This window comes from Myiozetetes cayanensis, unplaced genomic scaffold (assembly GCF_022539395.1).
Source record: "Myiozetetes cayanensis isolate MyiCay16 unplaced genomic scaffold, myiCay2020 scf2-11, whole genome shotgun sequence".
Classification (NCBI taxonomy): Eukaryota; Metazoa; Chordata; class Aves; order Passeriformes; family Tyrannidae; genus Myiozetetes; species Myiozetetes cayanensis.
Genome location: NW_026087411.1, coordinates 98,533,316 through 98,677,494, shown reverse-complemented (window position 1 = coordinate 98,677,494; position 144,179 = coordinate 98,533,316). Strand labels below are relative to the sequence as shown.

General features: G+C 39.8%; 3 protein-coding genes across 6 annotated transcripts; 1 reads left to right on the top strand and 2 right to left on the bottom strand.

Moving 5' to 3' along the window:
- Positions 1-31,883: 31,883 nt before the first annotated feature.
- RNF144A (ring finger protein 144A) lies at positions 31,884-96,352 on the bottom strand. 4 transcript variants are annotated; one of them, XM_050314485.1, is made up of 11 exons: positions 96,196-96,333; positions 79,949-80,038; positions 62,609-62,720; positions 61,618-61,764; positions 60,271-60,416; positions 44,492-44,596; positions 44,224-44,284; positions 42,928-43,135; positions 40,988-41,135; positions 39,772-39,861; positions 31,884-36,901 (listed from the first exon to the last, which is right to left on the bottom strand). In XM_050314485.1, the coding sequence occupies exons 5-11, from the start codon at positions 60,403-60,405 to the stop codon at positions 36,770-36,772; spliced, it is 879 nt and encodes a 292-aa protein (XP_050170442.1). In that variant the 5' UTR covers positions 60,406-60,416; positions 61,618-61,764; positions 62,609-62,720; positions 79,949-80,038; positions 96,196-96,333; the 3' UTR covers positions 31,884-36,769. The 4 variants fall into 4 exon arrangements, with proteins under 4 accessions (XP_050170442.1, XP_050170440.1, XP_050170443.1 ...); XM_050314483.1 differs by lacking the exons at positions 61,618-61,764; positions 62,609-62,720; XM_050314486.1 differs by lacking the exons at positions 62,609-62,720; positions 79,949-80,038 and having other exon boundaries at positions 96,196-96,326.
- Positions 96,353-97,685: 1,333 nt separating this feature from the next.
- On the bottom strand, positions 97,686-104,871 carry RSAD2 (radical S-adenosyl methionine domain containing 2). The gene is made up of 6 exons (XM_050314482.1): positions 104,346-104,871; positions 103,993-104,154; positions 103,319-103,548; positions 102,287-102,436; positions 101,521-101,553; positions 97,686-100,969 (listed from the first exon to the last, which is right to left on the bottom strand). The coding sequence occupies exons 1-6, from the start codon at positions 104,677-104,679 to the stop codon at positions 100,805-100,807; spliced, it is 1,074 nt and encodes a 357-aa protein (XP_050170439.1). The 5' UTR covers positions 104,680-104,871; the 3' UTR covers positions 97,686-100,804.
- A 6,227-nt stretch (positions 104,872-111,098) lies between these two features.
- Positions 111,099-118,811, top strand: CMPK2 (cytidine/uridine monophosphate kinase 2). Its single transcript, XM_050315726.1, has 5 exons — positions 111,099-111,389; positions 111,690-111,804; positions 112,619-112,820; positions 114,339-114,572; positions 117,537-118,811. Exons 1-5 carry the CDS (start codon positions 111,099-111,101, stop codon positions 117,670-117,672), a joined length of 978 nt encoding a protein of 325 aa, XP_050171683.1. The 3' UTR covers positions 117,673-118,811.
- Positions 118,812-144,179: the final 25,368 nt, after the last annotated feature.

Sequence of the window (144,179 nt, the reverse complement as noted above, 5' to 3'; positions counted from 1 at the left end):
GCAGAAGCGAGGTGGAGGAAAGTTCTGGCCCAAGTCTTTTCTCTGCCTTTTGGAGAGATCTTGCATTATTTTATTTGTCTGTAACTCTAGTGTTTATCTCTGAAATGGAACGGCCCTTCCTTTCAACAAAGTTTGGAAGAGATTTATGGTGGTGATCAGCTGTGCCCTATAAACTCCTTACAGAAATAACTGCATACAGGCACTTACATGCACACACACAGCTTTTTCATTGACATTTTACAGCTTCTACAAACACTCCAGAAAGCATGAGAGCACTAGGCCATTTTTTTTCTCAGGCTACATGTTTTTCTGTGAGTATTTGTAAGGTCAATTGACATATGTAATTAGGTACTGATAAGTCTCTGATAAAGGTGGTCTCTAGAAAAAGAAACATGACTGGTAGAACATTTCTTCCTATTCTGCAGAAAACACTCTGATGCCTCCTGACTGCACATGCTACCAACTACTGCCTTAGCAAAAGAAAGTAAAATAGGAAATTCAAGGCACTTCTGCATTTGAAGAGACACAAAAGAAGCAGACGGAATAAATGTTGCAAATGTAGCTGTAGGGAATAAAGCCCTCCTCTTTCCACTAAACATGTCTGCAGAAGAACACTTGAGATAAGCTTCATTATCTTTCTATAGACACTTTGCTAACACAGGTGGGAGTCACTTAGGTAACTAGCAGATGAAGGGCTTGCTCAAGGTTAAGTAGTCTGTCAAATTCATTGTTAAACCTAGTGAAAAAATTACATTGAAAGCATCCCCCCCAAACAAACACACAAACAAACAACAAAAATAAAATCAAGCTCTTTTTTATTTTTCAAAATGCAAATTTTCTCAGGGAACAGTTTATTCTTTTTTTCCATACAAAATGTGAACAAATTCTTGATTTTTAATTGTGATTTTTTTAAGGCCCTGCATTTTTCATGTCTTTCCAGTGTTTTGTGTGGACAATACTGCATCCCTCTTAGCTGTAGTCAGTGCCAGTTGTGGAATCTGGAAGTACTGATTTCCAGACCCTTGCACTTAAGTATTTCATTTTATGTTAGGTAAAAAAAAAAAAAAAAGGAAAAGGAAAGAAAAGAAAGAAAACTCCCAAAACACAGCCCCAAATGATCTACATAAAGCAAACAGAAATGTAGGTACTGGATTGTGTCCAGGACTCCTGATTTCCTGAGATGCTTACAAGACAAAAGTTAGGACAGTATGCTGTAAAAAGATACCAAGCTTTTCCAACGCTGATAGACTTTCCACGTCTGCAATGCCACAGCTATAGAATTAGTTGTTGGACCCAAATTATCTCTCCTGCAGGCAGTACTGCCTGGGTTTGCAGAGCCATAAATCAAGGCTATAGTCTGACAATGAGGGGGGGAAAGAGCTTTTAAAAAGTTGGGTTTTTTAAAGATATATTGCTTTTTTAAGAAGTAATTTCAATCAACTTTTTAATATTTCTGATGTTTTGTTTGGTTGTTTGGGGGCTTTTCTTCCCCTCCTCATTACTTTTTGTGGTAGGCAGTGGGTTCACTCTGTAGGAGCTGCTGAAACAGAGACTGTTAGGAGAAGATGAGTGTGCCTTCAGAGATGACATTGTTAATTAACAGCTGAGGATACTCTAGTAGTAAAAATAGGCTAGAATAAAAATCTGGATTTAGATAACACTGAACTGGGACTAGGTTATGCAAAAACTTCAGGTAGAGACCGGTACTTTAAGAAGCAGGTCAACCAAAACAGTAGAACTGGTTTGAGCCAAGTGTGAAATAAGCAGCTTGATCTAACACCTCATTACTCAATACTCATCTTTGTTGGTCCCCACATTAATGACCAGAAAGCATTTGTGCTCTCTTTTGATTTCAAATTTTTCTGCCTTCAGAAAAATTAAGGGGTTTCTTGGGAGGAGAGAAGAATATGAGTATGTCAGGGAAGGGAAGGGGGCTTCTGCTTTTTTGAGGAATCACAGTGAAAAAGAAAATTTTCAACAGAGTTGGAAACCAGAACATAAATCCTTGTAGGAAGGCAGCTGAAGTGCCACAGCACCATCTCCTGGAAGTCGGACATTTCTGAATTTCTAAACCCAAATTAATAGTCACATAGAGAAATTAAATTTAAGAGGCAAAACTTGTAGGGAATTTAATATGTTTTTCTTCACAAAAATGCTTTAATAAAATATTGAGCTAATAAAAATTATTTCCATGACTTATAATATTTGCAGACAAATTTTTCTGTATGGAAGTTTATTGTCATCAGGCAGTACTTATTTCTTAAATTCAAGAATTTGGTATTAAATTCTGAGAAAAGGGAGTCATAAAGTTTGACAGTAAATTTGGTTAGAAATTGTCCTTCAACAAAAAAGAATTAGGTTAGTTTTAATCATCTATTTTGAGATGAATAATAATGAAAATATCTAACTAACTAATTCTGGGAAAAAAAAAAAAAAAGCATTACAAGTAGTCTGAGATTTTGAGAGTTTTTAAATTATCAAGTTCTGCTGTCCTACAATCAGTTTTATAAACCAAGCATAAATTAGCCTTCAAAAAAAGTGGTAGTAAACATGTAAATATATTTTAAAAACAAAATACAAATGTCATAATATCTTTTTGCTGTGAGGGTTCCTAATGATTTTCTCCCAAATACCTACTGAATTTTAGTTTACCATAGTATGTCCATGCAAGTTTTTTCCTGAAATCAAAGGGTTTACTTAAGAGACCAGTTTTCCATTCCTGTTGACAACATGACTCCTGACTAAACATGCTTATCTCCTATTCTGGCTTGGAACTTGTTCCCAATGGACAGTAGCTTCTCCCAGCTACTGATGCAAACTCTACCTGAAATCATGTTGACTCTCAGGAGCAGAAGCTGTAGTCCAGAGTCCTGACTAAGGCAATTCAGAAACAAGGTTTGGCAGTTCAGGTCTGTTTTCCAGTTCAGGTGTTTTGTGTTGGGACAAAATCTTCTCTTACTCTTTTTTTATTCCATATGCATTTTATCTGCAAAGGGGTGGACCCTGCATTTTAAAAAGAGTGGAAAATACTGAATTTAAAAAGTAGAATTTAGGTGATGTCCAGAATACAATAATACTTCAGAGCCCTGGAAAGTGGTTTCCTTTGTTACAACTTGGTTCAGCAACACTGATGAGCATAACAGGCGCTCAACACAGCCCAACAGGCTTTATGACAACGTGCCCTCATGTATCACTACTGAGGCATATTTTGGCTTTTTTTATACTGAATTCTTCCCTCTTTTCCACCTGCTTTCTGCAAGAAGCCATGTCTTGTTGAGACACATCCAGAAACAGCTTATGTTTTTGCCGTATTCACATTTCTGTTTTAAATTTACAGTGTGAAAAGTCTCAGCCAAGTTTGGCAGTTTCGGGCAGCTCACTCCATCCCGTGGCAGCTCTGCTCCTTGCAGCAGCACTTCCAGGCTCCCCTCGGGCGGGCTCCAGCCCCCTGTGCCTGGCCATCACACATGGCAGCACAGTGCTGTGAAAATCCACACCGTCTGCCAAATCTGGGAGCAATGCCGCCTGTTCTTTAATTCCATTGGCACCTCGTCTGTATTGCCACACGTTCCCTCTGCAGAAGGAAGGAATGCTGCATGTTCCTTCTTGTAGTGCTTCCTTGCTCTTATGGCTCACTTCATGTACAAAATTGCAATATAGTCTGGATGCATCAGCTTAGGACCAGAATCTCCTGAACGACAATAGCGAGACAACTCAGAGCATCTCAGGAGACACAGGTTTCAAATTTTACTCTGAGCATTGCTGATCCCATCTAGTTCAACCAAGACAAGAACTCAAACTAGGCATTCAGAGGATTAATACAACAGTGCTTTCCACATGGAAAGTAAACTCCTATGTAGACAAATCATGAAAAAAATCATATTTAAAGATAGCATTTAGCATAGGTCTTTTCCAAAATTATTCCAGTAGTGAGTGAAACATGGCTAAACACTCTACTGTTTCATATTAAAAAAATAGAACCATAGAAAAATAGGATTAGAAGGAACTTCAGAAACTGAATGCTGTATGATGAGATCAGTTATACTTTCTAATTATACCCTAACTATGCCTTGCAAGTATAGATATATGTTATACCTACACCTCCTAATCACCAAACTCTTCCACTGGTTCAGTAACTTTTACCTTTTTTTAAAATTAAATTTCAGTAAGCTTTCTCAGTGTCTGACACGAATGCCACCTGTATTTCTTCAATTACCTTGTTTTTCAGTATACCACTACTGGATGTGAAAAACAGATCATCCTTTTCCTCTCTGCACGAGTTCTTTACATACTTGATGTTTATTGCTTTGTCTTCCTTCAGGTTTCTCTTTAGGTTGCCCTCCCCTCTCCTTTCACCATTTGTGTCAATATTCCCTCCTTCCACAGTTTTCTTAAACCTCTAATTCAGCTTCCAAACTCTCCAGAAGGTCCACATTGCAGTATGGTACTCAGAGGTATGGTACTCAAGAATAGCTGTAGTGGTCCAGCTAAGCCCTCAGCAGTAAACAGAAAACTTTTGTTACCAATTCTTATGTCTTGCCTTTTGTCAGGTTTTTTTTTGTTTTTGTTCTATTACATATATAGATGTTTCCTTTCTTATATGCCCTTATGGTGTTCTGTCATCAAATGTACAGTGTATGCATCAGCTTGAAATCCAGCGTCTCTTTTGCGCACGAGCTCTTCAAAGTCAAAGTACTCTCATCCCTGAAACACAGACTTGAGTTATGTCAAATATATTCAGCACTGACTTTGTGATGAATGTTACAGTCCAACATGAAGACAGAAACCAAACGGGCTGAGAATTTGGTTCCATTTAGAACAATGGCAACATACATTTGCCCTGAGGTTCTGTCCATCGTACCTGGCTCAAAGGACTTCTAAGGTAAAGAGTCATGCCAGCATCAGCTGTAGATTACAAATCTTTGTATGATTTCTGTGAAATTCCAGGAGAAAGAATGTTGAAACATTTTACCTATCAAAACCACCTGGACAGATAGATGTTGCTTCAGCTATTGACATTACGTCATGACAACTGAAATAACATTGCATAAATCTCTCTAATACCCTTCATGAAGGTCATCACTGATTTTTAAGTGTTTATAACACTGAAGTGTAAGATAGAGGAGTTCACTGCACTTAACCAGAGCATTTTTAATAAACTCTTGATAATGATAAAGTATATATGGATATGATGATGGTCTTATTTACACCTCAGTTACATCTGACAATTTTAATATTTTACCTTTAAACAATTTTACTTGTACTGTTTCTCATTCTTCACTTTCTCACAGTTGTAAAATGGACTTACTTGAAGATGCAGTTTGAAATTCTTTCCTGATCAGTAATATATGAGAGACCTGGAAACATATAGCTCTTATTTTCACATCTATATAATCAAGACAGAACTAAGTGAAAATTAAAGTCTTCCCTTGAATAAATAGTTTTATGAACTTTACATCCAACTGTTTGCCTGGTTTAGGAATAGCAGAAGAGGTATTGCACTGTAAATGTTATAAAGATCTTTCAATCTAAAACAGGCTGGTAAAGGGCTTTGGACAATCTAATAAAAGGTACTACAATCAGATGGACATGTAGTGAGAGCCAATATTAGAATAAAAGTTACATGTCATTACATTTACAACTCACTTCCCCTTTCTTCTTTGCCTTGAAATTTAGTCCATGAGTTTCCTCCCACACTAGAGAGCCTTGCTGGCCAAGGACAGACCTAACAGTAATGACAGCCCCAAACCTCCAGGTGCCACATGCAGATCACCACAGCACGATCTGAGCCACGTGGGGAGAGATTGGCCCTGGTTTACTTCTGTGGGCTGCTGAGGATCACTGTGCCAAGAAGCAGAGACAGGTACTCCTTCTCAACAGGGCAGTTGGTCTTATGGAGCTAAGGGATCAGGAGATGGAAGGAAAGGATAAAGAATGTTGAGGAAGGAGCACTGCAGCTCATGAAAGGAAAGGTGATGAAAGTAATTGTTGTGAGAACTGAAAAGAAACATTATAAAGGATGAAGTGCTGGAGTTCGGAAAGAGCCGAAGCATCTCACGCTCCACTAGGCTCTAAAGAGAGATGTTGGACAACCTTGAAAAACACACCCCCTAGGAGCAAGTGTCTGTGCTGGCTTTGTCTTGCTCCCCTTGCTCTACCTTGCTCCCCTCTTAGCCAGGTAACCCACACCTCCACACCCCTCTGTTAGTGGGAAGTGTATGAGATCTGTCCCTAGAGAAATGAAGTAGCAGATTTGATTGAGGAGGATGAGGACAAAGAGCCTGCTGGTCACCTTGTGCTGAAATTGATGGTAAGGAAGAGGAATTTCTATTTATATATGCACTTAATCCAGGTTGAACGCATGGGAAAGTCAGCTTTGAGTTACTGACCCTGCAGATGTGGGGAACAGACTTGACCACTTAGAGAGAAAGTAAAACAAGGAAAGGCAGAGATGAAAACTACATATAACCAGATGACAGGAAAAGTGGGGGAAAAAAGGACTTGCTAAAGGAAATTAGAAATTAAAGGTCAAAATAAATGAAGGGAAACCAGGAGAGCATAAAATTGTAAAATTCAAAAAAAGGACAGTGCACTCCTAGTAAAAACAGAATTTCATTAGTACTGGTGAGAGTTTCAGGGAGCCTGAAGAATGTCAATGATGCAAAGATGGCACATTATAATATATTAAGGACATTAAAAATTTGAAATAAGCATAGGAGAAAAACAGCAATTTGAAAAAAATATGGTCTCTGAAACAAGACAGAGAGCAGGTACAGGAGTAGTTGCTTTTAAAAGCTGAAATAATGCTGCCCTCTTACCAGATTCAGAGAAATCTGGGGAAACTCCTATTCCCTTTCTCCTCGTGATTGGAAAACTAGAAATCTGATAGGATAGATACAAGAACAGTGAGGTTGTATCAGAAATTATATTTAGAGTACAAACATATATGAAAGAGGAGGAATTAGACTGAGGATGTGGTAACACTCTAAAGTTGTTAAAAATAAACCAAAACAAAACAGCAACCATTTTCCTGGAGTTAAAATACCTTTTTTGTTTGTTTTGTTTGTTTGTTTTTTTCCCCTGCCTGCTGCCTATGAATAACATTTAGCAACAGCTATTCTGGTCCTTTTCCCAAATGTATTCTGAGACCACTTACAGCTCTGTGTTAATCAATGCATTTAAAACTTAACCAGACTTAAACAGAGGAAAATATACTAATGCTCATCAAGAAGGAAAACATGACAGCAGGAAAAAGCAGAAGAGCGTGTACTACATCTTGGTTTGGAAAATCTATCATACCATGGACATAACTCTGCTTTGACATAGAAAAATAGTCACACAGAAACCAGAAAAATAAGCTTTGTAAGTTTCCTACTTTTGCAATCTCTCCACGTCTTTCTCTGTCATCACATCTTCAGTATTTAGATGACAGATGAAAGATCTAGGAGGATTTTTTAGAAATTGAGATTTTAAAAACCTCTCGAAGTACTTTGCTGAGGTTTCTGACTGAAATAATAATAGTCCTAATCTTATGTCACATTGTTTAGCAGTAGTTCTCAGAAGATTTTCTTGAATATGTCTGTTTAATTTTTTTTCTATCAACAAATAAATAATACCTGGCTTACAGGTGGCTCTTCTTGGAAAGGGCTTTTCTTCTAAAATACTATATATTGACATAATATGAAAAAGTAATAGCAGTTGACTAACACTCACTTTGTTCTGAAGATAACTGAAATTAGTATAAAAAATCCCAATACCATTAACCCCAATGACTCAACTGCAGCATTCCTTTAGATTCCTCTTCATGTCCCTTGCCAAAAACTATTGACCTTGTGTGGTTTCATTTGTGTCATAAAAGGTGCCAACATAGGAGCTGCAAAAGAACATGCAGGGAGTTTAGATGCAGTCCTGGAAATACCAGGGTTGGGGTGGGGGTGGAGGTGAGGGGCTGATGCTGAGCTTAGTGGAGAAGTCAGTCCCAGAAATCAGTGGACAACTCACTGTGCTTAAGCACAGAGGTTTACTCCAGACTGTTTATCTGGTCTTAACTTGTGGTGGCTCAGAGACAGCAACTGTGAGGATTAGCTACCACTGGAGAAATGCTGATTAGTAAAATGTGACTAAAAACCTTTTCAGATCATCAGCTGACAGGATATCATATTTTGATTCGAAGTTCAGTTTCAGCTTTGAAGGATTTACTTAGACTTAGGACTTAAATCAAGGACTTAGAAGCCCCCTTTCCCATAGAAAGATACAGATCACTTAACCAGCAACAGATGGCAATAAGAGAGAACTTTTTAAGGAGATTGGAAGAAACCAGGATTCAGAGAGTTTACAGAGCTATGGAAAAGAAGGTAATAGGGCATATAATTTCTCCCTGTTAGAGCTGACTCAGCAGCCAGCTCTTCCTCCACCTGCCCTCAGGGGAGCTATGTCCAGACTCAGATCTGATCCCAACCATAGATGTTTTTATCTGGGTCAGAGTCTGGATTTTCAGAGAATGTGGTTTATAGCATAATCCAGAGATCCAGGAAGTGTAATTTCCTAGAAATCAAATGGAAGAATTACAGGAAGAGAGGGTGGGCTGAGAAGTATGAGGGAACACAAAAACTTCATAGATGTACTAGATGTGGACACTCCAAGAACAAAGAAGCTGAGGTCTGCAGAAGCCCCAGCAAAAGAACAGGAACACATTTCTCCACAGGGAGAAAGTTGGCTGTGACCTACTATTGCTGGCAGATGGAGCTTCAGCATCAGCTGGCAATCTATCAGGTTTTAAAAAAAATAGTAAACTGTCTTGGCAATGAGTGGAAAACCAAGTGCATTGCTGAAGGAAGAGAAACCACATGCTCTGACAGCTAAGTGGTTCATGACCCCTGCTCACAAAAGAAAATGAAAGGTGGCAGTGGTTGGTGATTCACTTCTCTGGGTAACAGAAACATCCATTTGTTGGTATGACCTAATGCTTATGGAGAGGTTCTGCCCAAACCAGAGCTATTGCAAAAGTCTGCCAAGGCTCATTCAGCCCTCCTCCATGAGGCTTATTTACTTAAGAGCTCATGCTGCTGCTTTAGGAACAAGTGAGAGAAAACCACAAGAAAGAGCAAGACTCCTGAAGTGAAGATGAGAGAATTGGAGCCTCAGCTGGTATTCTTATCAATCCCATTGGAGAGGGTAAAAGCACAAGCAAGGACAGACACATCCTGGAGATAAATATATGGCTGTACAGATGGTGAGGCTTAGAGGACTTGAGTTTCCTGAAGGGGGAGGAGGTATTCATAATAGGGTCATAAGAGGATGAAAAGGAAATGACTGAATCAGTAGTAGAAATGTGTAAAGTATTTTGCCTTATATGATGCAGGATGCACATGTTCACTCTGAGATCTGGAATCTGGTGGAGACAGACCTGTTGAAATTCTCTATGGTAATAACAGAAGGAGGAAAGGACATCTTTAGGAAAAAAAACACAACAGGACACAGAAAATGCAAAGCTGGGTGTGTTTAAATTTATTTTAGCCTTTTCATAGATACCTAATTTAAACTAGTCATGTAGGTTCATATTGCAATCAGATCCTTCCACCTGTCCTAGATTGCTTTTTCAGGATGGGAAGAATTGCCTCTGAATGAGTCTGTCTCTACATAGAATATGAAGGAAATCTAGGTAACAAAGTGTCTTGATAACTAGAAATCAGAATAAATTATTATCATTCATAGTTCTGCATGGAAATCAAACCCCTTCTCAACTTGATTCTGATCAAAAAGGACAACATGACTGAATATGAGGATGGGCAGGTAAACTCAAGGAGAATGAGAAGTGGTAGAATTGATACTTCTTGGAAATGAGGAAGAGAACAGTGAAAAAACAGGACAGTGGGCTTCAAGAAAGGAGGTTTTCAGAACTCAATGAACTGATCAGTAAGACCCATTCAGAAACACAACTATAGGAAAGACAGTCCAAGGGAGTTGGCAGCTGGCAGTTTCTTAAATAAAGGCAAAAGAAAGATGCATAGTAAGCTAAGTAAGTATAAGAGTGGACACCTCAAGGACTGATTTAACTTTCTAGTTTAGGGGACTCAGTAATGTATTCCACAGCATTCCAAATCAAAACAGAAGCAACATCTTTCACTCCCTCACAAGTTTCTTTCTCACCTCTCTCTTTAAATTCCCTTTAGCTGTAAGGAAAAACAATCTTATTTATATAAGTACCACCTCAGTTTCTCCTTGAAAACAAATACCTGAACTCAATAGCTATATGCTTCAGCTAGCTCTTCAGTATTTCACTCTCAAGAAAGAAAGGAATGTAAAATATAAACTGGTCAAATTGTTAACGACAAGCACAATGAATAACATAAATATGAGGAGCCAATGCCAGAAAGACCAAAACACAACTTAATTTCAATACAGTTGTTACAAAAGAAGAAAAAGAACAACACTAAAGCTTTCCTCAATTTTTAAAGTAGTACAATGTAGTTTTTTGCTTAATGGATAGGGAAGGCTAATGACAGATGTTGCCAGTGGATCTGAAGAGTTCCATGGGTTTTTGGCTTTAGTCTTCACCAACTGAGAATAGATAGCTAACACAATTAGCATCAATGTCAAAGGAGTATCAAGTCATCTGGCATAGAAAAAGAGCATCTTGGAGTCTATCAAAATAAGTTAAATGCTTTCAAGTAATTTGACACCCTCTTTAAATTCTCCTCAGAGAAATTAGGACACTGACTAGGGCAATGCCAGATAATCTAGTCATTATGGAAGATAGCTGGGCTCCAGAAGACAGAAGAGATAAAATGCTGTAACATGTATAAAAAGAAGAAAAGAAGTCCTCAGTCATTTATAGACCAGCAGAGCTTTAACTTCAGCTGTACAATGACACTGGAATAAATAAAATTTTTAAAAAGCCGTAAGCATTTGACACATAGATTAGTAAAAAAAGGAACACTGTCAAGTCCATTGAAAGAACTTTGATGATAGAATAAAGAGGCATGTGGATAGGAAAGAAGAAATAAGTATGACATAATTATGTACGTTTTTTAAGCTTTTGACTCTGTCTTCAATCCCAATTCTATAAACACTTTAGGAATATATGGTTAAAAAAATAAATGTGCAGAATTTGATAAGAAATTAAGTGTTCAGCAACATCAAGATGGGAAGATGCATAAAGATGGGATCTACAGGGTCCTATGTTTGGTTTGGTAGTGTCCACTATCTGCATTAAATAATTTGGACAGAAGAACAGAAATAAGTTTTTGAAGTCTGAGGTTGTACCAGTCTGGAATTGCAAATATAGTAGATGGCAGAACTAGAATGCAAAATTGCTTTGATAAATTGAATATATTCTTGATATCAAGAATGACATTGAGAAATTGAATAAATGGCACGCAATAAATGGGTCACAATTCAACAAAGTTGTTGCAAACATGGCACTGTAAGATATAAACAAAGGTGAAGTACAAATACATCAGTAAATCTATTGGTTATAGGTGAAGCTCTTGACCCTATGGTGAATGACACGGTATATAAGTTTATTGTGGCATACATTACAAAAGGGCTGACTGGTAATAATAAGCAGGTGTTCTGTATGGAAGACATGCCATGGAATCCCTTCAATTCAAATAAAGTGTGACTTCAGCCAGAGATCCATTCTATATAAAATTCTGAAAAATAGGGCACTTCTGGAGAAGGTGCAGAGATCAGTGACAAGTCTGATCAGAAATTTAAAGATAAAGACTTAGAAGACCTAGCAAGAAGACTTCAGGATTTTTTGCTGGATTTTTTTAAAGTGCAAATAGAAGAGAGGGAGACCCTTAAAAGCTGTTTTCAACTATATAAAAGTTTACTAAAAAGGAGAAAGAAATTTTTGGCACTATTTGTTTTGCATTTTCTTTTCTTTTCTTTTTTTTTTTTTTTTTAAGCACACAGGAGACAGAACAAGTACTAGGGGCTTAGACTGCAGCAGCAGAAAATTTCACAAAGTTTTCTCACTGCAAAGAGAGGGAAACTTCAGCTTGGTTTGCAGAAGATGATTACAGAATCCTCAAAGTTTGTTGACCAGGTTAGGCCAACAGATATTTATTACACACTGTAATGAGGGAGGGAGGGATTTTGCCTTAGATTTAGGCAGTTTGGGTTACTTATTTTAGACTATTTTCTACATAATTCTTTGAACCCATAATCTTTATTGGATCCTATTCTTCCCTTCTTTGAGAACAAAAATGATGCAGAGCAATACTAACCTCTTTTTGTTGCTTCAATCCTGTTGTCAGTTGCTGAAAATGGTATCCATTTTGAGAAAGATAAATGCGGAGAAGAGAATGTAATAGTCATGACACTGGGAACAAAAGCTGCTCTGGAGGGCTGCAAGATCTGTGATGGACATCACTAGTACTCCTTTGAGGAACCTCATCTCACTTGCAGATGAGACTCACTGTAAAGGATACAGCCATTCCAAAGGAACTGAGTTATCCATGAGCCTAGATTTAGAAATTTATTTTTAGATATCCTTGGTTTAAACTACAGAGTATCTCATAGCTTGGGAGACAAGTTGTGTTACTGCCAGATTCATATTCTGGAGTATGGTATGAAATTAGCCCATTTAAGGAGTGAAAAAGACATAAACAACTCATCCTTTTCCTTATCTCTCTGAGATAAGGAAGAACATTCTTTCATCAGTAGGATATGCTTGAAAGTTTTACCCACAGGCACTTCTGCTTGAAATCTTTGACATAAGTCATAAACCCTTTTTATCTGAGGGACTAAAAGTAGAGGGCTATACTACATTTTAAATATATGTAAAATAAAAAATAAAATTAAAAAGAAAAGGAAAACCAGACACAAAAGGAAACCCAGAAATCTTCATTTAGTGATTCTTTAATCATAAACTCTAATGAAAAACATATATGACAAGCTCCCAAAAATATTTACCCTCAGGTTGTGTACTAAAGACAAAAAGAAATTTTGCTGTTTTCTTGATTTAATAAAGGCTGATATCTTGTTCCCTGTGAAAAACAAACAAACACAGGGAGTCTCCTTTATGATAAAAAAATTAATAAGAATTAAATTTCCATCCCAATTATTGTGGAACTTTCTTATATCTCTCTCATTTTTAATGCATATCTTAATCCTACAATTTCATCCTTACTAAGGCAAATTTTAATTTTTCTCATGTGTGTATGGGAAGAATTAGTATTTCATGGATGACTATTGATTTTGCTTCTGTAATCCAAGAAAATGATATTTAAAAAAAAAAAAAAAGAGAGAGAGAAACACCAAGGAGAAATTTTATATTTCTAGAGAATCTATCATTATATAAAATTCTTTCTGACACCTAACTGACCTGGTCCATTTACATTTATTTACTAACTGAGGAGGGAAAAGCTCAAATAGAAATAAGCCTTCAGCAATCCCATTAGGTAATGGATTTTTTTACATGGGCATTGTAGGCCTTACAGGCTACTTCGATGAACACTTATTATCAATTCCATCCAATGCATAATTAACATTCAGGAATTAATAAAAAAGAAAATTTGATCAATTAAAGTCAGGTGATTTCTTTAATATATATATTTCATTATATATAAACACTGGAAGTTTAAAGAAAATGATTTTAGAAAACTTTTCAGGGGGCAAAGATTCTCATATATCTGTCCTATGAAAATACACTAGATGAACGCTGTAGCTTCCGTCCAACTGAAGTATTCCATTATTCTATTATATACATATATATACATACAAATGTTTACAAATGTTGGTAGGTAAGGATGAATATATATATATGTGTACACACACTGATATCCACACAGGTATAAGTCAGGTGTAGTAGACAAGTTCATGAGGTGTGAATAGCTCATTTTAAGCACACTTTGGAAAGTGTCAGTCCCATTTGTATTCCACAGGCAAAGCAGTAGAATGATTAGAGAGAAGCATGATTATGGACAGTGAGCCACCCCAAATCTGATCACCAGAATGTGCCAGCACAGCACAGGCATGGCACACATCAACATTCTTCTAGTCCTGTCAGTTCTTCAGAAAGTATGGAGATTGTTGCACCCAGATAGTATGAAGGTTCAATGAAGCAAACACATACTGTCTGTCATCCAGCTGAACCAAATGTACCTACCTTGGCAGCAAACCATGGAGAAGATGGCATTAAAGTGCCTCTGTGCAACGTGAAGACAAAACTTCTTTCAAGAACTCTCTGTGCTGCAAGAATTGTGCAGGCTGGTAAGGCCAGGTATTCAAAATTCAGAATTTGATGCTTTGATGAGTATTTAAATTAATTTAATTAAAGGGTGCCTAAAGGAGAGCTGGCATTCTTGAATGTCCCTTAATAGGACATTCCAGCCAATGCTAAATCTAGAAAATAAGCTGTGTTTAACATCCTTAGCAAAAAGCTTTGGATGTCATAGGCACAGCAGGAAGTAAAACCTGGGTTTATAGAGAAGCAAGTTGATGATTAGATTGAAATAGATTTAGAGATGAGATTTAGGCAGGCTGGACAGAAAAGATGTAGATGGGAAGACACAGTGCAGAGATGGAGAGATGAAGAGACAGATACAGCAGATAGATTCTCATGAAATAGTCCTTCCGTGTTTGGTGTGCAGCTGCATAGCACCTGCCTGACATTTACAGCAGATAGCTTTTATTCATTTCATGGGATATTCATCAAAATGTGGTTGAGAGATGGAGAAAATTCCAAGTATGTGTCATCACTTTACTGGTTTGTGCAGCTGTTTCCTAAAGCACACAATGATGTTGTGTTGTTAAGGAAATACACTGTCACCCTGCTGAACAAATAAAGCATTTAGTTTTATTGAGTAACATTACAATAATGGTGGGAAATAATAGACTAAAAATACTGTTTATTCAGTAAGAATGGACAAAAACTTTACTGTCCATGAAAGAATCACTTCATGTACAGAAAATAAAAATTGTTTTATTTATTTAAGCTACCTTTTTGATAGTACTGGTGCAAAATATTTCCTGACATAAGCTTTGATCTAAGATAAGAACCAGCAAGCATCCTTAGCATCAGAACTCATCAGTCTAGAGCTCAGATTACTGGAACCTGACAGAGGACTGTATCTATTGAGTCTAACAAATAGCAATTATGCTGGGAAATGCATAAACCTAAGATAAATGGGGGGTGGGGGCGTGGGGTGGGTGTTGCAGTGTTATTGTTGGGATATTAAATTCATACACTTCTGATCATAGCAAAGACTCATTACCCTATGGTGGGAATAAACCTGTCTTGATTTTACATCTTTTTTAAATTATGCTAAATATTTCTCAAAAATGGATGCTTTCAGAAGCACTTATTTAAGATATTTCTGATAAGGATGGTATTTTGGGCAAATTGTCTGAGCCACAGCTCCACAGGACTAGGCTGTTAATTGTACGAGACTTGTTTACAAAGGCACATTTAGCCCAAAGTCGTAACATTTTCTTACATACTGTTTTCTTTTTTTAGGTTTTGTGACTGTTGCAGAAGAAAAATAAGAAAAAGAAAAAAAAAGGAAAAAAAAAGGGAAAAAGAAACAAGAAAAAGAAAAGGGAAAAAGAAAAAATAAAAAGGAAAAAAAGAAGTAAAATATCTGTCATAGTATTTTTTCAGAGGGGTAACTGGGACTAACTTTCTGCTCACAGTTCCATTTGAAATAGATTTCTGATGTTTCTTATATTTAAACCTATGTTTTGGGGATTTTTCTTTATTTAAGCAAACTTTCACATGAAAGTTCAGGGAAAAGATAGATGTGATTTGTATTCAAGACTGTTGGTACAGACTGGGTCAAAAGACTTAATTGCAAGCAAGGCCCCCTTCACTTGTCTCATCTCAAGTGCTTCACTTGTCTCATCCCAAACCTGTCACAAACCTCCCATACATCTGACCTGTCCCTCTAGGATAGTCCCCAGGGAGTGCTTTGCCCCTCACACTGCCCCGTGCTGGCTCAGTGGCCTCACCGCACAGCACAGTGACAAACCCCATCCTTGGGCTCAGAAAAACACTCCCTTGAGAGCAATCTTGGAGTATGCACAACCCACAACATGGCAGTGGGACAAGGAGCAAGAGCAACACCTTACCAGCCCAGGATTACTCAGCAAACTAACATGAGCTCCCCTCGCATGGCTGAAGGCCATGTGCAAAAACAGGACACCAGCGCTGTGTGCTGAGCTATAACTGCCTGGCTGGAGCAAAGGACTGCAATACAAATGGGGTGCGGGGGGATGGGGGGGGAATAGTGTTCCATAGATTTATGTTTTTTACTTATTTCTTGGAAATCTAAAAAAACCCCAACAAACTCTTCTGTGAAGAAGTTGCTGCGAAGGGCTGAATGCTGAACTGCTGATGTAAGCCCTTAGGACAATCCCTGCAATCACAGTTACGGTGACATGCAGTTACTGAACCCATCCAGGCCATCTGTGGTGGCAGCTGAAGAAGGGAGTAGAGATGCACTGTTGTAATTTATGGACAAAGCTTCAGAGCTCCCTGAGAGCCCTCCCTGTTCTAGAGGCAACCCTAACCACTAACCACTGCAACCACAAGTTTTCTCACTTGAGCACTCGGTAGCATCCTCTCAACTAAAAGGAAAGTAGATTCAATTCATAATGCAAACTGTCCACTGAAGCCTCCTGGAGCTAAGTAAGGAATTCACAAGTGTTGGAACATTTTACACTTTGTCCTTTAGAACAAAGTTGTTAAACTATGACCTCATGGTGCCTCTATCCTGGCCTAGATCCAAAGGCAATTGAAGTCAACTCCTATTGACTTCAGTGGGCTTTGGAACAAGCCCTCTTCCACTTCAGCACAAGGCTATTTTTAATGACTCAGGACAGCCTCATTGGAATCCATTTTGGCCTTTAAAAATGGAGTGTACTGTTGCCCTGGCACTGAAAGTCTCATCATGATGCTTGGCTATGATATCAGGATGGAAGGAGAGATAAAAGCCCTTTTCTTGCATCAAGCTGCTCCTGCTGGAGCTGCCTTTTCCTTGTTTCTTTTTGCTAAAATAGCAGTGCAGTTGTTTGCTTTTATTGGTTTCATCTTCTGGGATTTGGAAATTGCTTCTAAGGCAGACAAACTTGCATGCACACACAGGTACCCCACACACCCCTACCCACACAGACACACCAATGTGTCCTCATTGCTGCACACATTTCTGCAGAGGTATTTTAGCTTCATTGCCTACAATTCACTGATTGTCTATGCAAAATAATTTTTTTCGTTATAATCCAGGACAGATTTCCCAGAAGAATCTGCTATCATATTGCTATGCACAAGCACTTTTTCCATTTCTTAAACATGTAGTAGAACAACTTTCATATTTTTTGTGCTCAAGGGATTTTTACTTTATTGCCTTTAGTTTTCACAGTGTGTTGTCCTGTCTTAAAAAAATCAAACAATTTCAGTGTAACATTAAAAGGAAATACTGATTGAAAAAACAGGGGAAAAAAGATTTCATTTGTTGCTATGTTACTAGAGAGTACCTCTCCCCACAATCTAAAAAAGAAAACCAAATCAAACTGAGTTTTTAACCATATTTCTATCACATTATGATTTGTTAGAAGCAGGGATAATTTGTATTTCAGACAGTAATTAATAATAGATGATGGTAATTATGTATAAAAGAAGAAAATCCCATTTCATAAGTAAAATATAAAACTGAAGGATTATCCCTGCCTTGATATTTCAAAATCTGAATAACTTCTTAGGTTATTATGTTCTATAATATTTGTGTCATAAGAAATCATAGAATCATAGAATCATATAATATGCAGAGTTGGAAGGGACCTGTCAGTATCACTTAGTCCAACTCTTGGCCCTGCGCAGGGCACCCCAAGAGTCACACCACGTGCCTGAGAATATTGTCCAAAAGCTTCTTGAACTCTGTCAGGCTTGGTGCTGTGACCACTTCCCTGGGGAGCCTGTTCCAGTGCCCAACCACCTTCTGGGTAAAGAATCTTTTCCTGATATCCAACCTAAACCTCTCCTGACTCAGCTTCATGGCATTGTATTTTTCTAAATCAGAATGAGAATAATCTCAAACATGTTAACAATTTCTTATTCAAAATTAATTATAATTTTCAGCTGGTTCTGAACTGTGAGAGGAATAGAAGGTCAGAAGACTTTTGTTTCAAGCCAGAAGGCCTTTATCTTGCTGGATATTAATAGAACTCATACAAGGAAATATAATGAGCTTTCACTGAGCTCTGAGGACCTAAGTTACCACAGAAATGAAAAGTGCTGTTATTAAAAAGAAAAACAGTGATTACAGGTCCTGAGCCAAAATGAGCCAGGATATGGAAAGAGTCTGATCCAAAGCCCTCTGGAGTCAATCACAGTCTTTCCGTTGCTTACTGTGGAACTTTATTCAAATTGCAAATTTCTCATGGTGACATCTGTGCGTCCTTCATTGATGGATGTGGTGAAACAGTGCTGGAGACGATCACAGATAGATGCCATTGCTGCAAAATGACAATTTCCTGGCTTTGTGTAGCATTTCTTCAGTTTTGTCATGCCATTCTTTCGATGTCATTATTCATCTGTTTCCCATGGCTCTTTTCTGTTTCCTACTTTGATTTAATTCTCTCACTTTTTTTTTTTTTCTTTCACAAGATATAGTAATAACATATACAATCAGATGTAAAAAATTATTTTGGAATATGACCAGTCAGACAATATATTTTCTGTTTTACTCTATAGCATTTGTTTCTTTGCAAGTATTGAGATCGCTTTTTTCCTTCCATACAATACAATATGACACAATACAGGTAAGAAGGGTGGAAATGAAGTCCAGTATTACATTTGTGACAACGTGAGGAATAACACCATCACTCCTTTCCCACGTGAGATGAAATTACAACTCCCATGTTTTCATGTCACTTTTCCATATGTAATTTCTGATGTTATCTTACATTAGAAATATGCGGGGAAAATAAAAGTGCAGTTGTTTCCTTGCTTTTCACCTCATAGAAAAATATATTAATATGATTTCATTCCGTTGCTTTGGGAGCAGAGGAGAGTTTAGGGCCAGCTGGGGTCTACCAAACCTGGGCAATGTTGTTTGAGTTCAACCTTTGTAAGGCTTGCATGAGCACTACTGAGCCACACCACTGGTCCTCAGTCCATGTATTGTTCTTCAGTATAATTGTCCATCTCATAGCTAGCCCAAAGGGACTAAGGAAGTGCATAAATACACACCTGGAAAACAGTAAGTTGCCAATATGTAGGGGTGTTATCTCCATTTTGATCTACACAAAATGGGAGAAAGAACAACTTGTTTTCATGCAATGAGGATGTATAGGTTTAGAAGAGATCTTAGATTCCAGAAACACCATGTTATGGCAGATTTTTAAAGGTGATTTCACTCCACTAAAACAATAAGACAAAGAGAGTAGAGATTTAGTATATTGTCTTCCCAAGTAAGTGACTTGGTAAACATCACTGCCTGCTATTTCTTTCCCTTCATAGAAAGATTTCTTTACGTGCTGCAGCTGATATCTGCAAAGACAGCAAGTCCTGTCTCCAATCAGAGACGTATTTCATTCTATTTTAAATCTAGTCAACCTGGCAGAGCTGGTATGCCAAACTGTTCCATTGTTTGGTTACCAAAAAGAGAATAAGATGATTGAATGTGTCTGCATCAGATCTTACTTTCCGGACAAGCAAACTTTTCTTCCACTGCAGGTTTGACATGGGCATTTGAAACAAGGCTTTCCCTTACCAAGGTTTTTTCCTAAATACCCTTTTCTCTCTGTCCTTTTGTTTCTTGAGCTCTCTTCACTCCCAAGCTTATGTTGAAACTATTTCAAAACCAGATATTTTGCCATCTTACTGACTTTTCTCAAAGCCTCTGTAAAACTGAACTTATTGCACAGGGTGGTCTCTCCCTTCATTTTCACTGCCTTTATTGTAGGCTGTTGGAAGGGCAAGGAAAAGTTTCTTCCATTTGTTAAGGAAGACTCCACCTCTTTCATTCACAAATGACCACTAAATAGTGATATGGATACCTACATCCTGTTAATCATGTGAAGCGGTAGCTGGGACAAACTCAGACTGCTTCCTCCACATGCTCTCTTGAGTATTTGTGGCCAGGGAGAGAGATTTTAGTAGCTTTCCTATGTTATAAAATACAGCAGCGGCCATAATAACTTGCCCAAATGTCTGAACACCAGTCTGAACTTTCCTGAAGGTTTGGAGTAGGTTCTACTTGAATTGTTATTGATAACACAAGGTCTCATCATGGATTTAAATTCATTGGATAGCAGAGTTCAGAGGTGTTTCAGGAGGTCCCAATTCATCACTAGAACAACCTTCCTATGAAATGTTTGTCCAATCTGTTATTAAAACCTCTAACATGGAGAAACCTCAAAATCATTAGCCTGTTCTGGGGCTTTACTGACTTAGCCATTAGTAAGTAAACCTTTGTTTCATTTCATCATCCTTTTTTTGCAGGCTAAAGCCACTGTTTACCTATCCACTATGGACAGAATTATTAACCAAATAATACTGTTGGTCATGGCCTTCGGATTTAGGAGATTATGCTTTCAAACAAGAGCAAATCTAAAATGTAAAAGTGTGAGGCCTGAATTCAGCCAAAATACAGTGGAAAGGTAAGACTTGGCAAATATATGATAACGGCAACAGTAGAAGAATTTAGTGAACTTCACTTTCATTATAAAATATCATTTTGGAATATCAAACTGCTCAAAAACACATAAACAATTGTGTTAAGTAAGTCTTAGAGAGTTACACTATATGAAGAATTATTATTTAGTACATTTTTGAATAAGGAAAGATCAAAGCAGGCATTCTTCATGGGGATTTTTGAATGTAACACACCCATCTATTTTTAAACTGATTAATTGCTCTAAAAACAAAGATCAGTCAGAAACAATAAAACAGAGGGGACTGTAGACTACATATAAATATTAAAGTGAAGACATATGGCTTCTGGCACCAGTGTTCTGCAGTTAAGCTGGAACAGTGAAGAGAATGGAAAGAAGGAATATTACCTAAAATTATGTTGATTTAAACTGTGAATGTCCTGATATGGACCTTTTTATATATGGGCTACATCTGGATATATGAAATTGTGAACTGTTAGATGGAAAAAGCACACCTGCATACCTGATGAGTATAAACAACTACAAACAGAAGAGTCACAAAGATGGCCCCATGTGTGCCAGGTGAGTTTAGGCAAGTTTGCTGCACAAAGAGCTCAGCTGACTGTTTCTAATCAGAGCTCAGAACAGAGGACACCAAACCTGGAGATAAGTCTAAATCTTGCATAACTTGTGAGATAAACCTCCTCCGGAGGTAACTTTCTTTCTGTTGAATGTAATGGGAGGCTTTGCTGTCTAATTTGTAGACATCCAGTTTGGTTGAGATGAAAAACCATGAGAATCAGTGTGAGAAACTCAGTTTTGGCCTCCTCAATTACAGCTCTGTGAAAGGAACTAATGAAAAATTTTGCAGAGCAATAGAAATTAGGCCCATCAAATGTAAATACTGGAAATCTGCATGTATGCATGTCAGAGGAAGATTTTGAAAAAATAAGGCTGCTTTGCAAATCTCTGTTTCTTTTAGGTACATTTTCGCCATTGCTATTTATATCCCAGTTCCCACACTGAAGTGGGATGGAAACTTGCTGTTTTACTGCAAGGTTTTGTTGCATGTTGTGTGACCACTACTAGAGCCATCACTGCTGTTTGATGAAGCTTCCTTTATTGTTTTTCAAAGTCAGGAGTTTCTCCAAGATATTTAAAGATTTGCTTGTTTGATAGAACAAAAGTAAGTGCAGGAGACAATGCTGAATAGTATAAAACAAGTGACTTCTGTGGTTGCTTTTTGGTTCATTTCTGGGCTGGCCTTAGCATATGCTTCTAACAATACAACAAAATGTTCTTAAAAACAAAAGATGGGAAAATCAGGGTCAGAAACTTTGCAAAGGTGGTATACAACCTTGTTTCTTTGGAAAGATACCAGGTTCTATGAGCAAGGTCAGCATAGACTGCCATCTAAAAGTCTAGTTGCCTACAAAGGCAGCAGTTCCCAGCCCTGTCTCCCAATGGGTTTGGATCTTTCATCAATGGCACATTGTCTGGCTGAGAATGGAGTCTCTGGCTCCCGTCAACTTTCTACCAGTATGCTTAACTCTAGCCTGGGCAGGGAAAATACTGACTGGAACAGCAACTTTGAAAGGGTGCCAGTCTATGATTTCAGCCTACCTTCTGCCAAGCTCAAAGTCTTCTCAATTTCCTCACTCCTTTCATTCAGTATTTTTCCTTGTGTTTGAGAAGAGTTTCCCATACACACCTTCGGAACTGCTTTATCATCCTTTGTACTGGTCTAACTCTTATTAAATGTTAACCTATGAGATGGTGAAATTACAGTATTACAAGGTTTTGTTCTTGAACATACCCTGTATGAAGATGCTAAGTGCCCCTCTTTGGTGACCCTGGCTGGAGTTCTGAATGAAGGCAAATCTATTTGTGCTCAATCAGGTGGCAGTGCTGCTGCCATGGAGGGAAGCGTCCTGCCAGCAGTCCTGGCTTAAGTAGATTTGCATAGCAGATGCAAAGTAACCCTGATATGCACTTTTTGACACAGACAGTTTATCAAATACAGTAGAATTAGTCTTTTACACAGGTATGCTATGAAATAAAGTATGTATGTTTTTTCACATGAACATTTTACACCTTGATTTGCATTTTGGTGGGTTTTCTCCTTTCACTTGTATTTGCATGGTGGGTTTTTGTGGTGGTTTGATTTGGTTTACTTTAGAATTACACTGCTCTGTGTTTCCATCTTTTTATTTAGTACAGTGTCCTCTTGTACTCTACTGGACAACTCTCCTCTAACTCTTTAGGTTTTGTCCCTGCCCCTACTATGAATCTGCCCATCCAGATTTTCAGTTGACATAACATTATTCATATCCAGGAAGTTACCGAGCTCCTGCTGCTTTCCGCTTCTGTTTAACTATGGATTAAACACACAGACTCTCTTCAGCTGCCTGCAAGGTCTCACCATTTTGCTAACTGGGAACACATTTTTCAGAAGTGACAAGTTGGGAGCAAGTTCCTGGGAGAAAAGGGTTACTGGTACACATCAATGCCCTCGACTGCTGCTTGCTTGCCAGTCTATATTGAGAAGACCTGTGTCTTCTATCTCCATGCATAAAAGAAATGGAGTAATTTAAAGTAATATAAAAAATAAATGGCAACAGCAATTTATGGAACTATCTAAAAACAAGCTAGAGCAATTCAGGTGATATAAATCCTCCAGTATAATCTGTGACTAACAACACTGCTGGCTGCAGGCAGTACAGATTCAAAACACTGAAAGAGAGCCACAATGAAAGCACTACTCCTCAGAGTAACTGCAGACTACTAAATCTGGTTGTTTTCTTGTCTCTTAGCCACTCTCCTTTAGCCTCACATGTTTTTTCAGAAAGCTGATGCTAAAGTGGTATCACATTCCAGAATATCTTCATCCTCCATGTTGGGGAAGTGTCTACAATCCCAGATATTTCTGTTGAACTGAGTAGCTTACTGTCTTCAAAAAATATGGCTAGTAGAATTCATGTCTTTGATACTCCATATGTGGAGACAAGAGGAATCAGGAAAGGTGCTTCTCTCATACATCTGTAAGTGGGTCAATACACCAACACTCTGCATGGAGGACTTATTAACATGCTGTTCGGTTGCTATTTTTCCACATTCTTCCTCAGTTGTTGCAATGAGTAGATGTTTTATTCTGACATAGAAATTAGTCACAATATTCAGAGGTTATTTGTGCAATACTGCTGATCGCTGATGCCAAAGTCTGGGAGGGCATTAGCTTCTGGAACTTCTGCTATCATCAGCATATATTGTGCAATAACTCCTAGAAATTGTGTTGAGACCACAGAGGTATTAAGTATGGAGAGACTTAGGGTCAAAATGCCCTCCAAGTCACTGCCTGTAAAGGCTTGGGCAACAATGATATTCACAAGCTTCAGGACTGCCTAGTGCCTGACTTCTGGGGGATTATCAGCTTAGTTAAAAATCTCCTTAATTTTTCACTTAGTCAAGAACTAAATGCACAGTAATATCTGAATAAAGGTTGTAGGCATTTGTTGGTTGTTTTTTTTTTCCAGGTGGTTATAGCTTTCCCTTCCAATAAAAACCAGCATTTCTCCTTCTATTTAAAAAAAGAAAGAGAATATCCTGTTTAGTCGATGACAGGCTGTTTGTGGCTACCTGATACCTGGAACATGCAATTCAGGGCTGACTTGGCATGAAGGAAATAAGATGTATGCAAGATATCTTGTTAAAAACAACCAATAAAATGCAACGTCCTGTTGTATTTATTACGTATTCAGAAATCTTATTCTTGGAGCTTGTGCTGTAGCTTGGTTTGGGCTTGTTTGTTTGGGGATTTTCATAATGAGTGAAAACTTGCAGGCATACATACTTATTGTTCAAAAGCCAATGGATGGACATAGGGAATCCAGAACTTCCTTTTCCTTTATGATGAATGCCTTTACACCTCTCATGATTTTCCAGAAGCTGCCTCATAAATGGGTCACTCACACATCACACAGGGAGTTATTTCTGTGTAACACAGAAGAGGCTGCAGGAATCTGCTGCAGGGCAATCTCAAGCCGCACTGTGGTCCCTTCCCAGGATGAAGAGTATGTCTCCAGGTGAAACTGCAAAATAGACTTGCTGGTATAGATCTGCAGAGCTGGTTTTCCAGGTATAAGGATGTCTATCTAATGGTTAAAAATTTGAATTTGGTCCTCTCTATATGAAAATACATACAATATATTACTCTTCAGCAATGCAGAGTAGAAGAGAAAAATTAAGAATTTGGGATTTTGTATTTGAACGAGCAACTGAAACATGTATTAGGCTGGAAAGCCTAATCGAATTTTCATTGAGTTTCCTTTGTGTAACATGAAGGTGTCTTTAAAATTAAGGCATCATCATATCGAGGTATGTACTACTGAACACTTCTCAGATGAAGCACATTCTCATATGTGATTACTTAGTCATAAATCAAATCTTTTTAGGCAACTTGTTAACAGCAATTTTCATTGGGCTGTTCCCACTAAAAGGAACATTTTTTACTTTGTTTTACTCACAGGGGGTTTACTCAAGTTTAACAAGATCTGTTCCTCTAAATCACTTACTACCCTTTTTTGCTTTTCCCTTTGAATCTTTTTTCATCTCATATCTTTGTATTAATTCAAAGTAATAATTTTCACTGGCAACTTGCTAAATGGTCAAATTAGTGACCAAAAGATTTCGTTACCAGGGAAAGAAAAATCCCTAGTAGCAAGGAGCACCTTTGATATTGCTTTGTCAAAAATAAAATCAGGAGGCCAGGCTAAACCCAACATAATACAAGTAGAGGCCATCTTGCCTGGATTATAATTAATTTTGAATTCCTCCTGTTGCCATGACACCATGTATGAAAAGAAATAAGCCAGGCATTGTGCAGCACTCAAGAGCTTGCTGGAATTTTGGGTTTTGATTCTTATGTTTAAAATAGCAAGAAAATTCCAATTCAGTGAAACAAAAGCCAGCACTAATACCACAGAGGTTTTCCTCTCTGTGGAGTGGAAGAGGGGTACATGCAAGATATCTTTTGAAATTTTGCTTGTTAAAGGAAATAATAATGAATTGGAGATGTTTCCTTAAAATGTCTGATTCCACTCCTGACAAATCAAGTGATTATCACCTTTTCTAATCTTTGTGGAATATCCTCATTTAATATTCCCCTGTGACCACCCCCTCCCAGCTGCTTCAGGGGCAGCAATTAGCCAGAGCACAGCACACAACCCCCACACCCATCACACAAACCTTATGTTGAGCCTTCAGTACCTCTTCAGAGAGCTAAGAGAGAACGAGTTCTTCAGGGTGGAAAAACCTATCTCACACAAAGGACATACAGGACACTCCAGAGAGGAAATAAAATTTTTCTGAACCTCATGTTCTGACTGTTTTTATGGCCTTTGAAGTGATTATAATACTTTTCTATAAACAGAAAATGTTTTCTTCTCATGCTGACACATTGAATGCTCCTTGTATCCAGGGGCTTTGCTTGTAGTGTTTCACACGTGGTTGTTGAATATTCAAACATAAAGGTCTATAAAATCCTTCCACTGGGGCATTCTTAGGTGTTTTATTGGCAAATCCCGCCCAACACAGACTTATGACTGAGATCAATAACTGTCAGTTGAAGAAACACTGCAGTCGTCTCTGTGGGGCTACTGTCCATGCCTGTTTGGAGAGGGTCATCTCTGAGCCCAGACAATCATGAGCACTGCTACTGAATGATCCACAGTGCTGTGAGCTGCAGGAAAAGAGTGGAAAGGCAGCTCTCAGCTGCTTTGCTCGCACTGGATAGCAGCTAGAGCTCCTCTACAAGCCCCATATTCTAACTGGAGTAAGGAAAGTCACAGTCCATCCAGCTGAGAGTGGTGTTATAACCCTACTGACCTGTGCTGACAGGCTGCACATTTGAGGTTGCCATCAAAAACTTGAAGATTTAAAGTACTGAGTGTCCTGAAGGGTCATTAAGGTATCCCGTGATTTAAAGCAGATGTTGCTGGAACCTCAGGCATTTCTCAGTTTCCTTTTCCTCACAGCCACAGCTTTTCCTCACAGCTTCTGGCCAGACTCTGTGGCTCAGAAGGCATTTTCTCAGGCTTAATATTAAAAGCTATCAAAGGGAGATGGTTGCACCCTCCCTACAGAAATCTTTAGGTTTCAGAGGAGCCCTGGGAAGTCTCTGGAAGGACAAAGGATGTTGCTTGCTGGTACTGTAGCTTATCACATTCAGTTTATTCCCACATGCAAACAGCAGAGAAAATATCTGGGCAATTTTTAGGGCAAGGAATAAGCTTCAGTTAGGGGGCCAGTTCTCACATAACGTACTCACATTTTAACTCAGTCACAACCCCCTCCGCCTTCCCTGAGTCTTAGTGGTAAGAAAATGCCAGTAATTGACTGCAGAACCTGCAATGCAGTACATCCTGAGATCACAAGTGAAAGAATAAAAATTGCTGGTAAGGATGATGGCATCGAGCACCAATGTACATTTTGGTCACAGCACAGGTAGAGGTGACAGAGAGAAAGATGTTCTTTCTCAGTGCCTGTGCTTTCTGCTGCTCTGGATCTCTATACTTGCTGCTTCAATTTGTAGGAAGCAGTGAGATGGCCCCTCTAGATTTCATCTTCCATGGGCCATTCTTCAACACACTGCAACTAGAAACATTACCCCGCTGCTGGGAAGCCAGGAGGAGCTGCATGGAACACTGAAAGGCTGGAGGCATCCTGAACTGTCAAGGTTCTCGGTCTGTAACTCCTGATCGATGTGAAGGTTGGAAAAATCTGCTTAACAAAATGCAGGGACATGGTGGGAGTAAAGTGTTAATGGTCTGGTAAGATACACTGTGCTACCCCAATCCTCTAATTGCACCATTTTTGTAAGAAAATTTCAGGGTTCTTAAAAGGAAAAATGGATCCAGCTCAAAAACATGCTCCAAACAGGCTGTAATTGTCATGAACTAAAAGTTTCCTGGGAGTCCCTGAAAGTTTTCACTTTGCTTTACTTGAGGGCTGGGCAGGGAAAGGAAGACACATTAACTTTGGAACATATATAAATAGAGTGAGGTAAAGGCAGAACCACTCACAGCAAACCCCCCATTGCAGCTTGTCTCCCCTGCCAAACATGTTGACTGCTGAATGGATGGTTAGTTATTGTTTGGACAGTTGCATTGTTTCTGCTGAACATCTGTATTAAGGAACACAGATACGACAGCAAGCATGGTTAGAAAAGGAGAAAAGAATAATTTGGCTCAGCTACAACATCCGTCAATTATAAAACAGAGAAGATGCAATGTTATTAGTCAATAGTTACTGTTTGTAACTGATATTTAGTGCTCCCCCTTCTCCCAGTGTGATTAGTCAGTGCTCTTTGAACGTGGCATTTTGAAAGAGACCTCTGGTATGCACCTCTCATTTACATTTGTAGACTGGAACATCAGCTTTTGAAAGTTCAAACACTTCAGCTTTTTCCTTTTCAGAAGAGGTTTATACACTCTTGGAGAACAGGAGCAATAACATATGTTAATATCAGAGACTAGAACAGCCCCAGCAGAGTGTGCAGGCCCACCATAACATTGTTATTTTTAGCCGTATCTTTACAATTAGCTCTGCGGAGGCTTTGAAATACAGACTTTACAAGCTCGAGGTGGAAATCTGGTTCACAGGGATTTCTCTGGGAAGCCTACCCGCGCTGAGCCGTGGCGATCGGCGGCTGCTCCCTGCTGGCTCGTGGTAGCACCGCTCGCATGGCTCTCTGAAACACCCTTCCAGGGGGCTTTGCTAACGCAGCGGGAAAAGTTTATCCCTATTCCAGCTCAGGAATTCCTCACTCCACCTGTACCCCTCGTTACATGAGACTTCAACAAATGAGTCTACTAATAATTAGTAAGGCATGAAAAAAAAGAAACACTGCACTCTGCTCATCTGCGGAGGCAGTTTTAAATGCAATTTTACACAAGCTCAAGCATTTCTCCCATGGCTAATCCCAAAAAAATGACAGTGGTGTTCTCAAAATACAGTAAGATCTCAGGATTTTGAGGCAGCCCGAGCATTTCTTCCACCTATCAAAACAGCACCTTGAGGGATCAGAGGGAAAATTGTAACTGTTTAAAGAATAGCACACAGCAGTGAGATCTCAGGAATGGCTGAGCCTGCATCCTTAATTTAGACTGGTACGAGCACGTCAGGCCTACAGAACCTTCTGAATTATTAATGACATATAACTTTTTTCTCCTACAGTCCACGTGAAATCAGTTTCATATTGTGTCACACAAAAAAGATCACGACAAATGAAGAAGCTCACTGGCAGAGAAAACCCTGTCAGAAAAACACAGTTCTGATGCAGGTGTCTCTTGCACAGCACGATGAGTTCTCTGCTCACCTAAAATGAAAATCCAAACTCACTACAAGACAATGGAAAGGCTAATTGTTTTAATGAGCTCTCAGCATCCAATTCACAGCAAAGATGAACGGAGTCTGCCTCACTCAAGCTTATAGGCAGTTGGCTTTACTCTTACAGCTACTTGGTGAAAAAAGGCAGTGTTTGGAAGAAAGAAGTGATTTAATTCTAATCATAATACACTTTCTTCCACGTAAGCTACAAAAAATATCACAGAACCTTTACCAGTCTATTTAATTTGGGCAATCTGCATTGCTCCAGGATCAGATTTCTTGCTCTGAAAAATTAAACAGAGAATTTCTTCTTCCTATAATCATATATATAATAAGTACACTGAATAGAAGCCACATTTGACATTTAAGGAGATGCTGCACATAAAGTACATATCAGCTAGACAGATACTATGGGGACTGAGTGAGGACACCTAGAATTTATTCCCAGGAGCTCTCTTCATTGGGATCGAGGTTCAAGTTTAGCATTTATATACTGATTATAGTGTTAATTTAATTTTTGGCTTTAAAAAACCAAAATAACTAGGAATACTGGAATAAATTCCCAGTTATCACATTTAACTTGGCAATGTTCTTTCCTGTCACCCACCACAAAAGAACCGTAATCTACAGTCTCTTAAGTGCACTTCCATTGCCTGCATGTCTGAGTTGGATTGCATGATATACAGCTTCTAAACCTTTTGTGTATGTGTCCCATGTGTTAAGTGATAGTCACCACACACATATTCTCATCTGGAAACACTGAATGGGAGCAGAGTAACCTGGTTCTAATTTGCACCACCAAGTGCTGCCCTGGTATCTGAAAGCAGTCCTTACCATAAGGCACTCTATGACTGTTTCCCTCAGTTTTAGCCATGTAAAAGTTATATGCCTGGACAAAGACAGTTGTCTAGACTTCCTCTGTCACAGTGCATGGGGAAAAACCCACACCTAAGACGCAGCTTGAGAGGCTAAAAAAAGAGGCTAAAGTTTGTTTATACAACTATTTTAGTAAGAAGTGTTAGGACATGATGCAAAATGTCCCAAAGACCTCAGGAGATGTGTCTTTGCATTAACTAAAGTTAAGCCAGACACATGAACGTCAAGACAAATCTCATACTTAAGTGGTGTCAGATACTAGGCTGAATGTTGGGCCCCAGAGTGCAGAATCTGGGTAGCAAAGGCTTCCTTGTATAAAATAGCCTTACCTATAATTATCAAAATCAACAAAAGTTTACATCAGTTTCACTATATCCTGCATAAAATAACTCTTGGTATAGATGCAGTCCTAATAGGCAAGTTAACACAAAATAGCACAAAAATCTCCCATCAGAAACTTCCTAGCTGATCTCCAATTAAAAAAAAAAAAAAAAAAAAAGGTGTTTTGTAGGTGTTTGTTTGCATCCATCTTTGTAGATGGATGCACTGTGCTTGTAGGTTAACAGTGTCAATTCCTAGCACTACCCCCATACATGTGTGTACACAATACCATTTCTACAGTCACATCTCCATTCGTACCACTATGACTAGCAGAATGCTAGAACTAACACAAAGTTTTTGTGCTGTGCAATTCTGCTGCCTCACTCTTTCAGATTTTACAGGACAGTTAATGCCATGATTTTGACCTGAACTCTCCCATCCAATGCCCAGGTACACTTCAGGAATTATTCAGGGCCTGGGGCCCCTCCTAGCAGAATTTATTACTACTGATGTGGGTCACATCCAGCAACTGAATGATTCTGGACACTATTTACTAGTACATATATGGGCTATAAAGTTTGCCATTTAAGAATTCAACTTAAATGTTCTAATTTTAGATAATCGACTGTTACTTGAGAGTCTTCTGCAGTGCTTGATTCTCTGATGACAGACAGTTGTGAAGAAACCCTATCACACAGTTGAAGGCATGGGTTAGAAAACCCTTCTACACCAAGGTAAGCTGAACCTGGCAGAGACTGAGGAAGTGCCCAGGAGCTAAATGTTACTAAACTACATGATTACTGCATGTGACTGCATAACATTTGTTACCAATACCTGCTCCTAGAATATATCAAAACCTCTTGTAGCTTTTATAGACTATTTTCTGCCCAATTAATTGACCAAAATATCTAAACTGATCTTATCCTTATGGAGAAAGATCATTACGCTCCATGAAAATACAATAAGGAATGACTGAGTAGCAGCTATTACGTGGCCCTGATTGCTCTAAAATTGTCAAGTATAAAGCATGTAGATGCATATTATTTATGCACGTCATTTTCTTGAAGAAATTTTGCTTGTTCTTTTTTCACGGGGAGAAACAAATTGTGAGAAAAACAAAGACAAAAAGTGAGAAAGAAACTATGGGGACTGAAGGTATGTCTGCATTCTCAACTGCAATTCAGGCAAAATGCAAAGTGCCTGTTGGTGGAGTCAAGAACACTGGAGCCCATCATCACTGTCAGAGTTAACTGTGCTCTGTTTGTTGTTCAGGAGATTGAGCTTTGCCTTTAATAGTTTCCCTTCTGCATGATCAAACTGAGAGAAATACAAACTGCTCACAGCCACCTCCACCAGATCTAAACCTGTGGTGTAAGAATATACACACCTCAGAGCGATCCTTGGGGCAGCGTGTTCACCTGGCTAGAGCATCCATCAGTGGACTGCAACAGGAGCTGGACCAAAGACCCAGTTGTGGGTCAAATTAGCTCTAGAGATACTCAGATTCCCTCTTTTAGCTAAACTGGGAGACAGTGAGTCAGAAACCACAATTATGTCCAGAAGGGCAGCAGGAGGTCTCCAGGCTGTGTTTGCTCTGAAAGACAGCGAGGCAGAGAAGCCCAGAGAGTCCCACAAAAGTACTTTTCTTTAGCAGATGTACAGAATTGAAAAGTCACTATGAAGAATCACAGGAGACACACTCATTTAAAATATCTATTGAAATTACAAATTAAACTCTTCGGTATGATTCAAAGTACAAAACACCACATTAAAAGGCATTCAACAGCTCTTTTATACATCACAGTGTTAGTGGCACAAAATGTACTTACATTTCAAATACATCAACAGAACTATTTTTACACTCATCAAATACATTATTTATACATGTGCATGACTCCTTCATGCTTATCCCTATACAAGTTTAAAATACACCATGATAAAATGATCAAGAAAGGTTCAGTCATGGACCACGTACCTGTACCTAATGTTCCTGAAATTCTTGTAAGAGATACACAAACCAAAGCAATAATGAAGACCACAGGGCTCTAAACACAAACAGCATGCCTTACTTAGTATAAGTGCATTAGCAATTAAGCGCTCATACAGGCTTTTTTTTATGTCCTTAATATCACTGTTATCAACAACCATACTCTACTTGTTTTTCTCAGGCTTTCAGATTACGTATGTGAAATGTACAAGCTTTGGTTTTTGAAAAAAGTAAACCTTCACAAAGCTTTATGCATGCTGCACCTCACTGGGATAACGGCCTGCATTAAACACATTTATTCCTATACAGTAAAAGGCCTACAGATGAAATGCACAGAATTTTTATCTTCCTGCCTATAACATTAAAAAAAAAAAAAAAAAAAAGGCACCTCATACTTTTCTGACCTATGAATATTTTATCCTGTTAGCTCCATAAATGAAAGCTTTTCACTAATTTTGTTTCCTGCATGTCAGGAGATCAGATGTAAGCTGAGATCTGATCCAGTCAGCTGTTAATTGGGATTTTGCCTAATTCATAAACTGGAGTATTTGAGGAAAGATTATGCTATTTGGTATGTGAGGGAAAGCATCTTGACATGCTAAAGTCAATAGAAGGATGTTTCAGGATGACTGCCAACATGAATAAAATTGAAATAGCAACATAAGCCAGTCAGCTTTTATATATAATCATTCATCACAAACCCTTGAAGAGCCTCAAAACTAATTAATTTGCCCTCACAGCCCTCTTGTGAAGTAGACAAACATTGGTTCATCCAGTAAAAAGACGGTTAAATTGAGATAAAAGGAGATAAGTGACTTGTCCAATGTGGGGGAAAACCCAAAGCTACCACCACTGAAGTTGATGTGGGCTGTGCTCCTGATGTCTCTCAGGACTGACTTCAGCCCAACTAATGAATGGTAAGCCTGGGGAAATCCAAAGCCTCTGGAGTCAGGACTCAACACTCACTAGACATGACACCAATTCACCCAGAACATGCAAATGAAGTACATTACAAACTCCATTAAAAACAGTATTTAAGAATGGGCCATTCACTTAAGAGTTGGACTCGATGACTGTTGTGGGTCCCTTCCAACTCAGAATATTCTGTGATTCTGTGTGAATGCAAAACCCCTAAATGACAGCAGAACCATAAAAATGCAACAGAAATCATACTGTGATACCTATTTTTCTGGTGAAAATCTAAAAAGCCATAGCTGTTGTAATTTCATTTGAAAAGCAGCAGAAATAGACGTTACTTTTTCCACGGCAGGGTGTTTAAATGTCAGAGTTTAAAATAATGTATTTACAATTCAATTTCAGGGTATTAAATGTCACAGTATGAACATAAGCTGTAACATTAAAACACTCTGAATATAATACATTACCACCAAAAGTTGCTACTTTGGAACCAAATCAACATTAAAAAAATAAAATAACAAAAATAATAATAAAAAAAATCCCATACAGAAGGAATGACATTTATAAAATATAATATAATAATGGCCAGTCTTCGCGAGCGAAGATCCGGGGAAGGTCTTTACACCTTCCAGCCTGCGCATTGGATTTTTTTTTTTTTTTTTTTAGGTGAGACACAGTGTGCGCGGAACTGAGCCCACCCTTTAATCCTAAGGTTCATCTGCCAGGGCCAAGCAAGCTTGGACGGTGACAGCGCCGCGCCTTTACCACTAGACCACCAGGGGCTCCGGAATGACATTTAGCAAATCTGAAAAGACTAGGTATTTGGTAAATATATGTAGGCATATAGTCTATCCCAACAACCAGGATGTGAAACAAGACCTGTGTCATAAAAACCTCCAGCAGCAATTCAAATATGTTGAGATCAGAGATATACTGACATAGTTTTCCCATTATATATAATATATAATGTTACCTGTGAGCATCAATTATAAATTATTATTCAAAAAATTTCTATATTTGCAAAGGACTTTTTCTTTACGTTTTGTTTTAAATTTGGAAATGCATTAATTTTGACATTGATTGTTAACTGGCCACACAATAGTCTGGAAAACTCAAGTTTGGCTGTATTGACACATAAAGACTAAGAAAGGTGTAGAGAAAATAAACCTTATCATACTAGGACACTTGAATACTGTTCACAGGCCACTGAACCTCTGCTGTTTACTATGACACCCGTAGTATAACTACATGGTCATCAGTCGCAGCCACAATTCAGCAAAATCTCTTAGTGCCCCCAGTTAGAATACTAATAACTCATGAAATCTTCAGATCCTGTTGTCCGGGTTTTTCTTCTTCACCAGTTAAACAGAATTACAGGGCCATGGAGGAAAGGCCACAGTTCAAGCTTACCTGCAGGAAGCTGTCCTTCTCAGAATCCTTCACAGAAGGTTTTCTGCACAGTGAAGCTATGACTCAGGACAACCCAGATGCTTGGCTTGGCATATCTCTGGGACATGGACTGAGCTGATATCAGAGCCAGAGGGAGATAAGCACTTCACTGCCTGCTGAACTCAGCAGTGCTTTAGATACCCTTGGGGGCTGGCAAACAGTGATCAAATGCACTACCCAGTCTCCCCTACAGATATTTTTTAAGAACAAAGAAATTTTTAATAACAAATTCTAAACTACTACAAATACTCAGATAACAAAAGATCTTAACTGCACATTTCCATAAACAATCTGAAGATATCAGAAGGAGTTCATATTTGCTGGAAACCAGCTATCCTTTTTCTTCACATTATAATGGTTGAACTCATTAAAATCAAGACAAATAAGTGAACTAAAGATAACCTCCAGCTCCTGGAGCTAAAATCTGTGGTTAGACACAGTTTGAATTTGAAAAGCATTAAACCTGGAAGATGGGGTAGGAGAATAGTTTTATAAAAAGACAGTGGCCCTTTTCAAAACTGTGCCCTACAGTATTTTTATTAACAGATAGACAGTGTAAAACAAAAGATAAAGAGTAATTTTTTATGCTTGAGCTATGAAAACACATTCCCAGCCTGTGACAGCAGACAAAAGCAGTTGTATTTAAGGGTCTTAAGACATTTTCAGTGTAAAGTTATTCTGGCTTCAAGATATCCATTCACCTCAATACATTGCCAATGCACAGACCAATGATGATGAAAAAAATGCAGTCAGACTTCAGTCTACAAGCCACTCAAAAGGTTTTCCTTCAGTACTACAGGCATATACACTGTTTCAGGTGCTTCATATTTCATAGCAAGAAATTATCAGTCAAATTCTTGTAGGCTTTAAAATCAAAGCAAAATGGTTTTCAACAAAATATTTCTAAAGAGAAACCACAATGATGTAGTATGTTGGCTAGCACACTTTACCACCCTGAAAACACAGCACTGAATACTGCTAAACTATCAAGTGATTATTTTTCAAATAAAAACTTATTTTGTTACAGTATTGTTATTAATACAATACACCACATATCATACAATATTAACTCTGAAATGGGCTAAGTAGTTAAATGTAAAGTACAACTTCCACATATATCCCAGGCTTTTTATTATTAACTACAGGGATAACCATGATGTATTTTTATATTTAAAAGGAAAGATTCATTGATAACCCAAGAGTCTGCTAACTATTAAAGTTAGTCCTGTATTTTTTAATAATTGCCCTAAAGACAGAAGCAATATATCTTGAACTTCCAAAATATTTCAATAGCACAGCTATTTACACATTTGGTTTAAATAGGATTATATATATATATATCTATATATCTATGTATCTATAAAAAGATTAAGATACCTGGATTAGAAGTTATGTAGCCCTATAAGAGTAGCAGAACCCTAAACAACAGCAAAAAATAACAATTCAGAAAAACACTAGTGGTCCAGTGGTAATCAATACCATCAATGCATTTTTAAAAGAACCTTGATTAGATAGCAGGTTTGTGTCACCACTCAACCCTACAGCTTCACCAATTAATTTTAAAATGTAGCTTTTAATCAAACAAATTTCTTATAAGACTTTACAAAATTCGTGGAAGGCAGCAGGATGAACTTTGTCCCTCCAACCCTCCTCAAATTTCAAGAAAGGCATAGGATGGCCAATATGCACCTTACTAATTTTGTTATACTTGGAAGAATAGGTACTAGAAAGGACACTGTGATGGCTTTAACAAAAACAATGTGTAACAAACATAAAAAAGTCACACTAAGTGTGACTATCTGATTTAAATGATAGGCAACTTAAATATATACAGGAATAAGACACCAAATCTGGAAGCAAACAGATATGCAGAAGTTTATATTTGTATGCTTTTTCAGCTTGTTTTGCTGATGTCGTTCAGTACAGTTCCCAGTTCACCAGTAGGGCAGCACCAACATTTTGCATTAATTTTAGCAATATCACCTCTTCATTTCAGATAGCTACCCAGGTCCGTGGTATCCCTTTAGCACCAAGCTTGCCTTCATTACCCTCCTTGTCTATTATCAAGTGATCTATAACACAGTAATAACAACAGTTCCTGGAACCAAGACTGTGTGTCAGTTAAAAGCAGAATGGGGCAAGTAAGGCTACAGCAATGTAAGTGCAAGAGGGAAACATAACAGCACAACAAAATAAAAACACATGTTGTGATGAGTCCAATCTTTTCGCAGCCTAGGTAGGAAGAGGGTCATCATCTCCTTTATTACATTTGCACTTGCAGCACAGAACAAATGGTGTAGCAAGTAGAAGGAAAGGGGAAGCCACCAAAAGTAGAAGACCAAATCCTGCAAAAATTCCTACCACCTGCAAGAAAAAGGGATAACACTGCATCAGGGATAGCATTGTCTATATTACATGTCTGCTGAACCAGTGCATCATCAACTGCTGTCAAAAAGACCTCAGCAAACACCACTGACCTTGCCAGAGCCAGGACTCGCCCCAGGTGTACACTACAGACAGCTCCTGTGACCAGCAAATGTGAGGGAAAGCAGAACATTCGTGTTTCATGGCTCCAGTCAGAACCATGCCACACAACTCGGTTCCATTGCAGAAAGTGATGAAAGAAAGGCTTTTTGCCTTTTTGAGTTTTCCTAGATCTCAAACAGCTAATAAAGCAAATGACTACTCAAAAGCTTAGGAATTTCAGTCACAGATTACAAACACTACAGACTATAGGAGGACTTTGCATATGTAATGGCTTTCTGCAGCCAGACTTAAGCTCATTCTGCTGCTTCAGGGGACAAGATCTAACACTTTCTAAAAGCATTTTTTCATTGACATTTATTAATTACCCTCTACCCAGCATGGGAAGAAGACCACAGACTTACCCATCCTGTCAGTGTGCCAAACTAATAATTTCTACAGGGCTGAAATTTGGAAAATTATTTAGAAAAACATTCAAGTTGAAGTTCACGGCCTGAGAAAGTTCCCCATTTGCCATAGGCAACTGTAAGAGCGATGCTGCAACAATATGCCCACAAATTATTTGAGAAAATAATTTAGATTTATTCACATAAGAGTGCCTGTGAGTAATTTTGAATAATGAAGGCAGGAGTGGAATGCTAATATGCTAGCAAAACCTCACAACAGAAGGCAAAATGAAATTAAGAGTGCAGCATTCATTAAGAATTCTTCTAAGTATAGATACACCACTCCAATTAGCTGCCAAATATTTAATTAGCCACGGTATAGATGGGACAATCCACTAGCACTTTTGCTGGCCACGCACAATTTCGCATTCTGATTACCCTGCACATCGTTTTGCCATCACTTCACTCCGGGAATTCCGGCAGGGTGAGAGGGCCGGGTGGCTGCGGGAGATGGCGCTGTGGGACAGCGCTCACCAACACCGGCTCCGGCACTCCTGCATTCTGGCTGTCGAACCTCCTTGCTCTATAACTTTATTTCTTCCCAAGAGCAATTTCTTTTTCAGTTTCAGAGGTGGGCACGTTTCATAACTCCTTATTTTTTGGTGGCGCTGACAATTGGTTGCAACTTCCATTTACTAATCTTTGTGTTATCCCCCACTGATATAAACCAAAGCTGAATTCTCATCTTTAAAAAACACAAGAGCTGCAACTACTGCCATGCTGCTTTTTAGAGACAGCATGCCCTTGTCTAGTTCTTTACAGCTCAAGCCAAATGCACCGGTCAGACAGAGCCAAGATAGAAATTAGCAATTCAATGGACCAAATTGATTACTGGAAATTAATATTAAATATCTATTTACACCTTCCTTTCAGCCTTAATATGCCATCAAAAAAATCATCAAGTTTCATTTTGTTTGTTGTGTTGGTTTTCTTTTTGTTTGGTTGGGGTTTTGTGGGGATTTTTTGGGGAGTAGTGGTGGTGGTGTGGTTTTCACTTGTTTATTTTTAAATAAAAGTGACTGTTGAGTATTACTTATTTATTTTCTACTTGGTTGTTCACCTTCTGAAGAAATTGCTGCCTTACTCAGCATGAAGCCATTTCCTCTGGCCAAAACCAATATTATTTTAAACCCACAAACAACAAATCAAAGGCTCACCTCAATTTACTTTGGGTAAATCTAAGAATAAACAACTTAGTCAAAGAAACTTAACATAAGGAAACAATTGCAGTGTTGATTTGTCTTTAGTGGGTTTAGCAGAATTATATCCTGATTGCTAGAATATGATCACTTCCCTTCTCAACAATGAGCTGGTCAAACATACCGTGTATTAAACATATTTGCACAAACTGCAGTGGCTTAGAACAGATTCCAACTACCAGATTAATTGCCTCGTATTACAGTTGTATCAAGTAAGCTTAATGTACCCACACAGTTCCTAAGATACCAATGGCTAAGCCAAGCAAAACCCAGTCCATAGCTCAGGCACCCAGTGCTGCATGTGAAAGGAGAGGGGTGAGACCCTTCTCCTTTAATTTCAGTTTAGCTGTTTGTCCAGACTTGAGAGTTATTCTATACACTTGCGGCTTATGCTCGAATGGAAAGAAATCTGTACTTCAAGAAAAGTACTTCATCTCAAGCTAAGGTAGCTTTTTACAGGCACACAGTTTAGGAAGAGATGACTCAGATACACGGATGTCCCGTATCTCCAAAGTGACTGTAAAGGCAGTAGAATGGACCAAATCACACACTAGCATTTATACTGCATTCCTGTTGGGCCCAGTAACACTGAATCTAGACTATAAGAGCTATTCCCACATTCTTTGCAATTGTAAATTTGAATCTGTATTTGAAACTACTGATAAGCCTTCAGGGTTACCTTCTATCCAACCTATACAAATGAGGTAAATGGAGTCCATAGAAAGATAAGGACTGTATTCAAGCTAATTCCTTGCCAGTTCTGGATCCGGACCTAAAGATCTCTTGCAAGAAGAGCTTTCCTGTTAATCATATGGATGGTGGCAGCCTAGTTTGTCCTCCAGGTTCAGTGAGAACATATTGGGACTGGCACTAAAGTGGCTCTGCAAATATACCTTTTCTCATTCTCAGTGGCTTTTTGTCAAGGAATGTCCCCTCTAGAAGAAATAATCGTTCCTCTCCAAGCTACTGCCCTCTTTAAATCTGCTACGAAAATCAGTTACTATTTGGCATACAATTTTACCCTTAAGTGTAAAATGAGTAAAGCAAACAAAGACACTATGACAGCAGTAAACCTGTACAGACCTCTTAAAGATCTGAGCCTTACCTGTGTCCTGTGCCAGATAACAGATGCCCTGGAGTGACCCAGCTTGTTTCGACAAGGTCCTTTGTCATAATGTATAAGGAGAAAATCATCCTACAAAATATTAAATGAGAAGGTAGGCAATAAACAGAAGTTCTTCAATTTACAAAATACTATATCCTAAGAACCTAAAACCAGGAACTGTACAGGAAGATAAAAGCAGGTGGATATCTCCAGGTCTAACCTTTCCAAAACACTTCTTTTACAGTTATAGATATATAGTGAATTCTTCTCCCAAAGGCTCTCAAGCTGCATATTTAAATGCTAGCATGGAATTTAGTAGAAGATCCAAGAAGATAAGCTGGCTATTGCATATATTTTACACACATAGAGAAAGAACAAAGGAAAATGAATACTTATCTATCAGTCCTGCCATCCTCTCACAAATCAGCCAAGACAGCAGGCCTGGTACCACAGGAATGCTGTTTTTTAACTGAGCATGTGAGAAGCCTGTGACTTCAGGACCGTTATTAAAGTATCAAATGAGACAACAACAGATTTGAGTCGTCAAGAGTAGCTTTCAGGAACCTAACTTTCTTTGTTATTGTTAACAATGCTATAAAGTAAACCTGATAACATGGAAACAGATGTTGTATATACACTGATCCTTGGGAACGATAACAGGCTGATTTTAAAAAAATATAAACATATGACAGCAACAGCTTATAGACTGATAAATTCCTGGTGTTGGGAGAGTATTGTATTCTTTTTCCTATGTCAGATCTATTTCTTGTCCCATGGAATACAATGAATGGTAAACAAATCTGACTGTTAGTGACACACCAAATCTAGTTTGTCTGTTAAAACTTCCTCAGACTAAGAGTGTTGCTACATTCATCCTGTATCTCCTTCAAGAAGGGCACCATTTAAAAATAACTACTGAAAAAAAGCAACGCCCTTCCTCCATGCTAGTTGCCATAAAAGATTATAACCAGATTATTGTCATAAAATTTTACTTTTAAATAATTATTTACTGACTCACGCAGACCAAATGCTAAGATCACACAGGTCAGACAAGTAAAACAGAGCATACAAATCCTATCAAACTTCCAGCAACAGCTCTGGTGGGTTGTGACCAAAAGCCAGTGACCTATTTATTCAATTCACTAAAGACACAGCCGCATGGCAAAGCAATGAACTTCTAGGTTTCTGAGAGCCAGAGTGAAAAGCATATACTCACATCGAGAGATTCCAGACAGTACCAGCAAAAGGCATGTTTGCAATTCTTACACATCATTTGGGCACAGCCTTCATCTCTTTCAATGTAAACTTTACACTTTGGACAGCGTTTGATTGGAGCGTTGTCATCTTCCATTTTAAAAACTGAACTGTGGGAGAGAGTGAGAAATTAGTAAGATGTGTGGCCATGTCAGTTTAAAGAAGACCATCTAAGAACCACGCTACAAAAGCAAGCCTGCTTTTTTGTTAAAAGAAAACCAAAACAAACAAACAAACAAACAAACAAAACCAATATCAAACATATCTCTGGTAAAGGTGTTTAATGACTACCATGTCTACATAAAAGTTTGGATGTTTTCTTTACCACATATTTTAAGAACTGTTTTTGTTATCTAGTGATACTAATAGATATTAAAGTGTCTTCTCCTGGAATATATCAGATAAGCAGCTAGTTCACACCTAAATGTTTTGTACCTCTAGGTCATTTTCCTTTTTTCTCCCTTCTTTCTCAGAAAAGGGAACAATTCTTTGATTGTACAATAAGCCCAGACCACATTCCTTTGGATTGGGTACCAGGGAGAGATTACTTGTCTCTGCCCTCCTTGAGGATTCTCCCTAGGAAATTCCCTCCAAATGAAGAGCCATAAGGTTTTGGGGGCATGTTATTTTTCCAGAGTTGATCTCTGTCTCTGTTGACACAGTCCTAAGAAGTCACTCTTCACGAGTTAGCATCAGCATTGATTCTTCTTCTCTTACAAAACTGTGCAAAATCACAGGTGTCCCCTCATAGAGCAGGTACAACACAAAGGAATGTTGAAACACTGGAAGAATATTTATTTCCCTTGGGGAGCTTTCTACTGTATGCAGGTTTTATGCACACTAATAAATAAAATGTGCCTTAAGAAATGACAATTCCTGCAGCAACTGCCAGTGGAGATAAAAGAATAACTGATGGGGAATCAACAGTTTGCTGGAAAACAGGACTAACACTTGACTGATTGGTTTACCCAACAGTAGGATAAAAGGACACACACTAATTATTTACAAAAGGGGAACTGTATTACAGAAAACTACTTTGTATTGATAAAATGTATATGAAACTCCAAATGCATTGTAGTTCAAGCTGCTGCCAGCCCATTATGCTCCAAAATAATTTAAAAAAACTTTTACTCAGTGAAGTTAAAATAAAGCGTAAAACAATTAACTAAGACAACAAAAAGACTAAGCAAAAATAGATGACATTTTTTTAGCTTGCCATGAAATTTAGCAAGCTTCAGTTCTTTTCAAGCACACACAAAAGCATGAGCAAAAGTTAGTATATTTGACCAGGAACTTGGCTAGTCATCTGTTACAGTAAAGCTTGAAAGAAGACAAGTCATGAGTAACCAAGTCCAAGGCTGAGCAGGGCTTTAATTGTGCCTTGACCTGCAATACAATCTTTGAAAAAAGCCAAACATAAAGAGAAACACATGCACAACAGCCTTTCTTACTCAGTGGCTGCAGCATGCCATGGGAAACTGCTTGAAACAAAACTTAAGATCATGGGCCAAACGTGTAGCAGTTAGGATGATTGACAGGGCATCCTAAAAATCACTATCTGGCATGATGTTATTGACCCTCACATTGTCCAGAAGAGCAAGAGTAACAAGATCTTCTTTCAAGGAAGCTCATGAGCTGCCTGGATGTCATATTTTCCCACTGGGGCAAAAGGCCAAAGGCCCAAGCAGCTGCTTTGTACTTTGCTGGGAATGGCAGCAAAGATCAGGGCTGCCAAGAGCTATTCAGTTTTGGAATATGGCATTAAAAGAACAGGAATGACTTAGAAAAGGAAACAGCTTTAGAACAAAACATCAGGAAAATGCCTCTTTACTATTCATAATCCGATTTGTTCAATAATTGAGTGTTTAGTTTCTAAATACTTGATCTTTTGCAATACTTTACCTTGTTTCTCCTGGAAGAAAAGAGATTGGCATGTTCTCTTGACAGCCTTGACCCGGATGCCAATTAGATTTGCAAGCAGAGCAGAACTCAATGTCGCATGCTTTGCACTGGACCAGCTGGGGGTCCTGTGGGCTTGATTCCTGGAGCTGGCAAACTGCCTGGCAAGTAGACGATGGACACCAAGTCCGGCATGGATCCAAAAGCACTTCTGCAAAGGGACATAAAAGAACAAAATTCAAAGGCAGATACGAGACTGGCCTGCCATAACAATGCATTTCAGCTGAGGTTGGCTGGCAGGGCTTTTGAAGACACAAGTTTTCAAAAGGAGCCTTTTAATTTCTGCTACCCCCTTTGACATAAACCTGGCCTGTTTCGCAAACTAAAGACACCAAACTAAAGTGAGCTTCACAAGTCCAAATTCATGGCCCACTTTCATTCACTGAACTAAACTTGTTCAGAGAGTGAGTTTGATTTTTTTTCAGCTGTACTTCAAGTTAAGCACAGCATATACTATGCAGGTAAAACCCATTAGAAAGTGTTTTTACAGTGTCTTGCCCATTAGGACTCTTATTTCAAGTTGACCTCTGCCTTAATGTGACCACATGATTAACAATGGCATACGACTCTTATAGAGTTTGATCCCTTTCTTGAAGGCTCCTTACAGGTAAGTTATTTCATGTTTCAAAGCTCACTGAAGACAACATAAATAAGTAACTAACTAAAAAATGAAATTACTTCAGTGGTTTCTAGGCTGGGTCCTGACCTCAGCAAAACCTTAAGGTCTCCATGACCAAACCATTCCACATCCTCATAAGCATGCATTCAGCTTATATTCTTAACATGAACCTTGTTAATGCTTGTATCATTATACACTACACACAGAACTGCTTGGTAATTCTGCACCAGATGCCATCCCAGGAAATAATGTTGACTCTGTGAAAGAGGTTAGTCTACCTCCCCAGCCCCTACAGTACTAGTAGTCAGTACTGTAATTAAACAGCAAAGCTCAAAATAGAAGTCACTCTCTCCCTTAGTTATTTAGCAATATAATACATAGCAATTTTCTTTCCTTAGTTTATTCCCAGAGTGCTGTAGTTCTGGGAATCACACAGGCAAGAACAGAAACAACTACTTTTTGGGTTTTGGTTTTGATTAATTTCTTTTTTTTGTGATGACCAAACAGTTAATGCACAATGCTACTGCATGAACATGTGTAGAGACAGATTCTGATTTATAGGATCATTCTGGAATGATACCATTCTCACAGCCTTCAGTGGGTAGTGTTATATGTGTTACCTCTTTCAAACTGTAGCTTCTTATACCTTTGCATGATTTCTGATGCAACCATGCACTCAATCTGTTGAAGGAAGCAAAAGAAAGACAAATTTCCAATTAGGAGCAGCAATAATCTAACTAATTTTAAACAGAGATAAAATATTTGACCTTTGTGAATTATTAAAACAATGTCTTGCCAACAATGGAAGCTATAACATACAGAGCAAGACAAATTTAAACATCCTGTAAAGAAAAGAAAACACCCTGTTTGCAGTAAAAATGTACTTACTTCATTTTCTTGCAGATGCCCTCGCTTTGGGCAGGCAGCATCAGGGCAGCTGATTGCTGTTTCTAGACCTTCTTTGATCAAAAGTTCCACATACTGTTTTAGGCACTGTAAGAAAACCAAGGACTGAGTTCACTATCCCACCAAGAATAAATCACTCAGTATTTTAACAGCTTTCCTCTCAAAATCGGAAGAACTCAAACTTTTCAAAAACAGGTACTATGGTGTCCCTTTTACAGCCATGGGCTATACTCACAGCTTTTGCCACAGTTATACCTTTAGGCAGAAAACAGTAAAGTTCATTTCCCCATGAAACCATAGAATCACTTAAGTTGGAAAAGACTGTTAAGATCACTGAGTGCAACTGTTAACCAAATAACTCTTCATCAAATTCAAATATGCAGCAAATTAAAAAAATAACAATGGGGAAAAGGACAAATTGAACAGGGAACAAAGAGGAAGGGAAAAAAATAATAAAACATCACCATGGTAAAATTAGACAATCCAAAGATCCTTGTGACTGGAAGCTACAACACAACTTAGTAATCAGTAATTCACAGTAACTCCCCAAAGACAGACATCTGTCAAGCATACCAGAACACAACTCCCTTTGTGCATCTTGGCTTCATTTTTCTAGAAAATAACCACAGTTAAAGAGATATCTTTTCCATAGGAAGGAAAAATGTGAGAATTAGGACTCCCTGAAGAACTACAGTTTCCATGGGGACTGAATAATAAATATTGGTAATACTAATACTTTTCTCCCCTAGCAACCACAGCGTTTTACCCGTAACTGAAATAACTGAAAATGTAGCCTCTAACACAGCAGCACACAACACGGCTCTCAACAAAAGAGGTAAGAAAAGAAGGTATTTTTGACCAAAGGCAAATTAAGACCAAACCTTGTTATTCTTGAAGGGCAACAACCCCCTTCCGCTTCCACCCTCCTCACATGAAGGCGAGAGCTAATGCATAGGTGTCTGCTGGGAAGGCAAGGGAATGACAGAAACAGAAACCCTTCTCTCTGCAACTTCCACCAGTCCAACATTACACAGAAAGAGCAAACCAAGGTCTGCTTCCCAGTGGATAGGTCACCCTATGGCATTCTCACCCTGCTTGTGAGCTCAGCTGGCAGTGGCAAACCAGAGACAACTACAGAAGGAGACCCCTAACTCCCTGTTACCAGATGTGTGAATAAACACTGAGGTTAGACTAACAGCAGATTGAAATGAAGATATGAAACAAGCTCAGCATCCAACTGTGTGAGAGGTAAGAAAGATTACATACTCTGCAGCAAACTGGCAAAACAGAGACTTCAGTTACCATTTCCACACACTTGCAAAAAGGTATGCAGCTGCTGACTCATTACCAGCCTGGGAAGGCAAAGGGCTGCACTGACCTTGCCAAGGCTGGCGTGCCTAACTGCAGGTCAGAGTGCAAAACTGTTTCCTCCTTCCAACCACGCCATCCATGAGCACCTTATAGCCTAACCCTCAAGCATGGGGCTTGCAGCTGTTAAGGTCCAGACTTAGAGCCTCTTTTTCTCTTCTGCCTCTTGATTTGTCTATTCAGCTCCTTTCAGAGACCTGTATTAACACATTATTCTAGAATTTAGCCCTCACAGCTTGACTACAGCAAAAGCTTCACTGTCCTGCCCACACAGCCTCTGTTGCTCTGGTCCACAGCTTTTCTGGTAGCAACATGCCAGCACCTTAATAGCACAACAAATAACTTCTGTTGGAATCCCCTTTCCCTGTGCCTCCCACTCAGTAAAGAAAACAGGTCTATTTTTTGAAAACCAAAAAGAGACAGATAACTGACACCTTTAAAATTTTTAATTGTGCAGAGAAATCCATGTGTGACAGACTATAGTTTATGTCTTTATCAGCAGGGACTTAATAACGACAACTGTTCACTTAGTAAATGTTTGATTTGCAGAAGGTTTCCAAGCCTTCACTTTAAACTCTGCAGCTGGTGGAGCAGTTCAAGAGAACCACAGGCAGGAACGACGACCACAGGCTGAGCTCTGCAAGACCCAGACTCTAGGCTGTATGCCTTGGCAAACTGTAATTTCAGCTGTAGTGAGGTATTAGTGCTGCTAAAATGACACTGCTGGCTCTTCTCTTTTCTCTCCATTTGCAGACACCAAGTGTGGATTAAAATGAAAATGCATACATTTTTAATGCCAGCACTTAGCACTTATAGAAAGTACTTTTCAAGCTGAATGAGCTTTGCAATCATTAATCATTAATGCAGCTAATTCTCCTCCTCAACCTGTTTGGGACCATTGCCAAAGTCTATTCAATTTGCTTCCCTTTCCTCGCTCACATCTTCCAAGAAATGGCACGGTTCATCCCTGTCACAAGCAGTGCCCATGGCCTTCCCCTTCCCCCGATGTGGCACTGGTCCCTGTCTCCTCAACATCAGCCCAGCCAAATGCACTTCTCATGTTTCACCCTCTGGGAACTGTCTCAAGGCCGCAAAATCTTGCTGTAAAATATGCAGAGGATAAAACACCCTGTCCACTCAAGACTTCCTCTCTCCAGAGATTTCTTAAGTGGAGAAAGAGTAACCCCAAAGTGGTTGCAAGAGGGGCAGATGCAAGATGTGCCACTTGTACCAGAAACGCTCAAACACTATGATTAGTATTCAATTATACACTATGAAAAGTTCATTGCAAAACAACTACAAAAGGATGGCAAGTAAATTGTTGCTCATTTTCTATGTAATGTGTAGTTGATTCCCTGCTGGAAGAAAGTATCTTCATAGCCTTTCCAGTAAAAACAATAAAGTACTGTATAGCATGAACAAAAAGTATGGGAGCGTAAGTCACCCTCAACAATGTTCAAAATTAACTGTATTTCATAATTTTTCTCAGAGAAAACAGGAGATGAAATTAGATACCTAAGGGCTGAGGTTGGACTAAAGTCACAAGACATTTCTTGTTGTACACCGACCCTTAAAAAACAAATATGCTGAGGAGTATCTTTATTCTTTATTTAGTAGATATGCATGAATTGAAAATTGCTTTTATTTGAAGAAGTACTTTTACAAAAGGAGCCCCTGGTGGTCTAGTGGTAAGGGCGTGGCGCTGTCACCGGTTTGATTCCCGGTCAGGGCCACTCCCCGGGCCAGATGGAGCTCGTTAGCCCTTAAAGGCAACCCCATCTACGTCCTAAGGACCTCGCTGCCACCGTCCAAGCTCGCTTGGCCCCGGCAGATGAACCTTAGGATCAAAGGGTGGGCTCAGTTCCGCGCACACTGTGTCTCACCTAAAAAATCCAATGCGCAGGCTGGAAGGTGGAAAGACCTTCCCCGGATCTTCGCTCGCAAAGACTGGCCATTATTATTATTACTTTTACAAAACTCCACTTATTTCTTTCTTTAAAAAAAAAAAAAGCCATCTCATTTCAGTAATTAAATAACTAAATATTATTTAAGTAACTTACACTTGAAGGGACTCTAAACCTATCAAAACTTGTGGGTTTTTTTCTCATTTGCATTTCTCCTTTAGGCATAACAAGCACTAGGCAGGTTATTCTGGTTTATGTTGCAGTTGTAACAAGCAAAGAGGTAACTGGAGTAGCTTAGACTTCTATCCAGCATGCATTCTCTCAGTATATCAAACAACTCAGGGGAGGAAAACAGTTACTATATGGTGGCACCCCAGGACACTGCTAAGGTTGTTTGGGTTCCTTAAGGATACAGATCTATACCTTAACATTTCATTTTATGTCATAAATGTTAGGCAATGAGAACTGCTATTTAACTCTGGCAATTTCCCATAGACAAAGGAAAGCAAAGCACTGCCCAACATGTGTTACATATAAACTATATACAGGCTACATACACCACATATATAAAACATATATAAAGTTTTATTTATAGTATATATATCAAAATTATGTAAAGTGCAGGTCAAAATGCATCCAGTGCCCCAGATGCTGCTAAGATCGGTCAGAAGAGACGGGTTAGCTCCCTGAGCATCACCCCTGTATTTTTCCCTGTGCATCTCTGCTCTGTCCTTGTTCCATCACTGTTGCCCTTTCTGGTGTGTGGATAACTTCCTCTTTCACTTCATAATTCAAGAATTCTACTGTCATTTGCTGTCCCCATGTCAAAGGGCAGGAGCAAAACCACTTTGAAGAGTTTTGGTCCAGATCCATTCTTACCTCACAAAGGTAAACCGAGAGCCCAACTCAGCAGCAGTTTTACTATAAGCTGCCTATGTAAGTTGGGAACCCTTTCAGTTTTGCCTCAGAGACAGATGGTTAGTAAAGGAATGACTTCCTTTCTGAAGCTGCCAAACACAGCTTAGTATTTAAAGCTCTGGAAGATGTGTTGTACCTCTAACCTTTACAGATCAAGGATTGCACCACATAGAAAGGTTATGTTCAGTGACCACTACGTGCTGCTGCTTTAGAACTGCATATCTTCCTGTCTAATGCTACAAAGATCAAAATAACCTATGAAAATCAAAACAGTTATTTTTTGCCTAATTTCCAAACCATAACAGTCCTGCTCTGCTGCACTTAGCTCTAACCTGCACAGGCCACAGCAAAATTTATATGTAAAGAATTAAAATTAATTATTTTTCAGGAGAATTGCAGGAAAAATTATGCTTACTTCTGATGATGGTGCTTTGACTTATTTCTCCTGACATCAAAACTCAAATAAAAATCCCATCCTAATTCCTAAGAAGGAATCTGACTTTCATTGTTTCCATGTGGGGCAACACTTCTCTATCATCTACTTTGACAGAAAAAAAAATAATGTATTCTCTTGGTGCCTAAGGTAATTTTACAACATATAATTAAAAACACTTGAAGATGTTTTGGGAAAGTCATAACAAATTTACTTTTAAGAACACGTTATTACTACTATCACAGCAAATGAGAAATGGCTTTTTATCTTTTATTTGCAAGTTAAGCAGGCAAAAATATTATCCTTTATTATTTTCTTAACAGCTGATAGGTGGATTTAGTCAGAATGTAGACTTCTAACTACATTAATACTGCAGATTCAAGTGCCAAGTCATATGGGAAATTTTATAAATAAGTCAATGGATTTGGAAAACCCAAAAAAGCATGACAGGATTGCAGAGCCAAGTATATCATCACATCATTTGATTTATTTCTTAAAACTTCAAATGTATTTTAGTGCTGGCACTAGGCCACTGTCATCCCCAAATGAAATATGCAGTACATGTGGAATCATCACATGCTGATGTTGGTAAAACATTTTTAAAAAACCACACACACACTCCTAAAATTGAAAGGGGAAAAAATGAAGAAATAAAAAGAAGAAATGCAGTTTTTACCAAGTTCTAAAAAGAAAAGGAAAATATTTTACAATACATTTGACAATGGTAAATATTGAAGATAAGCAATTTTTTGTGCTGTTGTACACAAAGATGAACTAGCTAAATAACCCCACACTTTGCGAAGACAATCACTAAGAGTTCGCACTGCACTTGAGGAACACAAGGAAGGACTGACATGCTTTTTCAACAAGGGAGATTTCTTTAAAGTTCAAGCTGATCAAGAAAATGTTTTCAGGTAGGATGATTCTTAACATGTAGACTAAATTGCTGGTCTAAAATTCTGTATCAAACCAGTATTAACTGAACTTTTAAAAATATACATACATATATACACACACATATAAATAAACTTGCATTCAACCACATGAAGAACCAGGAAATGCCAGCTGGTATTTTGTGATTCATGTTACAAGTGACATTAGACTAGGTGAATGTGAAGATACCTTTGGGCCTTATGTTCTAGGAAAGAATATGAAAGGATTTTGAGTGAGTAGCATGCACTTAGTAGTGTCTTCTAGCTACAAGTCTACAGTTTGGTTCTGTGGGTCATTTTTGAGCTAATAGGATACTAAGCAAAAGCTCAACAATTCATGTGATGAGGCTACACAGACGAACAAAACTACTGCAACAATTACTTTTGATAGTATTTTGTAATATTTTTATGCTCTGCATACCAGGAGTTTTTCTTTACATTACTTTAAAATGACTACTAAGAAGGTCATATCTTTTGTAGCCATAAGGCAGTGCAATACCAGTTATTCCACTGCTCTGAGCTAATTCCACTAAGCCAATTCTGCAGTCAGTCTGCTGAATAGGTATTTATACTGGTAGACACATTGTCTGTAAATGTTTTAGGTAATGAGATGTAATGCCCTATTTTAGCTTCAGATTGGGAAAGTACATAGTGATGCAGTGTGTAATACTCAATGGGGCTGGGTGTGAGAGTGTGTGAAAGTGAGGGCATTTCTGTAACTACAAAAAAAAAAAAATTAGACAGATCAATTTGGGTGTCCATGTCTCAGGTGAAGACTAATGCTATTGGAATAATAGCTTCCCTCCCTTTTGTCCAAACAACAAATGCACTCTGATAGAGAGTTTTTACTTGAATAAAACATAATTTTCTAGAAATATTTTCCATTTAGACAAAGCTGAACAATTCCAAGAAGCAAAACTCCCCTAAAATAAGCAGTCTACACCTTATGTGTTCTCTGAAGAGAGAAGAATGATACAGTAAGACATGACCTTCCCTATTTCTGAAAAAGAGATTCTTGTAGCCACATATAACTTTCATATGCTTCTTAAAGCAACAACTCATCTGGCAATAGGACAAATCTTAGAATGGTTCGGGATGGGACACACCTTGAAGATCATCTAGTTCCAAACTCCCTGCCATAGGTAGGAACATTTAGACCAAGTTGCTCAGAGCTCCATATAAACTGGTCCTGAACACTTCCAGAGATAGGACACCCATTCTCTGGGTAACCTGTTCCAGTGCCTCATCCTCACAGAATTCTTTACTGTTTCAGTTATCTAAACCTACTCTCTTTCAGTCTGAAGCCATTTCCCCCTGTTCAATCAGAACATGGCCTTCTAAAGAGTCCCTCCAGTGTTCTTGTAGGGCCTCCTGGTCAGGCTCCCTGTATAAAGTTACCTGTCCCAGCCCTCCCTTTAATCCTAAGCCATAAGCTCTGGGTCGGTTCCTCATTCATCCTCACGCAGAGCTCCACAGCTGGTTATTGACATATCGGGTAACTGACACCCCCACCTCATCTCCTCTGCCTGTCCTTCCTAAAGAGCCCCTATCCTTCCATTCCAGCACTCCAGTCACAGGAATCATCTTATTTTAAGCTTAATGTTTCATAGAAAAAGAAAACTACTTTCTAACAGATTTCCATCAAAGAAAACATGTGAGAAAAGAAAAGGTAGATTTCTTGGAGAGCTTTTAAGCTTCTTTCAAACTTACTACATGGCCTCTTTGTGTTAAGTACTTATAATCCTGCCTCAAATCTATTGTTGTTTAATAACAGGCTCAACTTGGAATCACTCCTGCATTGCTGCTCCAGTGTGTGGAATTCTCTACAGCAGATCTCCAATCTAGCTTTTTAATATCAACCTAATCCTACTTAGTTGACAAGTGACTTACCAGAAAATATCTACACACACAATAGGAGATCTGTTTGAGGCAAACGCATGACTGGGGGAGTGATTTTTTTTTTCTTTATTAGATAATCTGTCAACTATACTGACCAAATCCACAAGCACAAGCTATATCCAACTCCACAAACCACCTAGACCAGAGACAGATGTACACTAGAGATGTTTAATGTTTGTGGTAATACTTTGAACTTAAAGAATTTCCACTTCTATAGATACCATCTCAGAGACAATACTCTACTATCAAAGAAATCTTCACTATTAAAATTCCAATTTTTATGAACTCTGCAGCTGATTCATCATCCTTAAGAATAAATCACAGGAAGAAACAGTCACTTATCTTGACATGCAGTACTTCAAATCTACCAATCCGAAAGCAGTAACAGAGAACAGTCTAACATGTTTATTCTTTATACCCTTTGTTTTGTTACAGAGACAAAAATTCTGCTACACAAGCATACCAAACCTTGACTCCCAGAAAAGCACCTGCAAAGTGATCCAGAGCTCTGCAACAGGAAAATATTTAGTGCCCTGCGCTGTGAACAAGAAAGTACACACCAAGAGACCTTGGCCAGGACCAGAGACAGGTAATGTCACAGCTGATAAATGTTTTACCCCAAGTGGCAAAGAATTTGAAAAACCTCTGTTGGGCAGGCTTCTTGCCTCTACCTGCCCAATACTTGGCCTCTTTTAAAAAGATACCTTTTTGTTCAAAATTGCCAAGAGTAAATGCCTCTTTCTCCCACCATGCTGTCAATTTTTAAAGACTGCACCAGCTGTTCTGTAGCTCTGTTACAGACTATATTGTCAGTCTAAATGTAATCACACCATCTTGCCTGTGGATGATGGCCAAAGAGGATGATGGCTGGGAAAGATAAACAACCTCTGTGCTTCCATGTCTGAGGACAAACCATCTGAGCATCCTTTCCTGAGCTGTAAAAATTTTCTTGTTCAGAAGTCTTTGTGCTCCCCTCAGCAGTGCAATCTCAGGAACTAGCCAGCATCCTGGCAGGAGCAGGGACTCAGCCACTGTACATGCCACTGTGGCTAGAGCAATGATGGCTGTTGATTCAATCCATGGACAGCAGAGTAATTTTGTTGCTTTGGTTCTACCTCTGTCCAAAGGCATTGAGAGTGCATCCAAATATCACAGCAGTTCCTAGTACACACTCCTTAACTGATGCAAATAATAACTCAGACAAAATATTCATATTAGGGACGAGGTGCACCAACCCTCTGACTCAATCCAGCCTCCAAACCCTCCATGTAAGACTAACTGCCAGTCTGAGTACAGGGAAGTGACAGCATCAGGCTACTGAGTCAGCAAATGATGAAAGTAAGGCAAGAAGAAATGCAGGTTTCAAGAATGCAGCAAGAAGAGCCCTGATGACTACTTCAGCTTGAGAAATATATTAGAATATGGTAAATATCCTGTGAAACACAACAATCAATGGCTGCAGAAGTCACAAGAAGGACCAAGCATCCAGAAACAAATGTACTGGAAAAACAAATGCCTTTTCCCAGTTGACTATCTTAAAAGATAAAGAGAAGGCAACCCAGACTTACAGCAGCCTAGCCTTTGAAGTGGTGGGGCTGTTTTTTAGACACACATCTATTTATGACTGTGTTCTGTAAAATATATAGAAGATGAACAATTTTTCTTAAGAGAAATCAATCATAGTAAACAGCAGAAAATGGCCATCTTGTCATTTGTGCCTATCTTCATCTTAGAATAAGTAGTTCAAGTGGATGTACATAGAAACTTCCTTTGTGTTCCATTTTTACCCCTCCATAAGCTGCTTGTTCTCATCTATTCAGGGCTGAAATGCGTAAAAACACACAGAGTAAGGTTTACAAAAATAAACTTGTTTTCAAAATGCCAACATATGTTGGATGAAACAAACAGGAGGTAAAAAACACAAGGCAAAAAACACGAGGCAAAAACATGAACAAATAATTCTCCTTATGTTTGAGAAATTTTTTTTCCATTTCAGAACAAGATTAATATTTCTAGTGGGAGGACAATATACCTGCAGTAAACAAAGACCTTCCCTTTTCACATGCAAACCACTATGCAAACAAAAGTGAACTAGTTTCCCCAACACCCTGATGAAGGACAGATAATGTTAATCTCATTTATCAATATCACACAGAAGAGGAGAGCTGAAGGCTCTGGATCAAGTTTAGTTTTCACTCAGGGTTCTGTAGTTCCCAACTGCACATTACTTTGTAAACAGGTGAGTTTATTATTTAAGCAGGAAGTTCTGTCATCACAGCACCTAAAGACAAGCCAGAACCCAGCCAGCCATGTGAATTGCTATGTAAACACATAGTGACCTCTAACCATGCTGACACATCACGTATCACGATCAGTATCAGTTCTCTGCTAAGGCTGGGGTAAGTGAGCTAAAGTGGCAAGCTGTAAGCTTTCCGAGTAGCTAGTAGGAAATAGGGAAACATTACAGCTACTAAGGACTCAGAACTCTGTAAAACCTCGCAAGCCATTAGGTTCCCCACCCTCCTGTTTCCAAGAATGTAGGGCATCTCCTTTGGTAGAGGCAAGGCCTGGTCTCAGTACTGTGCTGCCCTGCTGAGGAAAGTTTCCCTTGGCAAATAGAGACAAACCATGGAGGATCAGGAAGGCAGCCAAGCCCACCTGTTCTCATCCACACTGCTCTCGGTGTCTGCCTTGCCCCAGGGGAAGGAGCTGATACTGCCTCTGCCTCATTTGGAGTGAGGGATAACACTAAGTAAATCATGCCTTTTCCTGTCATTTAATTCAGAGAAGCTCTATGTGCTTCCAGTCAAGCATAACAACAAGCAAAAAAAAAAAAAAAAAGGATTCTTGATGCCAGTTACAAGCAGGATAATTTTAGCCTTGCTGATCTTTAGTCTATGAGGAAGCTCAAATAGGGGAATGATTATAATTAAGCAGATATGTATGAACAGCTATGATTAGTCAAATTCAGTAGTCCCATTTAAAAGGACTAGTGAAAGCAGGAGTTTGTCACTATCCTGCTGCCATCATGCTACTTGAGACAGAATATGCCAAACTCCACAGGACACCTAAAGGTCCAGATAAGATTAACCAGCTGCCTCAAGGGCTTAAGGTAGAGCCCAGGAGCAAGAATCAGAGTATAAGTATCTACTAAGCAGTGCTAGTTTCAAACACCACAAAGTTGATCCACATGTGCACATCTGGCCAACTAGAAAGCACAAATAAAGCAGCAGAAGGTAGGTCCTAACATTAGTTTTGTTATTTTCTTTCTGATTGTAGGCCCTCACACATCTGAACAGTAGTTTCTCCTTCCATCAGTAACAAGGTGGACTGCAGATGAGTAATCAAATTAAACTTTTCCATCAAAGACAAGTTTTATGTTAGGCTTCATATTTCTTCTAGACGTTTTCTTGCCTGGACTACCTACTTGATTGACGTTCTTTTTAAATTTGAGAAAAGTATGAATGAAATCCTCCAGGACCAGAATGATCAGCACCGCATAACATCTTGAAGGGAACTGAACAATCTAATTAATGTTAGGTCAAAAGGAGCTCAGCCTGTCTTGAGTAACAGTGGCATCACTGTACTTGCAGCACATTGACACATCTATGTGTATGTTTCTATATATATATAAATTATATAGTATTTATGTACACAGGTGTACATATAAGTCCTGAATTGGAACACATTTAAGTAACTAACTGCTTTACTAATTGATATGCAAGAATATCAGCTGGAACAAAAACCTGTTGTAACTTTAGCACATATACAGTTGGTAACACATTAAGGAAACATCCTGTCCTTTAAGACACATGAGAATTTCATCATAGATTACAAAATAATCAGAATTTCAGACAGCAAGTCGACTAAAACTCCTCCCTCCTTATCAACTGTTAACCCTTCAAAAAAGAAAAGGTTAACTACTAAGTGCAAAAATTTATAGTGCAGTAACTAATAAAAAAAAAAAAGAAAAAAAAGCAGTGTTCTCTGCTTTACCCTCCCTTTCCTTCTGTAAGTGTCATGAGGAAAGCTTTCTGAAGAAAACAAGTACAACCAATTGCTTCTGCTGGGGCACGCAATGTTTAAGTAACTATCTTAAAATTCAAGGTTACTAGCTATGTACTGTGTGCTATTTAGGTGGGAAGTGATTTAATAAAAAGCAAGATATTTAAGAATTAGATGAGCATACTTAAGATTAGTCCTTTCGTTTACATGATTCCAGAAAAGAGATAGTAGTCTGCCTCTTGATAATACTCAGAAAAACAAAAAGACATCAGCAGATAGTTTGTTTCTTTCTACTCTCTAGAGTTTTGTTCCTCTGGTACCTTGAGCAATCCAACAAGGATTTGCTTGAGGTGCCAGAGCAAATACATTCTTGTAACATTCTTAATGGATGAGATACACAAAACTTGAGAGCTCACAGCACTGTGTGCACATTAACGATCACAATGATAAAAACCATAATGGAGTACTAAATGGAGTAATTTGTACTAAATAGCCACAACTGGCAAAGTAATACTATGGGAAATTGTAGTGCCTGTGCCTTATCAGTAGAGGAGTGGCAGTCTGCTCTATTCAATCCATGCACAGCTCTGCCAGAAAGCAAAAGGAAACAGTGTCCCCATTCTATTTTTCTGAATAGCAAAGTTGTGCTACTGTATAAGTGTCAGGAAGAGACAATTCACGGGATCTTTACTAAAGCACTTCTATGATTATAAATAATATTATAATATACAAATATTATAGGATTAAGAGACCTGTACATTGATCCAAATTCTGCCTACATACCACTAGCACTGATCTTCGTGATACATACTGATGCTGTCTCAGCTTGCTGCAATTTAGCCAGAAGGGTTAGAGCTGGTGGCAAAAGCCACAGCAGAAGTAGTTCTCACACTTGTAACAGACATCCTTTTTTCTCTTTTGCTCATATCCCTGGAGGGGCCATCAGTTATCTCTGTCCATTTACATAAAAGCAAGCAGCCAGAACAAAACTATTTATTGGTCAGTCAAAAACAAAACAGATGTACTGGATATACTTTACATAGACTCCATGCAAGATTTTGAATCAAAAGGCTTGGTTTTTTTCCCTTTTCGTTTTAAACAATTTTAGTTTGGCCATTTACAAAGCACAGTTCATACTGAAGACTGCAATGTCCTTGGTGTTGCTGGAAATTGACACTGGAGGAACACAAGAGGACGAATCTGTGCACAGCTGTCACACTTTTCCTTAACAATTGCCAATAGGCTAAACAATCTTGCCTGACTTAGGGGAGTATTTTCTTCAGCAATGTATTTACCTTTGGGACAGCCTGTAGGTTGAGATGAAGGCCTTGGATTTCAGATGAAAGCTGGAGCTGTAACAGGTTTACAGCTATTGTCTCTTTCATTTATATGGATTGATTCTTCTTCCTTCACTGTCATCAATGACAGCAAAAGTAATATTTCCTATTAATTTACAGTAGCACTTTAGGATAAATAATTTTTTCAAGGCACTCAAATGTCACTGTAGTGAAGCAAGTGACAAACAAGAGGTAGAAAACTACACCAATTTCCTTAAACAAGACCGAGCTGAATGAACTATTTGAGACAGTCAAATATAAGTGGTACAAGTGGGTTGGTGATTCCACCTGAACAGATTTCCAAACAAAAATCCCATGTCACTGCAAACAGGTTATTTATGTCAGCTGCTAAGTATAGGTTATTGGCAAAGGTTACATATTTAATGTCTCTAACTGGTTATATCTTTCAAATAAGCAGAAAGAACTATACCAAGAAACAGATCAGTGACAGCAGCAAACATCAGAAGGAACCAGGTGAAGATGAAAAGATATATGTGGTAATCTAGTCTTTCTGTTACCATTGAAATGTTACTGAAAACTGAAATTTAAGTATTTCACACACCCAAGCAACAAGGAGAAACAGAACACTTGACTGTAAGTACTAGAATAGTGGAGAACAGTTTTCATGAAGCTTATTATTTTATATACTTTTGAATTTTAAGCAAACACTCCTTTCAAAGTGGAACTGTCTGTTCTATTAGCTATTCTTTTTTTCATCAGGGAAAAAAATCTATTATTAAAAGATAGTGTTTCCATGAAGAAAAAAAATTAAAAAGTAACTAAAATCCTTGATCTTGAACATTAAGAACACACACCAAAAAACTTTGTGGAAAAAGACTTTCAAATTTAAGAAAAAACCCAAGTCACTCAATCCCATTTCTGAATCTGTAACACCACATCAAAACTCTGAGGAAATTAAAGCCTGAACATCATATACTCCAGAAATTATACTCTTACTGATAATAATCCATCTATTCCTCTGTTGAACCATTGTTACAAAGTTTTTGGTGTACCTGCACCCACTGCAAAATTTAAGGATCTAAAATTTTATTTTCAAGTCATTATTAAGGATGAAAAATTAGTACTAGTTTTCATTCTCTATTCATAAACTATTAATATCCATTAACTGTGACGATGATCTTTGTCACATACTACACTTATGTTTGCCAGTGTTTTGTACTTAACTGACAATATGCTTGTTATTCCAGGTAAGCATTTGTACAATACAGTAATGGAAACCTGTTATTGTGACTGTGATACAGAGAAATTGAAATCTATAATACATGAAATACTTCTGTAGTTACAAGTGTGTGGCTATACTGGGTACTATTGAAAGGCATTTAAAGAATAATGCAATCAGGCACAGTCAACATGGGTTCACAAAGGGCAAGTCTGTTTAACTAATTTGATAACCTTCTATAACAAGGTCAGCTGCCTAGTGAATGAAGGAAAGGTAGTGGACATATTTTTTCTGGATTTTAGTAAGGCTTTTGATACTGTCCTTCACAGCAGCCTTCTGCACAAATTGTCCAGCTGTGAGATGAGCAGGTACATGGTGCTCTGGGTGAAGAATTGGTCTCCAAGGGTTGTAGTGAATGGGGCTACATCTGCCTGGCAATCAGTCACCAGCACTTTCTCTGAGCTCAATTCTAGTGTCAGTTCTGTTCAACATGGTTAGCAGCTGTTAGGATGTAGGAGCTGAACACCATTAGCAAGAGTGATGATGAAACAAATCTGGAAGTGCTGTTGATTCTCTTGAGGGACAAGATGCCTTGCAGAGGGATCTAGAGAAACTGAAGCATCAGGCTATGACTAATGGCATGAAATTTAACAAGTTGAAGTGTCAGATTCTCCACCTCATATTGAATAACACCAGACACAAATATAAATTAAGAAAGGAGTGCCTGGAGAACAGTCCTGCAGAAAGGGATCTGGAGATGCTGTGTGACAACAGGTTCCATACAATTCAGCAGTGAGCCCTGGCAGCCAGGAGTGAAAACTCCATTCCAGGGTGCATTAAACAGCCTCACTAGTCAGTCAAAAGAGGTGATTATTCTACTGTATTCAGCATTGGTGCAGCCTCACCTGGAGTGCTGTGTGCAGTTCTGAGCCCCATAATTTAAGGAGTATGTGAAGGAACCTGAATGCACCCAGAGGAGGATAACAAAGCTGAAGAAAGGGCTGCAAGACACATTCCTGTGAGGAGCAGATGAGAACTTTAGGTTTGTCTAGTTTGGAGAGGATGGGGCCGAGGGGGTGAACTCATTGCTCTCTAAAGCTTCCTGAGGAAGGGAACTAGAGAGGGAAGTACTGACCTCTTCTCCCTAGTATCCAGTGAGAGGAAGTGTGGGAATGATTCAAAGCTGCATCAGGGAAGGTTGTGAGTGGACATTAGAAAGCATTTCTTTACAAGGAGGGTGACTAAGCACTGGAACAGACTTCACAGATAGGCTTGGGGCAGCAGCTTCCTGTCAATGTTTAAGAGGCATTTAGACAATGCCTTAAATACCCTGCTTTAACTTTAGATGAGCCCTGAAGTGCTCAGGAAGTTGGACTGATGAACACCGTGAAACAATCCCTTCCAGCTGAAAGACTCTATTCTCTTCTAAAGTTAAAAAAATAACCAAAAGCCAACCAAAAAAACCCCAAACCACCAAAGTACCCAATAAAAATCCAGCCAATCAAAAAGCCACCCCCAAATCCAAGACAGAGAGATGTAGAAGGAAGGAATGAATAACCTTGTTAAGGAGGTAACTACGTTCAAGTGCCAAGTAAAAACTCTTTTTTTTTTTAACAGAAAAACAAAGGTTTACCTGCTAGCATTTGTGCCAAGTACACAGAAACAGTATTTATTTCCACTGCAACATCAATACTTCAGGGTGAAACCCACACAGCAGAAACATACATGTTCTGTAGTTAAAATTATGTTTTGGGTTTTATTCCTAAACATAGAATACAAACTCACCAGGGTACAGAAGATACATTGGCATTGTGCTATTGTTGTCATCTGCTCCACAGGATATTCACCAAGGCAGAGCTTGCAGGACACTAATGGATCAAGTACCAAGTCCCAGGTAGGCCTGTATCTTGCTGTAGTCATTGCAGAGCAGTCTGAAAAACAGCACAAAAAGGGAAGATACTCCATTATTTCCTTATATTAATACTCTACATTTCTGCCAGGAAATCACATTGTCAGCTGTTGCTTGTTGGGTTCATTTTTTCCTAATGACTTCACTGTAAACAGCAATAGCTAACTTCTTGCAGCACTTGCAGAAGGCTATACATGCTCTGTCTGATGGAACTTCATATAGAAAGCAGAAGGAAAAAAACCCACACTGACAAAATGCAAGAGGAAGCAGGAAATACCTTTAAGTCACAGGCTTTTGTCAAATATTATACATTTAAAAATCTCCTTTCCAATTCCTGTCATTTTCACCACTAGTTACAATTTCTCTCACCAACATTAAAATTTACTTATGACATTCTTTAACCTCAGCTACCCAGGCAAGCCTCAAAAGGTCTTTCATAAGCCAGGCATTTATTACGTCCCTTTTCCAGTGTGATGATATTGCAACTCACAGAGCCAGATATTTTTGTTCCCAAGAGTATGACAAATCAATCAGTTTGCTGTTAATTTTAGCAAGAACAATAAATATTTTGAGTACACTGTGAGTTTTAGCCTGCATTTTTCTTCCAACACTTTCAATATGCTGAGACCACAACTTTGTGCTCTTATTTGCCTCAGTTGGTTGTTGCAACAACAAAGTGAGCTAAAAGAAGAGGTTATAGTACCTATGTATCACCCTAAAGACAGCAATAGGATAGGACCTGCAGGAGCATCTTTATCCTAGGCTTCAGAGCCCAGATGGAGAGCCATCAACTGACTAACCAGAAAGAAAATCTCACACATAAACAAATGTATTCCCAAAAAGAGGAAAGCTAATTTATAAGTTTTTTAGGAAGAAAAACAAAACAGAAAACTACATAACTCCCCCAAAAAATCTAGGGTAATTTATGGAGTACATCAAATATTAACAACATATTTACTAGTAATGTTTTGTCACTGTGACAAGTGTAGAAAATTCACATCCCAAGCTGCTGGGGGGTTCACATTATCTCACCTCTGTCCTTCAATAATTAGATGGTTTCTTACCTTCTCCACAACAGTAGTTATGCTACTCCAATCACTTTTACACTTTTTTTCAGTTCTGAGTTTTTTTCCCCAGCCTTCATCAGCCCTTGCAGGAACTGCTTATATCTAAGTCATATCTACAAGACCTCCAGAACTTTAAAAAATTACTTTAATGCTTACTAGACTAGATTTAGGCAGATGTTCGAGCAAGATGTGCTATTTGTCCCTGAAGAAATCACATGCAGACCTCGCAAACACTTCTTTGAAGTCCAAGGCTTTGATATTCAATTAATTGTGGGCATGACTCCACCAAGGTCTCTAAAATTTCTGAAACAAAGTGAAGATTTTGTCAGCCCCCCCATTCAGTTTAACTCATTAGAAGATGCTTTTTATAAGGTACATAAAGGACACCAAAAAACTCCTTTCTAGTTCAGCCATCAGGGAGAAAAGGAGGGGAGAGAACAAACATTAAGCAACCCCATTTCCAGGGTTGCTCTGGATCGCTTCCTCTGAAAGCTCACACAAATTCCACAGTTTCAAAGGAAACAGATGAAATAGCCCCACAGAACAGCACATGAATAATGGCTCCACATCACAAAATACAACTTGTGCTGTGCACTGTGTTCTGAGACCTTAACATCAAAGTCTGACACAGTGATATTAATGAAACTTTAAGACTTCTAAGGTTATTAGGCTGCTTCTTTACTGTCAATCGCCACTACTTTTTCATTTAACACAAATTACCATCAAAACCCATTTTCTTCTTCCAAGCTTTGGTTTAGCTGATATTTACAGACAGTTTCATAAGGCATTTGAGAAGTGACCAAACACACGTGAACTGTCTGTTATTAATTAGAGTGCCCTTTGCTTGCCCTGACCAGTTTATTGCATGTCTGATACTTATGTAGCAAGTGGATGAAACTAGCAAGTGAACAATTAAGAGGGATAGATTTAAGTTAAGGATGCACTTGCATACATCAGGCAGACCATGGTGAAATTTCATGGTGAAGATGTAAAATGTTTTACAATGCAGACTAAAAGCTCACCAAATATATGATACAACCCGATTCAGACAAAAAAAAAAAAAGAAATTTAAATACATATATATTCCATGTGGGTCAATAAGTGAAGATAAAGGGGAAAATATCAACATTTCAGCCCCAATGCTTACCATTGTTCCCTAGGACATTCAGAGGCTTACTGGTATTCCTGTGATAATTCCTCTTGCAGCACAACTATACTGCAGTAAAACCTTACCGGGAAATATTTCTCCTCTTCATCTGCTGCAAAATAAGAGTGAATCAAAGCAAAATGTCTTTCAAGCTGGCTCCCAACAGGCCAGTAGAAACCAGCTGCCCTGTACAGCTGGCATGTAATTCATTTTGAATTCAGCCATGGTGATAACTAAGCAAAATGTGAATTCAGCTTCAAATGGTAGCAGAGCTATTCCTGCTCACCCCTCCTTGCCAAACACCTTTTAATGAAGAAATCTTACATTCATTATGGGACAGAATTAAGAAATTTCCCACCTAACCTTGAAAAACATATACAAAAAACCTCTACATCCCAGTGGATCATCTCTGCAGGGTATCTCTTTAAAAGGTACAGAGAATGAAGCTTTCTCAAACACAAGCTAGATCTTGTTTCATGATCATCTGGCACACTGCTGCAACAAAATAATAAGCTTCTTGTTTACATCATGATGTTTAAAAAAGCTTTTTAAAAGGAAAAAAAACAACAAAAAACAATCCAGCACAAAACCAAACAACAAACTCACAAGAGAATAGCCGAGAAACAAACACCTTCTGTCATAAACAGATTAAGACTCCTACTGTTCCACAGTTGTGGCCTCTTACGGCTTCAGACTGTGTTCTCATGCATTCTAGTGATGAGCAATGTTTCAGGGAAAGTGCTGCATAATTTCAAGAAAAAAGACAAGGTAACTAAAAGGCGTTCTAGACAAAGAATATATTGAAAAACACCTTGGTTTGTTATTGTGCTCAAGGTCACCAGTTACACTAACAGCCAGTAGAAAATTTTGCCTCTTGGTTTGGCTATCTGCTACGAGGCCCCAAAAATACAGCTACTGAAGGTATAGAATTACAGACCAATATACCCAACTGAATAGACCTTAGCCCACTAAATATTTAGTTCACTGGAATTTTAGTGTTGCTTACCCAACTCAGACCAAACACCAATACTGAAAACAGACACAATAAATCACACTTAGAGGCACAGAAAACCAGAAGGGAAGTTGGTTGTCAGTTCAGACTCCAAACTCTACTGCTCAAGGTCAGTCTCATTTTTGTATTTTTGCTGACTGTGGCTCATATCTGATAATATTGAATCTGTAAGAAATACTGCCACACAGCACATAATTTTCTAGGACAGCATCTCAAAGCAAGTTGAAAGTAAGAAGCGCAAGAAATAGCTTTACTAAGAGCTTGTTCAGACAGTCTCATCATAAATAATCAACAACCTGACTAATAACTGTTCAATTCTGCAATTGGGTGCATGTCCACACTAAAATGAAATCACTGCATAAAGAGACAGAAGTGACTGAAGTCTTGTTGCTGTTACAACATGTCAATATAATAAAATGTGACTGTTAGGCATTCCAGGAAATGGGTATGGAGGGAAAAAGAATCTTTCATTTTTTCACTTCTGCAGAACAATTAATGAATTAAGTGAACACAAACTGTATTTCTGAACACTAATCCCTCAGTTTTTGGTCCACCTACACAGACTACATTTTCCAGTGAGAAACAGCTGACTTGACCTCTAGTAAGTCAAGAACAGAACAATTATTTCTTTCCAGGCCTCATAAAGTTGCAGAAAACAGTGAAACAGAAATTCTGTGAAAGCAGAAAATAATGCAACTTTTTTCCATACAAGTCATTCAAGAAGTCATAAAACAGGATGATTTTTCCTATTGCTTGCTAGTCAAGTATTTCATGGCATTATACAATTAAGCTGCATTTGCATTGCCAACACTTCAGATACATGACTGCCAATGTGAGAAAAGTATGACTAGAAAATAGGGTTGAATAACAGTCATATGAGCACACTAACTGGTGGGTCCTTTTTCACCAAGCAAGACTCAAAATAGAGATTTCGGCAGAATCTAAATTTCAGCTTTAGAGCAGGGATGGGCTTAATTTCTAAATTAAGAGCTTCAGTCTCCTCTCCTACCAGACACAGTTAATCAGGCACACTTAAGTCATCTGCCTTAACGAGTTATCTTAATCTGAATTTACTGACACGATGAAAAGCAGCTCTTTTAGAAGTCAAAGGAATGGACTTAAACATGATTTAGAATCTGTTCTCATTCCTCTCATCCCTCTTCATCAAAATAACTTTAGTTAAAATCATACAGGCCACCAGATGAAATCAAACACACGTGCTACAGTACAGTTTTAGTATTGTGTAAATATATTTATAGATATAAGTATATATGTAATTCAGACTACATTTCCCCCTACATGAAGTGAAACACATCTGTCACATTGTATTTATTTAATATATGAAGTTTGTTTATATACTATGTAATTATACAATTTTTATAAATACATAAAAATATAAACCTATAAAAAAACCTCCATGTTTTTTACTTACATGGAAAAAAACATACATTTCTGAGGTGGAGTCATCTGCACTACTACACTGCACTGTGGAACTGGCACTGCCTGCCACATCTATTAAGTGAATATTTTTGACTTAAACAATTCTGAGCCTTCCTATGCAGCCACAGCTGTGGCTCACTGCACATAATTCGAGAGCTTTCTGCCATACCCCAAGGCAGCAGTGGACCTGTTTACATGATCAAGGTTGCTGGCTAAGGGTGTTCAGTAGCAGTCTTGCAGCTTGCACTATTTGTTACCCCTCTGTCAGAGTTTGGACTTTGACTGTTCCCTTTTCTGTGTTCCTAGGTTCTTAAAAAGATCCTCAGAAGAATTATGTGAAAGAAGCCTACATGGCATAACTGACCACTTAACTATTTTTTTGGTGTCCACCGTTGTTGTTATGAAACTATACCACAGATAAGGTCACTTAAAAGTCACTTTATAAAACAAATTGATTAATAAATCCACCCACTAGCTAGATTTTACAGTAACAGAAGTTGGCAGGCAGACTTAGTATCTTGCACTTACCAATCAGTTAGTTACTGGCATCTATCTAAATTACTGTCTCCAGTTCTTCATCCTCACAGAACTGCTTGGGAGGTAAAGCAGAATCATTCTCTGATAGATATAAGGCAAACTAACATATAGAAGTTTGGATTTACATGGATGTTGAGAGATTACTAACTTCAGAGTTTTGATGCCTGCCTTCTTAGGTTCTTAATTTCTGACAAATGCCTAACCTAACTCTAAAGGCTCACTCATAAATCTGATCTACAATCAACAACATGATCTACAGCCTAAGTCCAGCAGGTAGACATCGTCCTTTGCATTCCAGACAACCCCAACCCATAAAGCCATGTTCTGTCTTCCAGCAGTACAACAGGCTGCTGTTTTCAGGCATAACTCACTTCAACATGTAAGAAACTTCACCTTGTGCAGAATATTGCAGAAATTCATGTCTATTCTGAACTCTCCAGGCCTGGCCTTTAAGTCCTTACACAGATTGACCATCAGTTCCAACTTCACTATGTTTTATCTTCAAGCTATTCCAGTGCCCAAGCCTAGAAGGGATAAAAGATCACACAGAGGCTTAGAGCACTGTCAGCAACTTCAGTCTCTTGGACAACACAGCACATGGGAAACAAGCTCTTATACCAAAGCTGAAACAATTACTCCAGGGTCTTCAGTCCACTCACAACCACTATGTTTCTTTGCTTTACCTTCCTGACTGATTATATATATATATATTAGATATGGCCATATGGTTATCATATATAGAGAATATAAAAATATATGCACATATAAAGATTACATTGAAACATTCCAGTGCCAAAGGACATCTAGTTTTTCACTAATGAAAGGCATGTGAACAATAACATTATGAGTACAAAACAAAAGACTGTACTGCTTCAGGGACAAGTCACTGTTAGGGAAAGTTAAAAAACAAATAAACAAACAATTCTTTGCTAAATACCTGGCTAAAAACTTCTTGTTTCTTTTCCAGAGAAATTAGAGCATCATATAAAGCAAAAAACCCCAAACCTTAGACAATACAACTTGATTACTGATCATGAAAGGTTTTATATAATACAAAATTAGTGGATGGTTTCTAGATCTATGGATGTATATGACAACACTGCCTATCAAATTCATAGGTGGGTAGACAAAGATATTATGGAGATAAAGACAGAAAACAACAGATTTTTAGAACTCCAGCTTTAAAAGATGTGCTATAAACTCATCATCTGTCCATGTAGAAGTGCCTCAGAACTAGATCCCTGTCCATATTCCAAAAAATACAGCCGCTGAATAATGTGACAGAGCCAAAGACTTTCCTGACCTTGCATTTTCCTGTGTTTGTCACCAAGCTCTGGTGCCACTGCGGCTTCTTGAAGCACTGCCAAACAGCAGCAACCTGAAATAAACTGGGTGAGGCTGTTATTCAGACCCCGTAGGCAGGGCTGAAAACATTTCAAAGAGAAAACAAAAAATCACTTCTCTCCATCTGAAAAACTGTGGATGGGAAAGACAAATGGTCAGGCAGAAGGGAAAGAACTGGAAGATTCAAAAGGTCTGGAGAAAAAAAATTAATAAAAAGAAAAAAAGGAATAAGAAGAAACAATAGAGAACAGGAAAGACAGGAGAGAAATGAGAAGAAAATAGAAAAAATAGATCATCTTCCTGGTTGTTTTCAGAAGTCTTGTATTTTGTTTTATAGAGTAAAATAACAATTGAAGTGGAATTCCACTGCATTATGCCCCAAACATTCAATATTCCCAAAATATGGCATGAATAAAAGGACAAGTGTGGAAATACTAAGGAACATTGCCCAGAATTCATGTGTCTAATCAATGTTTGCTATGCAAGAGATTACAAAAGCAGCAGAGCACCTCAGGGAAAAGCTGGGAAGTCCTTGCACCATCCCATTTCCCAGCACTGGAGTCCCAGGCCCCCAGCACACCTCAGAGTACTCTCAGCCAGAGACACAAGGCGTTATGGTAATTTGAAACAGCTAGGTCAAGAGGATATGCATTTTAAAAAGCATCCTAATCCATGATGAACAGGAAAACTCCATCCCCATCGTACAGGAGGAAAAGCCTGGACACCGTAGCACTGGTATATCAAATGGATCTGAAACTGCCATGAGTGCAATACATTTTGGTTTGGGAGAATGAGCCTGCCCATCTCACTTGCTTTTAAGAGTCATGAACCTACTAAATCCTCATTAAAAATTCTCATAATATTTTTTTACTTTATTGCAGTGAACCACTGCCTTTGAACACTAGGGCCAATACCAAGGTACCATCTATGTATTATTGTGGCAACCACCAACCCCACACTAGAGTGTGAAAAGCCACAGGTTAAATCATTAACAATCAACATGTTTAAGCTCTGAGTATTTTAGAGACAAGGAGATCAGCTGCACACAGAAAAGGTTTGAGAGTGAGGAAAGATGAAACCAACCTAAAAGAGACTGACTGTAAAGCCAATTGTAACCTAAGCATGCAACTCAAGTGCAAAAACCCCTGAACACTATCTGTCAGAAGTTACTCGAGACTGGATAATGTTGTAATGCATGAAGGCCACAGTAATAAGAAGGGCACAGACAATTCGACTGCTCTCTAGGGTAACATTTTATTTTATTATTTTCCAGAAATTCCTAAGCCACCCAGTCAAAAACAAGTGCTTTGCTATGTCTTTCTTCCCACCCCTTACATTTCCCCATGTTTTTCTCTCTTCCCCAACTCTTTTCCCCTCCACCCCTTTCCTTGTTTCCTCCTATTCTTTCCCTCCTCTCTGCTTACAAGAACTGATGAATTAGTACACTCTGGGCTGTCTCCACAACAGCAATAAATCAGTAAGGAGCAGTTTCAAACTTTACTATACCACAAGCTTTTTCCTTCTCCATAGTTGACTCAGAAAAGTAAGAGCTATGTTTATACAAAGCCCAAATAACATCAAGCTTGAGCTCTGTGAGAGTTTCCTTGGCCAGGATGGGGCAGGGAGGGGGGAAAGACAAAAGATGTGGAAGCTTAGATCTAGAAACCACATGTAAAGCTATGAAAAGGTACAGAGAAACTGCAAATACAAGCAAGGGGAGTGAAGCCCCATTTCTGACTGAGACACCGGGACCATCAGCCAAAAGGAAATCAAAACTGTCCTTTTACTTGAAACTATGACAAAATGTACGCTTAGGACATGCTGCACCTTCCACTGTGCTTTACAAGTCTCAGATGAGGAACAGAGTACACAGGATTGAAAAACCCACTGCAAACCCACTCAGTCTGTCACTACCATGTTAACAGTGGAGCTCAGGTTTGGACAACAGCTCTCGTGTTAGTTGTAAAACAACACATATGCAAGTACCATCCCTTCATAGGCTACACTCAAAATCCAAAGCAGATATGCTGGTAGCTGAAAACAGCATTCAGAGTGGGGTGAATTCTGGTTAACTTCCCCATAGCTCCTTGTTCCTGTGACCCAGTAACAACCAAATTATTCCAAGTAGATATTTGTAAGACATGGTATCTTTCATAGCTCTCAGTGTGAACAAGTTCCCAGTCTCATGTCCCAGATCTACTCCACAAAGATTAGAGTTAAGGTTTCTCTTCTTCTGAAGGATTATATTCCACAAACAATATTAAGAGGAAGAAGAACCAAAAGTGCACATATCAATAGGACAAGAAAGAATATATAGCCAAGATGCAAGAAAAGAGCAAAACTCTTCATAGAAACAGTAAAACTTCATAGAGGTGTTTTGTGCAGTCAATACAGTCATATGGAAAGTTGTTTTTACTTTTTTCAAAACCATGCCTAAAACAAGCAGCTTTAGCTAGAAGCTGGACAGCTTGTCTGCAGAAGCAATAGCTTCTATTATACCACTTCCCCCTGTCAATTACATGTCACGGGATACACACTCATTCACCATGCTCGTGTGATGCACCAGACATAAGGAAAAACTTAAGATGGGATTTAGATTAACCAAGATAGTTATCCTATGGTTGGTGCCTAAAGAAGCAGATTTTAAGATAACTGTCCAAACTACTTATTCAGTGAGAGAAAGGAAAGTGATTTCAAAGGCCTTCAGAGGAAGACTGCATGTCTAATACCAGGCACCTCAGCCAAAGGAAAAAACATTCAAAAAGAAAAACATTCACCAAAACAAATCAAAAAACAACTGAAATACAACAACAACAACAAAATAGCACCACATCTTTCTGTAAGAATTGTCTTCTGATAATAAGAGAAGAAAATATTTGAGAAGTCCTGCATCTCTCAGAAACTAATCAACTGTATGTATAATCTGATGAATTACGTGATAAAAATTACACATCAGCTAGGAGAGTTTACAACAAACCTCTGGTCTGACAAACTTGATGATTCTGGATACAAATATCTCTTTCTGCACTGTTCAAATAAAATTGATTATCCCCTTACATTCTCCTAAAAGTTTTATCTATCTATCTCCTATTCAAAATACTGTTGCTTTAATTTCCTCCTGCTTGAAGCAGCCTGCCTTCTTCCCATCATATCATCTGTATCAACAATCCAGTTCTTCACTCTTACCTCTACTGCACAGTATCCAAGGAAGTGCAGCCCAGGTCAGCCAAACAAAAAGAGTTCAGGGTGTCCTACTAGGCAACTGGCTTGGAACTAGTTTTCCCTTTCTCTCTGGGAGAGAGGCAGTTTGCCTTTAAGCACAATGTTACAAAATTTAGTTATATTTTGGTCTATGTTAATATCTCAGCCATGCTAGCTTGGTGAATAAAGTTGCATTTGTTTCCAAGATTCTTCTCCCACATCCAAATTACATGTTTCAACTACATTTCTCCATGTCCTGGTGTGACAGCCAGCACATGCCTGTGCAAGGAATGTCACTCACATGGGCTAGGAAACCTAAAAGACATTCTTATTAGAGAACAACACTTGAATTAGGGGCAGATGCTTAATTTGGTCTGGTTTCTTTCTCTTAGGACGTGATGGTCTAGTCATTTAGCACTCGCCTTGCAAGACCTTCAAAAAACACAACCAAGAGAAAGTAAGAATGTTGGTGTGAACCACTAAGACTGCATGCACCAAAACATAACAATCTGGTGATTAGAACATCACCTGAATCATAAGAAACTACTGATAACCTCTTCTGCCTCAAACTGACTACATAACTGAGCAGCTCACACATCTTAGTCATGCCTCAGTCAGACACATCAGCTGGTACCTACCACAACACATAGGCTGAGCAGTAGATGGATGAGCACTGCATTAGCTGCCTAAGTACATGTTTTCCTTCACTTCTCCCTCTGCAGAGAATCAGCACTTACAGGAATTTCAGAGGTGTAATGTATTAGTTTCACACATCAGCCTCAGCTCTCATCCTTCACAGTAATATCACTGTTGCATAGTAATGCTTCCTGCTTTATTGGTGGTTTTCCCTCCCTCTCCACATTTCGCAACCTTAGCAATACAACACATATATAACACTTGTTTACTGCAGAAAGCAGCAGCATTCTAGTACCCCATCTGCACGTGGCAGAGACTGTGCCTAACACCTCTGCAACCGCACAGGCATAGATACTAAAACCAAAGGGTGAAGTACTAATGGCATGTAGAGACAGCTGAAAGAATCACAGGGAAGAAATGAAAGAGCACAGGATCACCACAGTGGAAACACTCCCTTGAGGGTTCCCCTTGTCTAGGTAACAAGTACAATAAGCTGCAGGTCTTTGATTTTGGGAACAGATACAGAAGAATGCTATTGGGATTTTCCCTGTACCACTCTGTATGCTTGAACACAGCTCAAAAATCAATAGGCATTGGTCTTTGGTTTTTTACTTCTAGTTTCCATTTAGTTTTCTCCTCTTACTCACCGATTAATTGTAGTAAATTAACCTGCTTGGATACTTTAACTATGCTTTTTCTTTCCTCATTTATTACAAAACCTTACGAACAAACTACTGGTAATTATACAGTGCCAAAGGGCTTTCCCTGCCAATTAATCCATTTAATAAGAATAAGAGGCAACAGGCAGAAACTAATGCACAAGAAGTACCATCTGAATGAGGTAGAACTTTACTGTGCAATGACCACACACAGGAACACGTTGCCCAGAGAAGTTGTGGAATCTCCCTCACTGGTGATATTCAAGAATGTCAGGACACAATCCTCTGCAATACTCCATGCTGCACATTTGTCAGAGCAGTTTTAGTTTGTGTTTCTTTGCACACCATCTGCATCCTGCTCGATCTGTAACTCCTACCTGCTTGTGAATGGGGGCAGGAAGGATGCTGAAACACAGCCCTTGCTATGCATCTTATGGGTCACAGTGCTGACCTGCTTACTAGCAGAGAGTACATTGGGTACAGAGATAGAAAACATCTACTTACTCTTCAGTTTCCCAGTAGAGAAACCTGGCTTGATGCATAAAGCAAGGGAAATTTGCATAGACTTATTCTGTCAAGGCAAAAAAAACCAAACCAAAACAAAACCAAAACCAAAACCAAAACAAACAAAAAAGCAAAACAAAAAACAAAAACATACAAACAAACAAAAAACCCACAAAACATTTCTGGGGACGTTTAAGCTTGTGGTCATCATTCTAGGGGTTTATAAAGAAAAGGATTAAAAACAAAACAGTCAAACAAAGAGCTTTTTTCAGTGAGCCTCTGTGGTTTTTAAAGGAAGTTAACAGAATCAGAATTAAGTAGTTTTATTTCCTAAAGAAGGAAATAAAATAAAGCAGCAATACTTACATATGTAAGGCACTGACACAAAAAAGCCACTTCATAAAATAAGCTCCTTCCACAGGTCCAGGTGACCAGTCCATTTCCTAAAAGGTAACTAAAGTTTGTCCCACAAAAACAAGATCCAGGAAGACTAACTACTTGGAAGACATGCTTTTCCCTTTGCAAAATATCTATGTCAAGCCTTTCACCTCAGACATCAGTTATGTACAAAAAAACCTTTTCAGGAGTTTGACAGATACTCATATGGGTGCTCTGCAAAGTCCCAACCAGTTTATTAATAGAAATCAACTGCAAATTCCTCTGTGGGAAAAAGATTTTAATTTTTATGTTTGCATAATGTACACTGCAGCGGACCAGAGATTACAGAAGTTAACATCAATAAAAACAAGTTATAAGACAATTCAACTAATGATAATAGCCTCAGTACTAAATTCTTTGTCCCAGAAAACAGCTAAATTTAGGGGGCACCATTTTATCCAGACTCCAGAAACACTGTTTGAGCAGTTCTGACTGCTGTAGCTTACACCCTTTTGTACACAGTCTAAAAAAGCAGAAGCAACAGTCAATCACTTAACATTGAGACAATGTTAAATAAAGAAAAAAAAGCCTTTTTACTTGAAAATGTTACAATTAAAAAGGCTGAATTAAAAATGGTAGGAAGAGATACTCTACACTTTCCAGAGGTCAAGTGTTCAACATTTTAGATAGTAGGAAACTCTCCAAGTTCAACTCACGCTTTCCCAAACCAAACAAGACAAACCACAGAAGCCTGCCCTCTTTTCCAGCTTCTGGGAAGATCAGAGATGAGGTTGATTATGGTCCCAGCCAAGTAACACAGTACACACACACCACCCACCTCCTGAAACATACCCCTCTATTTAAAGGGAATCCACTGTACTAAAAAATAATTTTTTTTGAGGGGTAAGTTCTGTAATTGTTACTTTTTCCTATTTACTTTAATGGTCACCACAGTGTTTTATGTTAAGGACACTGTGAAAAAGCAGCCACAGAGGTCTAACCCACCAGTTTAAAATAGATATTTGGAAAGGAATTGCTGCAGGGGTTCTAAACCAAACAGCATGGATTACAACCCACTGTTTAAAATTAGCTTTCGTGGTTTGTTTTTAGATATTCCTAGTAACAAACTCAATCTGATTACTCTTTCTTGGTTTATTTTCTTGCACCTAGCAATCTGAGAGGCCAAAATTAGAAATTTAATTTCAAATATGGCTATTAATTTTCCTAAATATAGTCTACTACATAAGTAAGCTGTGTCTGAAGGTTTTGTTGCTTTTGGGGTTCTTTTGGTCCAAGGACAATAAATGCTTGACTAAGAGTTAAGAGCTCCACATGCTTTTAGGATTAAGTAGTTGGTCAATGTTAAAATTACACAGGAAAAAAAATCCTGAAGGAAGGAACTGAACCTGGAACATCTTTGAATTCCTATTCCATATTTAATGACGAGAACCCACCAAAGAACAACTGCTTCACCATCAAAGCTATCCCACATTTCTTTTCTGAAGTCCTTGGTTAACCTACATTGTCTACCAATAGGAGTATTTTGTCCTAGTTAATTAGCAAAGGCAGCTCTTTAGTTTCTTTCCAGCAGGAAACCAATTAAATAAGATTCAAGAGCAAAGTAGTGCCACTTTAAAAACAAACAAAAGGGGAGAGCACAGTAGCTGGCTGCTGCTTCTCCAAAAGAGTTGGAACAAGCCATTTGTTTAAAAACTGGAGACAGAAGACAGTATATCTTATTTACAGTGGTCAGTAAAGATGGGAGCAAGAGTATCACAACTTGAACAGAGGTGCTTGGTGGGTTTCAGAACTCACTTAGGTGGGAAAGGCTAGAGCAGAGCGGTGTAGGAAGACCCCACAATGCAACAGAATATGGGAAATTCAGGGTTTCTTTCATCGACCCCAAAATCTGTTCTAGATAGAGAATAACGAGTTTTTAGCATCAGACATACTGCACCAGCTGTAAGTCACATTTTGCCACAAACTAAGCCTTGATGTCACACAGTTGAGTTAATGGGGAGTTTGGGATTATGACTGACAACACCAGTAGGTCAGTAACTACCTGCACATTCATAGTCTTTTCATTTTTCAAAAGAATAAAAAGTCCCAAACCCTACTAATGAAAGCCTACAGGAGATTGTAAAAATGAGAAGGACATGCAGATCAGGAAACATCTAAATACTAGATTTAAAAACAAAGCACAAGCTCTCTACATGGGGCTTCTGTGACTGTTAGAAATTAATAAAAGTAACTAACCATTTGTAAAAACTGTTAATAAAAAAAAATTTTGTATAAAAATAATCACAGTAATACAAAAGGAGCCAATTATGGAGAGAAAAATGACACTAGAGCAAGAATTCAGGCTGCTGGGCAGAGACCACTTCCCCCACGTGCTGGACAGCAATACAGGCTCTTGCACATGGGCATAACACTTCAATACTGAGTGAAAAACTGAGCTTAACTTCTAGCATAGATTTCAATCACCTGAGCCTGTCTGAGGAGTATGCACCAATATCTCCTAGTGACCTGAAATAACCAGGAGGTCTGGGTTGCTGCAATGCCAGCAGTGGTCAGAGACTTAGCAGATGGAAAAAGCAGGCAAAGTGGCATGTACTGCATAAAGCAATATAATTATCCAGTGTCACAGACTGTACTTTCTCTTGCCTTTTCTACTAATACTCAAAATGAAATGTTTTCTTCTATGCCGATTGGTTTTGCTTTTTGGTTAAAGAAAGTATGGTTGAAAAGTGGCTGTTGTGCTTGGAACAGCAAGCACTGAGGTTTGAGAGAGCTCCGAGTTCCTGGAGAAGTTCTTTCCACAGACTCTGAGAAAGCGACTTTGCTTATGCAGCTCAGCTTACGCCTGTGACAGACCAGCCACCAACCTGTTTTCTCCCCAGGCCTGGGCTCAAGGCTTTACAGAAATGGGAACAAGCACTCCAAGATATGACAAAGACATTAAAAGGAAAGCTGATCAATATAACAAGCTGTAAATCACCCTTTCACCACAATGAAAAGTGAAAGAGATGAAGTGGACAAGTCCTTTCTGAGATGCAGAGCTGATCTTCATTCCTACTGGTAGTTCTTATTCTGAAGTGTTGTTTCAAGCCAACCTGCAAATTTTATAGGAAAGTGAAACTGGATTGAGACATGCAAAAAGCAAGCCAGAAGAAAGGAAGAATGTAATTTCTAACTACTGGAGATAGGAGGAAAACTGCCAAGATGACAGCAAACATGGAGAGAGCTATCGATCCCTGTTGGGACCAACATACTAAGAGGAGAACAAAAAACTAATCAGAGAAAATTAGAAGCCCCACTGCAATGTCTGAATCCAGAGTCAGGAAAATTTCTCAGTTACTGCTGTATTTAAATTGTGTACATTGCATTCAAAAGAAGTAAAAAAAGTGGAAGACAGTTTGTGAAAGCTCAGGAACTTTGTTATGCGGCAACAAGACCTTTTTGCACAAGACAGACGATTGCTTAAAGGACTGGTATGCAGTGGTTGCCTAACTTTACTAAGGTCAAAATACACAACAGCAGACAACTGTCTTGACTTGTGCCTCTTTCCCTACTTCCATACATTGCCAGTACATTCCAACACATTTAAGTACTGGAACCCTACTGATTTTCCCTGTTGATTTGTGCATCTACAGTAGTCAGTGTCCCCTACTCCCTTCTCACTTTGTTGAACTAGAGGAAAAGAACTATCCCCAGTTCCACTGACTCTTGCAATCACCTGTTAACAGAAAGGTGACCAGTTATACAGAACTTGGAACAAACTATACAGAAAGTCAATTTCACATATACATAAAATCTGCAAAGAAAAAAGTGAACATTTGCAGCCAGATTTTGTTCTACAGACTGAAAAAGAAGAGAGAAATAACAACCATTCAGGTTTTGGTGTAGGGTAGAACCCCAAAACATCTTTCTCAATCTGAACTTATTAATACTACGTTTAAAAAACAACAATCCAGCAACACCAAAACTGCAAAAATGAAGGAAAAAAACCTCCAGTATTTGAAACAAAGCCTCAGAAATGCAACCTACAGCTACTTATTGTAATAGGATGCCAAGTTCTTCGGTAGCAATAGTGGGACATGCAAAACTAAGAATTAGAAAGCATGAAGACAGAGTGGCCATACCTGGTCAGAACCACTTCCATGTTGCTCTGCACAAAGCAGATCCAAATATACAAAGAACCAGACAAATAAAGGAATGCAGATGGCTTGAGAATGAGCTGAGATAATTTCCTTTTAAAAGTTTTCCTTACTGAAAAAAAAATAATTCCAACTTCAAACCTTCTTTGCTATGGGGAGAGATTTTTTGTGACTAAAGCTAGTAAGTTTAGTTTTACATCCTCCTTTACAAACTATAACTAAAACCAAATTTTATTTTGTGGCCAATGCTACAGAATTGTCGCCTCCACAATGCAGTTCTGTCTTCTAGTCACAGGCTAAAAAAGCACTACTTGACTTATGTAGGCAGATTGTATTTACATCTTTATTAAACTGCATTTTAGCTATCCATTTTCTAAGTCAGACCGAGCCAAGCTGTGCCTTTGGCTACTGCTATGAGATATAACATCATTATCACCATAATTATTAGTGTATCACTGGAGCTTGATCACCCACACTGCATGCTTGTCACTAAATTATGGTACACTGACTCAGCTACAGAGGTCTCAGCCACCACTAGGGCTACAGATAGATAAAGATGTTTTCTAAGTAACTAACACAAAGCTATAATATTTTGATTGCTTCTTTCCACAGTGAAATAAAACATTATAACTATTTCAAGGTTATAAACAATGAGACAAAATTAACAAGTCTATTAGAAAATCCCACAATTTCAAGCCAACACTATATCATTAGAGAAGAACTTTGCATTTTTCTGACAAGCACTGACTTTCCCCATCTGCTCCCTTCTCTCCCTACTAATGAGCAGGAGTAAGCTACATCTACGAAAGCATCTCTAAAGATGACAAGAGCACAAGCTTTTCTCTAGACGGTCTGTAAGGTTCAATTACTTGTGCCACTAGGCCCACTATCACACTGACAGGAGTGGCAGGCTCTTGCCTGCCAGACAACGAAAATCAGAGAGCAACACTCCTGTGCTTTGTATTAATCGTCTGAGCTATGTATGGTATGTTCTTGTTCGCTACACAAATACCTCATGATCATCCATATGCCACAAATATTTTCCAATACAGACCTCTGCCAGGACATGCTCCATTCCAGTAATCCTTCAGAGCCATTTCAGTGAAACAGGGCTGGCAGGCAGCAGAACGACTGAAAAGCTCAAGGCACATTTCAGCTATGTATGTGCACAACATGTCAGAGCTGCTCTCACACTGATCATCAAAGTCCATGAAATATCGTAGAAGTTCTGGCAAATGTGAAACAACAGCAAACAGCCATACTCAACTGAGGTTTCTGTTTCTTTCAGAAAAAAAGACAGATCAGCTAAGCATGTCTTTCCAAGAGAGTTGACACAGCTCTGGAGAGTACTTCACACACACTTTTCCCTTTGTGTTTCAGAAAATGGGATATGGTGCCTGGAGAGGTTTGAGGATCTTTAGAAAAATCCCAACAGAAAACTAAACAACCAGTGAGAACCAGCTGCACTGCTGATAAGAACATGGTGGAGAATAGGTACAGAGGAAAACCCCTATGCCCAAAAGCATGGGACTCTACAGGAGAGGAGTGAAGAGCAGAGCCCAGGGAAAGAGGCTGGGGGACCTTCACTTATTTGCTTCACAGATGGAGATCAAGAAGAGATATAGTCACTCCTTGAATACACATGATTCAGGGTAATGCAAATCACACAATGGGAGAGGAATTATTTAAGCTAAAAAGAAATCATTGACCAAAAGAACAGACATGTATAAACTTGTCATTTTCCATTTGCTAAAGACATTTTCTTTAAGTTTCTAAGTATCAGAGATGAATTACATGTTTCTGTTATAGCTTTTCAAAAAGTAGGCAAAATGCTTATTACTTGTAAGCTGAAAATTTATAAAAGCAATTAACTAGCTATAGCCCAAACTGTGAGGGACACAAGAAAAATAATTTTCACTTCTCTGTATTTATATTTGAAATCAACTAGTTAAATTAGAATACAGTGAAATTGTACTTTTTTTTTTTTAATGTCAATTTGCTTTTTAAGCAAGGGATATGGAATATAGCATCAGATATTTTGGATTTAAATGAAATTTGCATCTTTTCTTCACTGCCTCCTGTTTTGTTTTTCTGCTAGTAAAAAATGATGTGGCAATACAGATTTTTCCACTTAGTAATAAATAGGGGAAGAAAAAAGAATCCAGATGAAAAATATTTCAACTAGTCATACAATTAAGAAGTATTTCTTTACATTAAGACGTTACTCAAGCTGAGCACACAGCTTGTTACATTGAAAACTCAATACTTAAATACAAGCCAATGAGGCCATGATTATGTTTACACAAGAGGTTTTTCCTGTGATCAATAAGAGTCAAAAATACCACTTCATTTTGATAACTAAGCCAAGGATATGAGTTCCAAAGAAAAGGAGAAAAAAAATTACAATTTGCGAGCCTGAAAGTATGTGACTTTTCAGTACTACCTCCAGAAGATGCATGCTTATAAAGGTGGCATTGCTGGGGAAAATGGAAAGCTACCAACAGAAATTCACGAGGAAATGAGGATTCTAAAAATGTCATTATTTCTGCATATAGCCATGTTAGTAACCATGGTGGTGTTGGATCAAGGGTTGGACTTTATGATCTCAGAGGTCTTTTCAAACCCAGCTGATTCTACAATTCTATGATTAGAGCAAGCATAATGCAGTACTTGCAGATCTAGTGATATTTGCAGGATGATCTTTTCCAAACCACAGAGAAATAGAGTGGCTTAAATTATTTAAACAGAACTTTTTACTGCCTTCTAAAATAAATATGTACTACTTTTTTTTACTGGCTGGAAACACATCAATCAAATATATCAATAATTTACTACACAATACAGATAGAACTGTAGCCACCATGAAAAGGTAATCACTCTTATCTCACTTCCTTATTTGGAGTATGGACTATATGGGACATATGGAGTACATGGGAAATTGAACTATTAAATCAAGAACCATATATGAAAGTAAAACAAGCTCTGTTACAGAGAAATAAAGAGACATGTTATATATATATATATGTCTATATATATGTTGAGATTTAAAAATAAAAGCCTAGTGAACCCATTTTAGGTAGTACCATAAAATTGTACTTTTCAGACAATTGTCAAGCTTCAGCAAAACAAGTCTCTCAGTGACTTGGATTTTGCTAGGAAGATAACTAGAATGTAGTTTGTTGTTTTCCTACATTTCTTTGGTAAATGAACCCTTTTCATTCTACAGTTCCATAATTAAAAGCAAACTTTGACAAATTCCCTCCTCTATAGTACCTCAGGCTATGTGGCTTCCACTTTTATGAAAAACCACAACAGCAGTTCCAAAGACTATGAAAATCTATCTTGGGTTATTTTTCTCCCCTCCCACAGCTCCTGTTGGCCTAAGAGTCCTGTGAAAGAGTGGCTGTACTGGAAACTGCATCTGCCTGTGCCCCAGCCAAGTGTTGTCAAGACAGTCAAGGCAAATGCCTACCACAACAATCTCTCCTTTGTCAGTCACAGGGATTCCATGAGAAAGCACCAACCAGTCTAGGAATTTGGCTCAAGGTAGTGTTAGACAAGCCTGAAAGGAAAAAAAATAAGGGTCAGACTTTATTTAGATTGATTGTATGAACCCGGAACTAACAGCTCCATTTTGCCAATAAGCTTTTAAAACTCTGCGGTAGCACAAACAGTCTTAGTAAAAACAGACAAAATTCACCTCCTAACCCATTCTACTCTCTGCACTTACTGGTTCAGTTTGCATTTAGCAGCTTGGAAAGATTAATCCCATTACACAAGAGATTTTTATTATTATTATTTTTGTCTTTAGCATCGAATTTCCCAGTCTGAAAATTCACACCCTACATAGCTGCAGCCCCATGACCAAGAACTTTAGGAAAAGAGGAAGAGCTGGAAGCTACTGTGCAGCAGGAAAGCTATGACGACGGCCATCACAGAGACATGGTGGGATGACCCACAGAACTGAAGTGCTTCAATGGACGGCTATAAATCCTTTGGAAGGGAAAGACAAGGAAGGAAAGGTGGTGGGGTAGCCCTGGAGGTCAGGGAGTGTTTTGACTACATAGAGTTTGTTGATGGGTGAAGTGTTTATAGGTAAGAATCGGGGGCAATACAGTCAGTAAGGCAGGTATCTTAGTGGTAGTCTGTAGCAGACTGTCCAACCAGGATGAAGAGACAGACAAAATATGCTATAAGCAGCTGTGAGAAGCACCATGATCACTAGCCCCGTTCTTCTGGGGGACTTCAACTTACCAGATACCTGCTGGGAATACAATAAAACAGAGAGGAAACAGTCTAGGACATTCCTGGACTGTGTGGGAGAACTTCCTGAAACAGCTGGTGAGTGACTCAGCCAGCAGAGGTGTTCCACTGGACCTGTTTTTCACAAATACAGGACTTGTGGGTGATACGATAGTTGGAGGTTGTCTTGGGTATAGCTATCATAAAAGGCAGGTTTTAACTTCTGAAGTACGAAGGGAGGCCAAAGAAGGAGACATTATGACCTTAGCAACTTGCAGAAGGACTACAAGAATGTAGTGAGGTTATGCAAGGAGAAAATGAGAAGAGCCAAAGCCCACCTAGAACTAATTCTGGTTACTGTCACAAAAGACCTCAAAAAGTTTCTATAAATACATTGGCAACAAGAAGGGTTAAAGAAAATCTACATCCTTTATTGAATTTGGGGAAATATAGCGGCAAAGGTTGATGTACTAATGTTTTCCTTGCCTCAGTTTTCAATATAAGGCAAACTGTTCTCAGGGTTACCCAGCCCTCTAAGCTTGAAGATAGGGAGCAGAATGAAGCCTTCATAATGCAAGGTGAAATTGTCAGCAACCTGCTACACCATTTTGATGCAGACAAGACTATGAGGCTAGATGGGATCTACACTCAAGGGTATTGAGGGAGCTAGTGGACATGCTCACCAAGCCACTTTCAATCATTTACTAGTGGTCCTAGCTAACTGGGGAGGTCCCAGGTGTCTGCAGGTTAAATGTGACATCTATCTATAAAAGGAAGCAGAGTGAGGATGTGGAGAACTACACATTTGTCAGCCTGATATCAGTGCCAAGGAGGAACACGGAGTAGATCATCCTGAGTGTCTTCAAGCAGCATGTACAGGACAACTAGAGGATCAAGCCCAGACAGCATAAAAGGCAGATTCTGCTTGATCGACCTGATCTCCTTCTGGAACAAGGTGACCCACTTAGTGGATAAGGGAAAGGCTGTGGATGTTGCCTACCTAGACTTTACTAAAGCCTTTAATACCCTTTCCCACAGCATTCTCCTGGAGAAACTGGCTGCTCATTGCTTGGACAGATGTATTGTTCACTGGGTAAAAAACTGGCTGGACAGACACGCCCAGCGAGTAGTGGTGGTCACAAGTGGTGATCCCCAGGGATCAGTCCTGAGGCCAGTCCTATTTAATGTCTTTATCAATCATCCAGATGAAGGGATCAAGTGCACCAGTCAGTTCCAGATGACAACACTTTGGGCAGAAGCACTGAGGGTAGGAATGCTCTGCAGAGAGATCTGGAAAGGCTGGATTGATGGGCCAAGGCCAATGGTATGAGGTTCGAAAAAGCCAAGTGCCAGGTCCTGCCCTTGGGTCTCAACAACCCCATTCAGTGCTACAGGCTTGGGGAAGAGTGGATGAAAAGCTCATGGTGAAAAAGGACGTGGGGGTGCTGGTCAACAGCCAGATGAACAAGAGCCAGCAGTGTGCACAGGCAGCCAGGAAGGCCAAGGGCATCCTGGTTTGTATCAGCAACAGTGTGGCCAGCAGGAGCAGGGTAGTGATCACTTCCCATACCTGGAAATGGTAAAGCCACACCTTGAATCCTGTGTCCAGTTTTGGGCCTCTCACTTCAAGAAAAGACATTGAGGTGCTGGAATGGGTCCAGAGAAGGTCAGTGGAGTGGGTGAAGGGTCTGGAACCCAAGTCTGATGAGGAGCAGCTGAGGGAGCTGGGGTTGTTTAGCCTGGAGAAAAGGAGGCTATGAGGGATGAACCTCATCACTCTCTGTAACTACCTGAAATGAGCTTGTAGCCAGGTAACAAGCAATAGGATATAATTGTAAATGCGAGAAGGAAAAAAATAAATTAAAAAGTAGAGTAACAGAAAGTCAGTACAATATAGTTTCTTGTCAAGGTAGTCTCTTCTCATACTGTTGGGGTATGGTTAGTGTTTCAGCTGCTTAAAAACTCCTTTCCCAAAATCTTTACTACAGACATTTTTCAGCTCTTCTGCCAGCCCTTCTTCCTTAGCACCAAACTTGTCCCATCCAGTACTCTCAGTCATTGCATTAGCTTCATCCAACTTATGCATCACCTGACCTCTTTCTTCCTCTTAAAACCTTGCCCTTGCCAGCACCTCAGTCAGCAGTTCACTAATTGCTCTACCAGCACTGCCTTCCTGGAGCCCTGTCTCCCACTTCTATCTTTTAAAGGCTGGAGGGATCTTGAGGAAACCAACAGATCTTACTAGCAGCGTTTCTCTCTCCTGTTTGCTCCTGGGCAACCTCTTCCAGCCACAAAAACTCAGTTATCCTCTCTACAGAGGCACCTCACAGAATTACCTCCTATTCGAAGACTCTCTTCTTATCCAAACCAGAAATTTCAACCCTTCTCTCTGATGCTTCCTTGGCTACTAGGTTAAGCTCTACACAGGAACAGACAAACCTCTTATCTCCCCTCCCATACAAGACTTTACCCAAGAGGCTCTTCCTTGATTAGCCAGCATACTGCCAGTCCCCCAGCCTGCAGGATGATTATTATATTCAATAAGAAGTTGTATGTCTAAATCCTGTAGAAAGGATATGCATAATATACACAAAATGCAGTCCTTCTTCTGATCTCTCAAACAACTAAAATGCTTATTCTGGCACTCAAGATGTCCCTCCTTTTCTTGGGCTTGAATCAAGTAAATCCAATTTTAAGAAGTTTTTCTGATGAGACATAACTAATGGTCCTCTCCCACATGTTATTGGGCTATTTTAACCCTTTTATTGATTTATTATTCAATTAATGTAAAAAAAAACCCCACAACTCCTTTCCCATAATTTTAATAACCTTCTCAGCCTGTTTTCTCTTGATCACTTTTTACCAGTGTTTTGTCCTCCATCCCCAGCACAGAAATATCTCACAGAGATGGACCTGACAAATCAATCCATTTGATAGTTATTAGACATTTGTCTTTGGATGATACAAAGTCTGTCCTCAAATTATCTGGACAGGGATCCAAATAACTACAAATAAAAACAAGGTGTGTGGGGGGAAAGGAAAGTTGCTCACACCTCATCCTTTCCACATTCACTTCCAGGAATTTTTTAACCACTGATAATTATACCTTCTGCACGTTTTTAAAAGACCTTTTAAAGATCCTAGTGAAAACTGGGATCGGATACAGAATTTAAGTATTACTGCCATTAATGCATTGCAAGGAGAAATATGTTTATTTTATAAATCCCATTAAACAAGTATTAAATTAGACCTCTCTTCTCTCCCTACAATGGTGCACTGGTCCCTTAAAAGTTCTGCATCCAGCCTGATCCCTAACACTTTTGCTGAGTTGATGTTTTTCAGGATGCAGTCCCCAATGCCCCATGTCCAGAAAACTTTTCATCAAGAAATCTGTTTGAATTTGGCCCCTTCCTGCATACATACCTTTGGTTTTACTCATCAGAAATAAATAAATGCTTAGTGGCTACTTACTGATTATTAAAATCTGGTAATGACAGACTGATAAACAACATAATTGGTGGGTTTTTTTAAAGCTTCTGTCTTAGAAATTAAACTGTTAAATGTCCAGGCCCAGTCCTGAAGCATCTTGATTTTCAGTTTTATTTTCACAGACATCTAACTTGTTTATTCTACAGGCAGCTGCTGCTCCATTCACCTGGTACGCTTTTGCTGACGTGCTGTAATGGTTTTCCCAACAAGAAAGCTCTATTGTACAGAGCCACAAGCTGACAGGCAGAATTACGAAACCTGTGTCAGTCTCAGCACAGGACCAGCAGCAGATGTGAAAAGAAAGGTTGTGGGATCTGCTCTATATTTGTGTGACAGACCATGGTTCATCTGATTTTTGTGTCAGCCAAGAGTAGCTAGGAGGCACAAATGGCCGTGAACTCATCTCTCTCCACTCCATCCTGTCAGAGCTGATGATGCAGCTCACAGCCTGGCAGCCACAGGGTCCCAAGGACAAATGTTAAAGGACACATAGGGAAGAAGATGAGGTTTGACAAGTTATATGCACACAAAAGAATTTCAGCTTTGGATTCTCACCTTTACTTATGGTGGTGACAACATATGATTATGCAAAACCTGATGTCTTCACCAGCCTCATTATCCTTGTCAGGAGACAGCATTTTATACAGTCCTACACTGTCACCCCTACCCACAGAGCGAAGAGACATAGGGTGAAAGATGAGATGCCTCAGCAGCCACGCTCCCACAGCAGCCAGGGACACAACACACTCGTCAGAGGGAAATTCTGCTGTGCGAGGTATTTACATGCCACAACCAAATTGAGACCCTGCGGTCCCTCGGCCAGGGAGGTCACACAGAGTTATGTCCTGGAACACTTCAGCAAAACTTAAGCGTACAGCTCAGTGAAGGAAGAAGCGCATATAAGCTCTGGGTAAAGCTCCTTGCTGTGCAGAGTCAGCCTGTGCTGTTGTTCAAGCCAGGAGATGAAATTCCCATGGATTCCCTGACATAGAGGAGGATGCTACCCACCTGCCACAGCCCTTACCCCTCCTTCCCTCTGGCTTACATATCCCACACCATTTTCTCATAGCAAGTGCTGTTCAGGTTACCACAGTTGAACAGCTACTCAACTGGCTGGTTCACAACAATAAGATGCTTTTTATCAGATCAGATGTGGGAAGCTCTTTAAAGGCTTTTTACAGAAAGCAGCTACGTGATTTCACAAGGACAGAAAAGCTCAAAGCATAGTGATAAAAGGTATTTTAATAGATTCATTCATACTAATACAGGAGATACTGTGTGCTGAAAACAGGGAAATAATACATTTCTAACATGATAGGTCAGAAGATTTAATTACTAGCTTTGCTTTGAACCTGACAGCTATTAGTACTCTACTAACTCTTGGATGCGCTTCCAAAGAAGCCTTGTCATTTTAGACTTTTAAGAAGAGGTGGTTGGATTTAACTGCCAGGTTTACTAAAATGTGTAATAGAAAAGCACACAGAATTAAGCCTTCATGAGAAAACAATTCCCCCCCACATACACAGCTGCTCATTAAAAAGTTGGAATGGAAAATGCCTTCCCTATATTTTTCCTCTCCAGTAAAGAGCAAAAAAAAAAAAAAAAAAAAATCAAAATCTACTATAAACATAATGAAATCAGCACTTCATATTTATCTTACTGGACAAGCTTTCCTACACCTTTCAGATGAACTCTAAATGCAGTAAAGTTGACAAAATATTCTATGGATCTCTATTAAAAGGAAGGAGTAGGTATATCATATTACTTGGAACAATATTAAAACTGTGTAGGAAAAAAATGTTTTTTCCACATGGCTAGTCTAGTTTTAGGAAAAAATATTAAAATAATTTGACTACGATTGGGATGGAAGGGTGAAGTGGTGTAAAACACAAGTCTGAATTTTGCAACTTTTCTATTCATCCCTCAGAAGCGTACGAGAACATAAATCCATTTTTTAATTCCTCCATTTGCAAATATTTTTTAAAGTTATTTTCACTTTAAGTACTAGAAAGAAATTAAGCTAAACAATAGTCTAAGGTTTGGTCTGACCCAGAATTTGACACAGATTTAACCTGACCTCATTTTGACAGTCAATCAGAAAGGGACCAAAGAACTTGCTGATCATCTCAGATACACTGAAACACAAAGTATTTCAGTTGAAAGAAAAGAAAAAGGAATTTTTCATTTTAAACACCCTACATGCCCATTCCTACAGTCCGGAAGCATCTACGTTCCCTCTTGAAAGTCGAGCCCACGGGAGGCAGATTGGGTAAAGAGAAACACATAGGTCAACTCCTTTCAGGCTATGAAGTGGCTGCGCAACACAGGACAAAGGCACAGAGGTGAACAAAGGTACAACTGCATTTTGCATAGTCTAAGCCAGATGGACTATTTGGCAGTGGTTTGATCACTGTTACTGGTAGCTGAGTTGCACAGCCAAAACAAAGGCAAAACAGGAAGCAAGAAGAAATTGATACAATGGCGTTATCCCAAAGCATATGCTCCCTGTATACCTAGAACTTTGGGGGATATCCTCCCTATGTCTGTTGGATCAAAGTTGCACAGTCACTGTCAATACATATATCTTGTGTTGTATCAGCACATTTACCAAGGGCACTCTGTCAGTTAAGAGAGGACTATGGTTCTTGGATGGAAAAGAGAATTAGATCCACAATTTATCTTCAGTTTCCTGCTTCGTTTCCTATGTAGCCTCAAAAACAACTCAACCAACCAACAACCCCCCCACACACACATAGGAGAACACAGGGGCAGTGTGTGAGAGAAGATCGGAAAGATGCAAATAGGAATTGTCATGAAGGAAACTACAGCTCTGTATAGAGGGCACACAGCCCCTTCTCTGTGCACTGCTTTATAGCATAGCATGCAATGCTACAATTCATAACACCACAGTTGCCAAAGGCCCATTCAGTCTGGCTGCCTCCATGGCTAACACCAGAGAACCCTCTGAGAGGGTTCTGGAATAACTCATATCTTCTCTCAGCACTGCTCATTCATTTAAAGGCACACCAAGCCTTCACATACTAAGAGTTCAAACAGTTTTAAGATGTACCATCACCTGTTCATTTTGGGACAGACTGCCACAAAGCCACTCTCTTTGCATGTGCATCCTTTGCATATGCGGTACTTCCAAAACAGATGACATCTGCCAAAACATACTGCATCAAGAGGAAAGCCACTGTATTTACACTATTATATTCTGAGTAGCTTATATTTTTTTTTTAATTTCATTATATTCCTTAACATCCATGGGAAATGTCAAAACTTAAACTGGTAAGTATTTTTGGAAATAATTCAGGCAGAGTATCCCTATTTCAAAATATCCTCATTTCCTTGTTTCCATGTACTGAATGGCTGCTGAGTAGGAAGAAAAAAATTGAACTGGAGGAGGTTTTTTTTGTTATTATTATGAAACACAACTTGTTTCAGAGAAATATGAAAACAGTATATTCAGAAAAAAAATTCTCCACTAAATGAGGGAATCTTTTCCAATCCCTGTAGACTTTCCATCACCGTAGATATATAATAGTTTTAAATGCCAGAAGCCACCTCAATTAAAGTGAAAGTGAATTTGGCACTTAGACTCCCTAAGAACCTAATGATGCAATCACAGAAGACCCTCTTGAGCATTTAACAAATGCATCAAAACATTATGTACTTTACCTGATGCATATATTGAAAAATAAGATGTCTATATAAAATAGAAACATTAGTCTTTTAAATTATTTATTGTCTTGTTACAGAACTTACCATTTTCAGCTAGTACAGTTCTGTATATTTTCACTGAATGAAAATAATCAAAGCTCTGATGAATGTCTGGGTGGGATACAGTTGAGTAGCCTCTGATTTTCCCCCACACAAGCACTGTAACAGCTGGACAGCCGACAGACTTTAGGTAACATGAAATACCAAAACCAAGGTCTACAGCTCCTATAAAGAGCATTTCCCACACACTTCTAGGAAGACCTATTTGTTGATGTCAGATACAAGCTTCCTGCAACCTTTCTCAATTTTTTGAATTGAAAATTCAAGAGCTCAGATATATACCATCTTTCATTTAAGCCTACTTGTTTTAAGTTTCTTTGTAAAGATTTTTTTTTTGAGGAGAGCAATTTCCTCTCTTTGTATATAACTCTAGATACTGTGAATTCTTCATACTCAATAGGGCTGGATAAGTCCCATGTTAAGGGAATCATATGAAAGCTCTCTTGGTATTGAGAAAAGTGTATTCTCACATTAGTTGAGGTGACTTTGATAGGACATCCTGACCTGCATGTATTGTTTTACCCTGGTACTCTCCAGGTTACCATTTTAGTAACACTGCCTAGGATAGCATAAGACCTGTTTTGTTTTGCAGAGGGTTTTGTGGGGTTTTTTCCCCTCCAAAAATAGCACCATCTTTACCCTTCTTCCACAGTTCAAGATTGGAACTCATTGATACCACAGTGCAAACATGCTGTTATTTCAATGAAAAGAATGGTTCCGTCTCACGGGGTGAGAAATGAAGGTGCACGAGAAAAGACACTAAGGTGAGAGGGAAAAAGCAGAGATCCTGACTGATCCTGCTGCCCTTCTAGTGATCCCTCCTGAAGCTGCCACTGTCAGCAGCGTTGTCTGCCAGCAAAATGGTACATCACTATTATTAGCACAATGAGGGGGCACGATGGTTTGACTGTTCTTTATACTGGCAGCTGTGTTGAATCATCCCATCCAAAACCAATTCCTATTAATGAAAGTTACAAGGACAGGCCTATGTTGGTCTGGAGAACACTACAGTAGAATCATGGACCACAGGAAACAAAACCAAACCAAAGAAACCCCCATAAAAACCCATGCAGACCTTTCAGACAAGAGAGTAAAACAGTGAACTCTGCAGGAAAGAGCAGCCCCTGAAAATACATTTACCTGTAACTATAAAAAAAGCTTCATAGCAGTAGTCTAAATCTAAAAGCAAGGGAATACAGCCATAACTATTGGATTTCATTCAAACCTGTGAACTTCAGTTTTTTAAGGAGCTAACGGAAATGTTAAGTGATTGATGCAAATGTTTAGTACGAACTGACAGTTTGCTAAAAAGACTATCACACTCTTCGGATTTACGAGTCGTCTATGAATTTCTCATAGTTCGATTTTAGGCTAAATATGTAACATGAAATGAAGCTAGAATTATCCTGTTGCTCCCTCTGAAGTGATTTTTTTTTTTTTTAAGACAGTGACAACCTGGAACAAAAGAAGAACAGAAGACAGAGAAGTGGGCTATTACCCTCCTAATGAAGGGGATAGATAGTAAAACAACCAAGAACTATTATTTTTCATGCTTAATAACAGTCAGGGGTAAAACATTTGAGAATGGATTTTCAAACATAAATCCATGCAAAGTTAAGTGGCCAATGCTACTGCCCTAGTGGGACACCACATTATGGAAGGAAGGAGATAACAGGAGGTTAAATATTCTGAACACAGCCATAGCTGATGGCCAGTGACAGCAGCAATGTCTGCTCCAACAAGCAGTGGATGTGAGAAACTACATACGGTAGAGAGAAGGATGAACTCACACTGTTCATAGTGTGAGAGAACAGGCCCCTCGGAGTCAAAAGGATCCAAAGTACAGGGCACAATTGAACACATACAGGGAGCCAACAACACCATGGAGAGGTGCCAGGGTCAGCAGCACTGCTTAGTGCAAGCTCCACATGGCACCAGTGTTCCTCGAGTAACCTTTCCAAAGGCCAGTGGCTGTCACATCACAAGATAAAGACAAACAAACAAGCTTGTAGCCTTGAGATAAACTTACATCCTGTAGGTGAGTTAGAATGGATGAACGTCCACAAACCTAGAAGGTTTTTAACTGTTTACAATCAGAGCTGCAGATAAGATAATACATACTGCACCCTCAGGAAGTGGTTGGTTTCAACTCATGTAGCAACTACAAGGTTCACCACCAAGGTGTGCTTAACAACCTGTACACAGTTCATTTCTCAGTCATTCATACGAAGAGCTGACTGGTCTGTTTTACCTGCAACTTCTGAGGCACAAAGCATATGACCTCAGCTCGGTTTTAGGTGCAAGCCAGAGCCCAGCAGGTTCCAAATCTGGTCCTGAGCATCAGCTAAGACCAAACTTTAAGATGAAATGGGCACCAATGGCTCACCTAAGCTGGCATGTGTATCCTGTAGCTGTGACTGTGGTTATCCTACCTCTCCCAGCTTTCCAGCTACGGTTAGTGAGGTCTAGTGAATGTTGTCACTACATCTTTGCGAGACAGCAAGACATATACACAAATAGGAAAGAGTAATTGACACAAGCATAGCCTAGTAATTTGAAGTAGAGAAGAAATGTCACCTACACATCTTTCAAAATCTAAGAGCAACAAATATCAGAAGGACAAACAAAAAAGTGAAAAGCTTTAATAAAATATATGGTTTGGTTTTTTTAAATTTAAATATGGTCTGCCTTTCCACAAATCTAAGATACCTTCCACATCCTCATCATGTACCTTTGGTCAGTACTTTTTCCACAAAAGTAAGGACAGTACACATCAAAGGTAAAAGTAATGCATAATTAATGTAAAGAAAGTAGGTGTAGGTGTTTTCTCCTCTAAGCTCCAACTGCATGACAAGAAATGCATTATTCATGAAGGAAAATGACGGTCCAACATTAAACAAGTCAGCATGACAAGAGAAAAAAGACCATAAGATGTAATCAACAGATACTAGAGTGCAAAAGTGATCAGCTAACTGAAATGGTCACAAAGGGCCTGTTTACACAAAATAAATACTGAGGAGAAATACAGAAATAAGACTAAACTGTTTCAGTTTGTGTCCTATCAAGTTATGTTCCACTGGGGGAGCAATCTTCATACAATACAGTTATAAGAATCCTAAAAGTTTCTGTGTGTCTAAAAAATTGCTACTACAAGGCAAAATTAATAGGAGTTAAAATAACTATTTTAAAATAAGAATTTGCATAAGTAGAACATGTATGAAGAACAGTAATAAAATGTTTTAAAAAAACCAAAGAACCTTTCCTTTCTCATCATGCACTTTTTGCAACATTATAAAGCTATTTGGGGCTAAAGACTAAATACTTGCTCTTCTTCCATATTCAGAACTGTTACAAAAATAACCAAAAAGGAAGTAACAGTCTAATTTGAGACAATGTCAAAAATAGGAGCACAATGTAAGTTGATTCGTAAGCAACTGAGCCAGTAAAATCCAGTTTCCTAGGAATGTGTGTCAAATTTGTAGGAAGAGCTCAGACTTCAATTTCTCCTTCAGCAGGCATCTTTCCATCTGCTGAGGCTACCTACTGCCAGAAAACTGTAGGTTTATTGGAGTAAGCTTCTACCCTCACAAAAATGCAACTGGAATGGCTCAAAAGATTTAGAAGAGCAAGAGTGAAATAAGACATTCACAGAAAGAGTTGCATGCAATCTCTATTTTCTCAGAAAACAAGGCTAAAAATATATATAAAAACATAACACTGACTGCAAATAGCTTGGTCTTGAGTTTGCAGCGACTGTGCTGGAGACATAAGCCTGACTGCACAAGTCGCAGAGCATCGCTCTCATTCTGTCTGGATGGATGTATTTCTTAATACGGGTATAGAGAGATGAAGGGGAACATTGTTTCCTTAAGTAGCAATAAAAGGAAAACTGGAGTTAAATAACATTCATGTTCCTCCTAAGAGGACAAATGTTGTCTAAAGCATCAGGCCTAGAAAAATATAGTTGCTTTAAGCAATATCGCAAGACCCTTTCCTGTCATCCCCAGGAGGTAGCATTTGTGCAAGGAACAGGCTCTGCTCACCCACACCACCACAGCTACCCTGTGTGGTCACTGCAGGGAGACAGCCCTGACTGAAAACGGTGTGAAATCCTCCTGGCAGGGCCTGTAACACCCCATGGGAACTGGCAACATCTGGGCACTTCCCAAAAGTCCTTCAAGCAAGAGCATCTGCCTATACTACAGGCCCAGGGCCACGGCAGATCCACCACCCTGAGTTACTCTGGGGATCATGCTGCATGTGTAGCTTCAGCAGCCAGCTACCAGGTACACCTAGGCTGAGAACTGAAAGCTTAATCCATCAGAAAGACTCTCTTAAATACCACTTAAAAGTGAAATAGTTCCAGGTTCCTCATAGAATGGTTTGAGTTAGAAGGGGACCTTTCAAGATCATCTAGTCCAACCCCCCACCACTGGAAGTGTTAAAGGTAAGTGGGACAGAATGCAATCACTTCTGATAATTCTGCAAAAATTTTGATAAGATCTGTCCCCTATTAGATGCTGTTTAGAGAAATTCAGGATTAAAAAATATTTGGTTTTATATATATATAAAACAGTACATAACAAAATATCATATATAGCAAAAGTTTTATATATACATATAAATAACTATATATACAAAAGGAAATAAATATCTGTGAGGTTATGAAATCTGCACAGAGTCTAACCAGCAATCAAACATGAAGTAAATCAACTGCTAAACATCAACAGCAGAAATTATAAGAATAGGAAGAAGCTGGTCATGTAGCAGATTCCGGTGGGCCAATATTGAATTTTGGCCTTAATACATTTTCCTAATTTCATCTTCATATTCCTCACTAGCTAAGAGTCCTCCACAAGGGTTGAATGTGTACAACAGTTGTCAGGTATTATACAATTCTTATGATGTATATGACCTATTTATTAGAGACTGGAGTTGAGATGAAGGCAGTTCAGCTGAAACTGTCTCCAAGAACCACCGCAATAGTTTTCACAGCTTGCAGTTTTTATGGAGTTTTATGATAACAGGAAATAACCTCAATACTACAGCAAAAACAGAACAATTTTACAGTCAGTAAAATTTCCAAGTGAAACTCAAGAATAAAGACTCCAAAACTATGGAATCTAGCTTCTCACAAGCAAAGCAGTGATCAGTGCAAACAAAGCTAAATTTGTAAGTAGTGAAAAAAATTGTGCCTGAACATGGTAACTTAGAATCTTATTTTTCAGACAACCCGAAAGACCCAACTTCACTCCCAAGTATTACAAACTAACCTTTGGATATCATACAGAAGGAAAAGGTTATATTAAGTAAGTTTTAGTGCATTTCTTCAATCACAAGTCACTTCCATTTAATAGAAACAGGAAGTACTTGTATTAAACTGTCTTAGTGATACCTGTAGGATAACAGCAAGGTACTTTAATGCAAAAAGCTACCAATAACTTGCTATTTTTTGAACAAAATGATTAAATGATCCTATAAGGCGGCAGTAACATTGTCATGCCAAGCCCAGAACCATCTGATGGGAATTTTTTTCATCACAGTAAATAAAGTTATCAGAGATATTGGTTCACTTACTCTGTTCCTCATTTTCTTCAGACTTTTGAGAAAGGACACTTATGGTCCATCAAACAATACAAGCACTTTGTATTAGCACTGTCAGCTCCAGAATTTGCTGACTGCATATGCAGAAAAACTGTAAGCATTTCTGATACCATTTGATTAGGAAGCACAAAAAACATTCCTATCACTCTGCAGCAGACAGCCAGAGGAACGAGTGTATTTTCAACACCTCCCCTCAGCCATCAGGATTGGAAAGCAGACATTGTCATTATGATCTTTTTGTCTGAACTCCTTCAAAAGGTCAGGGAAAGATGAATTTTTTGAGCTCATTTCTGCAAAGCAAAACAGAAAAGGATCCTGCCTTATAATAAGAACAGCTGACTGCAGCCTAAGACTTAGCAGAATCACTAAACTATTGAAATAGTGGTGTATTAGTTTGCATTTTTTTCAGTTTCCTTTTTGTAACTCAGGATATAAAAAGGTTTCTAATCAAACCATAGACCACTAACTCAAGGTGTAACTATTGATACTACTCTACAGGAAGCACAGCAATCAATGTAACAGGTTCCAACTCCCCTGCTGCATCAGGTCTCTAGGAGAGAAAGGGTCTACATTTGCAGACTAAGCTGTGGGATGATCAGAGCTATTATTTTTCCCTGAATCAGCACTGGGAGGGCAAACAAGAGTTTTCTGCCAGCCTATGAGAGCATACTTGTAAATACAGCAGATACACTGAAGCCATTCATACCCACTCTATGACACCACAGCCAAAACTCATGTTTAAGACAGCAGCCTTGTCCTTTAGCTTGACTAAAAGAAAAGCTGTAAGAAGTTATTAAAAAACCTCACATGAAATGTGACAAAGACTTGGAACATAAAACAGGAGGGAAAAAAACCAACAGCAACACATTAGAAACAAGAGGAGTTAAGCAAATATAGTCTTTTTTTCTCAACAAATTATTGCCTTAAAATACACCAAAAAAAAGTAAGTGAAGATAACATAACACTGTGATTCCAAAGCAAAAATCTACAACGATTGCAGACAATAAACACATGATTTTATCTAGCAACTCCTAGAATATGAATCAGGGAAATTTAGAAGTTAACTGTTTTACATAAAGGACAAGGATGGCTCATTCAAAATAGTTTTATCAAACTGAAACACCTATCATTGTACTAGTATTTCAATCACAGATGGTTTCCCCCCCTCATAATACACAGATTACTCAAGAGGATAATGAGACATGATGGTCAGGGAAAGGGGGGAGGGGAGAACAGAAATACAACTTCTTCCCAACAACTCCTAAACAAAAGGAATTATTTCTCTCTCCCACCTTCTCACTTGATCTTGTTTCTGTTGGGTATTTAATAAACTTCAAGTCAGGTCACTTTGTCTGATGTCCCACTACCAGTAAAAAGCAACTTAAGTTCTCCCACACCGTTAAGTCCCTTCTAAGTATAAACAAAGCATCTTCTTTAAATGCATAAATCTGCCCCTCAGGACACCACAACCCCGCACACCCTCCCCTCTCCACCTTCACTACATTTGATGCTTTTAAGAGAAGCACACACCAGGCCAGGCCACCAGAAGTTTAAGCTACTGATACAATCTCTCCGGTAGCACTCTGTCCAAGAACATGCAGCCTCAGCTGTAGCCACTCCTGGGTAGGCACTGATAAGCTAATGTGAAATGAAGCAAGCCTTTTCACAATGTAAACACTTGTTTGGCTACATGGGGAACAATATAAACAAATGGATCTATTTATAAATCATCATTAATGCCTGTTGCAGAACAGGGAATATTATGTTCCAATGCAGAAGCGACAGTATTTCCAAGAATACAGCAAAAATACAAACAGCTTGTATCTTCTTCCATCAGCCTGCCCCGTTGACACTCCCTGTTCCAGTTCTATAGAAGCCATAAACACACGATGCAAGGCCTGATCTTTTCAGGAACAGGATACCCTTGATTTAAAAGGAAATTGGCGATCTAGGGGGTCGGAGGCAACCTCGTTATCGTTACTTCCGACACCTCAAAAAAGTAACGGTGACATCTCCTCAGCTCAGCGAGAGAAAGAAAAAGCGAGCCTTACTCCTACTTTTTCCACCGCTGAAACCCCAACGAACCGATTTCTCCCCACGCCGCACACCTCGCTCGTATCCGAGAACACCGGCAGGGAAAGGCACTTCACACACCCCTTTACTTAATTCCCGCTCCCCCCAGGAGAGGCCGCCGCGCTCCAGGGCGCGGGGCTCTTCCGAGACGCTTCAGCTCCTTCACGGAAACCCCCGGGCAGAGCACACGGGGCTCCGCGGAGCCGCTGTCACTGCGAACCCACTGCAGCGCTCCCGCCGTACCCTGCCCGCGGCCAGGCACCGCTCCCCACACACCGCCCGGGGGCTCCGGGAGCCGGAGGGCAGCGGGATAACAACGCCGCCGCTCCCTGCGGCACCCCCGCCACGGGGAGCGCCCGGCACAGCCCTTTACGTAAGGGGCCGGGGGAGCCCCGCGCGGTCCGGCACCGCCTCCGGCCGCCCCACCGGGGGGAACGACAACACCCCCACCGCCCCGGTAGGCTCCCCCACCCCAGCCCGGCCCGGGCTCCCCACTCCCGCCGCGCCGGCTCCCCCGCCCGCCCTTACCGTGCCGCTCCAGCCGCTGCCGGCGCGGGGCGGCCCGCGGGCGGTATGCGGCGCTGTCCCCCGCTATCCCGCGGAGCCGCGGCAGGGCGACACCGCCCCACCCATGGTCTCCACCCCCCGCGGAGCCCGAGTGTGCGCGGCGAGCGCCGCTCCCGGGCTTTTCTGCGGCGGGGGCGGGCGAGGAGGGCGGGCGGGGGCGGGCGCCATTAAACCACCGCCTCCCGCCGCCGCCTGCTTTGAAGCGGCCGCGCCACGCCAGGCACAGCGGCGCCCCCTGGCGGCGGCGGGCGCAGGGATCCCGGGATTTCCTGCTTGGCAGCGCCGGGCGGGATGGGGGCGCCGGCCCGGGAGTGCCGAGCCGAGCCGGCGATTTTACTGTGCGGTTTTTAGTCTGTTGTAAGGAATATTACCTTGGGTTACCCGAGCGTAACGGCCCCGGCCCAGCAGGTCTTTTGGCGGCCGGAGAGAGCGACGGGGGCTGGTGGTGCAGAGAGGGCGGGGGGTTTGTCCTTTTTGCCGGGGAAGGAAGGAGGGAAAAGCACGGGAACCATGACGGGTAGGGTTCTGCTGCGAGCGCTGTCCATGCCTCCCTGTTGTTGGTGCGTGAACGGGTGAAGGGCCGGTCCTCCTCCGACAGGCACGGCAGGAGCCGCACGGAGCTGGAACCGGGAGATGCCTGGTGGATTCACCGCGGCGCCGCTCAGCCCTCGCCCGGGCCGCGCCGGGGGTGAGAGAACCCAGTAACAACCCCGGGGGTGACACACACACAGCACAGCGGCCTCGGGGGTGACAAACACACTAAACACAGCAACCCCCCACACACACAACAGCTGTGTGGTGACACACAAAACACAGCAGCCCCGGGAGTGACACACACACAGCATCTCGCTGCGGCGCTGCTCCTGGGCACCCTCACCCCACCTCAATGTGCAGGGAACAAAAAACAAACAAAACAAAACAAAAAAAGGCAAAGGGAGGGGTAAAAGATTAAGCTTTCACATGCAGCTAAAATACTGTGGAAAGGTCGATTTCGCGTTGTCTAGTACCAGAGTTTGCACTGAGCCTCCAGAGGGGAGATGAGCTTGAGAAGCTGCTTGTCTTCGGTCTTCTAAATAGACTGGCTTTTCTCTCTTATTTACCATGACAGAAGATAATCTGTTTTTGTCCTCAGATGTTTATGGGTGGCTGTGTCTTTCGTAGCGCCTGTCACCCGAATAGCACAAGGTATTTGAACTGGCTTCTTCCCAGCACAACCCAGTCCACTCAGGCTTGTAACAAATGCCTTTCATCACAAGGAAAATCACCACTATTGTCCTCCATTTCAGCCTAGATGCTGTCCTTGGCACTGTGCAAGCATCTCCCCTTGCTAATATGGACTGCATTCTGAATTACAGATCTCTTGTGAATGCAGACATACATTCTGAAACTATGGGTTGTATTACAAAAACAAATAAACTAACAAACAAAACGCAAAACCAAAATAACCAAACTTAAGAAAATAGAAACATTTATTGAAATGTGCCACATACTCATGTGAAATACTTAGTGATAATTATTTGACAACATCATTACAAAATTCATCTTTTGTAACACTCAAATATATCAGCATCCTTGTCACTGAAAAAGAGGGTATCCTAAAGTGCATTTTAAGTGACAATTTTACTCATTGCCCAAGGTATAGTCATAATTTTATCAGAAGTTAGTTCCCCAAACACTCATTCTATACAAATTTTTTACAAATAGGAACAGCTCTGTAATGCTAGTACACTACTACACTACAGCATCAGTTCCTTCCCAATTCAGCATCTTATGTAAGTCCTTAGCTGCAATACTATGAGATTACACATGAAAATACAATTGAGCATATCTGTGTTCACAAGACTCAATAGATTTAATCCTGACTTTTCAGGGTCAAGATGTACCTGTAATTGCTAAGCCTGGGAGTGGCCCTACTAAATTCAGTTTTGTTTTTCTAGTCCTGTGCTGAAATTTAGGCCCAACTACATCATGAAAGCCTAAAGTCTATTTTTGGTCCAATATGAACTGTGTTTGTAAATTAACCCTCCCCCCAAAAAACTAGATTAATCAAGCTGTAGGAAAAAACCCCAACGTTTTACACAACACTGAATTTTGCATATAAAAATACCAATAGTTATTCATCAACTTAAATGACTTTCAGTCGAACTGTGTAATGTCAAATTCTTCATTTCCAATGTACACAACTGGTGTTTCCTTTGAAAAAGAATATCACACGAAACAGAAACCTTTTTCTTAATTATGTATGGTAGCAAGAGGTGATGCAAAATCTTTAATCCTTTTAAGAAGATAAGAACTTAGAACCTTTTGATAAAAGCCGTCTTCAATGTCTTTACATGATTTACTGGATTTTGACATTTTCAGCTCCGTTTTGTTTCTCCTGCAGCTTCCTCTGTAAGCACAGAGGAAGCAAAGGAATAGCCATTTACAGAGTAAGATGCAAAGAATGGCAGAAATTTTGGGTCTGAAGGGGAGTTTGTGTAACTCACATCTGCGTGCTGTGCTACAGCTGGCATTTCCTGCAGAAGCTGCAAGCTGGTAGATTTACTGGTACATTGCTGCACTAAATCCTTCCCTGTGCTGGGACTGAGCCAGCAGCAAAGGAAAATGCTCCTTTTCTATCATGCAGCATAGGTGCTGAGGAAGAGGCTAGATTTAACATTTGAGCAGTGGGAACGCAGAGGAAGTCAAACCCCAGTTACATAAATTTGCACTGTCCGTAGTAGCTACTCAGGCAGAACTCCAGCTGAGGACAGTGAAACAGCTGCCAAAAGATGGTGGGGTTAATGTGTGTAGGTCACATTTTAAATGCCACTTACTATTAGTAGAAGGGGGAAAAAAAAAACTAAAATGTGTCTAGGAAGTGTTGTGATTGCAAAATGCAAAATACATAGAGAAAAAAGATCACCACTGAGTACACTTAACAGTTAGGATAGTAAAAATAGAAACTGAAGGAATTATAAATGGAAACATTTTCACAGCATATTTGGAGCAGCAGCTTCTACTTAAGTACTTTCCCCTTCAACTTTGAAGATGCACTAGGTGAATGCAAAATATTTCTCTCAAAAACATTTCAAAACAAAAAGTCAGCTAACATTACCAGAAAAAAAGAAAAAAGGAAAAAGGTGTCATTTTCTGTGTGTGATACATTTAATGCCTGCTGACTCCCAGCTGCTGCAAATATTTAGAAGTGTGAGACAGTCCAGACATTCAATGGACAGGATGAATGAGTAGTGCCAGCTCACTTCTGCTCTCTGCAATGCTTATCCCCATTCCCTTCAAACAGAAGGAGGATGGGACTAGTTAAATTTGAAAAACTGCTATTATAAAGCCATGACAATTGCCAGAAACCCAAGAATGAGGGTAGTATTTAAGACTATTTTTTCTTCTTTTTCTTTATTTTATATTGATGCTGCAAACTCTTAATCAAAGGCAGCTATCACAAACCCCAATTAACTTCATTTAATATCTGCAGCTTTGCAACCAGCAAGATAAAATAATTACTAAACCAAGCAACCTTTAAAGCAAGGTTACATGAGATATGAACTTTTCTGGTTTTAATTCCATGGTTTAGCAAAATAAAAAGCCACTATGCAACAGAAGATTCATGTTAGGTTGTGCTACAGTATTAATTAAGAAGGAATTTTCATCAAAACTGTATGCATGCAGAGAGGAAAAAATATTAAAAATAATAAATCAATATTTACAGATAAAAGGAAAATGGAAGAATTAATAAAATGCAAACATTCTCACTGTAAATATTAGAACTAAGGCCATTGCCAATGTAAAATAAGAAGTTGTTTATCATTAGGTAGAACATACTTCTAGGTTTTAGGATGGACAAATACAATATTCTTTCATAACTAAAAATATTTTTTTACAGAAATTTATATCCCCCAAGACTTTTGCAAATGTTGTGTGTGTGTATGGTGGAGAGGGAGAATAAAACCAGATACTTTTGTAATTAAATCTTAAAAAATGAGAATGGCCAAGTTTTTCGTCTTGATTTCCTTTTAAATACATTATTACATATAATGATTCCTAGATTCTGACCCTCTGTTACACCCGAAAAAGGCAGGTGGTGCTTCCAGTGGCCTGCCAGCTGGCCCTCTTGTGACCTACCGAGGAACTGCAATCCACCTTTCCCTGAGAAACAGGCAGAATGCATTCCCTGATAAGAGTTTTCACTTCTACATCATTACAGTTGTTTAGAATGAAGTAGAGACTGGGGTGGGGTTTGATTTATCTGGCATGCACACTCATGTAGTATTTTAAAAACATTTACTGCATGACATTATGTTAACAGTTTGCTCTTAAGTCCTTCATAAAATGGATTAGAAAGTTTGTTTCAGAGATCTGTTCCTGTGAAAGCTCTGAAAGTATTGTCATGCTCAATAAAATAAAAGTACATAATCTGCATTTAAAAAACATGTAACACATTCACATACAGTTATACTGAACATCAGTCTGTATAATATACCAAGTGTAGTTAAAAGCATTAGATACATGTATACACTCAATATACAAACACATTTTCTTTACATAATGCACTGCCCTAACTCAATGTGTTGAGTTACCAGTCTAGTTTCATGTCGGCTTTACTCCACACATACTTTCCTCCTCTTGTTAGGAACATCTTCTCATCAAATCCACTGAATTTTATTGCTGCTTCCACACCAACATCTAGGATAGACTTGGAAGGCTCTTTCCGTCCATTTCTACAGTTTAGAAAACGCATCTGGAACATCAATAGATAAGACATTAAGAAGTCAATTTGCAAAAACTTAACTTTCCCACAGAATTAAACAAGTTGCACTGCAATCCCACAAAAGCCTATGTAAGTGCATGAAAAGTTTCACTCTAGTCCTTAGAAGGCTCAGAAGCTCATGGTTAGACACATGGTATACCTTAGAAGGAACAAAGCAATACCATAATTCCTGAAGACTGGCTCTTCAGTTACACATAAACTAGGTAGGCACTTTGAAACTTAATTTTCAGAGCATGTTCTGAATTTTTAAATTAAAGAAAAGAAGCAAAGATGTCCTCCAGAAATAGACATCTACACTTTAAATTTGTGATGCAATCATCATGCATGCAACCTGATTGCAAGTTCTCCTCAGCTCATACTATAATAAAGTTCTTACTATGTCTGATGGGAATAAATCACATCTATTCCTTGTACTACATGGTAAAATTGTTCTATAGAATGCATAGTAAATTGGATTGGTTATCACTGTTGATACACACATATATTAGCATACAAATACTAAGTATCAAACAAAGACTTACATATTCATCCAAAATGAGGTATGAATCCCTCATCTGCAATAGATCAAAAGAAAAAACCCAAAATTAATATAAAAATTAAAATTCCATTCTGGTGAAATAGAAAGACAAAACAAACACTATTCAAAGTCAGATACAAATCTTTGAAACAGTTACTGTATCACCACTATTTCAGTGAGCTTGGATGAAATTTATAGAAATAAATGATAGAATTACTAAAATAATATATGAATAAACTAGTAATTCCTTAAATATGACCTCTCCAGTGTCTAATTGAAATGTGGGTGCCCAACTGGATAAAGATGTTTTAAATAATATCCAAGTTTTCTATTAATTTCTACAGCAGTAGAACTTACAGTTTTGCATGCTGGAATGATTATGCAATTTCAAAACAAATTTTTAAGCTGAGGGATCTCTATTAGACATTAGAAACTATGCTTAGACTATAAAGTGTGTTTTTATTAACTTTGAACCTTTTGAGGATATTATACCATGGTGAGGAAAAGTGCTCCCACCGGTTTCCGTAGGACTGGAATCAATGAGTTTTTACTTTTCTGGTAATAACTTCATGGTCAATAAAAAGCCTTAAAGAAAATTTAAAAACTTGGCTTACACCATAACAAAACCAGTTGCTGATAAAGTTGTGCTGTGCCTCTTCTAAACCACTACTTACAGGGAAAGTACTAATTGCCATGAAAGTTTCTAGTTCCTTTCCAATTTTCCAACATTATTTGAAAATAAACTTACAGAAGGACAGTTTAATTTTTACCTTCTGATTAGATTCAGGTACCAAACAGGAGACATCTTTGTGGCGATCCAGGAATCGTTCAAAGTCTTCATCGCTAATAACAAATTTTTCTGCTTCTCTTAGCGCATCCTCACCACTGTTCTCCCCTTCGATGAGCAGGCACTGGAATACCTGAAAACAGAAGGCACCTGGTTAAGATTTTACATTTTCATTTGCCTTGAGGATGTCAGAGACTGTCCCCATGATAAAAGTCTTGATTTGTCTCAGTAGCAATGTCTTTAATTTTTCTGTCGATGGGGCTACAATGACACAAAATGTGATAACTGAATACTACACAAAGGGCACGGTGCAGATTTATTTTTAGCAAATTAACAATTATAGAGTTCTATATGTTCTAAATTATCATTTTCAGTACTATCCTTTAGTAGGATAGATTTCACTTCAAGTGTTTGTTTTGGTTTTTTTCCTGAGAAATTCTGTGTGTATAACAATTGCCATGAAGCAAATAATGAGAAATTATTCCACAAGTTCTCCCATATTTATGTCACATTACCTCTACCCATTTTCAAATTGAAACATAATGTATTTAATGCATTTCTAATAAAAAATATATGTACATTAACTGCTGATACTCTATAAAAGAACATTAATGTACACTTATCTTGTTAACAATATATTGACTCTGATGTATCATTGTATACTGATTTTTCATTTTCTCTACAACATGACACATTTTCAAACCTAAAGACCTTCTATATTAATTTTAATATCATAAAATCCCTATATCTACATACACTGAAATAGTAATTTTTCTGTACGTATCACCAAAAAAAAAAAAAAAAAAAAAAGATTCTTGACATACTAGGCTCCATGCAAGTGCAGAATGAGACAGAACCTGTCTCAACACCATGCAACATTGACAAGAAGACCCCTAACACCATCCCAAGCTGGAGCTGGAGATCTGACAGAGGTCATTAGACATTCAAACAACTCCAAAACCTCATTATTGCTTTTCTTTGAACAAGAAACCTATTGTATACACTACTTTCTTACCTTCCAGCGCACAGGATTGAGTGCCTTGATCTGCTCATTCATATCTTCCTCAACATTAAATCTGTTGATCACCGAATTTATTTTGAAAGCAACAGCATACTCTCGGCACCACTGTCTCAGTTTATGCAGATTTTCCACGTGGTTCTTCTTTCCTTGACCACGGCCAATTAAAACGTTGACATCCTCATCAAAACTATCGCATGAAATTGCCAGAATGTCCAAATATTCACCTGAAAACAAGTTTTAAAAATTGATTAATATCCAGTCCCTCAGCTAAAAGCTGTCAGGAATCTGCCCACTTTCACTTCCTTATCATCTGTCATGAAGTGACATGTAAATACAGTTCTGTGGAGTCATTCCATCATCCGCAAAAACCACAGCAACAGCAGTGTCAAAACACATAGTTTGAGTGTGTCAGTCACCAGCATTATGGAGACAGGCTGAGCTATTGTTTTATTACATCATTATACCAAAGAGTCCTTTGGTATAATGCCTGTGTTCGCAAAATATAGTCAACACTATTTCACTGGTATTTACACTTAGTTTGCATTTATTGTAAGTGAACCACTAAAAAAACATTTCCCACTTGCCCCCAAATCCATCTGTGTGTGAGGCTGCCCCACGAAGGCTCCCCAACCCATCCAGTGTTGCTGTGCCCAGCAGTTCCTCCTTACCGTACTTCTTGAACCACCGCTCTCTGATCAGGCTACCATTGCTAACAATGCTGACGCTCGGGAGCTCCAACTCCTGCTTGCAAAATTGGACCAGTTTGCCTACAAATTCGCCTCTGTCCTGAAGAAACGGTTCTCCTCCCGAGAAGTTTATTTTCTCCATTCCTAGAGAAGGACCAAAGAAAGATGATGAACCTCTGCTGCCCATCACCTACTCGTTCTGCATGCTATCGGTGCCCCACGGCAGCGCCATGAAAAGGTACAGGGACGTTCCTGGGATAACTTTTTCGATGGCACTTACTCTTGCGGGGTCTCCCCTTCCCGGTTCCCACCGGCACCCCCTCCCCCGGACTCACCCGCCTCCTTGAGCATCGCCAGCCCTCTCTTGGCCTCCTCCAGGGGCAGCACGAAGGAGGTCTTGGCAGTGTGGAAGCAGAAGCCGCATTTGTAGTTGCACTGCCGAGTGAAGTGGTAGTTGACACTGGTGGGCGTCGGGGACGCGTCGTCCCACTCCTGCTCTCGCTTCCGCCGTGGGGGTGAGTCCCGCTGCCAGCCGGGCAAGGGCAGGGACAGGGACAGGGACAGGGAGAGAGGAGTCAGGCTCCAGCACAAAGCGCTCAGCCGCCCCCGCAGCGCCGCCAGCACCGCCCGTCCTACGGACAGCAGCCGGGCCAGCATGACCAGGTGCATGGCTAGGCTCAGTTCGGCTCGGCTTGGACCTGGCGGGATGCGCTGCTCTTCACTTGGAGTCGCCTGGGCACGCTTCGACCGGAGTTGGTTCGGCTGGGCTCGGTTCGGTTCAATCTGACCCGGCTCGGCTCGCAGTCTGCAGCGAGGTGCCCGCCGCTCGGCATTTAAGAGCGCGGTGAAAACCTCCCCGTCCCGTCCCGTCCAGCCCCGCTTTGCCGGAGCACGGGGAACAGCTCAGTTTCGTTTTCCGTTCCCGCAAAAACGAAACTTGGCACCGAGCCGCAGGCGTGATGTTCTCCTTCTCCTGCCCCACCCCGCCTGTGTCCCCCGTGTCCCCACGCCTCAGATGCGCCTCTCGGACGCGGCCATCGCGGAACCCACCGGCTGCCAGACGCTGGTAGCAGGTTTCAGCACCTCTGGGTTTGAACAGGTTTAGCACCTGAAGATCGTTTTTGGTGTATGAGGTCTCAGCGGCTCTGGCTCTCCTGGTTAAAACTCGTGTGACTTGTGAAGCAGGGGGAAAGCTGAGCTTGTATAACTGCATTGCACCCTTCTCAGTAAGTCAGGAGCACTTGTAAGTTGAAACAGTTTTGCATTGCAAAACAGCCCAAACTAGGGAGCCTGAAGGCTTCAGATACATGAAAGAATATACTTGCAGGTTCTTAAATTCTTTTTCTCCAATTCCGGACCTCAGGCAAAGCTACTACACGAAGCTGAGTACATGGTTAGCCCTGATAGCAGGAACAGCTGGCAGCCTGAGGGCAGGGCAGGGCAGATAGCAGCCCACTCATGGTAACATCAGGAGAGACCAGGACCAAGCTTCCAGTTTCCATATTCCTCAATTCCTTATGGCACAACAGCTATTGCTAGAGAAGGAGCATCATAGCACCAGTTGCTGTTCCTCAGTCTTTCAGTGTGTCCAAACACACCAATAGGAACACCACAACTTTTCAGCCTCACTCTGCCTTCAGTCAACCTTCCTCATTCTTGTGTGGGCAGTTTAGTGTTGCCACCGCTGCCAAGGTGAGGAGCTACACTCAAACCTGATCACCTAACAATTGCATGTTGTCCATGGCAGGCTTCTCTCACTTTGGAGCTTCTCTCACTTCCATTTACCAGACAGAATTGCTGATGTAGCTGGGCAGTCTTCTTGCCCTCATGTTGCTGCCTTTCTTTTTCTTTTTTTTTCCCCTTTGGAAAACTTTGGGAGAACTAGTTTCATCCTATTTACAAGTTTTAATGGGAAACAAAACCTTGTGAATTGCAAGTGTTTCCTTTATATTAATTAGGTCTGTCATTGGCTCAAATATCCTCAAATTCTGATCACCTTTCTTTCACTTTCTTGGATATGATCTACTGGCTCAGTAATGTCTGAATCAGTAAATAACAGGGTTTCAGGTTTTCCCCTTTGAACAGTTTTTATTGTCTCTATCAGCTGTTTCTTGCTGGAACAGATTCATTGTCAGCAGGGGGTGATGGGAGACTTCTTGCTGTGACTAATCACAGTAATGCCACTTCACGAAGGTATTGTTGAAGCAGGATGGGAAATGTCTCTGTTCCTGAGGATTTCCAAAATTGTCTCTGAGGTTGTCAGAAGAGACTATTCCATCAGGAGAAGTTAAGCATGTGTCTGTCCAGTTCCTTGAGATTTATATAAGTATGTGTGTCACCAACCACACAATCTATAAATATAGCTTTGCACAGGGATTTTATTGCAGGTCACAAATTATCATTTAGCTCACTCTGTCTCAGAAACTTCCCTGACCTCCTGAAAGTTTGGGAATTGCAGAAGATCCACTGAAAATGGCACAGTGACCTAGGCCTTTTGTGGCCTCAGCCCAGAACTTGTTGCCTAGTGCCTCAGCTGGATAGAAAAATTAGGTTCAAAATACTTAATTTTCAAAATCAGTAAAGAATCCTTGATGACTATCAATTTATCTCAATAAAAGACTTACATCTGATGCACAAATGCTCCAAAAGCATATCAGAAAAATGTTGCTCAAAGAATGAGCAAACTAAACCATTACCATTTTGAACCATTTGGAAAGGGCAGATCGCAAGATCTGTTTCAAGGAACTAAAAAGCAGAGAACCTAACACTCAAGCATACTCAAGACTTCCTGTTCTCTGTAATTCTATCAGTACTTTCTTAGAAAATGGCAATTGTAAGAGTTCTAATTTTTACCTCAATTAAGTATATTTTCAGACAATACTCTCTGCATTACTGTAAAGCCCCACAAAGTAAACCCAGACCAGGACATGCCCCCTACAGATGTACAGATGTTGCTGTACTACCTAGCAACAAGAATGACAATCACATTTTAATGCCTGAAATGTCCCAGTGCACAGGCTGTATGGTGAGACCTACAAGAAAACACAAATGTTCTTTTTTATACACTAGCTTTGCATCTACAAGAAATGCTGCAAGCAAGAACTACAGCAAAATTTTCTGTCCTGGTGCCTTCCAAAAGAGTCTCAGAAAAACATGATGTTCTTTGAAAATGGTAGGAAGTCTGATTCCTTCCCTGTGTTTCCTATGGAAATCATCTTACAGTGACACAAAGGAGTCCCAGTACTCAAAATGTTTTAGTTCTGCAAATCTGCACAAAAAACTTTTAAAGGTTAATATAAATTTTGAAGATGACTGAATAATGTTACATTATTAATGATACATAGGTATACAACTAACATGGAAGAATCCAACTGGATAAACAGGGATAATGCTCTTGTGCTCCCTAGTTGTTAGGAAAGTAAACCTTTGAAACAATTATTAATCTAAATAATGTATTTTTATTTTTAAAAAATAAAGATATGGATTTCTCCAGTGTGACTTTTTGGCAGTTCCAGTCAAACAGTATCTTGCTAGGGAAAGCAAAGTACTGACAGGAGCCAGAAACATAAAGGAGGTTAAAGGAGGAGTCATTATTACTTCACCTGTGAGGACCAGAAAAGGTCCAAGGACAACCAGGCAAGTCATGCAATGACAGATGTAATTTTTAGCATTTGATAAATGTATTACTTCTTTCTCTAGTCCCAGATGGAAATGATCTTCATCTTATTGCATCTGCAACACTATAAATGGGATTCTGTCAAGGACCTTGTACTTAGTGACTCATCCCTCCCTGGAACGCAGAAATACAAGGGGAAATTACCATACAGAAAGTTAAAACCCACATGCATTAAGTTATGAAAGACATATGAAACACACAATATAAATATAGACACAGATTAGATACATTTAAAAGAGGTCCACCATGGGCCCTTAATAGTGCATATGTGATTTCCCACTCAGGAAGTATTCAAAAGATGGTTCCTGGGATATGGGACAAGATCACAGAATTGTAGAATGATAGAATACCAGGTTGGAAGTGACCTCAAGGATCATCAAGTCCTTCCTTGGCAAAAGTATGTTGGGAGAAGGATCTTTCTTTGTCCTTTCCATATCCTTCTCCAAACATCTTTCACTGGACATTGTCATGGGCAGAAGAGGGAGCTCTTTTGGCCTGAGACTATTCTGACTTCTGCCTTCTTATGGTCTTATACCTAGATCTTTTTCTACCGGAAGGCCCTCTACTGATGTCCTTTAAAGTTTATTCTGCATTAAAACAGCAGTTTAATTTGTGTGTGTTCTCTGTACCTATGCATTTTATGGACCTTCAGCTTTTCTTTGTCTCAGACAGCTCTTTACAGGATTGTGCACTTAGATATATTTTTAAGTTACAGGCTAAGTAATTTTCAGGTTGTTTTTTTTTTCTCTTTTTCCATTTTGGGTGGATCAAAAAGTTTTTGAATATTCATATAGTTTTTTGTTGTGTCTGTATCTCTTCCCTATAGCTTCATGCAAGCACAATGGGCACTCAAAGATGTGAAAAGACTCCTGAACAGTCTTTTTCACATAATTAGCATATTTCTCTTCAACACTGCATCATATTATACAGAGGACAAAATTATAAAGGTCCCTGTAAAAAGGCTGAAAGCTACTTAAAATAAGTTAGTTTCAAAACAGTTATACTCTCTACAATGATTTTTAAATACAAAGACCTATCTTGGGCATAAAAGGCAACTGTCTTTTCCTACATTTGTACTTGAATCATGCAAGAGGGTAATTAGCCAGGAGCACAGGCCTACTATGAAGGTTCTCATAAACATGTTATAAATGCAGGAAGCAACCAATTGACAGTGAAGTAACCAACTTAGCTCAGGAATGCTTGTAACAAGGCTGTATCAAGGTAGTGGGAGGGCAAAAGGGAAAACGAAAGTAAGCACTTTCCATTCAGCAGAGAGGGGAAAGGCAACAGCAGCATCAGGAGAAAAACACAAACATACAGAAGAGCAAGGAGACAAAGGTCAGTGAAGAAAATGGTCAGCTTTACAAGTGCTTTTGAAACGAAACTTGGCTGCAAGTCAATTGGGTGTCAAACAAATGAACAGAAAAGTCACAGATTAGTTTTGTTGTAGATAAGGGTGAGACAGTGGAGATAGGAAAGAATAATTGAAACCTTGTGTACCTGATGATGAGCTCAGCGGTGGAAATTGCACTCAGGAAGGAGGTCTTAGTCACTGTCGTTACTCTTCTATAGGCAATGGCTCCATGGGAGGCAGCAGAAAAAAAAAAAAAAGCTTAATATCACTTAATATCACCCAGAAAGGTATTTGGAATAAGGCAGATGGCATAATTCTGCTGGTCTGTGGTACGTCTAGCTATACCCTGACTAGTGGTCCAGTTTAGGTTTCCACATCTTGGTATATCCTTCGGGAGTTAAAGAAGTTATCCCTGGTTCCAAATGATCAAGGGATGAAGCACCTGCTTTACAAGAGATGGAGGCCATACTTTCTGACATGAAAAAGCTGAAGGGAAATCTGACTGACCTTGAAAAAATCACATAGGTGATAAATAAGCTGAATGTTATGAACTGTTATTCACCAAAATCAGTAATATCATTGGAAGGGGCGCTTATTGAAACAAGTAGGATATGAGTTTAAAACTTATAAAAGTTTTTATGAAACAGTTTCACTGCTGGAATTTGAGAACAGAGGGGTTTGTGGAGGTAGACTGTGTCACAGAGTCAAAAAGGAATTTAGATAGATGTATGAGCAAAGATCCATAGTAGGTGCTAAAAGAAAAAGATGAGGATGTGCTGTCTACCACTTCTAATTCAGTGACTGTGGATGCTGGAGGAACAGGACTAGGAGAGGGGACCATGGGTAAGCCGGGCATATGCACAGCATGTCATTCTGCAAGACAAAATATTGTGTGAGAATGGCCACTACTTAGACTCAGTGCATATGATCATGGTACTAAAATTACCATCTATTGGCTTCCTATATAATGAACTACATTTTATCCTGTGTCTTCTGGTATTCATAGCCAGCCATAGCCATGTGTTTGAGTCATGTGGAATGATGCAGGAGTTCTCAGGTATGGAAAAGGGCCTTAAAAAAAAAGGCAGTTTTGGTATCTGATGCTGAGACTATTGAAGAGCCTCTAAGGTTGTGTTCCCAGTTTCAACTCTGGCCCAGCCTTCCACTGGCTTCCTCATCATGGGTCGTTTCCAACTAGTACAGCTGATCTCTGTCAAACTGGTACTGCCTACCAGCTGCTTCACTCTCCCTGCAGATACACCAAGCAAAAGCTATTTGTGCAGCTGGTTTGAGCTGACCAGAGGAAGACATCAAGTTTCTGAGGAATTTCTTGTAGAGTACACTAGCTTGTAGAATGTATTCTTTCAGAAAATACATTGTAAGTTTAACTTTAGATCTCTCTGGGTGTCTGGTTTTCAGCTATTTAAAGGGAGGAAAAGGATTCTACAGAGGTGCAGGTTGTCCTACATTTTAAGTTACATCTTTTGAAAACTCAATATCTACATTTTGGGCAATATTACTCATAGCCACTGTCACAAGACTAAGTGCTATAGCTATTTTCAGTGCTTCTGGTTCCTACCATTGAGCTGATGAAGGCCATCACAAAGTTACAAAAACACTGCAGGCTTGTAAAAGTTTGTTTTACTCCCAAAAGTATTTGTGTCTGCTGTTGATCTTGTTATCAAGGCAGTGAGTAAACAACTAATGAGGTTAAGCTGCCAATATGCCTGACAGCTTAGTGCTGGTTGGGCACTGCAACTCAACAAAGCAGTTTAGGACTTGTTTGACTCTTTTGGGCCAGTCCCTATTGGACCATATTGGCACTTCTCTCTTTTTTCTTTTTTTTTTTTTTTTTTTTTTTTTTTGTTTAAATAACATTTTATTCTATTTTGGTTTTTTAGGAGATCACCAGGATTCAGCCATGGGAGCCCGTGAGAATGTGACCCTTTGGTGCTGGCAGACCTCTAGGCTAGGACCTTACTTCCCACGTTTGTTGCCGACCACTGGCTCACAGAGCCATTCCCCGTGGGACCGAGCCCGTTCATCCCGGTGCCACTGATGCGGGGCGGGGGAGGCAGAACGGGCTCCCCGAGGAGCTGCCCTTGGCTCCGGACTGGTCCCCGCAGACTGGCGCTTTCCCGGCCTGCCGCTCCAGTTTCGTTTCCCGCTGGCTCCTCCTCCGCCGCCGTCCGCCCCTCTCCGCGCTGCTGCCGACCCCGGCTCCCGGCTCCTGCTCCGGCTCCCGGGCTGGCGATGCTGCGGCGCTGCGCTCCGGGGTCGCCGGGCCCCGGGCCCCTCCGCCAAGCCCTGCCACCCTCGGCCAGCGCCCTCCGCCACCGCCTGCGCCAGGTCAGCACCGCGGGCTCTTCGGCTTCGTGGGGCGGGTGCGAAGGGGACAAGGGGTAACTGTTTTAAACGGAGGGATGGCAGATCCTGACCAGGTGTAAGGAAGAAGTTTCTCCGATGAGGATGAGTTTTCCCGGAGAGGTGGTGGATGCCCCATCCCTGGAAACATTCCTGGCTTGGTTGGACAGGGCTCTGAGCGACCTGATCTGGTTTAAGATGTCCCACTGTGCTGCCTGGAGGCTGGACTAGATGACTGTTTAGGGTCCCTTCCGACCCAACACGTTCTATGATCTTTCCTTGCAGTGTGCAGAGAGGATCCCAGAGGCTGAAGCAGTACTCGACCTGCTAGAGAAGTGTCCGGAGCACCAGAAAAAGGGCGATTTTCCCGTTATAGTGTTTGAGGGACTGGATGCCACTGGTAAGAGCAATGTATGGGTGAGGAACTATAGACGAGAAATTGTTGAAAAGAGCAAGTGTTCTGGCTTTCATTCAGGTGTAAGTCTTAAAAATTAAAAAAAAAAAAAAATAAAAATCCTGGAAACTTGTGACAGAATTGAAGAAATTAGTACAAATAACATAAACATAAGTATAAATCAATTATATAAATGCTAGTCTGTTTTCTCTGACTTGTAAAAGATGAGTCTATGCTAATTTTCACTCTGTGGGTAATTCCTTATTTAAGTAAATGAAAGAATACAATGAGTGGAGTACTGAAAATTAAATTTCTTGTGCAGATGATGAAACATACCTTTAACTGGAGAGTTCAAATAAATTAACTATAGTAGTGGTAGTCTGGGAGACTGGCAGCAGTTTGTCTCAGAGAAATATTAGTTGCCTCTGTTTTCTGACTTTTCAGTTAAAGAGAACTCAAAATCCCCTTAAAAAGAAAAAACTGGATGGCAACATCCACATGAATTGTGACCTTGAAAAATATTATAAATAAATATACAGAGAAATTGAAATGCATTTAATGTATTAAAGGAAGTGAAGACTGAAAGTTGTCAAGAGGAGGGGCTGGAAGGCCCAGAGATCAGGAAGGAGAGTAGTAATTCCTGCAATCAGACTCAGAATAATTTTCCCCTGACAACCTTATCACAAGATATTCAAGTTACATATTCAGGTGTCAGAACATGTTCTCCCAATGAACAGAAAGGAGAGTTTTTCAGGTTTTAAAACTCAGGTGTATCTGACACATAATAACACAACTGTTTCCTTCTGTAAATGAAATGCAGGCAAAACCACTGTGACTGAGGCTGTTAAGGACAACCTGAATGGCATTCTACTAAGGTCCCCACCACCTTGCATCAGCCAGTGGAGGACTGTATTTGATGATGAACCAACACCCATTAAAAGAGCATTTTATGCTGCGGGCAACTACATTCTTGCTTCAGAAATAGCGAAAGCATCCACTCAGGCACCTGTGATCATAGACAGGTTTGTATATTAAAGAAGCCCTCTTAAGTCAATGCCATCATACAGTCGTTCAGTGTTACAAGCAGAAGTGGTCAACAATCGTCTCTGGTTTTCTTTGGGGGAGGGGTTGTTTTGATTTGGTTTTGTTTGTGGTTTGTTTTGGGGTTTTTTGAAGCACTACTCTGCAGAAAGTCAGATAAATATTAAATCTCCCAAAGAGTAATATTTATGATAATAGTAAGTTAGGGAACTTCCATCAGTGTAATATTCATAACTAGCTTTAGGACACATGAAAATTGTTACATCTCCAGTTAGGAATAGTGGACGCACAGGCTGTGAATCCTGAGCTAAAGCAGAGTTTCATGATACACATGAGGAGAATGTGGACTGCTGGTCATTTCTGTCTCTAAGATGAGATATGAGTGGATTGGAATGACTGAGTTTTAGGTAGACTTATTCTTTGCATATGTAAAGCCAGAAACATGCTTCCAACTTCTTTGGGTTTGTTCATGTTATTTCTAGATTTTACTAACCTGTATAGGCAGCTTACAGTATTACTCTTAATAAAGAAGGTCTAGATGCACTTTGAACCCTCTGGCTTATTTCAGTAGGTGTATTGTAACCTCCCATCATAACACACACACACACACGGATACACACAGACTTGTTTGCATGTAAGTACTATTTTTAACCAGTCTCAAATCCACTGATCCATCAAACACAGTACCTTGTACATTAAATGCAAGTGAACATTAAATCCAAGTGAAATGTGTAACCATTAATAATGCCTGTTTTAATTCAAATGTTTGTAAAGACTGTATGTTCTCTAGCAAATCTGTTGCATGAAGTAGGATGGGAACCACAAAAAAAGGACTCAGAGGATTGGATTTTGAGATAAAATATAACTCTTCTTTGACCTCATTCAATGTATGAGAAGACTTTCTTTTGATAGCAGCAGCTGGAACTCTCTTTGCCTAATGTGTAGCTACTGCCATATGTTTTAATTAATAATTGACATGAACTCTGAATAATAATATAATGGCCAGTCTTCGTGAGCGAAGATCCGAGGAAGGTCTTTACACCTTCCAGCCTGCGCATTGGATTTTTTAGGTGAGACACAGTGTGCGCGGAACTGAGCCCACCCTTTAATCCTAAGGTTCCTCTGCCGGGGCCAAGCGAGCTTGGACAGTGGCAGTGAGGTCCTTAGGACGTAGATGGGTTGCCTTTAAGGGCTAACGAGCCCCACCTGCCCGGGAGTGGCCCTGACCGGGAATCGAACCCGGGTCTCTGCGGTGATAGCGCGGCGCCTTTACCACTAGACCACCAGGGGCTCCAGAACTCTGAATAGTGCACTGAGTATTATCACTGTTAAGAAACAATGGATGGCACAGAACTGTTCTTTGTGTTTCCCCTCGAAACCACCATGTCACCTATCTCATCATAACTGACTTCTCATTATAGTGACAACTCTCTCCTGTGTTATGAAAGAATTAGTGTCTTCTTTAAAATTTCTCTCTCCATTTTGTATTTTCCTCACAGATACTGGCACAGCACAGCTGCCTACACAATTGCCACTGAAACAAATGGGAAAGTGCAGGATCTTCCACCAGCTCATGATGAAGTGTACCAGTGGCCTGAGGATCTGCTTAAACCCGATCTTGTTCTTCTCCTGACTGTTGACCCTGAGGAACGAGCCCTGAGACTTCAGCGTCGGGGTCTGGAGAAAACAAAGGAGGAAGCCGAGTTGGAAGCTAACAGCTTGTTTCGCCAAAGGTACTCTTCAGTGAGGAATAAGAGGCTGCAGGCAATCTTGGCTTCCGTGGGATCAGTGGTAAATGTACCACTCACATTACTGGGATAAGGATTTCCTATGTCTAAGGTCTCGGTTTGAGGTTTTTTTGGAAAGGATTAATGGCTGAAAGTGTTTGGAAGCTGCAGGTGTAGAATTTAATCATCCTGCAAAGGAGGTTTAAATTAAAACACTTGTATTTTGCTACTTGCCGCTTTTAATTTAGCACCTTTCTTAGTTTGGTCACAAAGGAGAGAGGCCTAGAAATTTTAGAACTGGGAGGCAAGAAGTTGAAACACATGCCATCTGCAGGAAAGTCTGGAATTGAGCTCCAGATGAAGAACATAAAATTTAGATCACTTGTAGATGTCTTAGCTGTGTCTTGTCGATACTGAGCTGTGCTAAGTATCTTGGGTCCCAGTATAGTCAGTACATTCCATGGAGCCTTCAAAGGAAGTCATCTCACCACCCATTTGGAGCTCAATGATCTAAGCTTAAGTATCTAAAGACATTTGATATGAGGCTGGCAGATATGATGCAGAACCTGTGGACACTTTCTGGACTAGCAACTGGAAGCTAAATGGGAAAGTCCAGAGCATACCAAGCAGTGTTAGATATATTTGTTTAAGTAACTGCATAGGATACCCTGGGTATCCTTCTGGAGGGTGTGCTGAATTGCTGTCTAGGCTCTATCTACTCTGCATTGAGTAGAACATCTTTGTCTAACGTGGAAACTTAAATAGCCAGTGTTCTCATAGATACCTCAGTGTAGACACCTGAATATTGGTTTCCATAACTACAGATCCCAAGGCTGAAATCTACCTCTAAGGTTTTAACATTTCTGGTGATGATAATCCTTAAAAATAGTCATTGGTAACAGCCAACATGGTTTTACAAAGGGGAAATCCTGTCTGACAAATTTGGTGACTTTCCATGACAGGGCTACAGCATTTGTGGATAGGGGTAGAGCAATTGACATCATCTACCTTGACTTCTGCAAAGTGTTTGACACTGTCCTGCACGGACATCCTTGTCTCTAAATTAGAGAGACATGGATTTGGTAGAAGGACTGCTTGGTGGATAAAGAACTGTCTGGATGGCTGCACTGAGAGTTGTGGTCAATGGCTCATTGTCCACGTGGAGACCAGTGGTGAGTGGTGTCCCTCAGGGGTCAGTACTGGGGCTGATACTGTTCAACAGCTTTGTCGGCAACATGGACGGTGGGATCAAGGGTACCCTCAGCAAGTTCACTGAGCACACCAAGCCATGTGGTGCAGTTGACACACTGGAGAGAAGGGATGCCATCCAGAGGGACATTGACAGACTTGAGAGGTGGGCCAATGTAAGCCTCGTGAAGTTCAACAAAGTGAAGTGTAAGATCCTACACCTGAGTGGTGGCAATCCCAGACACACCTATAGGCTGGATGGAGAAGTAATTGAGACCAGCCTTGCAGAGAAAGACTTGCGGGTTATGGTTGATGAAAAACTCAGCATGAGCTGGCAATGTGCACTTGAATCCCAGGAAGCCAATGGCATCCTGGGCTGCATCAAAAGGACTGTGGCCAGCGGGTCAAAGGAGGTGATTCTACCCCTCTACTCTGCTCTTGTTAGACTACACGTGGAGTGGTGCGTCCAGTTCTGATGTTCCCAACATAAGAAGGACATGGAACCAGTGAAGCAAGTCCAGAGGAGGGCCATGAAGTAGATGAGAGGACTGGAACACCTTCCCTATGAAGACAGACTGAGAAATTTGGGGCTGTTCAGCCTGGAGAAGAGAAGATTGTGTGGAGACTTGATAGCAACCTTCCAGTATCTAAAGGAGGCCTACAGGGAAGCTGGAGAGGGATTCTTCATCAGGAACTATAGTGATAGGACAGGGAGTGATGGATACAGACTGAAAGAGGAAAAATTTAGGTTTTACTGTGAGGGTAGTTAGACACTGGAACAGGTTGCCCAGGGAGGCTGCGGTTGCCCCAACCCTGACAGTGTTCAAAGCCAGGTAGGATAAGGCCTTGAACAAACCAGTTTGGTGGGACTTGTCCTTGCCTCTGGCAGGGCCTGGATGGAACTAGATGATATTTAAGGTCCATTTCAACCCCTTCATATTCTATAATTCTATGATTGCCCAATTTTGACAGAAATCCCCTGCTCATACAGTAGGAACTCCGGGGGGTGAGTGAGCTAGGGAACAAAATTTAAGAATCCTTTAAGTTCTAATTCTGTTACACCTTAGTCCTGTCAGAAAGCCTTTGGTTATTTCTACTTGTTATTATGTCGATCTGGGTATGAGAATATCCAGAATCTTGCTTGATTTGTCTTGTGACCTTTGGCCTGAATGGCAATTGTGAGAACATAGGAAATATTGACGTCTTCATTCGCACCCTCATAGGCTAAATGTGGGAGAGCTCTGCATTATTCGTATAGTTTAAGTGAAGAGGTTTTCATTCTATATTTCATCCTGTTATTCATCCTCTTAGTTGATCAGAGGAAGGGTTTGAATGATGTGTCAACTCTCTAATCTAGTTTGCCAAAGCTGAAATCAGTCAGTGAGCACAGCTACACAGTGTAATGTCATACAGTTCAGAGACACCTTAGCAGAATCTGAAGGAGTTAATTCAGGTGTTAGAAGCAAACTGTCCACTGCCTGCTGTACCAGACTGTATCCAGTGCTAAGCTGCAAAGAAAGAAATACTTTATGCCATGCCATGTGTGAATATACCTAGAGCTCTGGGAATCAATGTCAGGGAAACTATTGATTTGAGATTTACATTATAATAATAGTTTCTAACGGTTTATTTCTTTTTTGCAGTAGATTTAATTCTTAGCTTCATATTAGATTTTATATCCTTTGTCTCTGCAGTGAACACTTTCTTCTGAGACCAGTGACTAATGCCATTTCATATCCCTGCATTTTGAAGTTTAATTTCCCTTGTTTTGTTTTAAAATAGAGTTGAAGAGTCATACAGAAGGATGGTGAATCCTGCATGCCAAGAGGTTGATGCCAGCCCCTCCAAGGAAGAGGTTCTCAAGACGGTGCTGCAACTAATTAACAAACACTGCTTTGTGAAAACAACTTCTGTGTAACAGCACTTAAAAAAGACTCTTTATTACCCCACTGGTTTTGGTACCTGAAAATGCACAGTGATGTGTTTTGTCTCACAGAAATACTGACTACTGCTTTATTCTGAATACTGTTTTATTCTGTCAACAATAATCTATGCATGTTGTCTTTTATGTGGTTGTTACCGTACTTTTCTGTATAAGGCAAAATACTACTCACATGTCATTCAGCATTCTTAGTAAAGACACAAACACACTACAGTCATGTATGAAGTACCTCAGAGTGCTCTCTGACACCATGACATTTTAAGACGGTATTGTGTTGCATCTTCATCACCAGGAGAACCTGTTCAGACAATCTAGTGGCCCAGTGTTGTTTGCTGGAATAGAGAATGAGCAGCTGCTGCTGTGATGGGCATCCTGGAAAAAAATGTGTCATAAGCGAGCACCAGTAAACATCCATGCCTCTTAGTAATAACATCCAAGCCTGTCTACATATGCAACTGAAATATCAATTAATTTCAGAGGGAAAACAGAGAATGCTGGCAAATTAGAAACAGACCTGAGAAGACCTGAAATTCAAAAGATTTTATAAATGCTAAAATATTTTTTACAAAATTTTTTCTGTACCCTACTAATATTTGTTATGTGAACTTGTGTTCTTTTTAGAGAATGCAAAATGGAAACCTGCAGAGAATCTGAGCAACGGGGATGATTGAACCTTTTCACTTCACCTTTTCTTTCTTGTGTGGGTGTTTGCACTTGTTGACTGGTGAAAGCAGGCTACCATCAAGACTTTAGCTCTGCAAAGGCTTACTTTTTATGCACATAACCATAAACACATGGTTACTCCTAAGTGTAAAACTAAGAATATGGATAAGCCTTTGTGGGGTCAGAAATGAATGCAGTTCAAGAAAAAAGCATAACTAAATTGTAAATTTGATTTAAAACTATTTTTACTTACTTTCCTGTGTTAAGCAATTGCAGTTATTAATGAATCTGTCTTTTAAACAAAAATGTACTCAATACTGTACTTCCTATATCCAGTCTGCATATGCAAGGTAATAGAAAGAAAAACTTCTAAAAATACATTTTTTTAATGCACTACTTAATGTTTTTGAGTATGTGTTATTAATATAATACATTTATACATACTAGTAATAGATGCTGCTGTGTTTGGTGTATTATTTCTATAACAGTAGCCTTAGGATTTACCATGTATGTAGACTGAAATACATACTTGTAGGTACTCCACTCATTTGAGAAATTATAACGCTTTCATGTATTCAGCTCTGGATGGAGGAAACTACCATATAGAAGTCATCACTGTGCCTGGATGATTGGGGTGCCCTAAACATTGTGTAGCCTTAGCTTCTCCATGTAAAAGATCACTTGGTATGAGAAATGCCACTAAACACCTTTCTCCTTATGCAAACTTGCATGTGAAGCCAGGCTGCCTGGTTTTTGATGCTGAGTTCTTAGAAGTGTAGGTTCATATTTAAAAGAGTGCTGATAATATGTATGCAAAAAGTGACATCAGACACTATGAATTACACAAATGCGGAATATATCCATAGTCCATATTTTTCTTTAACCCAGAGCTACTGATACAGACTAGGAGACCAGCAAGACAAGGCAGACCAAACCAGAATTCCCTGTCTCATGTCTTTGTTAGAACTGAAGGTTTGCAAGAAGTTGTGTACCACATGCAGCATGTGTTAATGTGCATAATCACTCCCACACTTCCCATTTCTGTGGCATTTCTGCCTCATTTTTGTTCACAGTATCTAAAAAGATTGCACTTCATTTACATTTAGAACAAATCACAGAATCATAGAAAGGCTGGAAGGGTTGGAAGGGACCCTAGGGATCATCTAGTTCCAAACCCCTGCCACGGACAGAGATGCACCCACTGCATCATGTATCTCAGGGCCTCATTCAGTCTGGTCTTGAACACTTCCAGGGAACACTTCCACAACTTCTCTTAGCAAACTGTTCCAGGGCCTCAATACCCTCACAGTAAAGAATTTCTTCCTGATATTAAATCTAAATCTCCCCTCTTTTAGTTTGTCCTGTCACTATCTGTGTGTGAAAGAAATCACTCTCCCTCTCCTCTTCTATATAAGACCCTTTTAGGTACTGGAATGCTGCTCTAAGGTCTCCCCAGAGTATTTTCTTCTCCAGGATGAAAAGCCCCAACTGTCTGAGCCTGTCTTCATAAAAGAGGTGCTCCAGCCCTCTCATCACATTTGTGGCCTCCTCTGGACCCACAAAGATGTTCAAATGCGAGGTTTGTCAATAAGTGTGGGAACACAGGCAGGTCTGGGAGAGGAGCAGCAGGAACACACAAATGCCAACCATGGCACACCCAGGAACAGCATCACCCGGATTAGGAACTGACAGAAACTTTTGCTGGGCAGTTTGATGGCCACAAGAGGTCAGAATTTTTGTTGAAGTGCTTAAAAAAGACCTGTAAGCTCCAAGTATTTCCACACAGATTCAGAAATTTTGGCTGTTTCTTGGTAGGTAAGGCTGGTTTTCTGCATCTTTGGAGTGTGCTCACTGTGTCAGACTGGGAGGTTAGCCATGACACAGTGCTGGCCAGTGGCCACCAGCCTCTGCCATGCAGTCCCAAGTGTGGTCAGCCCAGGGAGAATCCCTGCTTACCTGTAACCAGCCCATGCTGAACACCAGGAGTTTGCTAGCACAGCTGAGGGCTGCTCTCTCTCAGTCATCCTCAGGAGAGATGACATGCGAAAGCCTGTTTCTTTTATTATTACCCCAGAAAATGTAGGAATTTGATAATTTACAGATTTGCTAGCTTAAGGACATGGTCCTACAAAGACTCTGATACTACAGTCCTGAGTGCATCTGAGGCATTAGACCAGCACTGAAACTTATTTTCAAGATTCTCAGTAGTTTTGTTCAAGTCAGGGAATTCAGCCCTTAGTAAAGAAGAGAAGCTACTTTTAATTGAGTGATTTCTTGAAAGACAAAACAATACTCTTGTTGTCCCAGATTTGTGTATTTTTTAATTTAAAAAAAAAAACACTAAGAGTTTTAGAGGAGATAATTTTACAAGAAATATTATTTTTATTTTATTTTATTTTATTTTATTTTGTTTATTTTATTTCATAGAACTCATCATAGTATTTCAAGCACCTCCTTTCTCATTTTTAATTTCATTTGCTTTAATTTATTTGGTCTAGAAGTGAATAGATGCTAAAATAAAACGGTATTCAGTTGCTTAAACATAGACATCCTCAGCAGTTAGTCTCCCTAAGGTATCTGAGATGTCTGTGTGGGGCTGCCAGATATGACACAAGACATTTGGTTGAGCTGTTGATCCTCAGAGTGGCAGCTGGAAGCCTGCAGGGATACCATATGGTGCCTAAAATGGTACTATTCACCCATTTAAGCAGTGAGAGGGTTAGAAAACAGCAGTACAGCCTCTTCAAACTGTGTCTACATTAGCAGGTGGCCTGGAACAAGTAGGGACAATCTGTAGCACAGAGAAGCTGGCACAGAGGACCCACTGTGTGCCCTCCATGACAGCATTTCAGAGATTTATTTGAGACCAGCTCTAATCTGGTCGCATTGACTGGTCTCGTTCTAGCAGCTGTAGTGCAGTAAGTGTGCTCCTACACCAGATCTTTTTGGTTTAGCTTTGTTTGGATGGATTCCAGTTAACAGATGTCAGGAAGCATGGCATGAGGCAAAGTGTAGTAAGGACAGGAGGTCAGGACAAAAGCTTCGAAAGTGTGCTCCTTATCCAAGCTGAAAAGCTAATGTGGATATATTGTGTAGATATAATGTAGAAACAACATATATCTCTTGGAAAGGTTTCCTTGGAGTCAAAACAAACTTTGGGTCGTTTCCTCAATGTCCTGGTTGAGGGCTGAGCTGGAACTTGCTACAGCTCCTTTTGGTCCATGTTCCCAAGTTGCTTGCCAGGGATAACCACAGGACAGCAGTAGAGTGGATTTTGGTGCATGCTTGGTCCCATCCTCCTGTAGCACAGGGTGCAGCCATGGGCCTCACCCAGTATTGGGAGTAGTGAGTGCTGCTGTCAGTCTGGAAGGTGAGGAAGCCACTTGCAAAGAAATACCAAATTTCAGCAGTGAAATGTAGGGCTGGTTTTCAGCCTTTCCCCTCCCAAAGATAAAAGTTTGCAAGACAAATTGCCCCAAGTCAGATGCTAGGAGATGACATGCAGGCTCTTTCAGAAGACATGAAATATCTATCTATCTATTTAACCATTATTTTCTGTAGAGATAACAAGCAGTTTTATATACAGACTGATATTTTATTGAGTAGGAGCTCACTGTACTGAGTGCCTGGAACTAGAAGGTGGCAGCTAGAGGCCAGTTCTTCAGTAGGTTTTCTTCACACTGCTGTATTTTGAGTCTTTTTCCCATACCATTACCAGTTTCTAGAAATTCATCTAAAAATGTGCCTGCTGCTTTTACTATCATAAAATTCATGGCATTTTCAGTGGCAGGAGAGTCAGAACACTTGATGGAACTTTCATGGAAGGAAAAATGTCTTTCTTCAAGTTCAGGATAAATAAAGACACCAAGGAGTTTTTATTTTTATTTTCCTTCCACCCCACCTCCCCGGGCTTTTACAGTCCCAGTTCTCCTGTTTTCTTAATTTGAATAGTTGAAGAAACTTTTGAATTGTTGCTGCAGGGGGTTGCACTGACTTTGATCTTTTAAATGGAAAACTATATTCAACAAAATTAAGTCAACTCTTTTGTAAAGACGAAGATCATCACCCTCTGGCTTAACTTAACAGATGTAGGGTTTATGTAAATATGCAGTCAGTGCAATGTGAAACAAAAGCTAGAATACCTTGTTGTTAGTGTAAAAATGCATTCTGTATTACCAGCTGGCCAGTCATGACCTTTTGTTCAGCCATGAAGACAGTGCATGCCATGTAGTCCAAAGCAGGAGAAATATGATGAAAAATGCTGTGTCTGCAACCTCATTGCTTATGAAAAGAGCAAAATGACAGAAAAGCCACATTTTAAGCATTTGACATGTACAGAATGAGTTCCAGTGGGGCAATTTACTTTTTCTGCCGCTCTGCCCCTTCTGGGGCCAGTTGCACCAAGTGAGAGCTTAGTGCAGGCTGCAGAATTACTAGGGGTTTAGTTTTATTTCATGAAAATATTGTAACCAAACAGGCACAGCTTTTCTTGAGGAGACAGAAGACAGAACTTCTGTAGAGGTTCCAGAACACCTCCCACAGCTGTAAGTCTCCTGGGCCAGCAACTGAGGCTTTTGTTGGTGATGCAAATGCCACACCTCGAGTACTGTGTTCAGTTTTGGGTCCCTCACTACAAGACATTGAGGTGCCAGAACATGTCCAAAGAAGAGCAATGAAAGCTAGTGAAGGGTCCAGACCACAAGCCCTAGGAGGAGCGACAGAGGGAGATGTAGTTGTTTAACCTGGAAAAAAGGAGGCTCAGTGAAGATTTTATCATGCTGTACAACCACCTGAAAAGAAGTTGTAGCCAGGTGGGGGTAGAGTGTTTTCTCACAAATAGTAAGCAATAAGACAAGAGGAAATGGCTTTGAATTGTACCAGGAAAGGCTTAGATTTAGTAGGTAAAAAAACCCTTCTCATAAAGATTTGTCCAGCATTGGAATAGGCTGCCCAGGGAAGTGGTGGAGTCACCATACCCAGAGGTATTTAAATGACGTGTAAATGTAACACTTGGGACAGGGTTTCTTGGTGGCCTTGGCAGTGCTGGGTTAACAGTTGGACTCAAGGGTCTTAGAGGTCTTTTCCAACCCACACAATTCAATGATTTTGTGATTCTGTGACCATTTCCAACTAAGCTTCTTTGAGTCCAGTATCAGTCAGACTTGCATCAGGTTGGAGTGGTAAGAGCAATGCCATGCTAATGAGTGTCATCTACTCATGAAAGCAGCTTTTGTTGTATTGACATATAGACAATATTGTGCTGCTGCTGTTTCTGAAGCCTGGTGTGTATCCAGTTGCATGTATTCCTGGCTGCAACTCCAAAAATCTTGCCTTTCCCTCCTGCCTTCTAAAGTAGTGACAATTCAAGCTTCAGACACCTCTGATACCCATTTTTTCCCTCCAAAAAAGAAATCTTCAAACATCCTAAGAATGTTTTTCATTTTTCTCAAAAATAGGATGCAATGCTGCTGCATCAGTTTGGCAAAAATATCACTGTGATAGTTTTTTAACTTGAAAATTTCATTCACGCTAGAATAATATTTTACTGGAGCTGATTACCTAAGTGTGTCTTTTCTCAAACAAGCTATTTAGACATTCCTCAGTCATGTAGTTTATGTATCATTTTTGTGTACTATTTATGTGTATTGCTCAAACAATATTGGTTTTGCTCCGCTTTTCCAATTTCCACATGAGATTTGTTTAGTAAATGAAATATAGGCTATTTTAGTGAAGGGGAAGCACTTATAGTTAACTTATATTTACCAGTTCTCAGCTTCTGATCTGCCGTTGGGTTAAACTGTTATATTTAAGATCAGAAGCCTTAAACTGAGTCTGATTCTGCTTCCCATGGCAGCACAGCTCCTCATCTGCCAGGAGCATTCCCATATGGCACTTGTAACACAGCAAAGAGTTCAGCTCTAGAGTTCATCTACTTCACAGTTACAGCTGCCTCTCTTGGAGATTGCTCTCAAAAACTGCTCTCAAGGTACAGTGAAAAGCTTCTCCTTTTTCTGTGTGGGAGTTTCACTGAGCAGATAGCTCAGAAATTATCTGAATGTGGGCTCTTCATAGGAAATTGGGACTTAGTTATCTGCAGCTGCAATTCAAAGAAAGCACCTATATGTAGCTTTGCCAGCAATCACCAAAAATAAATTCACTTTCTCAAAGTGTTTGATCTTAGGAGGAAATTGCTTGGGTTTTTACAAAGGTTTTCCTATAAATCTGAATCTGTTGGGACAAAACATGTTGCTCATGTAAGTTTCCAGTGGCACTGAATCTACAGGGTGGATTTTGAGGATGATTTCACAATATTCTGAAGGGACAGATGTTGCTACCCTCACTTTTCAGGACAAAACCAAAGAGCATCTGCGGAACTGTCCTGGAGAAGGGGAGTAGAATGGTCTGCAGCCACTTGTACACACAAATTCACTAACCTGACCACAAATCCCTGGGACACTGCCCATTCCTCAGAAACCTGATCAAACAAGATTGCAGGAGGCTGAAGAAAGCTCCTTGAGGAGGACAAGGGGAAAAAAAAATCTTCCAACACAAATAAAATGACCTGATTTTGCAACCCACCTGGCAAAGGGGAGATCTGAGTTACAAGGGAATTATCAAGGGCTGTGTGCCGCCCATGCCATTATAAAGGATTAGAAAGGAAAAATGGGGAGTATTCAAACAAAAGGCAGGCTCAGAGGAACACACATTTCCCTCCTGAAAGGCCATGCTGCAAAAAGCATAGTAAATATTCCATACAAAGTAGTAAGGACAAAAAAAAATGAAGAAAATGCAAAGGGTAGAGGCATTTTTGTTTCAAAAACTTTCCTCTGTGATACAATCACACTGATGCAAGATTGAAAGGAAGTAAAGATGAAAGGATGTTGGACTGGATGCACACCATCCTGAGCTGTGCACATGTGTACCTGTGTGTGGGTATGTGTGCACACACGTGCTGAGGGAAGGCACAGAGAATTACATCTGTCTCCAAATACATAGCTTAGTTATATGATGGGCATTTAGTTTCAAATGTCTTCTGATTGAAAGTTTAATGGGCGTTCTTAAGGAATGGCAACTGCAGGTCAGTGAATCCCAGTAGTTCACTTGGGCTGCCTGTGTAGCTCACCGTTGAGGAGAAGTGATCCATGCACAACCTGATCCATGCAAAGGACACTCTAGTGGGTGCACTGATCCACATATGTTGCTTTGCTTCCCTAGCCCTGAATACCATTTGGCACACTTCTAAAACCAATGCATATGTTGCTCAGTTTGCACTGTGATCTGTTAGCAGAGCCTGACTTCTCTCAGATATAAAAGACAATGCGAGTGATTTCCTAATCTTTTCATCACAGGGTTACAAGAGCAAAAACTCTCTTATTCCCAAAGCAATTTTAGCCTGAGTCTTACCAGAGAAAAAAGGCAAGGGATTGAATGTCTGGAGGCAGAGTAAGGATCTGACCTGTGGTTATGTCTTCTTAGAATGTATTGTGTCAATCTGCTGTACAAAGATAAATATTTCTGTCCCCGTGTTCTCAAGTGCAGTGGATGTCCCCTGGCCAGGCTTTTCACAGAAATGGTACCACCACGGTGAGGTTGTACTCCTGGGCAGATGTGAGTGGTGTATCTGATGGAAAGGAGGATTTAATATGGACCTTCTCAGTCTTTCTACTCTGCTACTTTTGGAGACCTTTAAGTTGTGCATAATTGGTATAACGAGCTCCTTGATCAAAGTCTACACTCTGCATGTAAAATGCAGATACCTCATTCAGATTTCTGACTTCATCTTTGGCAGACAGCAGAAAAATCATGTGTTGATCAATTTTTAAAAACATCAGCAATAGGGATAGGAGAATTATTCTGGACACAGTTAAAATTCTTAAAACAAAATTACAGCCCAAGAAACTACTCAGGAAGCTTCTGAACCTCAACTTCTTTCATATCTCTCCCTGCTTTCACCCAAGACTACAAATGCTGAAGCAGTGAGAAATCCTGCTCAAGGAGTGGTCTGTATCACTAAAAACACAGCAGGCTTGAAAGCTTTGCAGGAGGCATGTTCTCACCATTGTTTCACCTCTCTGAGGATTTGTTTTTGTTTTGTTCTCTTCCTCACAGCAGTACTTACTGAGAGAGACATGAATATATTGTAGATAGTGTTGATTCATATCCCACAGGAAAAATTGCAGAGGTGAGTGATTTTAGTATTTTCTGTTGGCAGGTTAAGGATCAGAAAATAGCTGTGGAATTGGAGGTACTGACATTAGAAGGGATGAGGAGACGACCAATGGGAAGGAGGAGTTGAAAAATTTCTGTAATTAGGCTCTTTGTTCTCATTCCCACTCTGCAGAGAAACAGCTTTTGAGTAAATATCAAACCTTGTTTTACCTTGGTTTGCAGTATGGAGGAGAAAATAAGCAGGAACATACTAGCACACTGCAGGAGAAAACAAATCATGTCGTTTGCTTCCAGCCATGCCACTGGTATGGCCAGTTGTGATAGGGAAAGCCTGTAATCCAGCTTCAGTAAATCAAGCACAGCTGGGGCATCAGCAAGTCTGTGGTTTGCTTTTGTCCTCTGGGAATGGAGTTCTGTTAATGTTACATGCACAGCCTGTGGAGCTGGGGTAAGTCACAAATCTCTGGATCAGGGTCTGAGCTCCTTCAGAGGTCACAGCTGCTTCGGCTGGGGATTTTGGGTTAGCCTCATTACAGATTATCACTCTGAGTTCTGGTATTCTTTCTCAGCATGGAGTTAACAGGATCCACATGGTGGATTTGGAATCTAATATTCAGATGTGGAGAGCCCTGGGCACTAAGCCCCAATCTTTAACAGGAGATGTGCACATGCTGAGACTTGGGCTAGCAGAGCAGGTCCTGCATGTTGGTCAGCAGGAAGAAAGCTGGTCGCACTCTGTTTCAGACAGTGGAAGAGGTTTATAGCCTCAAGATATATTAATTTTCAAATGCTTCAATAATAATAATATATAATAATGGCCAGTCTTCGCGAGCGAAGATCTGGGGAAGGTCTTTCCACCTTCCAGCCTGCGCATTGGATTTTTTAGGTGAGACACAGTGTGCGCGGAACTGAGCCCACCCTTTAATCCTAAGGTTCATCTGCCGGGGCCAAGCGAGCTTGGACGGTGGCAGCGAGGTCCTTAGGACGTAGGTGGGTTGCCTTTAAGGGCTAACGAGCCCCACCTGCCCGGGAGTGGCCCTGACCGGGAATCGAACCCGGGTCTCCGCGGTGATAGCGCGGCGCCTTTACCACTGGACCACCAGGGGCTCCAATAGGAAGAATCAAATATATGAAGCAACAGAGTTGTATGGAAAACACTTAAAGGAATTTCAAAGGATGTCCTCTCCCTATAATCTGTTCTATTGCATATAAGGGCATGAATGGAACAGCATTTCTTTTACACAAAAAACTCTTTTTTTTTTTTTTTTTTAGTCAAATATTGACCTTTGTAAGGGCTGTCTGCTCATCCCAGACAGAAGCAGGGATCTCAGATTGCATGGGTTTTCCATCACTGGCTGTCTGCCTGTATGCCTGACCTATTGATGCCCCTGGTGATCTGTGCAGAGACTTGTACAGAAGGGAGTGCTGCCTCTTGATATAAGATCCTCTATTTTGACCTCTGGGAAAAGGTTTTTTAGAGTGAATTTTGCCTGAGGCAGGCTCCTGTACCATGAAATCCTTTCCTTGCAGGACCAAAGGGGCCTAAAGGGAGATACAGAGAGCTCCATAAAGTCTGGGAGGAGTGAAAAGGGAGGGCAAAGCCCCAGCAGTCCACGGGAGGTGACTGAGTTTTGGCAGGAACCCTCAGAGAACAACAGACCCTGGGGCTTTATCTGCAGGGTGGCCAACATCTGACAAAACAATCTGCTGGAAGCCTTGTGGAGGGAACCTTGTAGACTTTCCTGATGCCTGCCCAGAATCCCCCCACACAGGGAGCAGATCTGGCATGAGGTATGTGAGCAGTTGGATTTCTAAATGAACTGTGCCACAAATTCCATCAAAGGGAGCAACACTGTCGATCAGATGGGGGCTCCAATACACCCGTATCTCTCCACTTGTGTGCCTAAAGTAAGGATGCCAGTTCCTTTCTGTTAGGTTTCTTGTCTTTAAATTCTTTTATTAATCCAGAGTATCTAGCATGTTTGTACATAAAGGGAAATCTGCAGCAGATTAGACTAAGGTTGTCTCTTCTGAAGTGTTCGTCTGCAGTTCTGGAAGCCATCTCTTAGAGCTGGTGTGTAGAGAATACAGAGCCACGAGAGGGAGTGAGAGTACTAAATAATACAGTTTAGGATTTAAGCTTTAGAGTGACAGAAACATATAAAATGTAAAAAACTGTAAGAATAGGAAGCGTGGCTCAGAAGGTATGTGGTTGTATTTAAATGTGGAAACCTCAAATATATTTTAAAGCCCATTTTGATACATGTGGTATATGGTGGGTTTTTGTTTTGTTTTTGTTTGTTTGGTGTTTTTTTTTTTGTTTTAAATTCTTGATTTCTTTTAATCGAAAACATATCTAAGCTACATAAGCTGCCAAATGGCATAAAGATGTATACATATATATATATTTATACCATTCCTCTAAGAGAAAGGGAAAAGTGAAATATTAAATAAAGTCATTAGTGTGATCCCCAGTTACACAGAATTTAAACACACTACCCTATCTTTACAACAGCACTACTGAACCAAAGTTTGTCTCTTCTGTCACTGCTCTGTGTGGCTGTATGCAAATCACTCAAACCTAGATCCTCAGAGATAATGAGGTAACTAACACTCAGAAAACAGCAGAACTGAAGTACCTAAATAATACTGTACTCCTATTTTCCCCATGCCCCATTTGCTCTATGTGTCTAACTTCTTCCCCTCACAGAGAAATGAACATGCTCATTGCACTTACGAGTGTAAGAAGAGCATATCTTTTCAGGGACCTGGGGTACAGGAGCTTTTACTGTTACAACTAGCACAAAATAACTGGGCTTTTTTAACAACGTTATTTTTTGCTCAAGTGCTTTCTGGGCTGGTTTTCCCTGTAGCCGTGCAGAAGGCTTGCAGCTGGGGCTGCAAGCCAGGCATTCTGATTAAAAAGTCAAGATCTGCAGAACTCTACAGCACACACAGTATTGGTCTGTCTTCCTATTACAGACCTGTCTTTTGTGTCTCCAGAGTTTTATTGGTTTCCTTTATTGTACTGGGTTCATTCAGGTTACAATAATTAAGGGTGTGTCAGATTTTTCCATCTCACGATCTTATTTTTCAACAAGCTATAAAATTTCACTCTTGGCTGAAAACTGACATGTAGTTGAGAACCTGCTGCTTTTAAAGCATTTTTCAATGCCTTGAAGCCTTCTTTGAACCAAATTGGGCCATTAAGAAAAAGTGGACTGCACTCCATAGAACATTGGTTCTAAAGTTAGAATTCCTTCCCCTCCTCCTAATGTCTTTCAGGCCACACATAATGGCAGGAGTCATATGAGTTACTGGTGTTAAATATCATAGGATCATTTAGGTTGGAAAAGACCTCTTAGATCATCTGGTTCAACCATTAATCTAAACCAGATAAGTCCAGCACTAAACCATGTCCCCAAGTGTCCCATCTACGTGCCTTTTAAATACCTTCTGGGATGGTCACTCCACCACTTCCCTGGACAGCCTGTTCCAATGCTGGACAAACTCTTTCTGTGAAGAAATTTTTTTCCTAATATCCAGTCTAAACCTTTCTTGGCATAACTTGAAGCCACTTCCTGTCTGTCATTTGTTATCTGGGAGAAGAGGCTGACACCTCCTTTAAGGTAGTTGTGGAGAACAATGCCCCAATCACAGCCTCCTTTTTCTCCAGGCTAAACAACTATAGCTCCCTCAGTCACTCCTCATAAGACTTACTCTTTAGACCCTTTACCAGCTCTGTTGCCCTTCTCTGGATTTGCTGCAGCACCTCAGTGTCTTCCCTGTAGTGAGAGGCCCAGAACTGGACACAGCACTTGAGGTGTGGCCTCACCAGTGTCGAGTACAGGGGGATAATCACTGCCCTAGTCCTGCTGGCCACACTCAGGCCAGAATGTCATTGGCCTTCTTGACCCTGGGCACACTACTGGCTCATGTTCAGCCAGGTATCGACCAACACACCCAGGTCCTTTTCCGACAGGCAGCTTTCCAGCCACTGTGTCCCAAGTCAGTAGAGCTGCACGGGGTTGTTTTTACACAAGCACAGGATTCAGCACTCAGCCTTGTTGAATCTCACACCATTGGCCTCAGCCCACCAGCTCTGTACAGCCTTCCTACTCTCCAGCAGATCAACACTCCCACCCAGCTCAGTGTCATTTGCAAACTGAGGGTACACTTGATGTCCTTGTCCAAGTCATTGATAAAGATATCAAACAGAACTGTCCTCAAAACTGAGCCCTGGGGAACATCACTAGTGACTGCCTGCCAGCTGGATGTGACTCCGTTCACCACCACTTTCTGGGTCTGGCCATGCAGACGTTTTTGTTTCTTTGCAGAGGTAACATGTTAGCTCCACATTTAAGGTTGTATTGAATTTTGATTTTAAATCAAGGGAAAAATTTACTGTTGAAAAATTGTGGGCCTCAAAAATTACATGTACTGTGTAAGTCCATGCCTCTTCTAAACCATATGAGTAGTGATATTTATGGTGCCTGCTGTCTGAAATGTGTCCTTTTAAGACACCATTTTTAGTTTGTCATAACTGCCAACTTGGCCAATTTGAAATATCCCCTGCAGTGTGCTTGCCCGAGGATTAATGCTTTTGGGAAAACATTAACAAAACATCCTGGAAAAACATTGCAAAAACAGTGCACTGACTTACCAGCACGGCATGTAGGAAAAGACAAGCTGCTTCACCCATTCCAGAAAGTTTCAACCACCATTAGGTTGAAGGACTGTAACACCTCCATGGTTTGCATCGCAGTTGAAACCTGTGTTATGGGCCAGTCGTGACTGGGCGTCAGAAACATACTGGCAGTGTTCACAAAAAAACCCCACAACCTATCAACATCTGGCCAAGACATAAGTCTTTGTCCTGCAGTGATGATCAGGGTTAAAGAAACCTGATGCTCCTGTTGGTGAGCATGTTCTGGCAGTGCTGAGCAGAGCTCTGCCTGCAGCCTCGTCACCCATATCCAGCGTCAGACACTGGGCACGATGGCACAGCGCTGCCTCCTCCAGCTCTCCCAGCTCGCTGTTGGGGCTGCTGGGCAGTTAGAAGAAGAGCTCTGTGGTATCAGCCTAAGGTTGAAAAAATACTGGAATGAGCCAAAAGCAAGGAGCTATCTATTTAAATGTGCACACAGAGGATCACTTTCTCTATGGACCCAATGTGGGACTGATTTTTTCAAATATATGTCAAATTCAAAGCAGTCTGCCTGGACAAGGCACAGTCCCCAGAGCTGTTCCCTGAGGAGCTGCCTCACGTGACTTGTCCCCTACCAGTCACATCCATCTTTTCCTTTGCACAGGCAGATGGGTCAAGTCTGGGACAGGTTCTGCAGAGCTCCAATGCTCTTGCTGGGTCAGGTGTCCCTGATCAAGTGGCATAGGTCAGGTTTTTTTCACAGGTGGTAACTAAGTGTGTATGCTCTTTGCTGTAAGTGCCTACCAGGGGACATCTGGTGCTTGGCTGCCAGCAATGCTGAGCTTTTGGCGTGACAACCCAAGCCAGTGGGAACTATACTCAAAGTAAATAAAGCCCTCTACCATAAATAAAACACCATTTAATAACATAGTTTGGAAAATCTGGGGCTTAGCATTTAAAATTTAACAAAAGAGGAAGAGGTTTTGATGTGAATATTTGTGCCTTTTTCCTCATCTGTAGGAGGAGAAGGGGAAGATCTATTCATGTCATAAGGATGCTATCAGGACAAATCCATTTGGGAAGCATTCACATACTGTTGTGATGGAGCAATAGACAAATTTGTCATGAAAGGACTAATTTGTTTCCCACAGCTGAAGCTTTCTTCAGGGATATTCCACTGAAATTTTATTTTTCATAGAAAAGAAGAAAATAAAACTGTCTCAGTATTCTTCCACATAAAACATACACAGTTTTTGCTACACACTGAAAAAATAGCAACTCTCTTTTATCCAGGATTTTTTTCCCTCAGAATTAATAAAAAATACTTTTTCCTTCAATTTGGATGGAAATAATTTGAAATGTCGTAAGCTTTGTTTAACTGGAAAAAAACCCCAAGCAAACACCAAAGCAGGCAACCAGACAATTCTCTAAGAGATCTATTATTTTGAGAAAGATCCAGGAGCTCTTTTTGTCAATGGCTACCTTCAAATGACTACAGTGAGGACAGAATTTTGTTCTTTGATCTTGCAAATGCACCCTGTCATTAAAGTGTGTGAGGTCCTTAGTAACAGCATTTCTGCTTTCAGATTTGCATAAATCCAGGAAAAAGCACAGCATTACAGCTCAGTGTCAGAGATTAACAAGGTACCATGTTTAAGCAAAATGTGATTATTGCTGACCAAAGTGGATAAAGGAATACACACAAATAAATCAAAGCAGTATATAAAGTAGTGATAAAAATAAAAATAAAGCCTAATTCTGACAGTTTCTGAGGAAGGAGGTTCTATGATTCTGTTTGAGATGAAAATAAGGATTAAGTCAAGTAAATTAAAAAGGTATGGATGACAAGAGCATCAGATCCAGCTTTTTCCAGACAGGCAAGAAGCAGCTTGTAGCAGGTTTCATTTCAGTCAGTACTTCAAAATGGTTCAACAACTTTCAGTAAATTCTTATATGAAAAATAAATGCAAATCTAAGCAGCAAGAATGAAAAGAGTTTAGAACGGACAGTAGTTTGGACAGGGTGATTTTCCTCAGCTATCTTGCTCTGACATATATTGTTGTTTTATTGAAGAGAATACACACAGTTTGAAATAATTTTGTTTTCTATTGAAGACAGACCAGAAAAAATTCCTTATAAAAATATTTCATATGTTTTCTGAAGGCTTTACTGTTGCCAGAATCGGCAAGGGTGCATTATCTAGAGTGCAATCAAATGTCATGCTAGAAAAGTACTAAAACCTTTTTAATCAAAAACGTCATAAAGGATTAAGTGAAATTATAACTGCTGGTTCCTGTAACCTTCTCAGAGGGGTACTCATGTGTGTCTGTGTGTGACTGTGCCTGTGTGAGCAGGGGTACATGAGTGTGCTGGAGTACAGTAGAAAATGAACCCTGTCAAACAGCAAGGCACAATGTCTGAGAGGGTTCATCTGGGCATGCAGCTGCTCGCAGGCTCTGGAGGAACTGAACCCTTTCGTGCTGCTCAGCTTCCCAGGCTGGCATGCACAGCAAGTCTGCTGAACGTGATGAGCACAGCCCTTAAACAAGATGTGAATTTTGCAATGAACGTGTGATTTAAAAGCTCCCAAGTGGCTGTTTCTGCTGGCACAGTGCTACACATGCAGTGTGCCTTTGCCCCTCTTGCTGCCGAAGTTGACAGAGGAAAAGGAAGAAGTGGCACTACAAAGTCAGTGAAGCTCCAGCTGTTTGTGAGAGAAAGAATCTGAGGTAGGATGTCTGAAATTGCTCAAGGCAGGGTCAGAGCAGGCAGTTGCCCTGAGATAGGATATTCCACCTTCCATACTCCTCAGCTCCAGATTCCACACAGGAGTATACAGGACTGTTACCACTTCAAGGCATGCACTGCTCCCACTCAGATAAAATTGCTGCCCAGCTCAGAAGTATCAGGAAAGGAAAATGTTTCCATCTATAATTTTCTACTGCTTTTCCGTTCTGCTGTTTTTTCCTTTCTGCCACAATTTTTCCTTCAATACCCTCTTACCTAAGCTTCCTTCATTTAAACTTTCCTGTCCCCTTAAACCTTCCTGTCCCCTTTTCCACTTTCTCCCCCCAGCTCCAACACAGACTCTACCACCACTCTGCAACCAACTGTAATTCTGAGTTTTGCCTTGAAAAACTATGTTAAGTTATAAGTAACTTGCTACAATATTCAGAATTCCCACTTAACATGTGCTTGACCATTTTATTAACCAGCAATATTATGTAACTTCCAAAAGTAACAGTTGGTATGTTAATGCTGACAATTCAAGCATAATATAAGGATGGAGAGTTATTCTTTCAAGGCTGAACTGTGACTTTTCTGTGAAACCAATGCAAAGGTCTGGATAATGTCCCACTGCCCCAGCAGCAGGCTACAAGACAAGCTGAGTCATCAAGTGTCCTGCTCGAGCAGCTACTCACAGTAATTATCTGTGGGGTATCTGAATCCTATTGTTCCCTTGTGTGGCTCTGGAAATTGTGCCACAACTTGGCCCCAAGGAAGTTTAAATATTTTGAGAAAAAAATTGCTGAAGTGGCCTGTCCTTTTGTTAGAAATTCACTGAAATAAACATGAGATGTATCAGAACAAAACTAATGACACAGAGGTTGGTACTCTCTCGTGTGTGTGTCTATTCTGGAAGCAGTGAGATAGAAAATGTGCACCTTGTCATCCTTCTGCTCTTGCACTTATTTGTATAACCTTTTACTTCTCTCAGCTAAATAAAATCTTTCCCAGCCTTACTTCATGCAGTGCCTCATCAATGCTTCCTCAATGCATTCTCATCTGTGTTATATCAGATGTTCAATATAGAAGATGATAAAATTGTTTTAAAAAATCTTTTCCCAACTGTACATTTGCCACTTCTACATCACGAAAAGGCCCCTGATGGCCAAAATGAGTGAATCAGACAAATTTCACCTACTACTGTGAGACAAATACTGTTTCTTAAGCAGTAGTACCCCTCCTTCTACAGCCAACTGGTTCTTATTGTGCCACCGAAGGAATTTTAAATCATTTTGATTTGCTGAGGTGAGAGTGTAATGGACATAAAACCTGCTTGGCACTCATGTTCAGGTTCATCATCTATTCCAGGTCTGTTTATTTGTAATTCATGAATTTAAAATTATGAACTCCTTGTAGTAAATGCTTGCAATGAAGCTTTTGCTTCATTTTTTCTTGTCTTATGAAGGTAAGCACAAGATGACACAATGCTTCAGTTCAGTGCATAAATTAGCAACATTTGAATAGCCCTTACTGGGGCAATACACCACTAAGATTTTTATTCAAACCAATAAAACTGTTTGTGCCTTGATAAGCAGGAGATTCAACAGCATTTGTCCAGGACAAACTCTGCACAAGAAAATCTGTGAGTTCTGAGCTGAGCCAGCCCAGTCTGCAGAGAATGGGTACAGCTGTTGGAGGAACTGAGGTAGAGACTGCATCTGGGTATTGCAATGGTTGAAAGATGTGTCTATAGTTTGTACTGTTTCAAACAAACATTCACAGTTTACGAACCTTTGCAAAGGCCCAGAGTTAAGGGTTGAAAATATCAAATACTGATTTCTGGAGTGGTAAATGGTGTCTGCTAATAGCTGGATGGTAGGTTCTCTACAGCTTCTTGAGTCATTTGCTCTCCTCCTGGAAACAGAATTATTTTGTATTAGTCCATTAAACATTCTCAGGACTGTGCAAAGAATTTAACAGCAGCTTAGCATGCAGATGTAGCTCAGATTTGTAACCTATTCTGGGGTAGCAGTCTTTGCTCTCCCAAGAAGCACATGAAAAATATCTGAATTCAGCACTTTGGGGCACAAAGTGTGTCAGTCAAACTAAGAATGTGCTTTGGATTATCCCAAGTAATCTAAATTACCTAATTTAAAATCCATATTTATAAATCTCACATCACTGTCAGGTCTTTCAATTAATGAAAGGACCCTTGAATTTTATCGTAAATGGAGGGGGACTAGAATTAAAACCTGTAAAAATTTTACATGAGTGATTAAGTTGAAACATCTATGCAGTCTCTGTCATCAGAGATATCTGAGCACTTCCTAGTCACTGCAGCATTGAGAACCAACCCCATTTCAGAGACCAGAAGCAAATGTCTTGTGTATATCTGATTATCCCATTTAAGAATTAAGAAATTAACAGTATTTTAAATGTTAGCTATCTTATTAAATGAAGATAATTTCTACTTTCTGCTCTACTGAGACTGATGCCTATATTGCACTGTTTGATTGCAGTAAGCTATCACAGCATCATAAATAAAACAATAAATCTTCAGCATTTGGAAAACACTTTTCAGTTTGACAGGACTGAAATAAGTTCTATGTTGCAGGTATATTGCCCCCTAGAGATAAAGACTGTTCTCAGGTTGCTTTGGCTGATGCATTCAGAAAGGCAGCATCAACATTTCTGAGCATCCATGGGCTCATAGACTCCCTCACTTGCCAGCTGTCTCCTTGGAAATCTCGTGACAGTAGGTGAAGTTCATGTGCTGGTTGTAGTCTAGACATTGCCTGAGCATCTGAATGATTTCCAAAACAGTTTACCTAGACCTTGGATTTCTGCCGACAGAGGCCGATACGATACAGACACCTACCTTGGCACAGTCTTTGTGCGTTTTTTTAGTGTTGTCTTCTCTGGTGAAAGATTGGCTTTTGTAGTACAAAGGCTTTTGAGGAGCTGCATCAGCAGAACCCAACAGTGCAAAATACAAGTCTGAAATTTGGTACCCACTGTTGAATTGGAGGCCTAAACATATGATGAAGGGACTGTCTGACACATGGGGACATGCTGTGTGCACTACAGTGATAAATTTTTCCGTTATATCTAGGAGACAGAAGTGATGCACGTATAACATACTGGTATACTGTTGCTTCTGTTTTCAATTTAGTAGAAATCTGTGAAGCTAACAACTCTTTTTATTTCATTATGCTAGTGCTGGTCAATGTTAAAATGGCAAACAGAAATAATGCCTTTGTAAGTGATTTTTTTTTGGACAGGGCCTTAGTTAATATTACGACAGTGTCTCTTTTTATCAGCTTAAAACTTTCTAACTCAGAATGAATTTCTAGGCATTATATATAGTGAATATACATTATGTGATGAGAAACTGGTACTGCAGGGAGTCTGCAGGCAAAAGAAATGACCATTTTATAAATATCTGTAAATTTGAGGTTTGCCTATGCTGAAAGAGTAAAATTCCCCTCCCATCTTACATCAGGAAGATGTAATCACTGAAGGCTATGAGGTGGGTAGGACTGAATTTGGCTGCCTCTAATTTCCCACCCTGAATCACAACAGAGCATTGGATTAGTCTTTAATGTGAGACTCAGCATATATTGAGTCACAATTATCTTCACCTCTGTGCCATTACAGAGCAGTAATAATATTTTTTTTTATATGATAATTCAGCACAGAGCATGGATGAATTTTAGTATAAGTATTTATATGTTTAGAAGCTGCCTCCCACTTACATGATTAGACTATAACCAGTATTGCTGTTTATACTTAATCAATACCCCAGATACTGTTTGATTGTGGAACAAATACCAGCAGTGCTCAATGTCTGACAAAAACAATGTCACTGCCTCCCTGCTCAGTGCTGACTCATCAACCAGGATGTATTATTAATCCTGTACTATAACTCACCTTTGAGCTTCAGACTGCTAATCAAAAAAGCTTTGATTATTCATAGTCTTTCTAAGCAAAATAATGCTTTTTCTTCTATTTCCCCTCTCCCACATTCCGGTGTAGTATCAACCAGGCAGAAATATTTAGCATATTTCCAGCACTAGGCTGTAATTTTAATTTTTGTGCTGCATGCACAGCTCTAGACTGGTGTTTTGAATTGTAAATAAAAAGCAGTGTAGTGTGGGACTTGGTAGACAAACTGCCACAGAAGAGTCCAGCACACTGAGAAGCACAACATCTATCTGTTTAATAGGGTAGCAGGCTTGTGTAGTGAGCAGAAACCGCACATTTAAAATCTGTACTACAGCTCCCCAACTAAAACATAAAACACATTCTGAGAAGGCAGGAGGTGAAACAGCAGAGCTCCAGCATAATGTGAAGGGTAGCACACAGCAGCTCAGTGAAACCCTCTCTGTGATGTATATAGGAAGGGTAAGGCCATAAAAAAAAAAGGCTCCAGCCTCTTCAGCAAGGCAGGAGCCAGTACAGAGCAGCAGGCAGTGTCTTCTCTAACAGGCCTGATGTGAGCAGCCAAAAGGTCTTGTATGTGTCTTAAATGTGTGTGCTCAGAGCAGGTTTCTAAGCAAGTTATCCATTTCCAACATTATGTGCCTGTGGTTAAAGGGATTAGCCGCTGGTAATCCAGTTCTGTAGGAGATTAACTTTCAAAAATAAAAGAAAGCTTCTGCAGTGGGCACATTTTTGGCTCTGCTGACTTGGGTGGAGTATTAGGCTGAGTGGGGGAGGGAGAAGGATGAATAACCTCCACTCTCTGTTTATCTCCCCACTAGAGGCCTCTACACAACTGTCAAGAAAAGCTTTTATTGTCAGCATATTTTTAGGCCACTTAGATGACAAAGTGCAGAAACCAGTTAGGCAACCTTCTATAGAAGGTAAAGCCCTGTGCAAACAGAGCTCCAGACACAAAATTGCCCCTTAGGTAATGAGGATTTGCACCATTGTCCAGTAGCAGTCCTAGAATTAGTAATATATTTGTATTTAAAGCTTGATTTTGTCTTCACATCAGATGGTTTATGAGATGTGATGCTACTGACTTCAATTATGCTATTTTTAGTTGATATTGGTGCAAATTAGGTGAAAAACAAGGAGAAAAGCAAGGAGGTATCATGTTAAAACAAATAATGTTAATGCCACATTCTATTTCTCTGTGTGTTGTTCTATCTTTTAGCTATTGTTGTCTTGAAAGCTACATCTGGGCTATGCTACATGAGCTCTTTGGCTTCCCATTAAAACAACATTTCAAACAGCTCTTACTTGCAGAAGTTGTTTTTCAGTGCTTCAGCCTTTTCAGATGAAACCAGTGCACATGCTAATGACATCAGCATCGATGTCTATCCCACACACCATAGTAATCAAGAGAAAGAGCTGGGGAGTTAGCTAATGTCACCAGAAAATCTCAATGGAATTACAGCCACAGTTGTGAGGGTCTGGAGTGTTTCACTTACTGCACTACAAGAAAGAAGTACTATCATTTTACTGCCTCTCTGCTGTTCTCCAAAGTACAGTCTTGTTGAACTACCCTGAGAAGTGTGGAGAGATTAGAAGAGGATACATCTGTTACCCCTCAGAGTCGTGGAGGTATCTCCTCAGGTTTTGTAAGGCCAAGTAAATTAGGGAAACCTCCACCCCACCAACCTGCAACCTGGGCGAGGGGTAGTTTGGTTGTGAAGGACTGGGTTCCAACAACTACAGAGAGTTGTGTTTGCAAGAACTTTCCTTTTGGAATAGGAGGTTAAATTAATTGTATTACCTTAGATATTGGGTTTGGTGCCCATATTTATATTACGCATATACTGCCAATATTTTTTCAGGATTTCTTGCAGCTGAGGTTGCTCTTTGTTTCAGCCTCTTGCTTACCGTGAAAGAACTTTTTCTCTTCCCGTCTCATAACACAAACTTTCTGTGTGCTTCTGTTCAGATAGCTAGACTCTACTGCTCTTCTTCTACTTCTTTCACCTTAGAGGCTAAAAAACTTATTTCACATGTAACCAAAATATATGTGTGTGTACATATGCTTTTCTGTGTGACAGCTGCAGCTATACACACCTATGTTAGCCCTGCAAAAACATAAGAAAATACAGAAAACCAGTAACAAAAAAAAGCTGCAAACAAAACAGTAAGTTTAAAAAACAAACAAACAAAAAAACCCCACAAAACAAACAAACAAACAAAAAACAAACCAAAAAAGAATACTAAGAAATATGAGCTGTATCTGGGTTTGTAGATGTGACCCCACTCTCCCCACAGGAGCACACAGCTTTCTCTTCCTACTGTAGGCAGAGGTCAGTGATCATATTCTGGTTATGATTTATGAAGGTCACCTTCATATAAAACCTACCTTCTTACTCCAGATTCTCAACACACATTCTCTGAAACTTTCTTAGCAATGCTACCTTTTGAGGAGCATTAAAATATCTCCTGGTCTCCTCCTACCCTTCAACACCCAGTTCAAGTCAGACACACTATCATGCTCGTTTTCCTCTTCTTTCATTGGAGGCTGTTTCAGAAATTACTCTTCAAGCTGAGTTATGCTCCCAGACTCCTTAAAATATCACAGATTTTCAGCACAAACTGAAGCCTAATAACGCTAATGAACAGAGAACCTTTATTTTACTTTTTTTGCCAAGTTCAAGTATTATGTCTCAAACCTTCATAATTATCCCATCATTTTATCTGTGAGTGCTTAGTGTGATGATTTCATGAGCTTTGCTGGGGAAGAGGTAATCTAGCCAAGGAACATTTTCAGGCTATGTGGCAGCCTTTCTCTTCAAAAGATGTATTGTTCCTATTGGAGTTTACTATTTCATCCAATTCATCTTGACATTTTGCTGCTTGCATGGTGAGCTCTTAAGAAAAAAAGATGGTTTAGTCTTTGTCCTCTTTATCTCTACCCTCATCTTGTTTGTTGTTAGCCTTGAAAGCAGAGCAATGGCTATCTATATGCCAAAAGAAAAGACAACTGACTTCCTTCTAGGTTTATCTGGCCTGCTTCAAGCTAATTTAAAGAAGTAGTCCTGGCAGGCCATATAAACGAGGATGTAAATGGTCATAACCTGTCTAGGGAGACTTTTAAATTCACCTAGCAGATTTAAGCGCACATATCTAATTGTGCCTAAATCACTTATGTTCTTTTATAAAAATCCTTATCTCCAGTGTTCTCCTGCAGAAAAATAATGAGTCTGTATGGACAAAAGGAGAGAGAAGGGTCTTGTACTCTGAGACTGTTGAATTTATTTTAAAGGTTATGTTCAAGAGAAAGGAAAATTAAGCCTTGAAAAAAATTGTATCTCACAAAGAAAAAAAAATCTTTAATCATAAGGATAGCCTCTCCTAGGATGTCCTTTAGGTTTTATTTTTCCCTGGCAATATCTTTTTTCTTGCAAAGAAAGCATAAATCTTGAGTTTAATATATCTTTTCTGAAGTGATCATGTGCACTTCTTTAACAAAATATACGGAAAGCATTATATTCCCACAAGGAGCTGCATCATTTCCCATCTGGAAAACTCTTGCAGCTAGCCTTGAGAAGATAGAACTGCTTTCCCATGATATTTTCTTTCAAACCATCTTATGCCAAACTAAAATGGAAATTTTGAATTTTATGACAGACTGGATCTTTTATTTTTAATCATTTCCCTCAGTTTGGAAACATCAGAGCATTTATTGCATTTTATTTTGAGAATGTCAGGAAGTTTCAATTCAGTAATATTAAAGGATTTCATTTAGACCATGGCAAATCACAGTATAAAATATTAAATACTGTAGATATATTATATAGAGGATAACATTAATATTTAATTCTTAGGTCAGAGGAAAATGCATGAAAACAATACAGCTAAATCAATTTATTTTAATACTAGTGAAGATATTTATATTATTTAAATTAAAGAAAACTATATTATTAATTTTGACATTCTTTTATTGAGAGTGAAAGTTTCAGCTTTGCCACAATGCCATCTTTAATCTTGAATATTATCTGCAGTCATGTCTCTCTGTCTCAAAAAGGAAATTATAGAGCTGGTAGCAACACAAAGAAGGTCCAAGAAGCTCGAAGATGTGGAATGGCTGCTGCAATCAAGTACAAGTTTGGCAGCTGGAAAGGGGGATGAAGGAAGATCTGGCATCATGGTGGCCTGGAAAAAGTGTATCAGGATTGATTATTCATTTCCTCTTCCAGTGTACATATGAGAGTGGAGTCAAAATAGGCAAGAGAATATGTTTCTCTGCAGAAATGCACATAACCTTGCACATGGAAGAATCAAAAATTTACTGAGCAACTGGACAAACTACATGGTGAAACTCTGTGTCAGGCTGCTGGGCATGGACGCACTGCCTCTGTTCAGGAAGCTCCTGGACTGTGAATGTCAGAGGCCAAGGGAGGTTGCCAAGTGTCTCCTCACTTGGCCCTCATTGGGCTGGCTGGCTGATGTTCTTAAAGGGCTTTCCAGAGTCAGTCCTAAAAACATTTATTGAAATGGCCTTGGCCACAGCTTTTCAAGTGCTGCAGTTGCTTGATACACCTTGCCCATAAAAAGGAGGCTCCTCATGGAACCCAATCTCCTTACTGTGTTCTGAGGCTACAGGGAGCAATTCTTTTACAAGTAACATTGCTTAAAGGTGTGATGCAGAGGGCAAGCTGGTCATGCCAGCTCATTTTCAGGCTGTCATTTCTCAAGCAATGTGGCAAGCTTGAGATATAGACTTTGGACAGCCTGCAAAGAGCAGAATGTGGTTAGCCAAGTAACCACTGGATGACACTGTTGTTCCACACAGCTACAACCAAAAGGCTTCATCTGGCAGTGAAAATGTGCCTTGTAAAAGAGAAGTGCAGATGTGGGGTTTTAAGTGCTTAGTGTATTCTCTGTCTTAGTGCAGGGGGCAAAATCATTGCATTTGCCTTTGTGTATGTCCTCACAATTAAAAGCTCACTTTCATTCCTTGGTGTTTAGGTTAAACAGCCTGATTCAATCTGCATTTAGCCACTACTGCCTGAGTTCTCCAGATTCATAGCAATGAAGAAAATAGTAACTTCATATGTCACACAGGGCGGCTTTACTTACAACATCACTAAGAAGATTAAAAATAAATTGAAGCATATGTCACTTCAAAGGGGGCAAGAAAAGGACATCTGCATTATTTGATGCATTAATGAGAAAGTTCTGCCGAGTCTTGATTTGAACTGTATGGGAAATGATGTGATTGGTAAACTTGCAAGTTAAATGTATTTCAAATGAAATTGTTTCTGAAATTTGTACTTAATCTAAGTTAAGGGGTGCTTGCATTTTAAACTTTGCCTTCTGATATGTTGTTCATAAATTGAACTTTACTCTTTTAACTTGAGGAGTTTACAATAAAAAAAAATCAAAGCAATTTAGCTACAAATATCTAAGGCTGCATTTCAGTAGAATAAGCAAGAACAGCTCTCATGCCTGAGGCAAATTTTATCATCCATGACCATCTGTACAGCTACAAACTAACTACCTCCAGCACTGCATGATTCTGTAGACATTGGGCTATGGACTAGCAAGCTAATATCCATCCAACCTGATTCCCACACCCAAGTCCAAATAATCCCTAATATCCTCAATTCTGTTTAAATTGAAAAGAAGCGTCTTTGCTTTCCTTATGTATCAAATATCCCCAAAGATATGGAGGTCTAGATAATTTTTACCTTTCCTTTCCATATTGAGGATGAGGATAAGTAAAGGTCAGTGATGTACAGCTGGATGTTAGGGATGCATAGGCAGAAACACTCATGAAAAATTCACGAGGAACAATATGAGTTTCTCCACGCCATCTTGGTGCTTCTGGCTTGTATTGTACAGCTCAGCTGAGCAAGGCTTCTTTGCTTCTGAAGGAAATATGACTTCCAGGAGGCTAATGTTCTGTTTAATGCATTAGCTTCTCCCCTTGGGACTCAGTTACAAATGCAGCTCAGGCCAAACTGATGAAATATCAGTTAATATGCGAATCTGACAGCTTGGAAAGGACACAGCTGCAGTGAGATAGGACAGTTTTGGGGTGATAGAGAAAAATATAAATACATGAAGACCAGTATTTGCATATGTGGATCATTTTGAGGGAGACACTGACAGCTTATTAATGAATGCAAGAATAATCAGTCTGTTTTTCCAGTGATAATTTCTCTGGTGTTCATCCTACAGGCCAATTTGGCATGATACAAAAACCCTAGGTCTAAACCATAGTCCATTTGTTTTATTGTTAGTATGACATTTGTGCTGCATAAAGACTTCAGTATGTCAACTTTTTCAGCATAAATGTATC

Excerpts from the sequence above, each read along its gene's own strand:
- RNF144A (XM_050314484.1), bottom strand. The coding sequence starts at position 60,405 with ATGACTACAGCAAGATACAGGCCTACCTGGGACTTGGTACTTGATCCA. Across the intron at positions 44,597-60,270 it reads AATGTATCTTCTGTACCCTG|TGCCTAAAACAGTATGTGGA; the intron begins GTGAGTTTGTAT and ends GTTTTCTTACAG. Across the intron at positions 36,902-39,771 it reads TTATCTGGCACAGGACACAG|GTGGTAGGAATTTTTGCAGG; the intron begins GTAAGGCTCAGA and ends TTTTTCTTGCAG.
- CMPK2 (XM_050315726.1), top strand. The coding sequence starts at position 111,099 with ATGCGGGGCGGGGGAGGCAGAACGGGCTCCCCGAGGAGCTGCCCTTGG. Across the intron at positions 111,390-111,689 it reads TCCGCCACCGCCTGCGCCAG|TGTGCAGAGAGGATCCCAGA; the intron begins GTCAGCACCGCG and ends CTTTCCTTGCAG. Across the intron at positions 111,805-112,618 it reads TGAGGGACTGGATGCCACTG|GCAAAACCACTGTGACTGAG; the intron begins GTAAGAGCAATG and ends AATGAAATGCAG.
- RSAD2 (XM_050314482.1), bottom strand. The coding sequence starts at position 104,679 with ATGCACCTGGTCATGCTGGCCCGGCTGCTGTCCGTAGGACGGGCGGTG. Across the intron at positions 104,155-104,345 it reads GGCGATGCTCAAGGAGGCGG|GAATGGAGAAAATAAACTTC; the intron begins GTGAGTCCGGGG and ends GTCCTTCTCTAG. Across the intron at positions 101,554-102,286 it reads TACCTGAATCTAATCAGAAG|ATGAGGGATTCATACCTCAT; the intron begins GTAAAAATTAAA and ends GATCTATTGCAG.